The 144179-nt window shown below is 44.4% G+C and overlaps 1 protein-coding gene across 1 annotated transcript; it reads right to left on the reverse strand.

Annotated features, from left to right (window-relative positions):
- Positions 1-14726: 14726 nt before the first annotated feature.
- On the reverse strand, positions 14727-114046 carry LOC147419648 (26S proteasome non-ATPase regulatory subunit 7 homolog A-like). The gene is made up of 10 exons (XM_086505398.1): positions 113733-114046; positions 81224-81316; positions 81065-81146; positions 80814-80910; positions 16650-16725; positions 16518-16576; positions 16293-16415; positions 16159-16216; positions 15994-16079; positions 14727-15106 (listed from the first exon to the last, which is right to left on the reverse strand). The coding sequence occupies exons 1-10, from the start codon at positions 113917-113919 to the stop codon at positions 15038-15040; spliced, it is 930 nt and encodes a 309-aa protein (XP_086361524.1). The 5' UTR covers positions 113920-114046; the 3' UTR covers positions 14727-15037.
- Between the last annotated feature and the right edge of the window lie 30133 nt (positions 114047-144179).

A 144179-nucleotide genomic window follows, 5' to 3' on the forward strand; every position in this document is an offset into this window, starting at 1 on the left:
CCAGAAAAACTCCAACCTATTTTGTGTTTTTTGCCAAATTTCAATGTTTTAACTCTGTTAAACCATAGAGACCAAAGTGAGTAGATCTTCCTAGATCATATAAGAGGTTTTTCTCAGAATTTTCAAGTAGAACTTCAACTCCTTAGTGCACCAAAACTAGGTAGTAAAGTACCACCAAAAAAACCAGATCAGTACCTATACGTTTTAAGTATCATAAAACCATATCAATATCAGATTGGTAACAAAGCCGGAATATGTATAAATTTTTTTAAAGCAGCAAGAACTAGCTGTAGTGGAATGAATATGGTTAATAAAAACCAGATCTAAGCCAGCCATCCAAGCAACAGGAAGTGGGTCAGATTTGACCTGAGGTTTATAAGTTAAGGCCACCAGGCTCCCCCTTTATAACATCATAACCTTATCAAGTAATAGTATTCAGCAATAGGCTAAAGGCCAGTTATTTTGCAGAAAAACACACTTTCCATATCATAGCATTATATCATGTTCAGGTATCAAAAAGTATCAAAGCCTGATTAGTAACCATAAGTCGGTTAGAATCATAGGATAATCCAAACCCTAGGTAAAAAATCATAAAAAACCAGAATAGGGATGGTCAATATATATTTTTTAAGGCAGCACCACCACCAAGAACCAAATGTAGTGGAATATATATATGAATATGGTTTCTAAAAAAGTACCAGATCTGAGCCAAACATCTAAGCAACCAGGCAGTAGGTTAGATTTTATGTTTAGTCAAAGCAAATAGTTTTCCCCATTTTACTATTAGGAAATAAGACGTAGCTAAATAGATAATTGAGTAGATTACTTAATGGAGAGAGACAAATTTACATACATGAGATTATAGAGTAGAGTAGAGAGAGAGAGAGAGAGAGAGAGAGAGAGAGAGAGAGTACACACGATATACGTGGTTCACCCAATGTGGGCTACGTCCACGGGAAAGCAGCCACTCAATGGCTTTAGTACTTCAAAACAAGAAGTAGTTTACAAAGGGATTATACCCTTAATGGAGCTCCCGCCTTGCTTCACTCTCCCCACCTCACACTCACCTTGTTGCATCAACTTCACACTATGAAATGTGTGTAGAAATGGCCTCCTTTTATAGGCCAAACGGGCTCCCTCTCATGAGAGAGGCAGCCATGTGTCACCGCCCTTGTGTAGATAAGTCCGAATCGGACCCTCCAATCCGCCCATGTGTGGCCGCCCTTGAGAAGACAAGTCCGCTTTTGAATTCGGCCACCGGCCATTGACTACCAGCCACTGGCCAACCGACGGTTGTTTTCCGACCACTTTCCTGCCCCCGTCCGGCCATAATATTCCGGCAAAAAGGAATATTCCTAAAGTTGCCCCTGAATTTTGAGTGTGAAAAGTTTGGTTTCCGGTGAGTGATTTTCCTTCACGCACGATGGCTTCTCATCATAATGGGGGCCTTACAAATGTGCGCTTTTACCACAGAAAATTACAAGGGGTAAATCAGGCTCCATACTTAACAATCTTCCACTTGGAGACTGATCTCCAAACCAAACCTATGATTGCTTTACATCTTGGCTTCTTATCCTTGAATGCCAATTGAAGATGAGAAAAAGCTCAACTTCTCCTTGTTGACCACCTTTGTAAACATGTCTGCAGGATTTTCACTTGTATGCACCTTTCCTAGCTTTAGTTGTCCCTCTTCCAAAAGAGTGCATATGAAGTGATATCTCACCTCAATGTGCTTTGTCCTTGAATGAAAAGCTGAGTTCTTCGCAACATGGATAGCGCTTTGGCTATCACTGTACAAGACACAATTGTCTTGTTTGAATCCAAGCTCTTCTAAGAATCTGTGAAGCCTCAGAATTTCTTTGCTTGCCTCCGTCATTGCTAGATACTTTGCTTCCGTGGTAGAAAGTGAAACCACTTTCTGCAGCTTTGAAGCCCAGCTTATTGTTGTGTCTCCAACTGTGAACACATAGCCAGTAGTGCTCCTTCGAGTATCTTTGTCACCTGCCATATCTGCATCAGCATACCCTTCTAGAAAAATATTAGTTCCTCCAAAATACAAAGCATTTGTTGTTGTCTCTTTTAGATACCTAAGTATCCACTTCACAGCTTGCCAATGCTCTTTACCTGGGTTGTCCATGAACCTACTCACAACTCCCACTGCATGTGCAATGTCTGGCCTTGTCCAGACCATAGCATACATTAGAGAACCTACCGCCGCAGCATATGGAACTTTAGACATATAAGCTATCTCCTCTTGTGTCTTTGGACACATATCCTTCGTTAGTTTAAAGTGACCAGCCAAAGGTGTAGAAACTGATTTTGCATTTTGCATTGCAAACCTTTCTAGTACCTTCTTGATGTAATCCTCTTGAGATAGCTTTATTGTCTTCTTCGTCCTGTCCCTTGATATTTTCATACCAAGTATCCTCTTTGCAACACCTAAATCTTTCATTGAAAAAGATTTAGACAGCTCCTCTTTTAGGTCTTTGATGTCCTGCATGTTAGCACTTGCAATCAATATGTCATCAACATACAACATTAGGATGATGAATTTCCTATCTCCCAAATTCTTCGTATAGACGCAGTGATCCGAGTTGCATCTTGTGAATCCATGATCCAACATCCATCGATCAAACTTCAAGTACCATTGTCTTGATGCTTGCTTTAAACCATACAAGCTCTTCTTTAATCTGCAAACCATTTTCTCCTTACCTTTTACTTCATACCCCTTTGGTTGAAACATGTAGATTTCCTCCTCTAAGTCATAGTGAGGGAATGCCGTATTTACATCCATTTGCTCGAGATTTAAACCATGAGCATCCACAAGGCTTAAGACAACCCTAATTGAGTTCATTTTTACAACACGAGAAAATATTTCATTGAAGTCAATACCTTTCTTTTGAGAAAAACTTTTTACCACAAGCCTACACTTGTACCTTTTCTTCCCACCTTCTTCTTCCTTCACCTTGTACACCCATTTGTTTTGAAGTGCCCGCTTACCTTTAGGCAACTCAACCAATTCCCATGTTTGGTTGCGATGTAGTGAGTCCATCTCCACTTGGATGCTCTTCGTCCATTCTTCTTTGGATTCATGTTGCATAGCTTCTTCGTATGATTCCGGCTCTCCAGAATCTAAGATCAAGAGATGGTTGAAGGAAGGAACAAACCTTACCGTTTAAAGTCCTTGAGTCTGAATCACCGTCCTCAAGCTCCATGTACTCATCACCTGTTTCTTTTGTTTGTTTTCTTTCCAAGTAATCTTTGTACATATTTTGTTCGTTAAAAATTACATCCCTACTCCTTAAGATTTTACCATCTTCAGGATTCCATAGGCGATACCCAAAGTCACCTTCTCCATAGCCAATGAAGAAACACTTTCTGGACTTTGCATCTAGCTTTGATCTTAGGCTTCTATCTATGTGCATGAAAGCCTCACACCCAAACACTTTGAGAAATGCATAATTCACCGGTTTACCTGTCCATGCCTCTTCTGGAACTCCCCCATCCAATGCCGTTGAGGGTGACCGATTGATTAAGTACACAGACGTACTTACCGCTTCCGCCCAAAGCTCAAGCGGTAGGCCTGCATGTAGCCGCATGCTTCGTGCTCGCTCCATGATTGTCCTGTTCATTCTTTTTGAAATCCCATTTTGTTGAGGTGTCCTTGGGGTTGTCCTTTGCCTCCGAATGCCATTGCTAGCACAAAAGCTTTCAAAAGCTTGGCTGCAATATTCGCCTCCATTGTCGAATCTGAGGCATTTAACCTTGGTACCTGTTTCATTCTCCACAAAAGCTTTCCACCTTTGAAATATGGAAAATACATCGTATTTATTCTTCATGACATAAACCCATGTTTTTGTAGTCGCATCGTCTATGAATGTTACATAGTACAATGAGCCACCAAGTGATGGTGTACTTGCAGGACCCCAAACATCAGAATGAACCAACTCAAGTTTTTTATTTTTTCTTTCATTTCTTGATTTTTGAAATTTTACCCTCTTTTGTTTACCATAAACACAATCTTCACAGAACTCTAAGTCCACTTCTTTCAAACCTGGTAGAAGCTTCTTTGTTTGAAGGATTTGCATTCCTTTGGCACTCATATGCCCAAGTCGGTAGTGCCACACCGCACTGTCAACTTCTGTAGTTGCTGCACAAGCTAAAGGTTGTGTCCTAACAGTACACAAGTAAAGTGTACCGACTTTTTCTCCCTTGGCAACCACCAAAGATCTCTTTGAGATCTTCCACCGTTTGTTTCCGAATGCAATGTTGTGACCTTCATCGTCCAATTGTCCTGTAGAGATCAAATTTTTGCGAAGAGAAGGAACATGCCTAACATCTTTAAGCTTCCATTCATTTCCGTTAGCAGTTTTGACAGAAACTGTACCTTTGCCGACAATCTCACAAGCTTCATCATCTCCCAAGTAGACATACCCAAAATTACCTTTGGTGTAGTTTTGGAAATGTTGCTTGTGTGGTGTCGCATGGAATGAAGCCCCGGAATCTACTATCGAGGAATTAGACACATTGTCTAATGAGAGAATTAGAGCATCTTGCTCTACTTTACCTGCCACATTGGCCTCCGATGTTCGCTTGTTGTCTTGAGACTGTGTCTCCTTCTTCTTCTTGGACCAGCAATCCTTCTTGACGTGGCCCTTCTTGCCACAGTTCCAACATTCAAGAACTAACTTTGTGCGTGACTTGCTCCGCCTTAAGCGATCACGACTCTTTTGGTTTTTGAACCTTTCCTTAGGCGTTCCTCTTGTTTCCACTAATAGTGTAACACTTGATGATTCTCCTGTACTTCTCCTTCGCATTTCCTCGCTTAGGAGAACACCCACAACATCATCAAACTTAAGAGTATTTGTACCAGAGATAAACTTACTTACAGCCATCACAAGGCTATCCCAACTATCCGGTAGAGATGATAGTATAAGGAGAGCTTGCACTTCATCATCAAAATTTATTTTCACCGATCGAAGTTGACTTATGTTTGTGTAAAAGTCATTTAGGTGTTCTACAACTGAACCATTCTCTGTCATCTTTAGATTGAACAAGCGCTTCATAAGAAATACCTTATTGGATGCCGATGGTTTCTCGTAGAAGTCGTCAAGTGACTTCATCAAGTCCTCCGTGGTCTTCATCTCCGAAACATTGAAGGCCACCATTGACGCCAAGCTTAACCGGATTGTTCCCAGGGCCTTTCAATCAAGGACAATCCATGCTTCATCTGCCATCGTTGTGGGCTTCTTTGCAAGACCACCTAGTGGCAAATAGAGGTCCTTCTGGTAGAGATAGTCTTCAATCTGCATCTTCCAATGTTGGTAGTTTTTGCCGTTGAACTTCTCAATCTTGAGCTTCCCTTCCTCCGCCATAACTCCCACTCAATTCAAGGAATCCTTTCCTTGAGATAATTTAGCTACGAGCAAACCTTGCTTTGATACCAGTTGTTAGGAAATAAGACGTAGCTAAATAGATAATTGAGTAGATTACTTAATGGAGAGAGACAAATTTACATACACGAGATTATAGAGTAGAGAGAGAGAGAGAGAGAGAGAGAGTACACACGATATACGTGGTTCACCCAATGTGGGCTATGTCCACGGGAAAGCAGCCACTCAATGGTTTTAGTACTTCAAAACAAGAAGTAGTTTACAAAGGGATTATACCCTTAATGGAGCTCCCGTCTTGCTTCACTCTCACCACCTCACACTCACCTTGTTGCATCAACTTCACACTATGAAATGTGTGTAGAAATGGCCTCCTTTTATAGGCCAAAAGGGCTCCCTCTCTCATGAGAGGCAGCCATGTGTAGCCGCCCTTGTGTAGATAAGTCCAAATCGAACCCTCCAATCTGCCCATGTGTGGCCGTCCTTGAGAAGACAAGTCCGCCTTTGAATTCGGCCACCGGCCATTGAATTCGGCAATCGGCCACCGGCCATTGACTACCGGCCACCAGCCAACCGACGGTTGTTTTCCGACCACTTTCCGGCTGCTGTCCGGCCATAATATTCCGACGAAAAGGAATATTCCGACGAGGGAAAAAAAGTCTTAGTGAATTTTGAGTGTGAAAAGTTTGGTTTCCGGTGAGTGATTTTCCTTCTTGCATGATGGCTTCTCCTCATAATGGGGGCCTTACAAATATGCGCTTTTACCACAGAAAATTACAAGGGGTAAATCAGGCTCCATACTTAACATTTACAATACCCAACCATACTCAGGTAGTAAAAAACCAGCTCAGTACCTATTGTTCAAGTACCAAATTTATCAAAACCAGACTTGTACAAAAGCCAGAATGTTTACATATATTCTATGGCAGCATAACCAGTATCACTACTAGGCTTTCAACATCATACTCACCATAGGTATCAAAACAAGATTGGTACAAACGCCAGAATGTTTACATATATTCTATGGCAGCATAACCAGCAATGCCACCAGGCTTTCAACCCCATACTCACCATAAACACCAATTTTTCATAAGTTTCCATGATAAGCCACTACTTCAGAGATTGCATAGAGTAATTTCTTAAGTAGGGTGAGCAGAGGATTGAAGCCCCACAAAAAACCAGTTTATTTTCAAGTGAAAAAGACCAACAACATTTCAAAAGCATTCTGTATTGTGTCCAAGCTTTAGTTTAACCATTGCCCTAGAACAAGCCCCTTCTCACAAAATAGTGCCAGAGTTCAACCAGTATTAGGAATCCATCTCAACAATCTGATTATAGCCAGTTACCGATTTTTTGTAAGTCAGAATAGTCTCCTCCATATCACCATAACACAACACATTTAGGTAGTAATAGAAACCCGATCAGTACCCATATGTATGTCAGACGATGCCATTTTTAACACAGCAGCAAAAAACTAGAGTATGTATGTAATCAGTACCAGGCAAGAAGCAAAAACCCTTTAATAATATGTGAACATCAGTAGCTAGGTTATCATACCATATTCTTTTGCTAAAGAAAGTTCCAAATGAACAGTTCTTTCAATGGTTCTTAATGTCAAGAAAAAACCTGTTATATAATCACCCAGCAGAGCAAGGGTTTTTTTAAGAATTGAGATAAATAAATATATATATATATATATATATATATATATATATATATATATATATAACCTGCGAGCAGACAAAATCGTAAGATTTTCTCCAAAGTGCCGGGGGAGACCAGGTCTAAGTGAAGGGAAGAGCCCCTCACCTTATATAGTGGAAGAGGCAAGGAAGATCTCCAAAAGTACTCAGTTGTGGAGGTGCCGCAGCAGCCAAGCATCGATCTTTCTCAATATGAGTGTAGGAGGTTTAACATCTAAGCATCATTCCACGAGAGGCAGGCAAAGAATCCGTGCCAAGCAACCCCATCATCAAGCGAGGTCATTAGAACAGATCGTGACGCGCTATGAGTGCCGCGACATAGTGAATTTTTAGGTAAATCGATCAAATCTGAAGCCTCCACTCTCACCCAGGTAAGAGACAAAAAATGGGATCTAAGTGAACTTGGTAAGAGCTATATTAGGGGGTAATACCCATAAGGTAACCACAGAGCCCATGTTCCAAAAATAATGGTTCACACTAACCCAAGCAAACCAAGAAAGCAGTGTAAGTAAGGTTAAATCCACAAGGGGTTGCACCACTGAGTTAGGTTTTTTTTGTAATATTCATTCAGCCATGCTAATCAAGATACCCTAGTAGGTCAGCAACAAGGAATTAAGTATCAGTTTAGTGATTTCATACTCAAGGAGGAGATCCTTATGGTAAGAGTAGGCTGCTTGTAATCAAGCAGCAAAGGCTTAGTCAAACCGCCGGAAGTGTGTTGGGTAAAGTGTTATCAACATACATAGTTAGGGTAGTAATACCAATAGGTAAAGTTAGTGTAACTAGAAATAGCTAGCCTGGTCCGAAGCAACGACCGTGTGTGTGTGTGTGTGTGTGTGTGTGTGTGTGTGTGTGTGTGTGTGTGTGTGTGTGTGTGTGTGTGTGTAACAGGCAAGGTGCACGTGACAAGTTAGCATATAAGCAGCTCTTTGTAATCTCTTTTGTGTGTAATAATCAACCTACTTTGTATCTACTCTATTGTGCAATTGTGTCTCTCAAGCTCTACACTAACCTCTTCAAGCATGCCATTACCATGAATGGCACACTAATCTACCCACCTTAACACTCTATAATTGGTATCAAAGCATGGTTTAGATTAGCATTTCCTAATATATTTAGATCCTAAGCATTCTCTCTAATTAGCCTTATTCCAATAAGCCCACCCTCTAATCGTTGCCTAAATACCAAACTTTGGGCATGTTCTTGGACTTGATTCCTTGAGCCACTATCCTTCTTGGCCCATTGACATTGATATGTGTGTGTGTGTGTGTGTGTGTGTGTGTGTGTGTGTGTGTGTGTGTGTGTGTGTGTGTGTGTGTGTGTCCACTTTCATCAAACGTTGCCCTATTTTAGCTTCCCATCTAGTGATCTTTTGCTTCTTGAGATCTTTTCGTAGAGCTATTGAATGCAAAGATTTCTCATGATTTGATGTTCCAACTGAATGCCCAAAATAATCCTTGTTTTTAGCCTTCTTTTGACCACTTAATCACTGACTTTGGGAATCATTAGAGCTCCCCAATTAAGTGTGTGTGTGCGTGCAAAAACCCAACCTCTTGGTGTAGCCACTACAATAATAATATGAATGGTAGCCATCTTAGCTATATGGATAAATATCTCCTCATAATCAATGCCATAAGTCTATGCATAACCCCTCGCTACCAATCTATCTTTGCACCTGCTCATTGTGCCACTTGCATTATGTTTTATCTTGTACACTCATTTACTCCAATCACATTCTTTCCTTTTGGAAATTGTAGTAGATCTTGTCTCTCATCATTAGCAACAAGGACATCCATCTCCTCACCCATAGCTTGATCTCAATTTGGGTCTCCAACAACATCCTTAAAACAAGTAGGCTCTACATCCAACACAATCTTTGTAGATGTTGGGAAGGAGATGGGGAGAACAATTGCTTCAATTCCAATTTTCTCTTGCACACATCTGTCAACCTACCACCATCTCTTCCAAGAAACCCAAGTACACACACACCCAGACTATGACACCTTCCACACACACACACACACACACACACACAATCTTGAGAATGAAAAAGTGTAAGCGAGAAGATGTAGACTTAATTAGCAATTACACAACATAGCATAACATATAATAAGAGGGAGAGAGAGAGAATCTTGCAAATCAATGGCCTAAAGATTGTAGCCCCAAACTCCACGACCATTGATTTGCATGTGCGTGCTCATTTTAAGTTTTAAATGTGTCGATAGTGTGTGGCCTAAAGGCCAAAGAGTCTCTTGAGTGCTTTTTCAAAAGTTGTATTTTTTGGGACCCATCTCAACTCAACATTTTAAAGAAGAAGTGCCCAGCTGCAACTTGCTCGTCAATGAACTGCTAGCCCTTGTGACTTCTCATCCTCTCATGCTGCGGCCTGAGGCCTCCAAACAGTCCCCCCCCCCCCCCCCCCCCCCCCCCCCCCCCCCCGCCTCCCACCACCCCCTCGAAGTTCCATCAATAACTCAAGGCCTCACCCTCCCTTGGAGATCACTTGTGAGTCACGACAACTTCCCAAGTTATTCTGCTCCCGAAGTGGACCCCCCATCACCACTACTTCCGCGTTCCCCGAGACCCGCACGCTGCCCAACCCCAGCTCCTGTACCCAATCTCGTCCTTACCTGCTCACTTTGGCTTTGAACTCACTCCCCTGTTCGTTGCTCACCAAAGCTTCCACCAACCAACCACATGGAATCAACAACAACAATTACAATCAAAAGAAAAACGATAATCAAGACAAACAACAAGATCTATGTGGGGGATAGGATCCTCTAGCCACAAAAATAACCATGTGAAAGCACTCAATTTGTGTATACCTCATACACTCATTTGTGTTGCAGGGAAGGATTTGTATGATCCCACATTGTGTTTGGGGGATCTTGTATGCCATACCCTACTTTGTTCTAGGGGAGATTTGTGTGCCTACACCCTCTGTGTTAAGGGGAGGAAAAATTGTGTACCTACGCCCTAGTGTGTTTTGAGACGAGGATATTTTGTGTGAGTGCTACACCACAAAACCCACAAGGGGAGGGTTGTTAAGGTTGTGGATTTTGTCGCACCTCATACCTATAGAAAAGCCCCCTAGTATAGAAGTCATCTGGAGCATGTGTGTGCCTTTATGAAGGAAAGAGGTGTGTGTAACCAAGAAACTTGTGTGTGTGTGTGTGTGTGTGTGTGTGTGATAATCAACTTATTTTGCATCTACTCTATTGTGCAATTGTCTTTCTCAAGCTCTACACTGACCTCTATTGTCCATCTACTCTATTGTGCAATTGTCTCTCTCAAGCTCGACATTAACCTCTTCAAGCATGCCATTACCATCAATGGCACAATAATCTACCCACCTTAACACTCTTAATTACTCCTCACATTCGCTCAGCAGCATCAACAAAATAGGCTTGGGATACTTTGGCTAGTCTTTATGTAAGTTGCAATGAGGCAAAAAGTGTATTTCTACATAAAGAGTTGGAGTCAAAGATTATACAAGAGGCAGATGACATGGAAACTTTTCTTGCTAGTATCAAGATATCAATGAGGAACTTATTATTTTTGATAGTTCACTTGTGCAGACCCTTCTTGATGTGCTGCCAGACTCTTACTAGCAGACTTTTGCTAGTGCTTGGAGACTTATGACCCAAGGAAACCCTCAAGCTATCAAGGTTGATGCATTATGCACATTGTTGTTACAAGAGTCACTTTCAAGGAGGAACATGGCCAAACAATGTACAGTTGAACACGATTTTGTTGTTGCTCAAAGAGGAGGTGGTAATACCAATGCAGCCACTTCTTGTGCTTCATCTTTGTCTAGTGCTTCTCTTGGCAGCAACTCCTCTAGGAATTCTGGTTTAAAAAATCAACAAGAAGATACACTGCCATTATTGTGAGGCTAATGTTCATTTGATAGAGTAATATCCTAAGTTGAAGGCAAAAGAGGCCAAGAAGAAAGAGGTTGGATCTACTACCAATGTAGCTATTGTAGAATATTCTAGAAATGGAGTTTGTGTTATTGATGTAGATACAGAGTGAGCATTTAGTGCAGAGTGTACTTATGATCCCTCTAGCCATGATGCATGTATGTTAGTTGCTATAGAGTCACAGGTTTGGCACTTTGATAGTGGCGCTATAGAGTCGCATGTTTGGTACTTTGATGATGGATCTACAAAGCATATTACTTTGCAACATGACTTGTTTGCCTCTCGCGAGACTATCCTTCATGGGAATACATTCACTTGTGCCAACGATGCCTCTTATTTGATCAAAGGATTTGAAAATATTTTGCTAACTGCTATGAATGACAATTCTTTCACACTTTTTGATGCACTTTATATAACAAGGATCAAAAAGAATCTTTTATCTATATCTGTACTTGCAAGACTTGGACTTGTTTTCCAATTTATGGATGACATATACACAAATCATAAACTCAATTCTGGTGATGAAATTATTGCATCTGGCATTTTGTGTTGTGGGTTGTTTAAGCTCACTTTGTATGACAAGTGTAGGAAAAATACAGCGATGTTTGTATGTGGACGTATGCAAACTCCATCCTTGGGTAGTAGCATGTACTTCATGACTTTCATTGATGATCACTTCAAGCATGCATGGGTGTATCTGTTTACAAATAATTCTAAAGTGTTCATGTGTTTCAAACAATTTTTGGGTATGGCTGGAAATGTCTCTAAGTGTACTATAGGCACCCTCTATTTAGATCGAGGAGGGAAGTATATGTCTTATGAACTTATTGCATTTTTGGCTAGTGATGGGATAAAACACCAATGTTTAGTGCTATATACACCTCAACAAAATTGTATTGTTGAAAGGAAAACATGTCTCTTACAGACATAACACGATGTATGGTCAAGCAGTGTGATGGAGGTATTGCTTAGTGTCAAACAGGATACATAGAGACATTACTATGTAATTTTGGACTTGAGTAATGCAACCTTATTGCTACTCCAATGGAAACACCTTTGAAATTAAGTCTTCACGATGCTAGAGATCTTGTTGATGTCACTCTTTTGGATGACAAATTTATGTATGCAATACGCGATCGGATATTCAGTTTGCAGTCTCACATGTCAGCAGATTTATGCATAGCCCAAGGTCTAAGCATTTGCACGCTATTAGAAGAATCTTTTCATTAAGTGGCACTTTACATCTTCGGTTATTTTATCCCAAGGGGAGATCATTGTTGCAAGATTTGCAAGCTTTTTGGACTCAGATTGGTTCGGTTGTTATGACACACGAGTGTCCACAAGTAGTTTTTGTTTCATGCTCGGCAACTCATGCATATCCTATTGTGGCCACTTCTCCTTGTGAAGCTGAGTACATAGCAAGCTTCACAACTACGATTGAGTTTACATGACTCAAATATCTTATGGTTGATTTGGGTGTTCGAAATTAAACTGCCAACACATCTACACTAATAGTCAGAGTGCATTGGCAGTTTGGAGGAACCCAGTGTTTCATGCTCACACAAAGCACATTGAGGTGCATTATCACTACGTCAAGGAAAATCTCTTAGTAGGAGAGCTTGGCTTATATGCCAACACAAAACAACCTTGCCAATCTATTCACAAAGACATTGCCTTGTGAAAAGTTCGAAGCTTTCCGTTAAACTTTGGGCTTGCTTACGCTTGTAGATTAAGCATGTGTTCAAGGCATGGCACTTTCCTATAGACTATGTGCCAACTATTGTTCACCGAATCACTCCCAAGGGGGATTTGTTACCATATATGTGGTAGTGATGTGTGTGAACACATATAGAGCCCTTGGGGCAATTTTTTCCCACTGAGGTTTTTCCCTATGCATTGTATATACGCCCATCACTTTAGAACTATTTTTTAATTCAACAATACACTCTCTATTGTGTGCCTTGAGCTTATCTTCTCCAAGTTTTGTGTGCATCCCTGCAACCCTAATTCCAACATTTTTATCACAAAAACATTTGAATTCATTGGAGACACATTTTTCACCATTATCAATCCTAGACAATTGAGATTTCTCATTAAATGAGAGTAAACCATTTTGAAAGGCACAAAATGTACCATCCTTATAAAACATAGAATATGCCAATACTTTATTAGTTGCATCAACTATCAAAGTAACATAATATGTAGCATCACGTAACGATCCTGTAGGCATAGGCCGAACTAAGTACACCTTCTCCTTGTGTAAAAAAACCTTATGGGCTAATCTAACATGTTTACATGAACAAAATGCTCCCACAATTCTATAGTAGGATTAAACAATGACGCATACCCCATACAAGAGGAATTTCCAATCCATGTTGGCCCATATGCCTACCGCCTTCTAAGGTAATGGGCCATTCAATTATATTTACAACACAATATTGCACTTTACAAACTTGTAGTGGATAAAGAGTCACTCTTCTAGCCAAGATCAATGAATCGCCCTCATGGACCTGCCATCTATCATTGCCAAGCCATAAACAAAATTTACCACCATGTAACCCTTAAGACTTGGCACATGTCTCACACTCGTAAGAATAACCAACGAATTATTTTCAAATTTGAGATGTATGTCATGAGTATTCGATACAAGTCTTAGTGAAAAGGGAGGGGAAAGGGGAAGAAGAAGAGATAGAGATGTGGTGAAAGAGGAGAACATATGTTCTCTCTATGAAGTCTTATCAATAACATGTATGTCCATTAACTTATACAAATAGAGAGTTTGATGAGTGCATCATAAGCAATCATTCCTTGCACTGCCTTTTACCTTATTCTTGCAACCATCTCTCTTTCGTCGCTTTGCTCTTTCTATTTCCAACATTTCTTCTTGATGTGGCCTTTCTTTTTACAGACAACACTCGAGGTCTTTCATATCACAAGAATTACTACGATTTTGAAATTTGTCTCATAGAAATTCCCATGATCGAATTTAACTTGAGAAATGTTCTGTACAGGGCTTATTTTGTACAACAATATGATAAGCGACTGCTTATGCCAGTCTACAACAATCCTTCATATACGAGATCCCATAGAAACTCAATAACCTGTAGACTTTCACATCCACCAGATAGACTATAATCGCAAGTACGAGAGCCTTACCCCCGACATCTTTGAAACAAGGAACCCTTACATAGACGTTCTGAAACGAAATGCAAGGCCACATCGCGGTTCTCTAATCAACGGATCGACTCACTAACTGAATCGAGGCACGCTAACATTTGTTTTCCTTTCTCCCAAAGGTCTTAGTATGCCAAGTAGAGACGAGTAATAAATACTCCAAGCCTTTATGAGCACATGAATTCACAAGAATCTTCCCAAGATCAAGGAGGTTTCATCTGATAACTTCAAACAAAATCCACATAGAGAATTGTCTCCTTCACTAACAGTAAAATTTGACGGCTTCAGGCCACGCAATACTTGCAACCAAACTACCCGCATAAACACAACCAATAGAGTGCCCCACAGAAAACAACACAGAAGGGCCATCAGTTCATTAAAAATTTAGAGCAAGGACGGTTCACTATCAAATCCTACGTCTTGCACCGTCCATTTGGATGAGAGGTACAAGCTTTCGGGGCGCACATACAGAGCTTCGCAGTGAACTTCATGATAAACGAAAAAAAGACCAATGAAGTAGGGACCCAGATAAGGAGTGCGATAGGAACGTAACCTTTGGAGGAAAGGAATCATATCTGTATATCCTTGGTAACAAGAGAAAAATAGACTCAAAATTCTTCACCAAAAACGAAGAAAACCCAGAACAACAGCATATGCTGGGCTTGCAGACATACTTTGTTACCGCTATTGGAATGAATAGACACTTTCTCAACTCATGGTTGACCACACGAATCTAGTGTTCTAAACTTACACATGATCTATAACAGCCAAGCACAGACGATGCCAAAAGGCACACAATCTGGAAAATGGCCAACAAAGAAAAACGTGTGTAGATGGCAAAGCTTCACTAGCCAGCAGCTGAAATAGCTGAGCCTGAAGAGCCATCTGCAAGCTTTTCATGTTCCTTGTTCAGCACCTGCGAGTGTCAACAGCAAACAATCAAATAAATAGTACCTTCATTAAAAATCCCGCTCTGATGGAACACAGTTGTCGAAGCAAAAACACTGGCTTCTATGCCTAATGCACATCAGGTTCCTACACAAAAGTTTTGTATCCAAACAAAACAACGATCGCAAAATTCATGACAAGAAAGCAGCTACTGTCTTCAATCCCTCTCCCTTCCATCATCCCACTCTCTGATAAGATCCTCTCTTCAAATCCTTTATCCCTAAGTTTTCACCATCATACTACGTAGACCTGTTCTGGTTTACTTTATTCTGCACTCCCGTTTTAAAAAGCACGTTTCTTTTCCCAATTGAAAGATATTTACTTTATCGGAAACAAAAGGAACTAAGTAGTATCACCACACATTGCATGAGTGGGTTGAGCTTCACACAGAGTCAGTTGACTCTCTTCTCTGCCCTTTAATTGCCAGATTAATTTTTCAATGCATACTCCACAAGGTAGACAGTTATAAGATTATATATAGTCCTCCAATCAATTTTCAAATCCTCTTGCAGGAAAAACTTCAAGAGCTCTACAGTAAATAAATGTGATCAATGCACTAGTCACCAAGATATGAGGGACTGTATGTGTCTGCTAAAACCCTCAGCATCAACACAATCATGTGCACCCCTTAATTCCCAAGTCATATGCCATTATCAAGAAGGCAGCTTCCAAGGATTATCAAAGATGAACTACCAAAAAAGTGGGGGTCACAATTTCCCGTTGAAGAACAACGCGGTACTAAAAGACCATTGTCTAGACTAGAGTTTTTAAACAGACGGTTAATTAAAACAAAACTACATGTCCAATGTTCAGCTAAGAATGTTCACCGAAAAAAAGAAGCACAACACACATTACCTTGTTGTTGATAAGATTATGTAACGCAATCACACTTCGTATAACTGACGCCAGATAAATAACCAGCATCATGTCATTGGTTTTAACTGCCCCAAACATCAAAGTAAAATGAGCACACCATGTCAGTATGGCAGCAACAACCGGCAACAAACACAGTGAGCAAACCTGCAAATGACTTGACAAGCTCGTTGACATTCAAATTGGGCAGAAGATTGAAAACATCCTGTAACAACGTGAATTTTAATTTAGCAACCACTTACTGCAAACATCACAAAAAGAAAAACAAATCACAATAGTACCTGTAAATGGTACAAAATTTCATGGTTTAAGGGTAACTTTCCATCTATTACATAGTCCAAGTATGAATGGATCTCCTTCAAACGTGATTCAAGACCCTTCAAAGCGGTCAATTTTCCACTGACCTTAGAGACATAACGGTAACAAAGAGTAAGCCCAACCAGGTTGAAATACAACACTAGAGCAACTAGCTTCCCAGCCTAAAAATAAATTAGAGGCAAAGTCACCTCTGTTGCAAGAGTGCTGATGGTTGTGTCCTTTACATCCCTCAATAGATGCTCAACTCCTAAAATTTTAGAGGCACCATTGAGCATCACCAATTTGAATACAATGTACTTTATCGATGAAAATCAACCTACCAATTTCCTCGGCCTCGTAAGCCCCAATCTCAGAGGCCACATGAACAAAAACCTTCTGGCTCTTTTGAGTGGCATCCTGCAATGAAATTACCTTAAATGCTTTGCACATTTCTATTTACTTCATCTAACCCATCTTGCAACGACAGGGAGAGTTTCAACTTTCAACTGACCAACAATCAGTACCAAAAGCATTGCTGTGAGAGCTACAAGCCAAAAAATTCAAACACAACAGCATGAGCCTTTTGTCGAGCTATTCGAAGACAATGTGACCTTCAAGGCAGCCAATTTCCATCAGCATATTCTACACAGAAGGGGGTGAGTACCGCAAAACTCTAAGTCTTCGCGAGTCGCAAGCCTAACATTGGAGTTTAGAATCCATCGAAGTACATATTTAATCAGCAGCCCTTCATATCAATGCCCACGAGCACTGCATCTACCATTGATGTGAGTGGAAACTCTCCCTCTCACTCTGCGTCTCTCCCATCCGAGGGAAAAAATGTAGGGGGTCTCAGGTCTGTCATCTAAAACTCCACCTCTCTGGTCACCTCAATATGAGCCTCATCATCCCCTCGTCTCAAGTCATCAGCGTAGAACACAATTGACGGTTGAAAATCAATTAACCATATGCACGTAGAGGTTAGAATCAGCCCCCCTTTTTCTCCCTTTTTACCACTCAGGCTGCCAGCCTTTTGATCAGGATTAACTTCTAGCTTAAAGCCTCCTATCATCTCAGGGCTTGCTTGGGGAACTTGCTTGGGGACACGTCAGGTGCAACGGAATTGAAATGGTGAAGATCTAGTTTTACACTTCCACAAATCCTTCAACTCCTTTCCTTGCGTTAGTGATTCCTTTTAGCTTTAATTATGGTTCCTTTTACCTTCCCCTTAAGGGACGAGCTGAGAGAATGCAATAGAGATGTGTAGAGGGAGAGAAGAAGAGAGAAAAGAGAAGAGCGACACCCGATGGGGTCCCAACCAACCCTCTCAAGGGCCCCCCATACCGTTCCCGATGTGGTATTCGCTTTAGATTGCGTAAATGGAATGTACATTGAATGCAATACCTCAAGTGCAGACTCTACTGGCTCAAGCGATGACAATGACCTCGGTAACTCCTCACAAAGAGGCACCTCAGGGGCTGATTTGATGCACCTTGGATCCTTCTCGATGTGGGATTGCAGATGGCCACCAAGGGGGCTGATTTGCACTCCCGATGTGAGGAATGAAGGGCTGAAAACACACATCTCGAGGATGCCGATGATGGACAGCAAGGGAGCACTCGATGCCGGCGAGAAAATGGCCGAGGGGAGGCTCAATGGGCTGCCGAAGTACCGCACCACAACGGAAAGGACAACGAGGCCAGATCCAACCTTGTTCCGCGAGGGAAGGACAGAAAACTGAAACCGCTGGCTGATCTGCAAGCGTGAGGCTGGCACAAGGCCTGAAATCTGCAAAAACTGGGGTTGATTGCCAAAAACGCCACGCTTGCTCTGTGGATGCAAAAATGCTAGGCTAATCTGCAACTTGTGCTAGCGCTAGGCTCTCCTTTGCATCCCTTCTACACTTGTTTCAAATGAGGGACTCCTTGCTCCCTTTGTAGGTAAGGTTTTGGGTTTAAGAATTTATTTAGGTTGAGGTAGGGCAACTATCCACCAGGTCACCCAACAAATAAATCATAAACATTAACATGATTTATTAAAAATTGAGCCAAGGGGTGTTCGTTTGGGTGCAACTATCGCACATCCGCCCACCCAAGAATCCGATCGACGCGGGGAATGCCTGTTGGATTCCTCTAACCTAGAACTACATGCACGCCATGCCAGATGCCCAACGTAGTGTAATAACATCTGTCAAAACGCGTGTACTAACCATTTATGCAAGAGGGTTCCAAAAGTGGAAAATCTAATCTAATGGATTTGTCCGGACATGCAGGTCCTGCGAACAGGCTCACAAAATTGCCGGCACTAATCCTCCTAGGATTCTACACACCTATCTAGGAAGAAGGGGAAAACTAGCTCTGGAAGTCGATGAAGCATGTCCATGTGGCACACAGAGCTATGTGCATGTGACAAGACAAAAGCAAGGGGAGTCCTTGTGGGAGCAACAAGGAAATTGCTTACGCTACCCACACGCACACACATTTTCCCCTACACGCACATACATACATACATATACATAGATGAATCCAAGAAGACCCCAAATTCACCTATGAAAGAAAGCGCAACCGCAAACTCATGGTATTCATCCATAAGACTATAACATGCACGCATGTATGCATGCGTCCTCTTCACTCCCCCACAGAGACAAATGGACAAATAAGCCTCTTTGCCACTAGAGAGAGACTCACATGCATCCCCTCACCCAACCGCGCTGAGCAAAGAGCCCTCTATTCAACTCTCTCTTTCGTCTGAGGTGAAAGCGAGTCTATCCCTCAACGTGTAGATTTTGGCCATGGTTACTAACTTACAATCACATCAAGTTCGAGAGTCCAAACATGGGCATGGCAGTCAAGGTGCTCCGCACCAGCACTGCAGCTTTGAGTGTTGTGCAGGCCTCTTTTGATGTCGGAGCCATGATTTTGAGCTTGTGGTTGATGCAACTGCCAAGGAGGCTGACTATCCACCAATGTCCGTCAGCCTGCATCAGGAATGATCTTCCCTTGTTACCTCTCATATTTTTTATTGGTAATGAGTCACAAAGGACAGCTGTCAAGAGGACGCTCCGACTCTCTACAGCTATGCAACAATACATTCATCTGCAAGAGAGGTCCCCCAAGGCACATATTGCTAAAAGCAAGATTGCTAAGAACAAGTCACCCAAAAGCTTTGCAAGCGAAAAGTAGATGCCCGAAAGTCCACAAAGTCAACCACTATCATAAATGCCACGTCCTAAAGTGATCTTCATGCTCCCGTGCTCATCTGTGAGTGAATCATAAGCATCGTGCAATATGGCTTTCCTATAAGAAGATAACGCACAAAGACAGTGAAGAAAATACAAGAGACCGTCACGAATAAGAGACTGACAAATTAAATACTAACTATTCATGCTAATAAAAGATACTACCTGAATTGGTACTATGAACCTTGACTCGGGAGCCAAGATATATCCTACGTGATTGATCATAACAGCAATTGGGTTAGCTTTACTAGGAACATAATCAATCAAATAACCAAATCACTAACAATATTGAAACCATCTATCTTGATGGTCACTCCAAGGTGTACTCGATACAGATTGGAGCCACTTGAGGGCTTGATGATCCTTGCAAACAATTAAATCTCTGTCATGTAAAAATTGATTTCTGAATTGTGTCACTGTGTACTGAGAGATGTTATTGGACTGTGTGTTTTATCTCCTTTCAAAACATGAGAGTGACAAATTAATGACACATAAGAGGTGCTTTTATGACCACGAGTGATGTGAGTGTCAACTTGTGAATCAATCTCACGAAACCAACTAATTTCAAAAATCGTATCACATCCAGACAGAGGAAAAACAACAAACTTGTGACAAAAACATACCAGTTGAACACAATCTGTCACATTAGGACATTCATGCGTGATTAAACAGTGCATGCCATAAGCAAATCCAGAAACCACAATGAGATCCACCGGAATAGCTTCTAAACGCGGGCGCTTTTCAAAAGAATCACTAATCACAGCATGCATACTACCAGGATCAAAGAAGATCACAATGCACTGACCATAACACTTCATGAGAGACTCATCTAGATAATCATGAGAAACTTGGGGATGGCTCATTTATGACACTAACAAAAGATGTGAGCCTACAACTTCCATGACTTGACCAACCTCCTACTATTCCTTGAGCAGATTTTTCAACTTAGGGATTTCCTGGGTTTTAGCCTTTTCTTTATTATCACTGTTAGGTGAAGAGTTTCATGCTCTAGGTGTAGGAAGATTAAGAAGAAGAGGGACTGTGATTCTTACCATTGTTTTTACCGTTCTCCTGATTGTGTTGGTTCAACAAAATACTCGACAAGCTCTCCTAAGGCTTATCTTTGTTGTGCTTCATTTCTTGCTCAAGAGCAATCCAGACAACGTCATTGTAGTCAGTGGGTCGTGAGACTTTCACATTGTATTTGAAGTACCCGTTCAAACCAAAAAGGAAAGTCTCCTTGCGATCCTCATCCGTGTTGAGTTAAAGGCCCTAAATGACCTCTATTGTATATTTTTATACTTTGTCCAGGCTCAATGTCCTCGACACATTTTTTAAAGTCACTTATAATAAAAGTGGGAAAGTCTAAAAACTCACTAATTGAGTTTTCGTACGAGCTCTCTCTCTCTCCCTTTGCTTTCGATCTCTAGCGCTAGCTCTCTGTGCACTCTTGCCTCCTGCTTCTTGTCCCAATCCTGCACTACATCGCGATGCGCACCTACCAGTATCCTCTATTTCGCGCTTTCAACTCGTATCAGAGCCCTAGGGTTTCAAAACAGCCCTGCGCAGTCTGCTGGACAGCAAGTTAAATTTGCTCTCCCGCGATCAATTTCACTTCCATCGGGAAGCAAGGGTCGAAAAGGTCACCAAAACTGCCAAAACAGCTCAAAACATGCTCTTTTAGATCAAAACAGGTGATTTACAGGTTATTACAGGTCAAAACAGCAATACGCACGTGTACCAAAGTTGTGGGATCACATGTATTGATGTTTGTCACGACAAATTGAGTGAAAAGCTCAAGTAAAAGTGCTTGAAATTGCACATTTCAGCTGAAATTTCAGATTTGGATTGTTTCATGTAAAGAAATTGTGGCTCTTTGTATGCAAAGTCTTGTGGTTGCTACTATTTGCTGAAATTTTCAGCCTATTGCATCTCTCTTGGATATACACTTGAGTTAAGATGGCTTCTTCCTCTTCCGCATCTGACACTAAAAGTTTGATGGAAATCAAACGGGTCGATGGTCAAGGCTTCGATCTTTGGCAAGAACGCATGCAAGGTATCCTTTTCTTAAAGGATTGTGAAGATGCATTGGAACAGAATAAGCCGCTAGGTTTGTCTAACGAAGAGTGGACCAAGTTGAATAAGAAGACTATGGCCTACATCAAAATGGCTATCAATGATGACATTTTGACGGACATCAAGCGTTCGGACTCTGCTTATGCAATATGGCAAAAGCTAAAGGCCAATTATGACAACACTACGCCTGTGAACCAGGTGCATTTGATGCAAAATTTGGTGAATATGCAGCTTGATGACTCGAAGTCAGCTACTGAGCATTTGAGTGCTTTTACAGGTGAGTTGAGTCAGTTGCAGGACAGTGGGCTTCAGCAATTTGATGAAAAGTTGAAAGCTATTTCTTGCTTATGACATTGCCAGATACTTGGGAAACATTGGTTGTCTCCTTGAGTAATAGTCCCACCCTCACGTATGACGGTGTGAGAGGATCTAATCTCAATGAAGAGATTAGACGCAAGTCTAGTGGGAAAGGTGGCAGTTCTGCCTACAATGCAAGAGGTAGAAATCAAAAGCGTGATGCGGGCAACAAGACTCAAATAGAAGTAAGAGCAAAACAAAGGATAAGGATGTCACTTGTTATCAATGTGGCAGAAAGGGTCACAAGAAACCCGGTTGCAGGTATTTCAAGAAAGAGCAGGAAAGGAAGAAGGAAACGTAAGATAAGAAGAAGAAAGGGGGAAAATCGGCAGGTGATTCCTCCAAGGATGTTGAGAATGCAAATGTATCCTCTAGTGCGGTCATTAAGGAGTTGTCAGACGTTGAGGAAATCTTGGTTGCGGCTTCATGCCCCTCAGATTTGGTGATAGCTAATGCAGAAGACATGCTTATCTCGAAGAAAGATGTCATTGATACATTGCTTAGTGTCTTAGTGCCTCTTTCCATGTGACTCCATCTTTGGAGTGTTTTGCTACATATGCTGCAGGCAATTATGGCAAGGTGTACCTTGGTGATAATTTTGCTTGCAATATTGAGGGAATGGATACCATGCATTTGGCTCTTAACAATGGTCAAGAGCTTGTGTTGAATGATGTCAGGTTTGTACCAGGAATTAAGAAAAATTTGCTATCTGTTGGCCAATTATATACACATGGTTTTACTACCATCTTTGTTGGGGGTTCATGGAAGTTGCTTAAGAGCTCTATGCTTGCTGGAAAAGGGTCTAAAAGAGGTACTTTGTACTATCTTCGACGCAAAGCTTTGCCTGGCAAGTTTCTTGTTGTTGTTAAAGTTGCTTTCACACACGGAATTGTGGCATAAGAGACTTGGCCATATGAGCCAAAAGGGTATTGATGTGCTTTCTTTTTTGAAGAGGGTTGATGTAAAAGGCAAAAACTTGGATTTTTGTAACGATTGTCTTTATGGAAAGCAAAAGAGATCTTCTTATTACTCTGGTGTCTCTCGCAAAGCTAATCCTCTTGATCTTATTCACTCCAATGTATGCACTATGCCTGTTAAGTCTTTTGGTGGTGCATTGTATTTTGTTACATTCATTGATGACTGTACTAGCAAAGGATGGGTGCATTTGTTGAAAAGTAAAAGTGAGACTTTTAATGCTTTTAAAAAGTTTCATGCTTTTGTCACTACTCAAAAGAGAGCTAAGATTAAATGTCTCAGGTCGGACAGTGGAGGAGAATATATATCTGCTGAATTTCAGTGTTAGTGTGATGATAATGGGATCAAAATGGAATGGACAACCCCTTATAATCCGTCTTCTAATGGTGTGGCTGAGAGGTATAACCGTACTTTATGCGAGAGAGTACGTTGCATGTTGTCCACCGCTAATCTTTCTCAAGAGTTTTGGTAAGAGGCATTGAAAACTGTAGTTCATATTTGCAATCGCTCTCCTAATAGTACGTTGAAAAATGACATTCTAGAGGAGGTTTGATCTGGCAAACCTACCTCTTATGATCATTTGATAGTATTTGGCTGCGAAGCTTTCGTTCATGTACACAATGACTTGAGAACAAAGCTTGATATGAAGTCCATTAAGGAAGTCTTCTTAGGTTATGGGGAAGAAGGTGAAATAAGCTATAGAGTGTGGTTACCACAGTTTAGAAAGGTAATTGGCAGCCGAGATATAGTGCTCAATGAGGCAAAATTGCTTAAGAATGCTACAAAATCTGATGCTAACAAGAAAACAGTCAGATTTTAGCCTTCCGTGCCACCAATTGATGTTGAAAAAGAGCCTCATGATGCATTATCGCAAGCTGAAATTGATAATCAGCCGGTTAATCTTGAGCCAGAAGAGGTAGGACATGTTATTGATGCGCCTAATGAGAATGGACAGCCACCTGAAGTGGCTGAAAATGATTTTCAGCAGCATGATAGAGCTGAAAATGAGTTGCCTCATGATGTAAAATCATTGCCTGAGAATGTAGATCATTGGGTAAGCAAGTCAACTCGTTTGAGAAGGCAACCGCAAACATTTAATCCCTCTTTGCATCATATAATTTTGACAAATGAGGGTGAACCGCTTACTTATAAAGAGCTAAGTCATGTAAGTCAAGCAGTAAGTGGGAGATTGCAATGCAAGAGGAAATGAAATCCTTGTATGCAAATGATACTTAGGATCTTGTGCCATTGCCTAAAGGGAGAAAAGCTCTTCCTAACAAATGGGTGTACAAGATTAAGATTGTGGATGAAAAACCCAAGTACAAGGCAAGATTGGTTGCAAAAAGATATGCACAGAAAGAAGGAATTAATTTTCAAGAAATCTTTTTCCCTGTTGTAAAGCTTACAACTTTACGTGTCCTTTTGCTCTCGTTGCGGTGCTTGATTTGGAATTGAATCAAATGGATGTAAAGACAATGTTTTTGCATAGTGACATTGAAGAGGATAGTACGCTGAGCCCATGTTGGGTTGTGATAGCCAAAGTGTTGTCTAATTAGCCAAAAATGCCATGTTTCATGCACGTACCAAACACATAGATGTGCGGTACTTCATATGTCAGATGTTGGAGGATGGTCTAGTCACCTTGACTAAGATTTATACACAAGATAACCCTCCAAATGTTCTCACAAAGAGTCTTGCTAAGTCTCAACATCAACATTGCATACAGCTGGTGGTAGTTGGTTAACTTAAAGGCGTCATTTATACCTTTATGTGGGAGGTTGTTGGGTTGAAAGCCCTAAATGACCTCTATTGTATATTTTTATACTTTGTCCAGGTTCACATTGAACTTGAACACATTTTTTAAAGTCACTTATAATAAAATTTGGAAAGCCCAAAAACTCACTAATTAAGTTTTTCCCAAAAATCGTACGAGCTCTCTCTCTCTCTCTCTCTCTCTCTCTCTCTCTCTCTCTCTCTCTCTCTCTCTCTCTCTCTCTCTCTCTCTCTCTGCTTTCGATCTAGCACTAGCTCTATGTGCACTCTTGCCTCCTGCTTCTTGCCCCAATCCAGCACTACATCGCGACGCGCACCTATCGGTACCCTCTGCTTCACGCTTTCAATCCGCGACTTGTGCAATTGACCACCTATTTGCGATATACGATAAAAAAAAAAGACATAACCAGAGTCCCATTTTGCTTGAGCTCTCGCCAATCCTCTTTCAATCAATATGGGTATTGTCGTGGCATAAAGCGATCCCTGAGCTTGCTTTGGTAGTTGACCCAACCGTAAGATAGGTGTAGGCCATCCGCGGCATGCTACAAGCACGTGACCATCTGTGCCTCTTGTCAAGCTTGATACCAACCGATGGCATCACCCCACAAATACATTGCAGAAGTCAAAACTTACTATTAAATTTTTTCTGGTAGCAAAATAAGCAATGCAACCAAGAATAAATCATAGATGCATCCATCTTACCATTTTACTTATCGAAAGTCAACTTCTCATTGATTGGGTGGTTTGAGTCGTCGTCTATACCCAAGCTACGTGACGACTAGCCGGCCTCTTTGGAAGGATCAGCCCTTGAGAAGAGAAATTGATACACCAACTCTTGCATGCATTGGTCTCTGTGGGCCTCACGCTCTGGCTTCATAGCTACCCTGTTTTCTTCATTAGCTATACTCAAAGCTTCACGTTCCCTCTCTAGGGCAGTCCTTTACCTTTCGACTGCGGCCCGATGAGCCTCCCAGTGTAGCATCATCTCCATCATGGACTTCGTCAAAGTCTCCATAGAGTTTGGTGCAGTCCATGTTGTAGATGGGGATGGAGAAGGATCTGAAAATGGTCCTCCTTGTGTAGGGACTTTTCTCCAATTCCACTCTCATCACCTTCATGCAAAGTACCCATCCTGCTTCTGGTGATGACCATGCACTGAGTAATGAGGTACTTGGGTTTCTTGTGTACTTAGAGTTCTTGGGTACTTAAGGGTTGTTTGTACTTGGTATTGCTTGCAATCTGTAGGCTTTACTCAACTCCTTCCTCCAGGTGCACCTCTTGGCGGCCTTGCGCTCACACCAAGATTGTTTTTTCCCGCCTCACGTCGATTGGCATGCTGCAATGTGCAAAGCCTGCTCTCGATGAGTGGAAAAGAGGAATGAAGAGAGGCTGGACATGCCCTTCTTTTATGGGTTACCTACCACCCTTCAAAAACACAGATCAGAGAGATTGACACGCCCATGTGGTGTTGGGTTACATGCAATCTTAACAAGCCAAAAAAATTTGTGTGGTTCTTATGGATTAATTGTCCTAGCAATGAAGACGTCAACGCACCCGATGCGGGATGCATTAAGGGTGAAAGTGGTTAATAAGGCCGAGGCGGGGACACGAAAATCCTTTGATAAATAAATCTTAAAGAAGTTCTTTAGGGTTTCTTGAGTGATGGTACCGAACACTGCCAAAGAGCTTTGATACCAATGTAATGTGCAGTGGAAGTGATTAATGCTGAAAGCTCCAGATGAGTGCTCAATGCGTACTCAAGGTTCCTTTTACTTCATGAGAGAGTTCCTTTTACTTCATGAGAGATGTGCAAAGATTAGAGAGAGAAGAGAGAATGATATTGTGATTGAAGATCTAGTGAGTAATAGAGAGAGAGAGAGAGAGAGAGAGAAGACTAACACCAGATGGGGTCCCAAACCCTCCTCTAAGGGCCCTACTCTCTAGCACTAGAGAGGTATTTGCTTTACACAAATGTTGATACAATGGTCCTAGACGTTGAGACACTGATGAAATCTTGTTGTAGATGCTTGGATCTGCGAGGCTAAAGGCTGAACACTGAAAATGCTAGGGTTGATCTGGCTTGGGGCTGTGATCTAACAATGAGGCTAGGGCTGAAATCTGAAAATGCTAGCTGATCGCTAAAAACTGAAATATTGGTACTTATGGTTGGATCAGCGACGGTATGGCGAGGTTATGGCTGAAACTGAAAACGCTGGTGTTGATGGGGTGCCATATGCTGATCTGCTACAAAAACGTTAAGAGATACTCGGGTACTACGGGTACTAACACAAGACGGGCACCACGTGCCAATAGAAAAGAACAGACTGAACAAACTTTTAGCACTTCAATAACAACCGAATTGAAAGAGAGAGAGAGAGAGAGAGCACGACATGAGACAAGGAGTGGCTCCACCCCAAGAGAGCACTGGCCCCAAACGTTGGTGCCCCTTTTGGTATTTCTTTATTATTGCTAATTCGCAAAGTACAACAGTCGGGGAGCACCTCCTCTACAATCTGCGCACTGAAGAGTGCCAAAGAGGGTCCCCCAAGGCTCATATTTAAAGGCCCAAAGCCTAAAAGCATCAAATATGAAAAGCTGACCCCAAAAAAACATTTTGATAAAATTTCGGGATTTTCCTAAAAATTCGCCGCGAATTGCAGAACGTCCGTGCAAGTGCCACGTCATCATATTTTGTTGTGCAAAGTCTTCTGAGTGTGTTCTGCTTTACTTTTAATGCCTTTATATCACTTGGGCCCCATCGGACCGGGTCCCGTAAGTTGGTGGGAACTCTTCTTTAAAAATAGGCCACTCGTCAAGACTTTGTAAGTCTGTAAAACTTCTTCTTCTTGTTCTGCTGCTTCTTCTTAGGGTTTTGGCCCCTTGGCCGGGATCTGAAGGTTGGCTCCGTTCTTCAATGGTTTGACACGTCAGCAGTTTGTGACATCCCCCTTTCTTGAAAGAAAGTAATCATCCGCGATTACAACATATCTGCAAAACAACTCAAGTTAGGTCAAAAATTTCCGAGGGACAATTAATTTGCTCTTTTTTTTTGTTAAGGAGTTGGCTTCTCCTTTTGTCCAGCTCGGAACTCCTGATATTCCGGTGTAGTAAAATTAGCCATCACACCTAGACAGCACTGATCTTCCACGGGTGTCTTGATGCACTAAAATTACTTACCCAAGCAATCTCATCCAATTAGGAATATTCAATGGTTGGCACATCACAATGCAACACAAATGCTCACATATGCATGTTACAAGACATAGAAACATAAAGCCGCCGATGAACACTTTCCCCGCAAATAACCATCCAGGTTCGGGCCATGAGCTGTTCAACGACTCCCTCATCACTCCTCCCGCAAATAACCTAAAACGGTCCGAGCCATGAGATATAGAGGCCTTTTACAACCAAACGCCCCCCAAACTGCAACCTGCGTCGTTTGGAGTTGCTGAGAGTAACCACTGCTCAGACTTCTTAATACTCCCCCCGTAAATAACCACAAGGGTCCGTGCCATGAGTAAAAACAACACTTTACAATCAAGGGTCCGAGCCATGAGTATGAACAAGCATTCTCAAACATCATTTCTCACTACTCCACCCGAGAGTAAAATCACCAATCATTGAAGCCAGTATTAAAAACTTGAGTCAAACAATTCAAATCGGCACCAATACAGGTTCAAAACAGATACCATCCATTTCAAACAAATTCCAAACAGGATCACCAAACAAATTCTCAAACATAACTCAAACTTAAAAAGAAATCTCAATATCAATCGAGCTCAAAAAGTCGATTGACTTTCCATCCTGAAACCTGCACCAAAAAAATTAGGGTTAGGTTCCTTCCATAAGGTCGTAGCTGACCGCACCATGGTCCATAAGCTCTTGGACAGACAGTGTTCCTGTGACGACGATGGTAGTCCCAAGACACAGCGGTCACACCAGACCTCTTAGGTTATCAACAAGAGACATCTGCTGAGAGATGTCTAGGAATTTCAAGTTATAATCTGCTAGGGTTTTCATGGCATGCATTTCAGGATACCCCACTCTGCCACAAGTTACACTCCGAAGCAAGATGTCAAAAACCATATAACTTCGGGCAAAAAAATTTCTTGAAAGCTTGCCAAGACCTTCGAATGTGCGGCTTGGTAGCTATAGACATCAACATTTGCATGACACTGCTTTTGAGAAAAACAGTGACTCAAAACAAATCTTGGATCCTTCTCTTGCAAGTGATCTTTTTGGCTTATGCCAAGTAAGACATGAGCGATGAAGTTGGGAGCACGCCTGAGGCGGTGGGCGAACATCTTGTCACAGTTTCACTTCCAGATTGTCTATGTTCAAGGACAGACGAATGTGGTGGCAGATGCTTTGTCTCAGAAGCCGTTGGTTCTGGCTATTTCCGCGATACATCATAGGAGCTTCGAGGATATAGTCGACCAGTATGCCACAAATACGGATTTTACAGACGTTTTCACACAGATATGGAATGGGGAGAAAGTAGCGGGATATTCCAATCGGGATGGCTACTTGATGAGAAAAACCATGTTGTGCGCTACACAAACGTTGACGGAAAAGGTTATGACCGAATGCCATTGTCCACCTTTTACGGGTCACCGCGACATTGCTCAACGTCACCATGAAACGCGTTTCGGCAGGTAAGGATGTGTGAAACGTTTCGGGCCTTCAAACGTTTCCCTCACCAAGTGAAACACAAGCCGTTTCACTAACAACAAGTTACCATAGTTTTAGTTTCAAAGTCGCTAAACGCACGTTTCGGTCTCACGTTTCACTGTGCTCTCATTTTGGACTGAAACGTTTCGTGCTGAGCACCGCGTTTCAAGGTGAAACGTTTCGGCCTTGAAACGTTTCGCGGTTACGCTAGCATTGTTGTAACAGACTTGGACACTCCAAGTCAACAATCAACCACGACAGCACCAAATAACCACTTCAAAATAATTCACAGATCACAATAGATTTGCACTGGCCCAACGGAGTTCCGTGCCTAGAGATATTGGCCCCAAAGATTGGCACCCCTTTCGTTATTTTTTTTTTTATTAATCAGTTCAAAGTACAAGAGAGTGGGTCGGGATTCACTCTCAGACTCTGCGTCCAGATGCTCTGAGAAGTGAGGCCCTCACCACTAATTTAACGGTTACAAGGGATGCCCAAAAGCAGACCCCCAACAGCTTCAAATCAAAAGCGATTGCTCTCTCTCTCTCACAGAGAGTCAAAACTTGAAAGCAAAAGCATTCTCTCTCTTTCTCATTGCGTAGAGAAAAAGCAAAATTTGCGTCGCTCATCATTTTTATTTTTATTTTTATTTTTTCATAAAAGAATTTCCGCCTCTGCGATTTCCGGAAATTAGAGTTTTGGCAAAAATTAGGGTTTGCATGAATTTTAGGGTTTTTGGCAGAAATTAGGGTTTCTGCTGTCCGCCACGTCATCACTTCGTGACATACCCCCCCCTTGAAAGCAGTGTAATCGACCACGATTACGCTTGCAAAACCGACAAAAGCCATAAACCGTCTTAGCAGACACTGATTGTTCATCTCTACAATGCAACGCTATCTCTGTCACGTGCACATCTAACCCTATGTGTACGTAGACAAGCTACTTCATGACATGGCTTCAGTTCAGTTAGAATAGGAAGTGATCTGGCACTTTCGTGAATCTATTCGCAAACCGTGCATGCCCCCACACTTAGATTAGATGCATATCCTCTGGTTGCACACAGCATGACCATCAAATTTCCATCAGAACCAATCAGAACCATTTTTACAGTGCATAGACCTATTTTCCCTATTTTTGACATTTTTCACTTATTATTTTAAGTGACTTTTGTCGGGAACTAGGTAGGGCAAATTTACCAAGCATGTATATAAGTAAACCTAGCGCTAGAACAATCTGGCAAGTGGCAGCAGGAACCCTTGTGTTCATCAGGCACCTTCTCAGCAAGACCCCCCTGGCGGAACTCCTAGCGTTTTCAGCCACCAGGACAACCTGCGCTTTCAGCTTGCAGAGCCTCCAGCGTTTTTGCATTGCAGTAGCCTCGCAACAGCACACAGATCAAGAAGCCTAGCGTTTTGCATTTGCAGGACAATCGGCAGTAGCAGGACAACACAGCATCTAGCGTTTTAGCACCAGATAACAGAATTCAGCCCTAGCGTTTTTGGTTTGCAAATCAGCCTCGGCAATTTGCAGTTCCATCGCAACAAAACCTCGATAAGCACCAGCTTTCAATTTTCAGCAATCAGATCCCGCAGTAGACCCCCGAACCTCGCAAATTTCACCTTCCCGCAGCAGGTCCTCGCCGCACGGTCAGATCCATCGAAGTTTGCAGATTCAGCCCGGAAACACAGATTTCAGCATCTGCGTTTTCAGCACGTCGTCGTTGCATCATCGTAATCGCCGTCATCACCGACATAGAGTCAGAATTCAGCATATAAAGATTATCAGATTTCAGCCATTAGCATTTTCAGTTTTCAGCGCGTCGTCGTTGCATCATCATCGTCGACATCGTCGGCAAGTCCCAAGCATTGTAGAGATCTATGCAATCAATAGTAGACCGCTCTCGCCATAGAGAGTAGGGGCCTTCGGAGGAGGGTTTGACAACATTCTGGTGTTATATTCTTCTCTCTCTATCTCTAAGTCTCAACACCCTCATTCACAATGTTCGCCACTTTGTCACAAGACGGGCACCACGTGCCAATAGTCTCTATCTCTAAGTCTCAACACCCTCATTCACAATGTTCACCACTTTGTCACAAGACGGGCACCACGTGCCAATAGAAAAGAACAGACTAAACAGACTTTTAGCACTTCAATAAAAATAGAACTGAGACACAGAGAGAGAGAGAGAGAGAGAGAGAGAGAGAGAGAGAGAGACGACACGCGACACGGAGTGGCGGAATTCCACCCCAGAGAGTATTGGCCCCAAACCTTGGCGCCCCTTTCGGTATTTCTTTATATTGCATCAACACAGTACAACCCGGTACTCCAGACTCTGCACCTTCTCCAGGAAGCATGCTAGAGAATGAGCCCTAACCTCATATTTAAAGGCCCTAGGCCCCAAAAGCAGTTTAAAGTGAAAAGCCTTCAAACTCAAAAGCGGTACTAGAAGTCATGATAATCTTGTATAGTCACTAGAAGTGCACCAATGAGCGGTACCACTTTTTGAGTTTGCCCCGTGGCTAGCTGAGCTTCAATTTCTCCACCCTCTGCATCATAATCAAAGTGCATCTGCTTCAAGAATTCTACATGGATGAAGTTCTCCATAGGGTACTAGTCCAATAGTAGGTCTAGACTTGTTGGCCAGAGGTGGCCCCGGGGATCTGTTTGACTTGGGAGCAGAAGGTTGCACTGAGGACGTCGAGGCTCGCTCAGCACATGTATTGAATGTATGCCCTGTTTGGAAACATTCGAATCATCGGCCTTCTTGTAACAAGGCATCTCGTTGACGTGGTGTCAGACGAGGCCGTTGAGGTTGGTTTTCACGGGATTCTTGAGAATTTGTTCGTTGTTGCTGGGAGCTCTGGTTAGTGGCTAGAGGTTCTTCTGTGGTAAACTCCAGCTTTCCTTTCATAAGCTTGTAGACGACCGCGGCATGGTCCATAAGCTCTTGCATGGTAGAGACTTTCTTGGAGAGACAATATTCCTGCAATGGTGATGGTAGTCCAATTGTGTAGCGCTCGCACTGGTCCTCCAAGGGAATGAACTTAAAGAAGGACACCGGAAGGCACACGTCAAGAAACCTTTGGTTATAGTCATCCATGGTTTCGGTGGCAAGCATTTTCTAGTTGCCCCACTCTGCGAAAATCCGAACTTCAAACATCGAAGTCATGTAACTACATGCAAAAACTGTCTTGAAAGCTTGCCAGGTCCTTGGAGGATGTGGTTGTGTCGCGATTGAACTCCACCATTGCATAGCATTATCTTTAAGAAATCCCACTACTCGAGAAGTCTTGGATTCTACTGTATAGTTCCCCAAAGCATAGATGTTGTCGAATTGTTGTAGGAACTGCAAAGCTTTCTTGCGATCTTTCACCCCGGAAAAAGTGAAAAATTTGATTGTCGTGCCACCATCTTTGAAATCTTTGGGTTAGTTAGGCACGTATTGTCACAAGACGGGCACCACGTGCCAATAGAAAAGAACAGACTGAAAAAACTTTTAGCACTTCAACAACAACTGAACTGAAAGAGAGAGAGAGAGAGAGAGAGAGAGAGAGACGACAGGCAACACGGAGTGGCGGGATTCCACCCCAGAGAGTATTGGCCCCAAACGTTGGCGCCATAGTCACAAGGGACACATTCCAGGACGGGGAACGGGGGACGGGGCTCAAATGGATTTTTAGTGTAAAAAAGAGGGCGGGACGGCAAGTGGGGACGGAAAAGTGGGGACGAGAAGCCCGAAAAAGGGCGTCCCCTGTTACTATGGTTGGCGCCCCTTTCAGTATTCTTATATTGCATCAACATCGTACAAGCCGATACTCCAGACTCTGCACCTTCTCCAGGAAGCATGCCAGAGAATGAGCCCTAACGTCATACTAAAAAGGCCCTTGGCCTAAAAAGCAGTTACAATGAAAAGCCTTCAAAACTCAAAAGCTTCTGGTCCAAAGCCAATGCCAAAAAGCTGCCAGCATAATTTACGCAAATCCGTACAGCTGCCACGTCATCAGCAAGCGCAAAACGCGGAAGTCCGTAAAACCTGCCACGTCATCATGCCAACGCAATTTTCAAAAATCTGCCACGTCATCTGCCTCTGCAAACTTTCGAATGAATCGTCTGTAGTACGAACACAGTCCCAAGAAGCTTTCAAATTCATGAACATTCTTCAAATCGGGCCAATCACAGATAGTGTCTATCTTGGCCGGATCCATTTGCACTCATGTTGCTGAGACAAAGTGTCCCCAAAAAAATGTATCTCTGAAGCATATGATCTTTGTGGTCTGCTTCATTCTTGGAGAAAACAATGATATCATCAAAGAAAGTGCCAACAAATAGCCTCTACTCTTGAAAAATCCTGTCCATCATCCCGTTAAATGTCGCAAGAGCATTGGTTAAGGCAATAGGCATCACCAAAAAGTCAAATAACCCAAAAGTCGTCCGAAAGGCTGTCTTGTACACGTCTCCCGACGCGATTCGGATCTAATGATATCCACTCTTCAAGTCAATCCTGCTAAAGCACGAGGATCCCTGTAACCTGTCGAGTCTATCGTCGATCCTAGGAATCGGAAATCTGTTCTTGATGGTGATTTCGTTGAGAGCGCTATAATCGATACACATTCTCCAAGCTCCGTCTTTCTTCAAATCCAACAACAGTGGAGAGCAATACGGTGAAGTACTATGCTGGACAAGACCCTTTTCCAAGAGGTCTTTCACTGAGTTCATAATCTTTTCATTCTGTACTCGGCTCACACGGTAAGGTGGCCGATTCGGTGACGTGCTTCCAGGTATCAGATCAATGGTTTGATCTTCAGGCCCTCTGAAAAGCAATCGGCATGAGTGTGGAGAAAAATCTTGGCGTTCTTTTGATCAAGTCAAAACATATTCAACCTTTATCCATCGTTCAGTTCTCTCCCAAAAGAATGAGTAAGAAACTGAAGTTCATCAAGTACAATCTCTAAGCCCTTTATTTATCAAAGTCGCTTTCTCGGCCCAGTAGTCAGCCACGGCGTAGTTCTTGTGGTACCAAGGGATCCTGAGTAGAACGTAACTCGCGTGCCCTGAACACCCTTGTCATTGCAAACGAAGTTTGCCAATGCTCGGTGTAATGGCAACATCCCATCCGGGTGCCAGTTGAACTACCTCCGCTTGTGGCGTCAGTCTGTTGGACATAATTCCAAATCGAGCCGCCAATTCCAAGTGAAAAGAAGTTGGCCTTGGCTCCTTCAAAAGAGCTTCCTGATCCTTCACTTTGCTCCAAAAGAGACAAAGTTTGTACTTTCATTCATTAGATTCGGTGCAGGTCCCACGCCATGTGGTACCAATTCTGCTTTTCTATCTGCCTTTTCTGCCACATTCCTCAGCTGCTCTCGAACTCTCAGCCTGTCGTCGTCTTTATCATTCTGTTCTTTCTGTGCCTTTTTAGGGCACTTCGCAGAGATATGTCCATGTTCCCCGCATCCAAAGCACTTTCCCTCTCTGATGAAGCGAGCTCTCTCCTCAGGAGTAAGCTTGGGTCGTGCATCCTTTTTCTCTGGGTTGCTCTTTTTCTTTCTACTTTCATTCCCAAAAGTCTCTTCGGCTCGTTGTGTCATGGCCTCATCTTGTTGAGCGCGCGGCGGTGTGTGCAAGTGAAAAGCACGCAAGGAAGTGCAGTGTGTGTGCAGAGAGGGGTGGCGAAAGCCAGCAGAAGAGGAAGCGCTAGCAGAACGATGAGGGAGAGAGAGAGGGCTCACGTTTTTGGGGAAAACTCAGTAAGTGAGTTTTCCGTTTTCCCACTTTTATTATAAGTGACCTTTAAAAAATGTGTCCACGTTCTATTGAACCTAGACAAAGTATAAATATGTACAAAAAGGGGTTATTTAGGCCTTTAACCCAACAACCTCCCACTTAAAGGCATAAATGACGCCTTTAAGTTAACCAACTCCCACCAGCTGTATGCAATGCTCATGTTGAGCCTTAGCAAGACTCTTGGTGAGAACATCTGCAGGGTTATCCTGTGTGTGAATCTTAGTCAAGGTGACTAGACCATCCTCCAATACCTGTCGTATGCATCAATGACATCTCTACGTGAGATAAGCATGTCTTCTGCATTTGCTACAACAAAATCTAAGGGGCATGAAGCTGCAACCAAGATCTCCTCACTGTCGGATAACTCTGTGATAACCACACTAGAGGATACATTGACAGTCTCCGAATCCTTGGAGGAGGTACCTGCTGATTTTTCCCCTTTCTTATCCTCTGTCTTCTTCTTCTCCTGTGATTCCTTCTTTCTTTCCTGTTCTTTCTTGAAATACCTACAATCTGGCTTCTTATGGCCTTTTCTGCCACACTGGTAACAAGTCACATCCTTATCCCTAGACTTGCTTTTGCTCCTGTTTTGAGTCTTGGTACCTGTATTTTGCTTCTGACTTCTGCCTTTCGCATTGTAAGCAGAACTACCACCTTCCCCACCACTAGACTTGCATCTAATTTCCTCATTTAAGATGGAGCCTCGCACTCCATCATATGTGAGATTGGGGCTATTACTCAAAGAAACCACGAGCGTTTCCCAAGAGTTTGGCAAAGTCATCAACAAAAATATGGCTTTCAACTTGTCATCAAAAGGTTGAAGCCCAGTATACTGTAGCTGACTCATAACACTGGTGAAAGCACTTAAGTGCTCAGAAGCCGACTTGGCTTCGTCAAGCATCATGTTCACCAGTTTGCGCATCAAATGCACCTGATTCACAGGGGTGGCATTCTCCTAAGTGGCCTTCAACTTATGCCAAATTGCATGTGCACTGTCCAAGCCCTTTATGTCCACCAGAATGTCATCGGTCACACCCATTTTGATATAGGCCTTTTCCCTCTTGTTGAGCTTGGCCCAATCCTCATCCGGCATATCCTCAAGCTTTACATCCAAAAGGGCGTCCTCACAATCCTTGAGGAACAAAATCCCCTACATCCTGTCCTGCCATAGGTCGAAACCTGTACCGTCAAATCGCTTGATTTCCATCAAGCTCTTGGCATCAGACGACGAGGAAGTAGAGGCCATTTGCACGGATAAAAATGCAGCAGAAAGTGTCTACACAAAATCTGAAAATTTCCATTGATCACAATGTACCGCACGTTGCATACAATGTGCTGAAAATTTCAGCAATTAACAAGTATCCCCAATGCGTACTTGCATAAACCCACAAAAGGCGTACATAAACCTCAATTTGTGTACATAAAAACAGTCCAATTCTGAATTTTCTGCAAATTTACTGTTTTGGCGCATCAATTTGCATCAAATGGACCTGTTTTGAATGGGAAAAGCAAGGGGCATTCACGAGAATCGATTTACAACACCTGCGTTTTGCTGTTTTGACCTGTAATTTTCTGGTTTTTACCTGTTTTGACCTAATTTCAGCCTGTTTTAGGCTGTTTTGGGAACCCTAATCACCCTAGGTGACACCGGAAGCAAGGGGCTTCGCGATGAAAGCGGAAATTTGACGCGAGAGAAGCCTTTCGCCTGTTGTCCAGCCACCTGCGCAAAGCTTCTGAAACCCTAATCTGGCTCTGATACCAGTTGTTGAGCGCGCGGCGGTGTGTGCAAGTGAAGGAGCACGCGAGAAAGTGTAGTGTGTGTGCAGAGAGGGGTGACGAAAGCCAGCAGGAGAGGAAGCGCTAGCAGAACAATGAGGGAGAGAGAGAGGGCTCACGTTTTTGGGGAAAACTCAATAAGTGAGTTTTGGGTTTTCCCACTTTTATTAAAAGTGACCTTTACAAAGTATAAAAATGTACAAAAAGGGGTTATTTAGGCCTTTAACCCAACACATGTGTGGGGTAGGTCAGACTGCCAGAGTGAATGGCAAAGCCCCGCTTCGCATGACTCATCAACTCCTAAATAGAAGCCGCCTTCTATTCCAAGCAGTGATCTCGGATCTCTGTAGGTAGACCCAAGGTAAACCACTCAATCTGTTCTCTGAACTAGATCTTGAATGAAGAGGCGAGTAGAAAAGAGCTCCAGAATCTTTCACAGTAAGCATTGATTGTATCTTTCTTGGTCATCCGAAGATGGTTCCAAGGGGACCACCAAGTACGAGCATTCCCCTTAATGTAAGAGGTAGCTCTACAAATCTTGGAGTGCTCTGAATAGTGCCCTCCCGCGAAAGCGATGTCAAACTCTTGTATAAAAGACAAAGCCTTTGAAGCATCTGAGTATCCTGAAAAAGTATCAAACTTGATCGAGTGGCCACCTTCCTTAAACTCTCGGACTTTCTTGCTTTTATCTTAGAGAAAGTCATACCGGTTAGCTTTGTAAAAATTCTTCTTGTTCGCATAAAAGTTTCCGTCATCGGAATCTGAGCTGTCTGTAGACGACTCCTCATTAAAACTGTCAGTCTGTGGGCGAGATGTAGCCTTCTTTGCCTTTTTCTTGCCCTTTCCGAAGCTTTGTTTCTTGCTTCGCTTTTTACCCTTTTTGTCTTCTTCGCTCGAATCTGAAGAGCTAGAAGAACTATCAAATGAAGAAGAAGAAGAAGAAGAAGAACTGGGTACTCCTTCAAATCGAACACGCTTCTTCCATTTCTTTGCCTTGTCAAAAGTCGACTGACGACCCAAATATCCTGGAAAGTCTGTGCTTTTCTTCTGCTCTTTGCCGTGCTTTTTGCTTTCTTTTGCGCGTCAAAAAGCTGAGCAATCCGTGCATCAACCACCTCTTCTAATTCCTTCTCTGAATATTTCTTGTTAGCATAAGGTTTCTTGAGAGTGGGTGTAGTGGTTTTCTGCCACTGCTCATGCACTTCTTGAAAAGAAGTCTCGCTCATATATTTTGCAAATTTTGGGTCCTTCGCAAAATTGAGCATCATCTTCGTTGCATCGCCGATCAACTGGCGACGCTCCATCTCTCGCCGCTCCGCCTGAGTAGGCTGAGGCGGGCCATACTCTCTGTCGGAATCTTCGTTGTGATCCCTGTCCGCATCTCCACATGCAGAGGGAGTCGACTGATCCTTGCGTGAAGCCATAGATGCCGCGGAAAAAAAATTGGGGATCGGATTTCTCGTAGAAGAGAAATCGGCCATGCTCTGATACCACTGTAACAGACTTGGACACTCCAAGTCAAGAATCAACCGCGACAGCACCAAATCACCACTTCAAAACAATTCACAGATCACAATAGATTTGCACTGGCCCGGCGGAGTTCCGTGCCTAGAGATATTGGCCCCAAAGACTGGCGCCCCTTTCGGTATTTCTTTTTATACTAATCAGTTCAAAGTACAAGAGAGTGGGTCAGGATTCACTCTCAGACTCTGCGTCCAGATGCTCTGAGAAGTGAGGCCCTCACCACTAATTTAAAGGTTACAAGGGATGCCCAAAAGCTTCAAATCAAAAGCGATTGCTCTCTCTCTCTCTCTCACAGAGAGACAAAACTTGAAAGCAAAAGCATTCTCTCGATCTTTCTCATTGCGTAGAGAAAAAGCAAAAATTAGGGTTTGCAAAAATTTTAGGGTTTCTGCTGTTCGCCACGGCATCACTTTGTGACAATTGCTACCACCATGAAAGGGGTAGAGAGATACGTCTTATGGCCGAGACTCAAGAAGGATGTGGACGAGTTTGTGCGCAGTTGCTTGGTATGCCAGAAGGTTAAGTTTGACAGGCATATAGCACTGGGATTGTTACAGCCTTTTACCCATACCCACCCGCCCTGGGAAAGTATTGCAATAGATTTCATCTCCCAAGAACAGTGTGAGCACAATTGTTTATTGCCCAAGTCTTCAGATTACATGGCATGCCTGAGACGATTGTCTCCGACAGGGACCCCAGGTTCATGAGTTTGTTTTCGGACGGCTATTTGGGAGAACATAGGCACGCAGTTGCGGTTCTCGTCATCGTTCCACTTGCAGACTGACAGACAATAAAAGATTGCTAATTCAGTGGTACTGGATTTGTTAAGTCTTCTTGGTTGGATTAGAAGACTACTTGGGAAAGGTTTTTACCTTTGGTGGAATATGCGTACAGAAACACGTTTGACTCTATGAAGGGGAAGATGCCATTTGAGATTTTTGAATTTGCTACGAAGGTTCTACCCTTCCTTAGCGCAAAAGATAAGATTTTTCTTTGAAGCCGACCAGTTCACGAGGAACTTGGTCCGGAAAGCTTTGTTGAAATTTCAGGAAAGACAGAAAAAGGCAGCAGATCACCATTGTCGCGATTTGAAATTGAAGGAGAAGGATTGGGTGCTCTTACATTATGGGAAGGGACGCCTGAGAAAGAAAAAAAAAAAGGAAAGGAGCGGCTTCTTTGAAAGCTTAGCATGAAATAGTGTGAATCTTTCCAGATTTTCGGAAAAGATGAATAATATCTCCTTTTGACTGAAGCTGCCAGAATACTTGCAGGATTCACAATGGTTTTCATGTGAGTCTCTTGAAGCCTTTTGAAGGCGATGTGCCTGATAATGAACAACTCGAATTAGACGAATACGAGCGGATACTCCTTCTAGAACAGAAATTGGCACAGAAAGAAAGAAAGAAGGTAAAGCGAACTAACAGTTCTTGGTTAAATTCAAGACCTACTTCGCATTGGATGCGAAGCGAATGCAGGAGGAAGACCTGGCAGATATTCCTCGGAATGTGAATTTTTACCTTGAAGCTTTTGGTTTAGCATAGTCTACTCCAAATGGAACCCAGAATTCAGCTTCTTGGCCAGAGATCTGGTGCAGTGGGTTTGCACAAGAAGGGAGTTACTCCGCTCCTTTGTCAACAGATGCCTCGATTTTTGAATACTAGAGTCACTGACGTCTCTTTGAGCTTCAGGGATACTGAGAGCTGACAATATTCTGCTGGATGACTTTTTGAAATGGAATTCCGGAATATGAAACTGATTTGTTCTTGACTTGTTTTTTTTTTTTTTAAGTGCAGGAACTGATAGACGAAATGACTGCAGCATTTTGGTCTATTTGATCTCCAATAGACATGGTTGCAATAGAGGTTAGTCAATCGGGCATCGATGAGGTCCCAATTGTATCTAGATGCGATTGCTAGCTACATTGCCGATAAATCATGGTCTAAGACCAGAATGAATGTTGAATGTCATGTGATGTCCTGTGATGTCTAGTGATGTCCTGTGATGTCTAGTAATGTGACTGTCGATTGGTACATGTGCTAGATGTGTGTTCCTAGTGCGTAGGTACTAACAGTCACTGTCTGCTAAGGCAATTTATGGCTTCTGTCTGTATTGCAGGCGTAATCAAGGGCGATTACAATGCTTTCAAGAGGGGGGTATGTCACAAACTGGTGACATGGCTGCTCAATGCACACACACATCCTTGGTATTTGGCGGGCTGGTTGCTGCAGACTGGCATGTGGACATGGCTGCCACACACCCGAGAATTGCGTGAAAATCTGCTGACGTGGCACTGCCGTATGGACCTCGGCGATTTACGATGCAGAAAACGGAAGACTAGCCACATGGTAGGCTGTAGGGACCTCCGTGATTTGCGGGAGCTACTGGACTTGCTTTTTCTACGCATGTTGGGAGAAAGAGAGAGAGCTTTTTCTGCTTTATTTTTAAAAGCTAAATATGGACAGCTTTTTGGCACTTACTTTATTTTTATAAGCAAGAGAGAGAAAGGGCCTTTGCTTTATTTGAAAACTTTTGAATTTTAGCTTTTGGGGCTCTGCTTTAAGCACCCCTTGTAATCTATAATAAGTGGGGAGGCCACTCACAACTCAGAGGATCGGGACGCAAAATCTGAGTGTGAGCGCCTGCCCGCACTCTTGTACTTTGAACACAGATTAATACAAAAAGAAATACCGAAAGGGGCACCAGCCAATATCTCTAGGCACGGAACTCAGCCGGGCCAGTGTCAAATCAATTGAGAATTGTGAACTGTGTTGAAGTGGTTATTTGTGCTATCGCGGTACTTGGAGTGTCCAAGTCTATTACAACGCCCCCAAATTTACGTACGTACGACAAATATTTGCTGCCCTAAGTGCAAAAATAAAATCGTTATGCTCGTCCGGACACCCACTTGACCCAACAAAAAAATTTAAAAAAAAAATTGCCGTACAGTACGATCAATCCGCGTAATGTACGATCAATACGACCTACTGAACCGTAAGGATCCGTACGTACGGACTGGTACAACCTTGGTTTGGCGCATTCTTTTGCGAGCAATTGCTTTTGGATGCAAGAGCTTTTGGAGTTCTTTTGGGACTCTGCTCTTGGGCATCCCTTGTACTGTTTTTAAGTGCCCAAAGAGCCAGCCAACCTTTGGAGGGCATCTAAGTCCAGAGTCTCAGAGAAGTCGGCCCTCGGGGAATTGTGCATTTGCAAAGCAATAATAAAGAAATATAGTAAGGGGCGCCAGGGGTTGGAGCCGGTCATCTGAGGACGGGATTCCACCATTCTCTCTCTCTCTCTCTCTCTCTCTCTCTCTCTCTCTCTCTCTCTCTCTCTCTCTCTCTCTCTCTCTCTCTCTCTCTCTCTCTCTCTCTCTCTCTCTCTCTCTCTCTCTTTTGGAAAAAGTTAGGGCTTTATATTACTGAGTACAATATAATCCCCAGCGGATGCCAAAATAGCCTATCACGTGGGGTGTACAAGCTGAATGTAAGGAGGAGAGCCACTATAGTGACAACTCGACTAAAACAATCTCATGGTGGTCGGTGTGACGAGTGCAGGAGAAACCACCGAGGAGGGGCATAATGCCACGTAATCTGTCCACCTGTAAGTGTGAAAAAGAGTGGGGATCGTGCCCAACGCCGAAGGAAGGCAAAACGGCGAGCCTCAGCTGCTCGAGATGCACCTGAGGAAGAATCCCACTGCCAAATCAGGGTGTGAATGATATCCAGCCAAATGGTAGTGAGGGTATCCTGAAGGAGCTGTGGAGCCGCACTGAGAATGTGGAGACAACGAGCTCTCCAAACATTCCAAAGTGTAATACTAGTGATGACTGAAAAAACCTCATGACGTGTCTTAGAATCCCCCTGCCAAGCAATCTATGGTAGCATAGCCAAAGTCCCTCGCTGATAACCAACCGAGGTAAGCATAAAGGCTGGATCTGTGTCTGAGCCCTCGTAAAAAATATGGGGGTCGGGCATCGGCATCAACCATGAGACAGATCCCCAAGTAAGAAATCCATGCTGAACACCTGCTCTGCTAAGTAGAAAGCAAACTGCAAGCCACACTACATGGGAAGCAGAGCATGACCAAAGACAGTGTGCAGGTGACTCAGGGAGTCGTAAAGGACAGCGAGTACATAACGGATCATGACCCATAGTAGCTAGCCAAGTCCCAATTGGAAGTCCCACATGCGCAATCATCCACATGAAAAAAGAAATACGACGAGCTGCATGTAAATCCCAAATGGCAGACCAAAACTGCTACAGATAGGCATGAGAGAGACCTGAATGTAACCAGAAACACATACGAGTGGGCTGCTCTGGCTACTGTCTCATCAATGCTAGCCGTCCAATCCTGACAGTGTACTCAAAGAAGGATACAGGTGCACCTTTAGGGTCAGAGTGAGGCCAATGCCACTCTCCTGGGTCCCAATATAGCTGAGATAGGGCACGACCCTCCCACACCCAAAGCCTCCAAAGTGTAGCATCAACGAAAGCGAAACAAGGGTCAACACAACGACGCTTCCCGCGGGAGCCAACTACTTTGATTGCCTCCCATCGAGCTCCGATAAGGATAGGATGTGAAAAGGTGGCATCATATGTCAATCTAGCATGAATCCCCTCAAACTGGGCAGTATCAACTGTGAACAGTATGGTGTCTAAACGAACTAATAAGAGAGTGCTCTGAGCAAAGATGCCTTCCCAGCCGCAATGGGGAGGCATCTAAACCGTGCCTCATGACTGCATCCCACTGTGAAGGAAGGGCGGTGTCAATCTCAAGCAATCTGTCTGCCACCCCGCGACCAATGTCATAATGCTCTGCCACAAAATCAGCATCTAGCATCCGTGTCTCATGAAACAACCGCATAGAGGCAGCGGGGCCAGCGTCCCAGGCAGCCCAATCAATGTGAGTCCGCTCTCCAAGCTGACGGGGTGGATCAACCGAAGAATCAAGAACTGCAGCATTCCAAATGAGAGGCTGGCGCTCAATCTCTTCACGACATGAGGGAGGTGAGCGTATGATAGCCTGTCGCATGGAAACCCAAATCTGAAGGAGTGATCGGATAAAGGGGGAGAGAGAGGTGGTGGACAAGGGGGCATCAGTAAAGAGAAAACCATACCCTGTCTGCCAAGTATGACCATCTCTAGTGCCGAGTCGTGGAGTGATTGTGCAAAGAGTGGCTTGAAGAAGCATCTTCCAAGGTTCTTGTCCGAGAAAAAGACCCCGAACAATAAGCTTGGTAAGAAGGGCGCGGCTCTGTAACTTTGGATCAATAATGCCAAGGCCTCCTTTGACCTAGGACGAATAATCGTGGGCCAGCGGACTCGAGCACAGGTATCAATAGTACCGTTTGTGCCACTCCATAAAAAGTTCTGCAGTAAGCGGCGGAGCGGGGACATCACACCAGAATGCAACATCTAGCAAGAAGCCGTATACCATATTGTAGCCAGAATGACCTGGTTGGCGACCAATGCACGACCAGCCAACGACAGATGGCGTGAAGACCAATGGCATAGCTTCCTGCGAATAGACTGTAGCACGGGTGCAAACTGCTGCTATGAGGAAACATGTAATCCAACCTGAAAGCCTAGATATCTGCATGTATGACCCAATAGCAGCCATGTGAAACCATCAGCAACCCCCCAAGTAGGTATGTCATCACTGCCAACCAGTAACCCATAGGATTTATGGCAGTTAATGCGAGCACCACTGGCAATGCAAAAAACCTCTAGGGCCTCCTGCATGGCATCGAGAGTAGCTAGCAGATAGCGTAACATGAGCATAGTATCATCAGCAAACTCCTGATCGATAAGGTCTGGAGCTGTAGGTACTGGCATGGTCAAGCCACAAAATGCATGACTCTGAGCACGAAGAAAGTCGGACATAGTCTCTCCTACAAACAGATACAGATATGCTGCTAGAGGACATCCCTAACAGACAGATCGAGAAAGCTCAAAACTACGACTGACTCGACCACCAATCGTAATAGCACTGCTGGCAGTCCTAAAGAGAGCGGAAATGCCTGAAATCCATCTCGAAGGGAAACCCATCGTGGCTAACGTTCCTTCGAGAAAGTCCTACTCAACACGATCGTAAGCTTTCTCGAAGTCAAGGATAAAAAAAGCAAGAGGCTCAGAAGATGATCTGGCCCACTCCACTACCTCATAAAAAGTGAAGATATTATCCACGATGCATCGATCCATGACAAAGCCACCTATCTGAGAGGTATGAATAATATCGGGTAAGAACGGCCGCAAGCGATGGCTAATCATCAACGCTAATATCTTATAGACCGAAGGGAGTAGGGTAATAGGTCTCCACTGTCGGAGCTGAGTAGTGTCACCCCCCTTCGGAATAAGAGATATGAGACCTGAACAAAGATTCGGATGCATATATCCTGATGCAAAGATGTCCTAACAACTGCGAAGCAGTGGTATATGCAATACATCCCAATATGTCAAAAAGAAAGCTCTAGTGAGGCCATCCTCTCCTGGACAGGAGGATGGATCAAGACTCTCTACAGCAGCATGGAGCTCTGCAAGTGTGAAGGGTGCCAACAAGATCTCTGGCATAGTGTCTGTACAACGATGTCACGTGTGATGCCAGATCTGCTCACGTGCATGTAAAACCTCAGTAGTGCATACATCATATGTGAACAATGTCTCAAAATAATCTGCAGTCATATCAAGTATAACATCAGGATACATATGTAGTGTCCCCTGAGCATTGCACAGAGTCCGAAGGGTGGTGCCAGGAGGGCGCTCTTTATGCGCAACAAAGAAGTCTTTATTCATCCGATCAACTTTAGCTATCCAATGAGATACTGAAGCATGATGAGTGAACTCCGACCTAGCCTCCTGTATGCGACGAATCTCCTCTGTGAGCTCTGTCTGTCTACCAGAAAGATAAGCATCCTCAGGCCACTCCTCGAGTAAGCGCTGAGTGGAACCAAGAGGGATGTGAAGATCAAACTCGCATACCCTCAACTGACGATGAATAATAGCGGTCTGAGCACGACAGTAAATACTAGACTGAGTAATGCAATGAGCAAGAAACTCTCCAGGGGGTCCACAATAAGAAGCATCCGTGGACCATAAGTCATGAATCTGATGTTTTAATCCGAAGTGGTGAGAACACTGTCAAGGATGCAGCAGCCTCTCCTCTGTGCAGAGGATCTAGTGAAGGAGATAAACAATGAGGGGTAAATGATATGAGAGGCTGGTCCCTCTCCATATAGTAGTGAATCCGGCTAGAGCTGCTGCCCAAGGGCCAATGTAAAAACGATCAAGACACTCTAATAATCTCCCTTGCTGTCTCTGAAACCCCCAAAAGTAATGAAGTGTAGCAAGGTGGTGACCAAAAGAGGGTATACGCCAGGCGTCAACGCCCTGAATAGCTAGTAGAAATCGATCCCAAGTTGGTTGCTCATCGGGAGAGATGGATGATAGAACTGGAGGTGTGGTGGCTCGCCAATCAGAATCGCTCTCAATGTTGTTGAAGTCGTCTCCAACAACCCAAGAGTCTACAGCGGGTAGAACAGCAGCCAACAGCAACCAAAGAGGACCAAAATGTAGCCCTCTCCCGAGGAGTAGTGGGTGCGTAGACTGACATAAAACCAATGATAGATCCTGAATCCGAATAGAAACATAAACGTCTCTGCCAGCGACAAGAGTGCCATGCTGCTGAACTGAGGCCAAGTAACGTGGTCCCACTGAGATGCATACATCGCAACTCTATCCATGAAGGCCCAGGGCAGGCTCCCAAAAAGTGTGGCCGCCCGAGGGCATGAGATTGCCAAAGGGAGTGGCAATCTTATGCTCCTGTAGCAATATATCCACAGTGCCCACTACATGAGAGTGTAAATCTCTGAGAAGTAAAAGCTTACGGGAACCTTTTACCCCAGAAGTCTGTAAACCATTAGCATTCCAAGAAACTACATGTAAATCCATAGACTGCATGAAAGAGTACGAATAGCATCTGACTAACTGCGCATCTTCTTGGAGGCAACTGGCCATCCAAGGGGTGGGCTTCAGGCGGTAGAAAAGCTACCCGCCAATCCTCTCTAAAATATGATGTCTCATTGCACCAACTGCGGACCTCAACTTGTTTACATTGCATTACGATGCTACAGCTTTGACACCCCAAATGCGCATAGACATAGGAAGCACCACATCTGAGGATACATGAATGACCATAGGCAATGAATAGCAAGCATAAACATCACTCCACTCCATAGCACCAATACATGAAGGGTAGTGAGGAGACAAAACATCAGGAGCGGAAGGAGACAACCATGAATGAAGCTGAGCCATAATTTGTGAGTGCACAAAATGTAGAACCCGATCCTCGGACTATTCCTGAGCAGCGTGGAATGGAAGGAAAAAGGAATGGGTAGGCTGGGAGCGACTGCCTACTAAAGAGGGAACACCACTTGTCTTGTGATGCAGAAGATAGAGCTGCACCCACAATGGTCCTTCCGAGTCACCGCACATCTCAGCCCGATGAGTGCCCCAGGAAAGAGGGCAACAGCTACGAAAACTGCGCAAGACGTATGTATGAGCTGCTGAGGGAGGAGGAGGACCAGGAGGCGGAGGGGGGTGAGTAAGGGCGAGAGGAAGAGGAGGAGGGAGAGGAAGTAGCGATGGAAGATCCATCTGCATAGGAACAGAGACCTCGGGAAGAGGGGAAGGAGCGGGGGAAGGAACTACAGGTGAAGGAGGAGCTGCTAGCAGAGGCAAGTGGTCCTGCCGCGAAGAAGAAGAATGGTGAGGAGATGCAGGGGGTAAGGGCGTGGTGGAAACCTGAGAGGGAGCTGGAGAGGTAACACTGGGAGCTGGCTGTGGTGTTGGTTGCTGACGAGAACGAAAGGAATGATTACGACCCACTGTCTGCCATGCTGCCTCAGTGTGAGCTGAAGCGGAGGGAGAAATAGGAGGGGCTGGAGCTCGAGGAGCACCTGTAGACTGAAGAGGTACTTGAGTAGTAGATGGGTAAGAAGGAGGAACCGGCTGTTGACGCTGACCACGTGGCTGAGCATGACTGCCGCGGGCCGGTTGTTGCTGCTGCCGATGTCGTGGCTGGGTGGGGCAATCTCGCGCCAAGTGTCCCATCTCGTGACAGCGTAAGCACTGTCCTGGGCGGCCAGTGACTACCATCCGAAGAGAGTAGTCTCGATCGCGCACAGCCACAGTAACTCTATCTGGTAATGAAGTATCCCCAAACACCAAGACCTGAATGCGAGGTGGGCCAGACGAGAAGATGCAGGATCCTGGAACTACCGTGCCAAAATAAGCAACAATCATCTAGAGGAGATGATCATCGATAAAATGGAGAGGCATATACAGGAAGGAGAGCGTCAGAGGGAATCTGGGAATAAGGTGTCAACTGTCAAACTCCTCGGTGGAAAATTCGGGGTACCACCTCGTCAAGTATAACATCCTGCGATCAGAGAGTATCGGAGAGCGAGCCAGGAGAGCTGAGGCGGTGGCGGGATCTGAAAGACGTACCATGAATATGCCTCTGCCAAGAAGTGTAAGCTCCGAGATCCGTCCCTGAGTAGTGCCCAATGCAGTCTGACACCAATCACGTAGAGAAGATCGGGGTGGAGACTGTCCAATCATCCGGCCAACTAAGTGTTGGGGGTAAAGGCCCCCTGTGGCCCCCCTCTTGTATAGTGTACACATACTTATACTTAAAACTCACTTATAAGTGAGTACACACATTTTTTATTAAGTGTCCGGCCACTTTGGCCGGACAACTTATAAGTGTACTTAATAAAACAAAGAACCCTCAAAAAATGACAATCGTGGGTTTCTTACGCTTGAGCCTTCTCTCTCTCTTTTTCGATCTGCTGCGCATCCTTCTTCCTGCAGTGTGTGCCCATCTCCTCCTGCTCTCGCACACTCCCTGTGCTCAACAAACTGGTATCAGAGCAAGGCTACGTGCCTTGGGCGAATCTCTCGCGCGTAGGAAGGAGTTTCTCTCTCCTGCGCAGATTTTCTCTCTCTAGAAACAGCTACGCAGCAGCTTTCTCTCTCTTCTCCAACTACGGTACGTCAACTACCATTGCTTACACGCTGAAAACAGGGAATTACAGGTCCAAAACAAGTGTTTTTGGGCTGTTTATGGCTAAAAACAGGCCATTTCCTGCATATTCGGGTGTAAAAACAACAAAAACAGGTTTACATGCTGTCGCAGGGCACTTCGAGAACCCAATTTCACATTTGGAATTGGGGCTTTCTACCACTTTGCTGAAATTTGTCAAACTTCAGCAATTATTCGCGACAAAACTTAGGGCTTTTGCTAATTTCAGCAAAAACTACCAAGTTTACTCCTTTTAGGTGCAAGTGGCAAAGCTACAGTGGAGAATTGAGCAGTGAGAATTTGGGGTTTTTGCTGAATTTTGAAAAATTTGGCAAAATTTCACTTATGTACTTACATTTGTGATCAATTTGAGCAGAGAGATTGAGGCTTGTGGAGCCTACAGGTGTTTATTCAATTATTTGAGCAACTTTCACCTCTTATGTGTATTGCCAAATGTACTTTATGCAGTGAAACTGTGGCATGTACAACATTGGGGTCATTGCAAATGCATTTGGTGATGTATACTTGATGTGAGGTTGTTCTATGCGTTGAGTTTGACATGCTCAATATGTCATCTTGCTGAAAATTTTACTTTTGAAGTAAATTGCAGCATTATATTTGCTCTTGCAGACACTTTAACAATGTATATTTGCATTTGCTTTTGCGGTACAGTGATTGTACTTCTTGGCTGAAAATTATCAATTTTTGTTTTGCCTCATTATGGCTGACACTTCGTCATCCTCGGACTCTAAGAGCCTCTTTGAGATCCGTAGGTTTGATGGTACAGGTTTTGATTTGTGGAAGGATCGCATAGAAGGCATTCTTTTCTTGAAAGAGTGCGATGATGCATTGTCTGCAAATAAGCCAGAAGGTATGTCAGATGCAGATTTGACTAAGCTTAACAGGAAAGCCATTACTTACATCAAGATGACTGTGACTGATGATATCCTTGTTGACATCAAGGGACTTGACACAGCTATGGCTGTGTGGGATAAGCTTAAAGCAACTTATGAGAATACGACTCCTGTAAATCAGGTCCATCTCATGAGGAAGCTTGTAGCTTAGAGCTTGATGAGTCCAAATCTGTCTCTGATCACTTGAATGCCTTTGGTGGGATTTTGAGTCAGTTGAGTGATTAAGGTTTGCAGGCTTTTGAGGATGATAAGCTCAAGGCTATCTTTCTACTTATGACACTGCCAGAGTCTTGAGAAGCATTGGTTGTTTCTTTGAGTAACAACTCCAACTTGACCTATGATGGTGTGCGTGGTTCTATCCTCAATGAGGAGATTAGACGCAAGTCAAGTGGGAGTGGCAGTGGATCAGCCTATAATGTGCGTGGACGCAATGAAAAAAGGCAAAATGTTGCAAATAAGCAAAGAAATCGCAATAAAAGCAAGGAAAAACAGCAAGACATCACTTGCTATCAATGCGGAAGAAAGGGGCATAAAAAGCCCGATTGCAAGTATTTTAAGAAAGAGCAGGAGCGCAAGAAGCAAATGAATGCAAAAGGAAAGAAAAATGACAAAGAGAGCAGCTCTACCCCTAAGGAAAGTGAGACTGAAAAGGCAAATGCGATCTCTAGTGTTGTCATTGAGGAGATTGATGAAAATGAAGACACTAGTGATCTTTATATTGCATCTTTAGATCCACATGTCATGACTGTTCAAGATATCCATATCACTAAGCATGATGTGATAGATGCTTTGCTTTCTACTCACGATGGCCTGTCACAATCTTGGATTGTTGACAGTGGTGCCTCTTTTCATGTAACTCCCTCTTTGGAGTGTTTTGCCTCATACACTGCAGGAAACCTTGGAAAAGTGTACTTGGGCAATAACTATGCTTGTGACATTGAGGGAGTTGGCACCATACACCTGGCACTTGATAATGGCCAGGAACTCACTCTTCATGATGTTAGATATGTGCCTCGTATCAAGAAGAGTTTGCTTTCAGTTGGGCAGTTGGATAGCAGAGGCTTCTTCACTATATTTGGTGGTGGCATGTGGAAGATCCAAAAGGGATCTATGCTTGTGACTAGAGGCAGTAAGAAGGGTACTTTATACTATCTGCATTGCAAGGCATTACCTGGTCGTTTTGTTGCAATTGCAGAAGTGCAATCACACATGGAGCTTTGGCATAAGCGTCTTGGACATATGAGTCATAAGGGACTGCAGACTCTTTCCTCCCTTGGTAGGATTGATGTAAAAAGCTCTAAACTTGATTTTTGTGATGATTGTGTACTTGGAAAGCATGTAAAAGCTTCTTACTCTCATGGAGCCTCTAAAAAGGCTAGTATTTTGGATCTTGTACATTCTGATGTATGCACAATGCCAATAAAAACTCATGGTGGTTCTCGTTACTTTGTGTCTTTCATTGATGATTGTTCACGTAAGCTATGGGTTTATTTGCTCAAGGACAAGAGTGAGGTTTTAAATGCAATTAAAAAGTTTTATGCCTTTGTTTGTACTCAAAAGGGTTTGAAACTTAAATACATACGTACAGATAATGGGGGGGAGTATGTTTCTAAAGATTTTAATGTTTTTTGTGATGAGAATGGGATTAAAAGGGAGCTCACTGCCCCTTATAATCCATCTTCAAATGGTGTGACTGAGCGTATGAATCGCACGTTATGTGAGAAGATTCGATGCATGCTGTCTACAGCTAATCTCTCGCAATTGTTTTGGGGAGAGGCACTTAAAACCGCGGTGCATATATGCAACCGATCTCCAATCGTGCACTTGATGGTGGCATCCCTCAAGAGGTTTGGTCTGGCAAACCGGCTTCATATGACCACTTGAAAGTCTTTGGTTATGAATGCTATGTACATGTGCCTGTTGACTTGAGGACCAAACACGATATGAAATCCTTGAAAGGCATCTTCTTGGGTTATGGAGATGAAGGTGAAATGGGATATAGAGTTTGGATTCCGGGGTCACATAAGGTAATTCGCAGTCGGGATGTGGTATTTAGTGAACCTAAGCTGCTGAAAAATGCCACATCCAGTGACTTTGATAAAAAACAAAGGTGAAATTTCAGCATGATCAGTCACTTTCACAGCCATTTTCGCTCCTTTTGATGTTGGTCATGAGGGTCAGTGTGTTATCATTGAGCCAAATGATAATGGACAGCAAAGGGATGCTGAAATTCAGCCTGAGGGTCAAAATCAGCATGCTGAAAATCAATTACAGCAGCCTGAAAATCAATTACAGCAGGATATAAATGCTGAAAATCAGTCTCTAATTGATGGGGTTAATGTTCCGCATGATGTAGAACCCTTGCCGGTTAATGTAGATCATTAGGTGAGGCGGTCTACACGTTTCAGCCCTCTTTGGATTGTGTCTTGTTGACGGATGAGGGAGAGCCTCTTACATACAAAGAGGCCCAATCATGTGAAGATAAGAGTAAGTGGGAGCTTGCTATGAAATCTGAGATGCAATCATTGTATGCAAATAATACATGGGAGCTTGTGCCTTTGCCCAAAGGAAGGAAAGCTATTCCTAACAAGTGGGTTTATAAGGTCAAATGTGTTGATGACAAACCCAAGTACAAAGCACGTCTAGTTGCTAAGGGTTATGCACAGAAGGAAGGCATTGATTTCCAAGAGATTTTTTCACCTGTGGTGAAGATGTCCACTCTCCGTGTGTCGTTTGCTTTATGTGCTATCTTGGATTTGGAGCTGGATCAAATGGATGTGATCACTGCCTTCTTACATGGTGACTTGGATGAGGAGCAGCGAGTTGTATATGCAGCAGCCTGAGGGCTTTGTCATTCCAGGGAAAGAGCATTTGGTATGCAAATTGAAACGCAGCTTGTATGGGTTGAAACAATCCCTAGACAGTGGTACAAGAAGTTTGATACTTTTATGCTCAACCATGGGTTCAAACGCAGTCATGCACATCACTGTCTTTACACTAAAAAGGCTGAGGATGGAAGCCTTATTGTGTTGGTCCTTTATGTGGATGATATGCTACTTGCAGGAAAGCATAGAGAGACATTAGATGCATTGAAGAAAGAGCTGAATTCAGCCTTTTCTATGAAGGATTTGGGTGCAGCTGAAAATATTTTGGGCATGCGCATTAAGCGAAATAGAAAGAAACGATTGTTGTTTCTCTCACAGGACAAGTACATCAAGAAGGTACTTGAACGTTTTCATATGGCTGATGCTAAGCCTCTTGGTGTGCCTTTACCGCCACACACAAAGCTTAGCAAGCTTGATTGCCCAAAAGATGATGCTGCCAAACAAGTCATGAAAGGGATTCCTTATGCATCCGCCTGTGGTTCTTTAATGTATGCCATGGTTGCTACACGTCCAGACATTGCTCATGCAGTGGGAGTTGTTAGCCGGTTTATGTCCAACCCTGGCAAACCACATTGGGAGGCAGTGAAATGCATCTTTAGATATTTGAAAGGTACACAGGACATATGTATATGCTATGGTGGGAGTACACTTGCGCTGCGGGGTTATTGTGATTCGGACATAGCAGGTGATCTTGACACTAAGAAATCTACCAGTGGGTATGTCTTCACACTTGCTGGAGGTGCTATTTCTTGGTGTTCAAGGTTGCAAAAGATTGTCGCACTGAGCACTACAGAGGCTAAATATATTTCAGCCACAGAAGCCATATGGCTTGGCAGGTTGGTCAGGGATTTTGGTCTTTCTGCACATGCTCCAGTGCTTGGTTGTGATAGTCAGAGTGCTGTATGCCTGGCTAAGAATGCCATGTTTCATGCTCATACCAAACACATAGATGTGCGGTACCACTTTATACGACAAGTCTTGGATGATGGTCTTGTCTCATTGACAAAGATCAAAACACAAGACAACCCTGCAGATGTCCTCACTAAAAGTCATGCAAAGTCTCAACATGAGCATTGCATACGCTTAGTGGGAGTTGCTTAAAGGTACCACATTGGGCCTTTAAGTGGGAGGTTGTTGGGGGTAAAGGCCCCTTGTGGCCCCCCTCTTGTACAGTGTACACATACTTCTACTTAAAACTCACTTATAAGTGAGTACACACATTTTTTATTAAGTGTCCGGCCACTTTGGCCGGACAACTTATAAGTGTACTTAATCAAACAAAGAACCCTCAAAAAATGACAATCGTGGGTTTCTTACGCTTGAGCCTTCTCTCTCTCTTTTTTGATCTGTTGCGCATCCTTCTTCTTGCAGTGTGTGCCCATCTCCTCCTGCTCTCGCACACTCCCTGCGCTCAACACTAAGGCATGCTGAGCCAAGTGTTGTACTTTGGAATCAATGCGTGTCAATAGGTCACCACTGCAGTCCAAGCGACAGGCAAGTGGTGATGGAGCGCCGTGAGGAGCGCTCGAGACCGGCATAGCCGCCATGAAGAATGGGCGAGACTGGCAAATGCTAAAACACAGGACCCAAAGTGTAGCTTGGACTGACAATGGGAAGATGGAGGCCGAGGTTGAAGGGCAGGAGGGAGGCACGTCGAGGAAGAAGGGTCGATGAAGTAATTGCAAGGTGCTGAGAAAACAGGGCAGGGGGACTGGTTGCTCTCAGCGAGCAAAACTTGTTGCTCTCTCTCTCTCTCTCTCTCTCTCTCTCTCTCTCTCTCTCTCTCTCTCTCTCTCTCTCTCTCTCTCTCTCTCTCTCTCTCTCTCTCTCTCTCTCTCTCTCTCTCTCTCTCTCTCTTGCGCGCACGCGCAAATGTGGTTTCGTGCAAGTTCAGCAACGCACGGTTAGCGTTTCGTGCAGATTCTGCAAGCCCAACAACGCACGAATTTAGGGTTTCGTGCAGGTGCAACAACGCACGCAGTTAGGGTTCGCGCAGTCTCAGCAGCGCGCACGCAATTAGGGTTCGCGCGGTTAGGGTTCTCAGCAGCGCGCATTACGCAGTTAGGGCTGCACGCAGTTAGGGTTCGCAGCAGGCTCAGCAGCGCGCAAGTCTCTCTCTCTCTCTCTCTCTCTCTCTCTCTCTCTCTCTCTCTCTCTCTCTCTCTCTCTCTCTCTCTCTCTCTATCTATCTATCTATCTATCTATCTATCTATCTATCTATCTATCTATCTATCTATCTATCTATATATATATATATATATATATATATATATATATATATATATATATATTCAAGTTAAGTTCAGCTATTTGCAGTTTCTATTGCTATTGATAAGAGTGTCCAAGCTTGTAACAATGGTATCAAAGCTCACACAATTCTTTTGAGAGAAGAAGAGTCCACACGGCACGGCGAAGCTTTAAGCCAAGACGCATTGGCCCCAAAGACTAGCACCCCTTTTGGTATCTCTTTATTATTTCCCTTCTTCAAGAGCATATGGATGTAGAGTCTCAGAAAGAGTTGGACCCTTGAGAGTTGTACGTTGCAAAGTAAAATATTAAAGCAATACTGTAACAGACTTGGACACTCCCAAGTCAAGAATCAACCGCGACAGTTCCAAATAACCACTTCCAAAACAATTCACAACTCACAATGGATTTGCACTGGCCCGGCGGAGTTCCGTGCCTAGAGATATTGGCCCCAAAGACTGGCGCCCCTTTCGGTATTTCTTTTTATATTAATCAAATCAAAGTACAAGAGAGTGGCTAGGGTTTCACTCTCAGACTCTGCGTCCAGATGCTCTGAAAAGTGAGGCCCTCACCACTAATTTAAAGGTTACAAGGGATGCCCAAAAGCAGAGCCCCAAAAGCTTGAAAGCAAAAGCAGATTCTCTCTCTCTCTCAATGAGAGTCAGGAATTTTAGGGTTTTTGGCAGAAATTAGGGTTTTTGTTGTCCGCCACGTCATCACTTTGTGACATACCCCCGCGATTACGCCTGCAAAACCGACAAAAGGCATAAACCGTCTTAGCAGACACTGACTGTTAGTACCTACGTACTAGGAACTAACAGTCACACACATCTAGCACATGTACAAAATCGACAGTCACATCACACGACATCACAAGACATCACCAGACATCACAGGACATCACATGACATTCAACATTCATTCGGATCTTAGACCATGATTTATCGGCAATGTAGCTAGCAATCACATCTAGGTCCAATCGGGACCTCATTGATGTCCGATTGACTAACCCCTATTGCAACCATGTCTATTCGAGATCAAGTAGACCAAAATGCTGTAGTCATTTCGTCTATCAGTTCCTGCACTCACAAGAAGTCAAGAACAAATCAGTATCATAATCAGGAATTCCATTTCATAAAGTCATCCAGCAGAATACTGTCAGCTCTCAGTATCCATGAAGCTCAAAGAGACATCAGTGACTTTAGTATCAAAATCGAGGCATCTGTTGACAAAGGAGCGGAGTAACTCCCCTCTTGTGCATCCCACTGCACCAGATCTTCGGCCAAGCTGAGTTTCTGGGTTCCGTTTGGAGTAGACTATGCTAAACCAAAACATCGAGGTAAAGTTTCACAATCCGAGGAGTATCTGCTAGGTCCTCCTCCTCCATCCACTTCGCATCAAATGTAGAAAAGTTCTTGAACAAAACCAAGAACCGCCTTCGGACTTTACCTTTCTTCGTATCATTATGTGCCAAAATCTGTTCAAGAACAACGATCTCCTCGTTTTCTTCCACTACGGGTTGCTCATCAGGCACATCACCCTTAACAGGGTTCAAGAGACTCACATGCAATGCATTATGAATCCTCCAAGTATCTGGCAATTCCAATCGGAAGGAGACATCATTTATCTTGTCAGTGATCTGGAAAGGTCCGTAGTATCACATACTAAGCTTTGGAAAAAGCCTCTCCTTTCCCTTTTTCTTTCGCAGGCTTCTCAAAAGTAAGAGCACCCAATCATCCTCCTTCAATTTCAAGTCGCAACGATGGCGATCCGCTGCCTTTTTTTGTCGTTCTTGAGACTCCTGTAAAGTCTCGCGAACCTTGGCAAAAGCCGTATCCAAATCTCGCGAATATTCATCCGCTTCCAATATCTAATCTTTCGTGCTCAGGAAGGATGGAACCTTCGCAACACTTTCAACAATCTCACATGGCGTCTTCCCCGTCAAAGAGTGTATCGTGTTATTGTAGGCAAATTCCACCAAAGGTAAGTTCTTTTCCCATTGAGTCTTTTGATCCGAGATACAAGACTTCAACAAATCTAAAATCACTGAATTGGCAATCTCAAATTGCCCGTCAGTCTGCAAGTGGAACGATGACGAGAACTGCAGCTGCGTGCCAATGTTCTCCCAAATTGCCTTCCAAAACAAACTCATAAATCTGGGGTTTCTGTCGGAGACAATCGTCTCAAACGTGCCATGTAATCGGAAAATCATCGTGATCATTCTGTGTTCTCGGGAGATAAAAAATGAAATCCATTTCAATATTTTCCCAAGGGCGGGTGGGTATGGGTAAAGGCTGTAACAATCCCTGTGCCTTATGCCTGTCAAACTTCACCTTCTGGCATACCAAGCAACTGCGCACAAACTCTTCCACATTCTCCTGAGTCTCCGCCAAAAGAAATATCTCTCTACCCCTTTCATGGTGGTAGCAATGCCGCAGTGACCCGTAAAAGGTGGACAGTGGCATTCAGTCATAACCTTATCCCTCAACGGCTGTGTAACGCACAACATAGTCTTTTTCATCAAGTAGCCTTTCCGAAGGGAGTATCCCGCTACTGTCTCCCCATCCCGTATCCGTGTGAAAATATCTGCAAAATCTGTATCTGTGGCACATACTGATCGACCATATCCTCGAAGCTCCTATGATGTATTGCGGAAATAGCCAGAACCAACGGTTTCCGAGACAAAGCATCTGCCACCACATTCTTCTATCCCTGCACATGGACAATCTGGAGGTGGAACTGTGACAAGATGTTCGCCCACCGCATCTACTTTTCCGAAAGCTGCTTCTGTGACAAGAAGTAGCGCAAACTCTGATGGTCTGTAAAGACAGTAAAATCCGCTCCGAGTAGGTAATGCCGCCACTGAGTAAGAGCATGGATAACCGCCAAAAGCTCTTTCTCATAGATCTGTGCTGTCATCTCCGGCCTAGAGAACAAACGGCTCTCGTAAGCTAAGACATGGCCTTCTTGCATCAAGACCGCACCCAGACTACGACCACAAGCATCACAATATACTTCAAATGACTTCTGCAAGTCCAGCAAAGTCAAATGTGGTCCTGTAGTCAATTTCTCTTTCAATGTCCGAAAGGCAGTCACCTCTGTGGGTCCCCACGAAAAAGGTACTCCTTTTTGTGTCAAGGTATGCAAAGGGGAAGCAACCTCTGCAAACTTTCCTATGAACCGCCTGTAGTACGAACACAGTCCCAAGAAGCTTCTAACTTCATGGACATTCCTCAAATCAGGCCAATCACGGATAGTCTCTATCTTGCCCCGGTCCATTTGCACTCCTGCTGCTGACACAATGTGTCCCAAAAAGTGTATCTCTGGTAGGAAAAATTCACTTTTCTTTGCATTAATCACTAACGTGTGATCTCGTAATGCCTGAAAGACTTGAAGCAGATGATCTCTGTGTTCTGCCTCATTCTTGGAGAAAACAATGATGTCGTCAAAGAAAGTGCCAACAAATAGCTTGTACTCTCGAAAAATCCTATCCATCATCCGGTTAAATGTCGCAGGAGCATTGGTTAAGCCAAAAGGCATCACCAGAAACTCAAATAACCCAAAAGTCGTCCGAAAAGCTGTCTTGTAGATATCTCCCGGCGCTATCCTGATCTGATGATATCCACTCTTCAAGTCAATCCTGCTAAAGCACGAGGATCCCTGTAACCTGTCGAGTATATCATCGATCCTAGGAATCGGAAATCTCTTCTCGATGGTGATTTCGTTGAGAGTGCTATAATCGATGCACATTCTCCAAGATCCATCTTTCTTCAAAACCAACAACACTGGAGAGCAATACGGTGAAGTACTAGGAACACTGGAGAGCAATACGGTGAAGTACTAGGCTGGACAAGACCCTTTTCCAAGAGGTCTTTCACTGGGTTCATAATCTTTTCATTCTGTACTCGGCTCACACGGTAAGGTGGCCGATTCGGTGGCGTGCTTCCAGGTATCAGATCAATGGTTTGATCTTCAGGCCCTCTGAAAAGCAATCGGCATGAGTGTGGAGAAAAATCTTGGCGTTCTTTTGATCAGGTCAAAACATATTCAACCTTTATCCATCGTTCAGTTCTCTTCCAAAAGAATGAGTAAGAAACTGAAGTTCATCAAGTACAATCTCTAAGCCCTTCATTTATCAAAGTCGCTTTCTCGGCCCGGTAGTCAACCACGGCGTAGTTCTTGTGGTACCAAGGGATCCTGAGTAGAACGTCACTCGCGTGCCCTGAACACCCCTGTCATTGCAAACGAAGTTTTCCAATGCTCGGTGTAATGGCAACATCCCATCCGCGTGCCAGTCGAACTACCTCCGCCTATGGCGTTAGTCTGTTGGGCGTAATTTCAAATCGAGCCGCCAATTCCAAGTGAAAAGAAGTTGGCCTTGGCTCCTTCAATAGAGCTTCCTGATCCTTCACTTTGCCCCAAAAGCGGCAAAGTTAGTACTTTCATTCATTAGATCCGATGCAGGTCCCACGCCATGTGATACAAGTTCTGCTTTTCTATCTGCCTTTTCTGCCACATTCCTCAGCTGCTCTCGAACTCTCAGGTCTGTCGTCGTCTTTATCATTCTGTTCTTTCTGTGCCTTATTAGGGCACTTCGCGGAGATATGTCCATGTTCCCCGCATCCAAAGCACTTCCCCTCTCTGATGAAGCGAGCTCTCTCCTCAGGAGTAAGCTTGGGTCGTGCATCCTTTTTTTCTCTGGGTTGCTCTTTTTTCTTTCTACTTTCTTTCCCAAAAGTCTGTTCGGCTCGTTGTGTCATGGCCTCATCTGTTGGGTAGGTCAGACTGCCAGAGTGAATGGCAAAGCCCCGCTCGCATGACTCATCAACTCCTGAATAGAAGCTGACTTCTGTTCCAAGCAGTGATCTCGGATCTCTGTAGGTAGACCCAAGGTAAACCGCTCAATCTGTTCTCTGAACGAGATCTTCCTGAATGAAGAGGCGGGTAGAAAAGAGCTCCAGAATCTTTCACAATAAGCATTGATTGTATCTTTCTTGGTCATCCGAAGATAGTTCCAAGCAGCTCATATATCTCGAACTCTTGAGTCAACCAAGAAGAAATAAAAATCCTCTTAAATTTCAGTCGTTTAACTGGCACAGTCTTGCTTAATAGAAGCGTGGACCACCAAGTACGAGCATTCCCCTTAAAGTAAGAGGCAGCCCTCCGAATCTTGGAGTGCTCTGAATAGCATCCTCCCGCGAAAACGATGTCAAACTGTTGTATAAAAGACAAAGCCTTCGAAGCATCCAAGTATCCTAAAAAAGTATCAAACTTGATCGAGTGGCCACCTTCCTTAAACTCTCGGACTTTCTTGCTTTTATCTTCGAGAAAGTCATACTGGTTGGCTTTGTAAAAATTCTTCTTGTTCGCATAAAACTTTCCGTCATCGGAATCTGAGCTATCTGTAGACGAGTCCTCAGTAGAAATGTCAGTCTCTGGGCGAGATGTAGCCTTCTTTGCCCTTTTTCTTGCCCTTTACGAAGCTTTGTGTCTTGCTTCGCTTTTTTGCTTTTTCTATCTTCTTCGCTCTAATCCGAGGAGCTAGAAGAACTGTCAGAAGAAGAAGAAGAAGAAGAACTGGGTACTCCTTCAAATCGAACACGCTTCTTCCGTTTCTTTGCCTTGTCAAATGTCAACCGACGACCCAAATATCCCGGGAAGTTTCTTCTGCTTTTTGCCGTGCTTTTTGCCTTTCTTTTACACGTCGAAAAGCTGAGCAATCCGTGCATCAACCACAGTCTCTAGTTCCTTCTCCGTGTATTTCTTGGAGGCAGAAGGTTTCTTGAGAGCGGGGTCCGGGAGTGGTGTTGTGGTTCTTTGCCACTCCATCTGTACCTTCCAAAGAGGCATATATTTTGCCATCTTCGGGTCCTTGGCAAAATTGAGCATCATCTTTGTTGCATCGCCAATCAATTGACGACGCTCCATCTCTCTTTGCTCCGCCTGAGTAGGCCGAGGCGGGCCATACTCTCTGTCTGAATCTTCGTTGTGATCCCAGCCCGCATCTCGAGATGCAGAGGGAGTCGACTGATCATTGCCTGAAGCCATAGGTGCCGCGGAAAAAAAAAATCGGGGATCGGATTTCCCGTAGAAGAGAAATCGGCCGTGCTCTGATACCACTGTAACAGACTTGGACACTCCCAAGTCAAGAATCAACCGTGACAGCTCCAAATAACCACTTCCAAAACAATTCACAGATCACAATGGATTTGCACTGGCCCGGCGGAGTTCCGTGCCTAGAGATATTGGCCCCAAAGACTGGCGCCCCTTTCGGTATTTCTTTTTATATTAATCAAATCAAAGTACAAGAGAGTGGCTAGGGTTTCACTCTCAGGCTCTGCGTCCAGAGCATAGATGCTCTAAGAAGTGAGGCCCTCACCACTAATTTAAAGGTTACAAGGGATGCCCAAAAGCAGAGCCCCAAAAGTATGAAAGCAAAAGCAGATTCTCTCTCTCTCTCAATGAGAGTCGGTAAAAAGCAAGTTCTCTTTTTCTCTTTCTTTCTCCCAAATCAAAGCGAAAAGCTGAGATTTGCGTCGCTCAAAATTTCCCAAAACGAAAAAAAAAAATTTAATAATCCGCCTCCGCGATTTCCGGAAATTAGGGTTTCTGGCAGAAATTAGGAATTCTGTTGTCCGCCACGTCATCACTTTGTGACAAATACCGAAAGGGACGCCAGTCTTTAAGGCCAATGCGTCTTGGCTCGAAACTCCGCTATGCCGAGTCAACTCTCTCTCTCTCTCTCTCTCTCTCTCTCTCTCTCTCTCTCTCTCTCTCTCTCTCTCTCTCTCTCTCTCTCTCTCTCTCTCTCTCTCTCTCTCTCTCTCTAAGTTCACTGATTTTACAGATTCCATTCGTGTGTTGCTATTGACTTCTCGTTTGGAGTGTCCAAGTCTATAACAGATTTTTGCAAATTTCTAGCAGGCAATCTCAATAGAACAGAGTACAAACGTCAACAACAAGTTGGCACGTGCATAAAAAGATTGATCCAGTACTCCAAGGACCCGAAAGATGTAAATCACCTAAAAAATCATCCGCTTGACGAGGTTCACTCCAAATGGCAAGAGGCCGTCCATTCTCCTCTCAAATCAGTAATGAAGCAGAAAACAAAGCTGAGTGCAGGAAAGCCAAAACTATACTAGCAAAAAGAGTTTGACCGAGCTCTTGAAGAGAAGACAAATCAATTGCAATGAAAAGCCTAAAGCACTCTCTGAAGAAGAGCAAATCAATAGATTTCCGCGATCATTTCGGCCGGAGATCGACTTTCGAGGTGGCTAGCAAATCCTAGAAGCATGTTCATTTCGAGGACAACCCAAATTTTTCTTCATCTTCTGTGAGTTTTTCTACGAGTTCCGACAATTCGTCGTTCTCTAGTTCCAATGAGAACGAGAAAAAGCGGAAGCAACGAAGAAAAAGCAAGAATAAGAAGAAAAGCAGGTCGAAGAAAAAGTCTAGAAAGCACAAAAAGCAATCTAGAAGTTCAAAGCAGGAGATCTTGTCCTCCTCTGATAGTGCAGATAGTGAGAAAAAGAGAAAGAAGACTAAGGGAGTTCAAGGATGGGGTCAAGCAATCAAGTTTGCCACGTTTTCACACTACAAGGACACCCATCAAGCCCTTGAATTCATACAGCGGTTTGACATCGCCTTTTCGAGAGGTCGTTTCTCGGAACACTCCAAGGTACGAAGAGCCGCATCTTATATGAAAGGAAACGCATAGACATCATGGTCTACGCTAGTGTTATACAAAGAAGCACCTAAGAAGTGGGTAATACTCGAGAGAATGGTTAACAAACAATACATCTCGCAGGTTGGCATCATCAAAGAATTAAAAAGGAAGATACTTTGGTTGACTATTGTGAAAGGTTTTGGGATACCTTTTTGCAAGTATTCTCGTTTCGGAGGAATACTTTGAAGGACCAGATTGAGTAGTTTTGTTGCGGACTACCAAAAGAGATTCGTAGGTATTGCCGGAGACAAAAGTCAGAATCAATTCAGAGGCTTATGGGACATGCAAAGCAAGGTTTTGCTATGCATGCTAGCACAAACCAATGTCCACCTCAACGGGGTAAAAGTCTTCCAAAGGAAAGTAGAATCAGAAAAGAAATCCAGAGTGGCCAAATTGCCAGAGGAGCATGTCGAGTACTTCGAAAGAGGGAAATTGTTATAGCTGTGGTGAACAGGGACATGTCTTTTGGGAATGCCCGCAAAGAGAATGTCACAAAGTGATGACGTGGCGGACAGCAGAAACCCTAATTTCTGCCAAAAACCCTAAAATTCTTGCAGACCCTAATTTCTGCCAAAAACCCTAATTTCCGAAAATCACGGAGGTGGAAAAAAAAAATGGATATTTTTGAGTGACACAAATCTCAGCTTTCGCTCTCATTGAGAGAGAGACAGAATTTGCTTTTGCTTTCAGAAGCTCTCTGTGAGAGGTGGAAAAGAGCTTTTGCTTTCAAGCTTTTGGGGCTCTTTCAAGCTTTTGGGGCTCTGCTTTTGGCATCCCTTGTAAACCTTTAAATAAGTGGCTTGGGCCCTCACTTCTCAGAGCATCTGGACGCAGAGTCTGAGAGTGAATCCCGACCCACTCTCTTGTACTTTGAACTGATTAATACAAAAAGAAATACCGAAAGGGGCACCAGTCTTTGGGGCCAATATCTCTAGGCACGGAACTCCGTCGAACCAGTGCAAATCTATTGTGACCTGTAAATTGTTTTGAAGTGGTTATTTGGTGCTGTCGCGATTGATTCTTGACTTGGAGTGTCCAAGTCTGTTAAAGTGGTATCAGAGCAGGACCGATTTCTCTTCTACGGAAAATCCGATCCCCAAATATTTTTTTTTCGCGGCACCTATGGCTTCAGGCAAGGATCAATCGACTCCCTCTACATATGGAGATGCGGGTAGGGGTCACAACGAAGATTCCGACAGAGGGTATGGCCGGCCTCGGCCTACTCAGGCGGAGCGGCGAGAGATGGAGCGTCGCCAATTCATTGGCGATGCAACAAAGATGATGCTCAATTTTTCCAACGATCCGAAGATGGCAAAATATATGAGCCAGACCTTTTTGGAGGAGGTGCAGACGGAGTGGCAGAGAACCACAACACCACTTTTGAAACCCGCTCTCAAGAAACCTTCTGCTCACAAGAAATATACGGAGAAGGAATTGGAGAACATGGTTGATGCACGGATTGCTCAGCTTTTTGATGTGCAAAAGAAAGACAAAAAGCACGCCAAAAAGCAGAAGAAAGGCACTGACTTCCCAGGATATTTGGGTCGTCGGTCGACATTTGACAAGGCAAAGAAACAGAAGAAGCGTGTTAGATTTGAAGGAGTACCCAGTTCTTCTTCTTCCTCTTCTTCTTCTGACAGTTCTTCCAGCTCTTCAGATTCGAGCGAAGAAGACAGAAAAGGTAAAAAGCGAAGCAAGAAACAAAGCTTCGGAAAGGGCAAGAAAAAGGCAAAGAAGACTAAATCTCGCCCAGAGACTGACAGTTCTACTGAGGACTCGTCTACAAACAGCTCATATTCTGATGATGGAAACTTCTATGCGAACAAGAAGAATTTTTACAAAGCCAACCAGTATAACTTTCTCGAAGATAAAAGCAAGAAAGCAGGGACATATCTCCGCGAAGTGCCCAAAAAAGGCACAGAAACAACAGAATGATAAAGATGACGACAGGCGTGAAAGTTAGAGAGCAGCTGAGGAACATGGCAGAAAAGGCAGATAGAAAAGCAGAACTGGTACCACATGGTGTGGGACCTGCACCCAATCTAATGAATGAAAGTACAAACTTTGCCGCTTTTGGGGCAAAGTGAAGGATCAGGAAGCTCTTTTGATGGAGCCAAGGCCAACTTCTTTTCAATTGGAATTGGCGGCTCCATTTGGAAATTACGCCCGACAGACTGACGCTACAGGCGGAGGTAGTTCGACTGGCACCCGGATGGGATGTTGCCATTACACCGAGCATTGTCAAACTTCGTTTGCAATGACAGGGGTGTTCAAGGCACGCGAGTGACGTTCTACTCGGAATCCCTTGGTACCACAAGAACTACGCCGTGATTGACTACCCGGCCGAGAAAGCGACTTTGATAAATGAAGGGCTTAGAGATTGTACTTGATGAACTTCAGTTTCTTGCTCATTCTTTTGGGAGAGAACTGAACGATGGTTAAACGTTGAATATGTTTTGACCTGATCAAAAGAACGCCAAGATTTTTCTCCACACTCATGCCGATTGATTTTTAGAGGGCCTGAAGATCAAACCATTGATCTGATACCTGGAAGCATGCCACCGAACCGGCCACCGAACCGTGTGAGCCGAGTACAGAATGAAAAGACCAGATTTGACTTTGTCGGACTTGCAGAAGTCAATTGAAGTATTTTGTGATGCTTATGGTCGCGGTCTTGATGCAAGAAGGCCATGTCATTGCTTACGAGAGCCGATTGTTCTCTAGGCCGGAGATGACAGCACAGATTTATGAGAAAGAGCTTTTGGTGGTTATCCATGCTCTTACTCAGTGGCGGCATTACCTACTCGGAGCGGATTTTACTATCTTTACAGACCATCAGAGTTTGCACTACTTCTTGCCACAGAAGCAGCTTTCGGAAAAGCAGATGCGGTGGGCGAACATCTTGTCACAGTTTCATTTCCAGATTGTCCATGTGCAAGGACAGAAGAATGTGGTGGCAGATGCTTTGTCTCAGAAGCCGTTGGTTCTCGCTATTTCTGTGATACATCATAGGAGCTTCGAGGATATGGTCGATCAGTATGCCACAGATACAAATTTTGCATATATTTTCAAACGGATACGGGATGGGGAGATAGTAGCTAGAGACTTCCTTCGGGAAGGCTACTTGATGAAAAAAACCATGTTGTGCGTTCCACAGTCGTTGAGGGAAAAGGTTATGACTGAATACCACTGTCTACCTTTTTATGGGCCATCGCGGCATTGCTACCACCATGAAAGGGGTAGAGAGATACTTCTTTTGGCCGAGACTCAAAAAAGGATGTGGAAGAGTTTGTGCGCAGTATGCCAAAAGGTCAAGTTTGACAGGCATAAGGCACAAGGATTGTTACAGCCTTTACACATACCCACCCACCCCTGGGAAAGTATTGCAATGGATTTCATTTTTGAGCTTCCAAGAACACAGAATGATCACGATGATTTTCCGATTACATGGCACGTCTGAGACGATTGTCTCAGACAGAGACCCCAGATTTATGAGTTTGTTTTGGAAGGCAATTTGGGAGAACATTGGCACGCGGTTGCAGTTCTTGTCATCGTTCCACTTGCAGACTGACGGGCAATCTAAGATTGCCAATTCGGTGGTTTTAGATTTATTGAAGTCTTGTATCTCGGATCAGAAGACTCAATGAGAAAAGAACTTACCTTTGGTGGAATTTGCCTACAATAACAAGATACACTCTGCGACGGGGAAGACGCCATTTGAGATTGTTGAAAGTGCTACGAAGGTTCCATCCTTCCTGAGCACGAAAGATTAGATATTTGAAGCGGATGAATATTCGCGAGATTTAAATATGGCTTTTGCCAAGGTTCGCGAGACTTTGCAAAACTCTCAAGAACGACAAAAAAAGGCAGCGGATCGCCATCGTCGCGACTTGAAATTGAAGGAGGATGATTGGGTGCTCTTACGTTTTGAGAAGGCACGCCTAAGAAAGAAAAAGGGAAAGGAGAGGCTTTTTCCAAAGCTTAGTATGCGATACTACGGACCTTTCCAGATCACTGAAAAGATAAATTATGTCTCCTTCCGATTGAAACTGCCAAATACTTTGAGGATTCACAATGCATTGCATGTGAGTGTCTTAAAACCTTTTAGGGGTGATGTGCCTGATGATGGGGAGCCTGATGAGCAACCCGAAGTGGAAGAAAACAAGGAGATCCTTGTTCCTGAACAGATTTTGGCACATAAGGATACGAAGACTAAAGGTAAAATCCGAAGGCGGTTCTTGGTTAAGTTAAAGAACTATCCTGCACTTGACGGAGGAGGACCTAGCAGATACTCCTCGGATCGTGAAACTTTACCTCGATGTTTTGGTTTAGCATAGTCTACTCCAAACGGAACCCAAAAATTCAGCTTGGCCAAAGATCTGGTGCAGTGGGATGCACAAGAGGGGAGTCACTCCACTCCTTTGTCAACAGATGGTTTGATTTTGATACTAAAGTCACTGATGTCTCTTTGAGCTTCAGGGATACTAAGAGCTGACAATATTCTGCTAGATGACTTTATGAAATGGAATTCCTGATAATGATACTGAATTGTTCTTGACTCAAGAATTGATAGACGAAATGAATACAGCATTTTGGTATGATTGATCTCGAATAGACATGGTTGCAATAGGGGTTAGTCAATCGGACATCGATGAGGTCCTGATCGGACCTAGATGTGATTGCTAGCTACATTGCCGATAAATCATGGTCTAAGATCCGAATGAATGTTGAATGTCATGTGATGTCCTGTGATGTCTGGTGATGTCCTATGATGTCGTGTGATGTGACTGTCGATTTTGTACATGTGCTAGATGTGTGTTCCTAGTACGTAGGTACTAACAGTCAGTGTCTGCTAAGACGGTTTATGGCTTTTGTCGGTTTTGCAAGCGTAATCGCGGTCGATTACAATGCTTTCAAGAGGGGGGTATGTCACAAAGTGATGACGTGGCGGACAGCAGAAACCCTAATTTCTGCCAAAAACCCTAAAATTCCTGCAAACCCTAATTTCTGCCAAAAACCCTAATTTCCGGAAATCGCAGAGGTGGAAAAAAAAATGGATATTTTTGAGCGATGCAAATGTCAACTTTTGCTCTCATTGAGAGAGAGAGAGAGAGAGAGAGAGAGAGAGAGAGAGAGAGAGAGAGAGAGAGAGAATTTGCTTTTGCTTTCAGAAGCTCTCTGTGAGAAGGGGAAAAGAGCTTTTGCTTTCAGGCTTTTGCTTTCAAGTTTTTGGGGCTCTGCTTTTGGCATCCCTTGTAAACCTTTAAATAAGTGGCTTGGGCCCTCACTTCTCAGAGCATCTGGACGCAGAGTCTGAGAGTGAATCCCGACCCACTCTCTTGTACTTTGAACTGATTAATACAAAAAGAAATACCGAAAGGGGCGCCAGTCTTTGGGGCCAATATCTCTGGGCACGGAACCCCGTCGGGCCAATGCAAATCTATTGTCATCTGTGAATTGTTTCGAAGTGGTTATTTGGTGCTGTCGCGATTGATTCTTGACTTGGAGTGTCCAAGTCTATTACAAAGAACCATAGGAATTGTCAAAGGTGGCAGCGGAAGATGCAATGAGGACAGATCTGGCTCGTGATCCGATGGGTACCTTGACTCCGAGCTAGAACACATGAACAAGGCACACCTGTGGAGAAGAGAGATCACATAGGTAGAATGAGAAAGGAAATCTGAGAATGAGAGAGAGAGAGAGAGAGAGAGAGAGAGAGAGGCTCTCCATGCTGATAACAATCTGCTCATACAAGTGACCAAGGGTGGTCCGGCATAGAACTGACATGCCAATGGATAGACCTGAGGACTCACACGACTGTGACTGATACTAACACTGCCAACTGCTCCTGCACACGAGACCATTTTCACGGTCTCAACATGGGCTGCACCGAGCTACATCTCCTCCCGGCAACAGGATGGATCTGGAGAGAGAGAAATCAAGCCTCAAGGCCGTCGTCGTATGGCTGCCCTCTAGAGGGAGAAGGAATCCTCTAGGGTATCTACTGCCCACTGCATCTGCAACCCAAGCAAGCAATGGGGCTGAACTGCTGTGCAAGAAAACGCTGGGCTGATCTACACCAAAACGCTAGGCTAATCTAGAGGAGAAACGCCGGGCTGATCTGCACCAAACCCCTCTGGGGCACCCAAGGGAGGGCGCCTCCCTCTGGGCACTGAACGCATACTCTACAAGTGACTTCCCCATGCTTCCTATATAGGGTCATCCATAAACTGCCCGACCCAGCCCTCAGCCCTCACGACCTTGTAAATATGGGAAAATAGGGAGAAGGGCATGAAATGCCTATGGGAGACGCAGGGAAAAATAGAGGGAGTCTGGGATAAAATATCCCAACCCTCCAAGAGCCTATGTAACCATGGAACAAAGCCAAAACCCGAGCTACATGGCTAGACATGACCCGACATGAGTGAACAACCTCAAACTGGCCGGGCACAGCCACAAAACAGCCCACTCCCTAATCTGCTCCTGGGAGATCCCGGAGCTACCACCGGACGGGAATATGAACTCTAACAAGAACCAGCTAACAGTTCATTAGACTGAAGGACCAAGGGAATCCGCTGATAGTTCATCAAAGAATTCTACCATTTGATTCAAGCTTAGGACATGTTCTTTTTATGTGACCCTTAATGTGACAATGAAAACAACGACCTTCCTTAGAATAAGTGCTTTGTTCTTCCGATGTGATGTATCCTCCTACAATGCCTTGTGCTACCTTTTCATCTGGAGTAAGCTTAGGTAGCAATTGTGTTAGCCTTCCCTTTAGATTCATTGGAAGAATTCTTTGATGAGAGACTTTTGAAAGCATATTTACATGGGACGGCGGGTCGGGGTCGGGAACGGGGTCGAGACGGCAAAAGTCAGCAAACGGGGACGGGGGTTGGAACGGCAAAAAAAAAGTGAGTTTTTTTGGCATTTTTTGACCTACACACATGCCACACACATAGAGCATCACTTTGACCATAAATTTACACTAAATAGACCAAAGAACACGAGTCATATAGGCTGAAATGTGCTAATAAAACATCGATGATCGATGGATACAAAATGAGAAGTGCATGCCACAAGGGCTCAAGAGTCAAAAAGCCTAAAGGACTTAGGACAAGCCTGAGGCCTCAAGGATAACAAAAAGTACAAAGGGCTATGTAGTAGGTAGAGTCGTAGACTCAAGAGTCTAGACTCGAGAGTCGAGTGATCAATGATCATCAAATTCAAGAAGTGCTCGCCTGCTGAATCTCCACATCGTCGTCGTAGTCAAGGTCGTCAGCGACGTATGAGGGCTCGGGAGGCTCGCATTGAGGCTCAAAATCCTCCTCTAGCTCCTCCAAAAGAGTATCGGCCATAGATGGATTCTCTTGTGCCATCTCCCACTCAGTGAAAGGATCTGCCTTGTGTGTGACGCTCTTGGCAAGCATGCGCAAGTTAGCACTCACAAACACCAAATCATTGGCCCTTTGAACCCCAAGGCGATTCCTCTTCTTAGAGGCAATGTGGCTGTACACACTCCATAGTTGCTCCAAGCAACTAGTGGTACATGCTTGGCTAAGGACACGAACAGCCAAGCGCTGCAAATGTGGGCCATCTCCTCCATAGTCCTCCCACCACAAAACCGAGCCAATCTTGTTGCGATCAAGCTGTGAATCTACACATCCATAGGAGCCCTTCTTTTGCCTGTAGTTGAGTAGCTCGTCTCTAATCTTGCGCCTAATGTCACTGCTAGGCTCAAGGCGCTCCAATGCAAGCCGCCATCCTTTGCTCACCTCCTTGTCGGTCTCTTGACACCTTCCTTGAAACTCAGGGTCAAGCACATAAGCTGCCGCATGAAGTGGAGAGTAGTATCCATTCCACCTCGACTCACACAAGCCATGAATCTCCGCATACTAAACAGGGTCAGCCACAAGCTTCTCAAGTGCCTCTATCATCCGATCCATGGCTTCGTAGACTTTGCCAATGCATGACTGCAAGCCATCCACCACTCGAAGTAGGTGTAGAATAGGCTTGACCATGGCGTCAAGAGTCTTCACCTCCTCCCACCAAGCAGCGTCATCGGCCCATTCTCGGCATTTCAATCCTACTGCTGATGTAGACTCCGGCATGGCCTGGAACTCATCACTAAGAAAGAGGCCCCTTAAGGCTTCGCCACATGTAGACAAGCGGCCTAGCATAAGCCAATTAAATGCAAATCTTGTCTCTGAATATTTGAGCAAGGACAAGTGGCTCCTCTTTGAGAATTCATGGCGCACTTTTTGATGGTTGAGCAGAAAGGAGACAATTCGAGAGGCGTCACCAATGGTGGGTGAAATCCATGACAAGTTCCCTATGTCCTTGAGGAGGTTATTGAGGCAATGCGCCATGCAAAATGTGACATGGATGCTGGGATACATGCCCTCAATGATAGCTCCGGCTGCCCTATTTGACGCCTCTCCATCTGCAACCATACAAAGGACATTCTCCGGGCCGGTGATCTCTATGGTGCTTGTCCACTCCGCAGCAAGCATCTCGGCGGCCTTGCCACTATCGGATGCATCATGTGACTCCACAAAGTACATCTCCCCCCGAGAGTAGGCCACCACCCCGTGGATGGACCGCTTGCGGGTGTCGCTCCATCCATCTACAAGAAGAGAGACGCCATTGGTCTCCCACAAATCCTTTGTTACTTGGGTTGCTTGCTCCACGGCAAGCTTTTCTTTGTCAAGGAGGGTGGTGTGAAGCCTCTCCGATGAAGGTGGTACATAAGAGGAGCCATATTCCCCTATTTTCGTAACCATGGTTCGAAAGTACGGAGACCTATCCACACAAAATAGAGCATGTTGTGTTAGTATGGAGAGTCGAGAGTCGAGAAGTTATAACCCATTATGAATACAAAATGGAAGATTGCAATGTGCATATGCCAAGGGAAACTCACCGCGTAGCATGGAAGGCAATGTGGTCGTGGAAGAAGAATCGGGCAACCGACCTATCCACCTCTTCCTTCAATTTAGGATTCCAATTTTCGTTGAGAGTGGTTTAGCGATGCGGAACGGAAGAGGACGGTGTATATCCATGGCTCTTGAAGGTTCGAGAGATGTCGTCAAGGTTGGCTTCCCTTTGCTCTCGCGGTGTCGCCGTGGCGGAGGGATCAACGGCAACAAAACGGCCCCTCTTGGCCGCTTTCGCAACCTCATACACCGTGAGCTTCTCAAGGAGATCCAACCTCTTCTCGGGAGCTACATGAGGGCAAAACTTCACCTCGTGACCGGGTTCATTAAGAAGATGGGCTCGCACTTTGTTTGAACCACCCGATCTCTTGTATGGGCATAGCTTGCACGTCCATGGTCTTGCACCGCCACCTTTGCCACGCGAGCTAAAGTCGACTTCATCCCACCACGACCACGTTTGCACGGCGAGCCTCCTTCAAGAAGAAGCGGCTTGAGAAGTGGAGTTGGCTTGAGATGACATGATGGTGGAGAGACTCGAGAGAGTAGAGCTTAGAAGTTAGAAGAGTTAGAGGAGAGCTTGTGTGGAGAGAGAGTAAAGGAGAGCTTCAAAGTGGGTAGAAGAGGGAGAGGAGAGCTTCAAAGTTCAAACTTCAAAGTGGGTAGAAGAGGGAGAGACTTGAGAGTGGAGACTAGAGTGTAGAGTAGTCAATGGTCATGCTTCAAGCTTGAGCAATGAGCATTGAGTAGAGAGGAAAGCATTGATGATTAAGACTTGAGTAGCTTGAGCCTTGAGCTTGAGGGAAATGGAATGAGCATTGAGACTATGAGTATTAAGAGGCCCAAGGGAGCCTTTTATAGCCTCCCAAGGGCCAAGGCTCCAAAAATATGGCAGTTGGGGCTCCACAGATCCGTTAAAAACAGTCAAAAACGGGCAAATTTTTGAATGGACCCCCCGTCCGACCCCGGTCCGTCCTCGGTCCGTCCCCCCTGCGACCCGCCTGTCCGGCCTCATTTCCGTCTGTCTCTCGACGTTCCCTTCCGTTCCCGGCCCGGTTATGGCCGTCCCCCGGCCCTGGGGGCCCGTCCCCCCCGTCCCCTGTAACTATGGTTGGAAGATTGGTTGGAAGAGTTATCATTCTTACCGTTCTAAGGGTTCTAAGAAGTGTGCGAGATACTTGTGGAAGTCTTGTTCTCCTTAGGCTTTCCCTTGTTGTGCTTCATCTCCTGTGCGAGAGCAATTGCTACGGCCTTGTTGAGATCGATTGGATCGAATACCTCGACATCGTACTTGATATACTCGTCCAATCCAAAGAGAAAAGCCTCCTTCCGCTCATCATCCGACATGCGTAGTTGTGTACCTAGCTGCAAAACACGATTAGAAAAGGACATAACCGGCATACCATTTTGCTTGAGAGCGCGCCAATCATCCTTCAATCGTGCAAGGTACTGAGGTGGCATAAACCGCACCTTGAGCTTGTCTTGGAAATCAGCCCAACTAAAAGAGAGGGACGTGAAATCGTCGGTTGCCTCTAGGTGCGCAGCTAGTTGTGCCTCTTGCCATGCGTGATACCAATTGATGGCATCACCGGCAAATTACATAGTTGCCATCAAAACTTTGCTATTTCCTGTCTTCTTAGTTGTCGCAAAATAATCATTAAATTGATGCAACCAAGAATGAATAACTGTGGCATCCATCTTACCGTCATACTTACTGAAAGTCAACTTTTCTGTAACTGGATGGTTGGAATCCGCGTCGTGGCTTGCGCCACTTGACGAACTCCCACGATCTTTGGGTGGTTCGGTCTTCGAAGCTAGGATGTGGCAAATAAATTCTTGATGACGAATCTCCCTTTGAGCTTTACGTTCATCGCGCTCGCGTTCGAAAGCAAGTCGATTTTCTTCTTGTTTTGCGGCAAGAGCAAGGTGATTTGCTTCTTGTCTATCCATCATGGCCATCATCTGCTTGACCACTACCTCCATAGGGTTTGGCGTAGATGGCGAAGGGGGAGGGTTGAAGAAATCATCTCCGGGTGGGAACGAGTCTTCGTCGCCTCTCTCATGCTCATCACCTGTATGTGAAGTATCCATTCCGCTTCGGGTGACGACCATGCACTATAATCTTGGGGTCTTAAGCTCGCGAGGAACTTGGGTTCTTGAGGGTCTTGAGGTTCTTGAGGTCCTTGATTCGTGAGAATCTTGGGTTCTTGAGGTTCTTGAGGTTCTTTAGTCTTGAGGGACTTGGCTTCTTGGGGTTCTTTCGCTTGCAAATCGCGTTGCAGAAGGATCTTCTCTTCACCCAAGTTCTACCCTTTTCTGCGGGCCCACCCCTTGGCGGCCTTGCGCTCACACCAAGGTTGCTTTTTCCCACCTCACGTAGATTGGCCGGCCACTAAGTGCACGGTCCGCTCTCAATGAGTGAAAAGAGACACAAGGGGAGGCTGGACAAGCCCTTCTTTCTTGGGATTCCGGTCACTCTTCAACAAAACATGATACGCCCAAGTAAAGGCTGGACAAGCCCTTCTTTCTTGGGATTCCTATCACTCTTCAACAAAACACGATTAGGAATCGCCACGCCCAAGTAAACTTGGGTTCATGCAATCGCAACAAGCAAAAAAAAATTATTGTGGCTCTTGTGGTTCTTTCCTTGAGTAATGCAGAACACTTCCAAAGCTATGATACCAATGTTAGGTGCAGCAGAATGAATGTTGTATTTTCTCAAGATTAGTGATCTTTATTTGCTCAAGGTTCTTTTTAGTTCTTAGGGAAGGAGAGAGCCTTCCATCTTGTAGAGTGCTACGATCACGAACAAAGTGAGTGGATATTGTGCGTGCAAGTGAATGAGACTGAGAGAAGGAGAGAGAAAAGATACGACACCCGAGAGGTTGTAAAACCCTCCTCTAAAGGCCCCATTCTCGTCGGTGAGAGTGGTCTACTTTGATTGCACAAAGGTGTACAATGCGAATGCAATGGACTGATGCAATGGGACTATGCCGATGACGAAGACGGTGATGACGACGACAACTTAATGGCTGAAATCTGGGATCTTCTGGTCGCTGAATTTGGGGACTGTTTTGGTGGCTGAAAATGACTGTTTTGGCTGCGTTGTTATGGCTGTAAATGGGGGAACATCTGCAACCAACTTGGGGAGAATCTGCTACTGTGTCATGGCTGAAAACCTGAGGTCTGAAGTGGCTTAGGGCTGAAAACACAAAACGCTGGCTGAATCTGGCCTTCACCAAAACGCTAGGCTGATTTGTATCTGCAATCCCAAAACGCTGATGGATCTGGTGCATGCGAGGCTGATCTGGCTCTGCAAAGCAAAAACGCTGATGTTGCTGATTGTCAAAAACGCTAACGAGGCTGATGTCAAAAACGCTAACAATGCTAATGCATGCTAATGGTTGGTCGCGGGAAAAACGCTGAGGATGGGCTGATCTGCAGGGAATCTATCGCCAAAAGGGGGAAGACTTCAAGCGATGCTGATGCTTTGTGAAAACGCCAAGGAAGTGGGAGGTATGGCGATGGATCTGATGTTGTGGGGGGTACTGCTGAGAAGTTGCCTGTTGAGCGGGAAGCTCCTGCTGCCTCTTCTGCCAGAAAGTGCTAACTTGGGTTTGCTTATATATTAACTTAGCAAAATTGACCTACCTACTTTTGTTGGAAAGTCACTTAAAAATAATAAGTGAAAATACCAATAAATCGGAAAATAGGCTAAATGCACTGGAAAATTCCCCTAACTGATGCTAATGGATTCTGATGGAAATTCCGATGATCATGCTGTGTGCAACCGGAGGATATGCATCTATGCTAAGTGACTGGGCATACACGGTCTACGAATAGACTCACAAAAGTGCCAGATCACTGCTAATCTAGACTTGACTGAACTGACTGAACCCTGCTGTGGTGTAGCTTGTCCCGGACACATAGGGTTGGGATGTGTCACGTGACAAAACGCTTTGCTAAAATCAGCCTGCGGAAAATCAGGGATTTCGTACGTTGTGCCTCGTCATCAGCAACTACACAAAAGCACGAATTCCGTAGAGATGCCACGTCAGCCTGTCAACACGTTTTGCGGCGCAAATTCCGGAACTGCCTTACTGTGGCTTGCCACGTGCCCCCGGGATTTGTTACCACGTGTCCTAGTTCCGTACATTCTACTGCCACGTCACTGTCCGGGTAGTCTGATTTGTGACATTTGCCCTTTGAATTAGACGAGATTCCTCGCAGGAAATCTCTCTAAATTGTCTTGTACAAGCACCCAAGGCTTTCCCGAGGCTCCCTTGGCGTTACCTTGCAATTTAGGTGTGAAACCCTAAACCTACAAAAAAACACAGCAGACAGTAATTTTCTGTTTTGCATCATTTGAGTGGAGCAAACACGTCTCAAAATCTCTTGCATGCAATGGGGTAGTTCCGCTGTAAATCGGACGAGTTTTCACACGAAAAAACTCTCCATTTTTGCATCCTTTGCAATGGAACTGTGCGTACCTGAAGGGGATTAGCACTCGAGGGCAAAACTTCACCTCGTGACCAGGTTCATGGAGAAGATGGGCTCGCACTTTGTTTGCACCACCCGTTCTCCTGTACGGGCATTGCTTGCACGTCCATGGTCTTGCACCGCCACCTTTATCACGCGCGGTAGAGTCGACTTCATCCCACCACGACCATGTTTGCACGGCGGGCCTCCTTCGAGAAGAGCCGGTTGAGAAGTGGAGTTAGCTTGAGATGACATGATGGTGGAGAGAGAGTAGAGCTAAGAGGAGAGCTTGTGTGGAGAGAGAGTAGAGGAGAGCTTCAAAGTTGAGAGGGTAGAAGAGGGAGAGAGTGGGTAGAGAGACTCAAGGGTAGATCTTGAGCGCCCGTAGGTAGACCGTAGACGGCGTAGAGTTTAGATAGTAGACGGTAGAGAGGAGAGGCTTGTCACTTGAGCCTTCATTGAACTTGAGAGAAAATGAGTCCCAAGGGTGCTTTTATAAGCTCCCAAGGACCAAATCCCCCCCAAAAAAGTAGATGGCTGCCTCTATCCGTTAAAAACGGTCACTTTTTAAATTTTTAAAAAACTGCCCGTTCTCGGCTGTCCCGGTCCGTCCTCGGTAGGGCAGGCGGCGTTCCCGGCGGTCGGATGAAAATCCGGCCATTCCCAGCCGTTCCCCTCCGTCCCCGGCCCAGTTACGGCCGTTTTGCGTCCCTAAGTCCCGTCCCCTCCATTTCCTGTAACTATGGTGTATACTACACATGAACGCATATGCGTGCACACATGAGAGAGAGAGAGAGAGAGAGAAAAAGAAAGAAAGAAAGAAAGATTTTTAACGTCTATGTCAGGCCGAAATCGGCCTATGAGACAAATCAAATGTACATTGTGTGTATGTCATCCGTCTATCGGAAAGACAAATGAAACAAAATTGATACAAAACTGAGCTGAAAGTAGGTAGTGGAGTATCTGAGGAGGGATGGAGCTCTATCTCTAGGGGTATATGCATGTCTGTATGCTCAAGGTAGTACAATCATGAGAATGCATCAAGCTATCTAGCTCCATCCTGTACTAATGGGGGGGTGTAAGATGTGGTACATGGGTGGGTCTGGTGCCAAGGCTACCCGGATGAAAGCGGTCGGGTCAGCCCTCATCTGAGCCACTCGCTCCTCAGTGGCACGGCGCTCCCGGGCTCGGATCTCCTCGATCTGTCGGTGGTGGGAGCTCGCGCCCCTGTAGCCTGTGACTCGTGGTCGTCGTCTAGCTCGGTTCACCTCCGCCTGTGGGAGTGTCACTCCCCTCTGAGTGTCTGGTGAGGGGGGGGCGGAAATCCTCTGAAAGAAGTCTGTGAGCTGCGATTGTCTCCCCTCTGTCTGTGTAGCTGTGTGTGGCTGTAGTAGTGTGTCCCGATGGCTCTGTATCTCTAGTAAGAAACGTCCGAGCTGTCTCTGATCTCGAGATTCCATGATCTCTCGGAGAGTGGGCTGTCCTCTAAATAGGGCCTCATACCTGCCTCTGATCTCAGTGTATGCTCTGCATCTACATACAAAGTGCTCCTCACTCTCCACCTCCTCTGTGCAGGCTCTGCAGATTCGCTCCCCCCTCGGAACACCAGTATGTCTCCCGATCTCAATCTCTAACCTGTGTGAAGCCACTCTCAGCTGACCAATCGCCACCCGTGAGCTATGTGGCATATATGTGTCCATGTAGCGTGGTCTCTGTATGAACCCCCCAGATAATATGGTGAGAAACTGGTCTCTGTAATCTGACATCCTCGTCCCCAAGCTAGGTGCCGCCCAGACTCTCCTAGTGTATAGCTGCCACAGATCCTGTCTCAATACCAAGTTCCTCTCACTGCGAGAGAGGTGAACATATGGTGAGTGGGGGTCGTACTGGAATGGTGGTAGGCTCTCCATGTCAAGACCGTGTCCCTCAAACCATGCTCTGACCTGTGAGTACCATGCTCTCTCATGTCCACTCTCTGATAGCTGTATAGCTGCCTCAAATGCTCTACGGGTAAGTCTGTCAGGAGGTAGCTCTCTCATCCTCTGGATGAAGCAAACTGTCTGGAATAGTGCCTCTACAACCATAGGTGGTGTGGCGAGCTCGGCTCTAATAATGTCGTGTGGCACTGTCTTCTTGCTGCGGAGCAAGCGTGAGATCATATATACCTGTGGTCTCTCAAGTTGTGTCCACTGGTCAGCTGTCAATCCTGGTGCCCATACTGCCGCCGAGTACATCAAGGCCGGGGTGACTAAGGTGTCGAAAAGCCACCCCTTCGTGCGGGGCTCCTGAAAGTGTGCCTGGTGGCACCTCCGCTCTAGCATGGCCAGAGCTGCATATCCTCGGGTGAGCCTGTCAACAGCAGCCTGCCTCATAGTGAAGGGTCCTGGTAGGCTGGTGAATGTGATGCCAAGGTAGACATAGGAGGTGACTACATCAACCTGTCCTCCTGCTGCTGTGAAGGTGGCGGCGCTCCTCACTGCACTGGATGTGTGAAAGATCATAACCTTGGTTTTGCCAAGGTTCACAGTCAACCCCCTGTTTGTGCTGAATTCGTCCAAGGCCTCAAGATGGCGTTGCAAGCCCTCGGGTGACTCTGAAATCAACACAATATCATCAGCATATAACATGATGTGGACCGGAGTACCTGCTAAGTCGCTCCCCTCTCCCCCTGCTCGTAGTATGTAGTCGGAGATCTCGTCGATGTATAGCCCAAAGAGTGTCGGGGAGAGTGGGCATCCTTGCTTAACACCAATGGTGCTAGCAATGGTCTCTGAAAAACCGCCTGGGCAACGAACCCGACCCGCCACCTTCTCATATAGAGCATATATGGCCCAAATCATCTCTGTTGGTACCCCAATGCTGTGAAGGCGCTGGAAGAGTCTCTCGCGTGGGACTGTGTCAAAGGCCTTGCGGAAGTCCACAAAGCAGCAGTAAAGCCTCTTCTTCCGCGCCTTTGCCCCATCAATGAGGCAGCGCAGAACGAAGATGTGGTCAATGGTGGAGAAAGCTCGTCTGAAACCTGCTTGGCCTGGAGCTCGTAAACCCTCGATCTCTGCGTAGCAGCTGAGCTGTGCCTCAAGTACTGCTCCATATAGCTTGGCCATCGTGTGGCCAATCATGATAGTCCTGTAGTTCCCTGGGTCCAGGGTGTCGCCAGATTTGTGGATAGGCACTATGGTGTGCTGTGTCCACTCCTCTGGGAAGCCCTCCCCTATAGCCCGGTTGAAGACATGTGCAATCAACGGGGCTATAGTGGAGGCCGCATAAATGATGTGCTCACTCTGTAATCCAGTATGGTCAGCTGATCGTCTGTGCTGCATGCGGCGTATGGCCCTCTCTACCATCTCTGCCGTAAAGAAGGAGGAGCACGTGGGGCGAGGCTCGTGTGGTTGTGGAATAGGAGGCTGCCCTGGCACTTCATAAAGTCGCTCTGCATAATCATGCCATATCTGTGGATCCTCAATAGCTGTAGTCGGACGTGGCTCGCGTAGGGTGCGCCATGCCGTCGCGCTATCCATGCTCATGAATAGGCGGTATAGCTCAAGCTCCTGTGCCTCTTCGAATGCTCGCCGCTTTTGGCGTGTCAGCGTCTTCATATGCCGTCTGGCCTCTCTCTCTGTGATCTCTCCTAAGGCTTGTCGTGCCTGGAGGCGTCGGTATAGCTCTCTGCACTCATCATCATACCAGCGGTTCTGAGGCATAGCCCCGGGGGGGGGAGTGCGTCCTGTGTGAGTGGTGTGTGGAAAAGAGCTAATAGCTGAAGTGTGGAGAACGGAAGAGATATGTGATGTGAGAACTGAGAGTGGTGTGGATGGGTGGAGGAGACATAGGCCATGTTCGACCTTGGCCGAGTAAATAGAGGCTAACTCATGTGTGAAATGGATGGTGGTGTGTGGAGTGCGTGTTGTGGAGCTGTGTGTGATGGTATCTCCGGTGATAGAGAAAGAGAGGTATGTGTGGTCGGCTCCGATGGGTATGGGTGGAATGGTGAAGGATGTGATAAGGTGTGTAGCCTCCCTGGGTCCCAGAATATAGTCGACTGTACTCCCCCCTCCTTCTGCAACTCCATGTGGCATACAAGTCAGGCCCCCTGAGGTGGGCCACTGGACCATCCCGTTATAAATAACGAGACGGTGCTGGGAGCCAAGTCGAAGTAGATGTCGTCCATAAGCTGTGACTGGAGCTCTGTCTGCTGTGTCTCTCCTAGTAGCCTCCTCATCTAGAGTGTGTAGTGTCTCTGGGTCCTCATGGTCATATGTCTCACACTGCTCACTGCGTGTACGAGCATTGAAGTCTCCCATAAGGAAGACTTCGCCCAGTGTGGAGTACTCCATAATCTCCTCCGTGAGGCATGCGTACGGTGACTCCTGCTCAATAGGGGCGAATCTGGAGCCTGTGGGAGCAAAATAGCAAAGGGCAATGTAGACGATCTTGTCTCGTGAGAGCTCGAGGCAAATCCACATGTAGCGGGCCTGTGGGTCCCGGGCAACAATCTGTAGTCTGCTGTGAAGCCCCTGTCTAAAGAGTATGGCCACTCCTCCTGAGCCGCGAGTGGTGTGCTGGCGCATACATCCTCGATGTAGAGACTCCCACTGAAATCCATGTATCCGTGGTAACCCTCTCTCCGGGAGAGAGAGAGAGAGAGAGAGAGAGAGAGAGAGAGAGAGAGATGGAACATAGCAAAATGCCTAAAAAATCTACGAGATCTAAAATCTACACCATGTCATATGATCTAAATGTCTAATACAAAATACTAAGGTGACAAAATGCTAAAAATGTAAACAAATAGGTGGATTCACGGACCAAGTGTGTGTGTGTGTGTGTGTGTGCACGCGCGCGCGTGCATGCGCGTGTGCGTGCTCCCAAACATGGAGCATTCCTATATCCAAATGGCTAGAGAAGGCATGCATAAGTATAAAGTGATGCCATTAGCAAAACAAGCAGAAAAACTATCGATTGAATTTTGCAGGCTGCGTAGCAGAAGAATTCTCTAATACTAAAACAAACTACTTTGTTCATCAGCAAAAAAATGTTATCCACGAGCTGCAGAATAGGTGAGAATTGTAAAGTCCATACCTCCTTGACTTCTTCTACTGCATAATACGCTTTCGTTGGTATTCCAATCTCTTTAGGTTGCACATCAATGATTACAAGCACTGGATTCGGAAGATAGCTGCCAGCAAAACAAGCCGCAGTCTCTGTTACTATAGGTCTATGCAGGTCCAACCATTTTGAGCACAATAATTGGATTAGTAGAAATTCTCATGCAACAACAAACGGTCCACTTAAGGCTGTGCAGTTTCAGCACCTAGAGTAAAGAAAATTACTCTCGGAATAGCTCGTGTATATTTAGATCGTTCTCTCTCAGCTTTGGTCCCGTACTATACCATCCAACCACATGCTCTTTGGCTGAAAAAACTTGCAAAACTTCCAATAAACAGCAAAGCTCCTATGGATCATCTTATTTCACAGGGAATTGCACTCACCATTGATCCTTTTGAACATGTCAAACATTGTTTCGTGATAATTATGGTCCAAAAACCATATGCTAGGATCCTTGTCATCTTCCTCAAAAGGGACTGAAATATGTTAAACAACTCTCTCTCTCTCTCTCTCTCTCTCTCTCTCTCTCTCTCTCTCTCTCTCTCTCTCTCTCTCTCTCATACACACACACATAAAATACATATATATGTATATATACAAAAACACATATATGTATTATGTATGTATATACACATACACACATAGATACGTATATATATTTATACATACACACATATAAATGTATATATATTTATACATACACACATATATATGTATATATACATACATACACATGTAAGTATATTGATTTCTATTGATTGATAAACCTTCAAAACACCCAAATGGTGCCAATTTTAAGGGCAAGTACATCACTGATTACAAAGCAGGCCCAAAGGCGATAATCTGAAAATTTTAAAAACTGGATACAACTAGCCACATTGCAAACTGTAGGGAGCTGAAAGCCAAGGTAAAAAAACCCCACCTAAAGAGATAAAAAGGGCATAGGGAAAAGTGCCCTAGCAAGTTAAGTTGAGAAAGGATGACAGCAATAAAAGATAGGCACTTCCATTAAAAGCATACTCTGCAACTATATAGCAAAAACCTAAACCACCAAAAGCCACTAGCGGTGAAAAGGACAAGGAACATCTACAAGAGTTCTAATGTTGGGCATTGCCCACCAACTGGAATGATCTGAGACAAAAGGCAATGGATATATAGAAGAGAGAGAGCAGTCGATGACGAAGATGAGGGAGAAGAGGCAGCTGACATCTATCACCAAGAAACTGCAGGAGGGTGCCACAAGATGAGCAACAAAGCGCTGCACTGGAGCTGAAAAGGAGCTATCAACCGGGATAGAAACCAGCCGACTTGTTGAGAGTGGCTCCTGAGGACCAGAACTCGGGAGGTAACTCCAAGAAGACAGTTTAGGAGGATCTGGTGACAACCACCTTTTGGAAACCTAATGTAGAATGTAACAAGAGGGCAACCCGTGCAAACCGAAAAGAACAAATTGAACAGACTTTAGACGCGTGAAAACAACTAAATTGAAAGAGATGCACGGCACACGAGACATGGAGTGGCAGAGTTCCACCCCAAGAGAGCACTAGGCCCAAACCTTGGCGCCCCTTTCGGTATTTCTTTATATTGCTTCAACACGTTACAACTCAGGCAGCATTTCTTTGCACCTTCCACACTGTAGGATGCTAGAGAGTGAGTACTCCGCTAGGGTCTAGGCCCCTCAGCCAGAATCTGTCAGTTGGCTAGGGTTAGGCTCGAGGAGCCCTAACCCTTTGGGTCTTCATTGGCATGACACGTCAGCAATCCCCCTTCTTGAAAGAAGAGTGATTGTTCACAATTACATTATATCTGCAAAACAACCCAAGTTAACTCAAAATATATGAGGGTCAATCCGGAAGAGCACCAATGAGAGGTGCCACCTTCTGAGTTTCCCCAGTGGCTAGCTCCACTTCAATTTCTTGTACTTGGGAATCATAGTCAAAGTCCATCTGCTTGAAGAAGTCGCGATGGATGAAATTCTTGGTAGCTCCTAGGTTAAAGAAGATTAGGGCTTTCAAGCCGTTGATTTTTCCATATGCTCTACACAAATCATTAGAACTTTCGAGATTAATGCCATAAATATCAGGTACAAGCCCAATTGCACATCTAGCTCGCTTAGCTAGAGGTGGTCCCGAGGCTCTGTCGGCAATCGAAGCAGGCGTCGGCCTATCGGTGCGGAGGAAACAATTAAAATAATTATGCCCTCATTGAAAACATCCAAAACATCTGCCTTCTCGTTGTTGAGGCGTGAAACGAGGCCTTTCAGGTTTGATTGTCACAAGAATCTCAAGGAGCTGTTCATTGTGGTTGAGGATCCTAATTTGTTGCTAGAGTTTCTTATGTAGTAAATTCTAGCTTTTCTTTCATAACCTTGTAACCAACATCAACATGGTCAATAAGTTCTTGCATTGTGGATACTTGCTTGAAAAGGCAATACTCCTGTAATGGTGATGGCATTCCAATTGTGTCTCTCTTGCATTAGTCCTCCAAAGAATCGTCTTGGAAGGCAGACACCGGAAGGTAGACATTGAGAAACCTTTGGTTGCAGTCTTCCATGGTCTCCATGGCAAGCATTTTCAAGTTTCCCCGTTTTGACAACATCTAGACTTCGAACAAGGAGGTCATGTAACTGCAGGCAAAAGTAGTCTCGAAAGCATGCCAAATCCTCAGGCATGCAGTTGGGTAGCGATTCAACTCCACCACTGCATAGCATTATCTTTGAGAAATCCCGCGGCTCGAGAAATCTTTGATTCTTATATGTAATTTCCCAAAGCATAGATGTTGTCCAATTATTGGCGAAACTACAAAGCCTTCTCACTCCAGAAAAAGTGAAAAATTTTAACATCGTCCCGCCATCCTTGAAATCCTTCGGTTGGTTAGGTGCAAACCCCAGATGTGCATAGTAGGGATATCCATACGAGCTCCAACAATTGTATCGAAGAGGCGGTGGTGATGGGGGAGGGGGTGGCAACGACGGTGGCAGAGGCGGTTGCACTGGATAAAGGTCAGACAACTCTACCATGTTCCTAAAAACTCCCCCAATTGGAACAGATTGCTCAGTCGGTTGTCAGTTGGAGGCTCTTGTACTTTCTAGTAACGGAGGAGGTGGCACCACATGGGGCATCTGAGGGGGCAACATGTAGTTCCACAACTTTTGAAAATTTTGCAACATCAAGAGATTCTATTGGATGCCGCGAAAGTATGTCGCGAAGCTCTTCGAAAAGAAACTGCAGCTACTCTATAGAATCCAAAAACGCCATTGTGCTCTATCTATATTGTAAGGACCGGTATGCTTTCAAAAAAGCACACAATTAGAGCTCTGATACCACTATAAGAGGAGGGCACCACGTGCCAACCGAACAAACTGAACAGACTTTAGACGCTTCAAAACAATTGAGCTGAAAGAGATGCGTTGCACACGAGACACAGTGGCGGACCTTCACCCCAAGAGAGCACTGGCCCAAAACCCTGGCGCCCCTTTTGGTATTTCTTTATATTGCTTCAGCACGTTACAACTCTAGCAGGACTCCTCTACACCTTCCACACGGTAGGATGCCAGAGAGTGAGCCCTCATCTCATATTTAAAGGCCCTTGGACCTCAAAATAAAAAGCTAGTAGTCTAAAAGCATCTGGTCTCCCAAAAGGTAGCGCCCTTAGAGAATGTCCGTATATCAGTGCCACGTCATGAGTCTCGCACTTCGCGTGCGTCCGTACATTGCCACATCAGTTTATCAGTGCTTTTTTGGACGTCCGGACAATCTACCACATCAGCATGTCAACATAAAATTTGGGCATCCATCGTTTCAGAGGCTAAGGCTGAAAAATGTTGAGGCTAGTGGCGTTTTTCCTTGGCTGAAAAACGTTGTTGCAGGGCTGCAGAAACGCTGGACTGCTAGGGTACTTTGAGAGGCACCTTGCTCTGCTCCTCTGCCTATCTCTGGTGCTCCAAGGCTTGCATTTGTACCTGCAAGAAGCTGGGTCCAGCAGGCTCCAATAATCCCCCATGATTTGGGAATTCCAAGGGTCATTTAATTAATAAAAATGTTCCGTAAGAGGTGGCTCACGCGATGTAGGGAAAATGGTTCCATGCGGTGAAAAAGCTTATGCTTAATGCTAAGTACTGATGCTAATGCTAATGGGTTGTGCAATCAGAGGGTATGTAGCTACTCTAAGTGTCTGGACATGCACTGTAAGGTGCAGCGGAATGAATGTTGTATTTTCTCAAGATTAGTGATCTTTCTTGCTCAAGGTTCCTTTTAGTTCTTAGGGAAAGAGAGAGCTTTCCGTCTTATGGAGAGTGCTATGATCACGAACAAAGTGAGTGGATTGTGCGTGCAAGCGAGTGAGACTGAGAGAAGGAGAGAGAAGAGATACGACACCCGAGAGGTTGTAAAACCCTCCTCCGAAGGCCCCACTCTCGTCGGCGAGAGTGGTCTAACTTGATTGCACAAAGGTGTACAATGCGTATGCAATGGACTGATGCAATGGGACTATGCCGATGATGACGACGGCGATGACGACGACGACTCGATGGCTGAAATCTGGGATCTTTTATCTGCTGATTTTCATGGACTGTTTCGGGGCTGAAATGACTGGTTTTCTTCTGCTGCTTATGGCTGAAAATGACTGTTCTTGCCGGGGGCTTAAGGCTGAATAAAAACGCTGGCAAAACCCAGGCTTTGGCTGCGTTTTTAAGGCCACTACTGTAGGCTGGAAACGCTGGTTATGCAGGTCAAAAACGCTGGTAAGCTGATGTCAAAAACGCTGGGGATCTGCTGGCTATGGCGGCGATTTATGGGCTGCACATCTGCTACCAAAACGCTGCCATGGCTGAGGTTCTGCTGGCTGGAAAATGCTGCAGATCTGATGCTATGTGGCTGAATTTCACTAACGCTAGGCTGATCTTTTCATTGCCCAAAACGCTGGTGCTGTAGAGGCACAAAATGCTAATAGGCTGAGGTTGTGGCTCGTGGGAAACACTGATCTGAGATGCTTGAGGGCGATGGTTTGCTGTAGGGGAGGAACACCAAGGAGATGAGTCGATGGCGATGCTGATACTTGGAAACGCCAAGGGATGGGGAAGTATGGCGATGGATCTGCTGTTGGGGGGTACTGCTGAGAAGTTGCCTGTTGAGCGGGAAGCTCCTGCTGCCTCTTCTGCCAGAAAGTGCTAACTTGGGTTTGCTTATATATTATCTTAGCAAATTTGCCCTACCTACTTTTGTTGGAAAGTCACTTAAAAATAATAAGTGAAAATACCAATAAATAGGAAATTAGGCTAAATGCACTGGAAAATTCCCCTAACTGAAGCTAATGGATTCTGATGGGAATTCCGATGATCATGCTGTGTGCAACCAGAGGATATGCATCTATGCTAAGTGACTGGGCATGCACGGTCTACGAATAGACTCACAAAAGTGCCAGATCACTGCTAATCTAGACTTGACTAAACTGACTGAACCCTGCTGTGGTGTAGCTTGTCCACGGACACATAGGGTTGAGATGTGTCACGTGACATGCACGTCTTGCGTACAAGCTCACAAAGGTGCCAAAACACTTCCTAGGCTAACCTAAACTTTAGTAGGTACAGCTTGTCCACATGCACATAAGGTTAGATATGCACGTGACATGCACCACGGCTTCGAAAAGACTTCAGATGTGCTGGAGGAGGAGCCAGATATTCCATCTCAGTTTGCTTCTTAGAGTATCCCCCCCTGCTCTCCTGGATTGGTTCCATGTTTGAGACGGTCTTAGAGACCCCGCGTACTTCAGCTTCAGTTGTGGCCAAGGCCGCAAGGTTACCCACTGTGCGGGTTATTGTTCAGTGTTGGTATATATGCCCAGACGTCACTGCTGATCTACTCCACGTAGCTCTATCCATGAGCTTCGCAAATATATTTTCTGTATATTTTTAACCCACCATTTTGGGCCTATACAGGCATAACCTCATTTTATTGGCCTTTGGACCACTTGGACTATTCTTAAGGTGTTCACATTGTCCAAGTGGCCAAATGGTCCATTTTAATAAAATAATCCAAAATCTCATCACATGAGATTATTAGACTTCCTAAAACTTGTGTTGCTCTCTCCTACAGCAAGCGCTCAACCCTCTTTCTCCCTCTCTTCACTCCACCTTCGCGCACACACTCTGTTGCCCGAACTTACAACCTGAGTTCGTGAACCTCGTGCAAATTCCTCGCAAGGAGTTCGTCGCGAGCAACTAAGTAATTCAGCCCTACACCCATTGAGAAGCTGTCTCTCCCATTTTAGGAAGTTTTCATCGCGGGTAAGTCTCTCAGGCAAGGAAAATTGTAAGCAAAAGGTGTTTTTTGTCCATTTTTGGACAAATTTCAGCATTTACAAGTCAATAGCCGTGAAAATTGAGCGTTTTGATGCACATAGCTGCCCCATGTACCAATTTGTGGTTTGCAAGTGATCCCCAAATTTTCGAACAAGAAATTCAAAAATTCTTCAAAATCAAGAGTTTCGAGGCACTGGATTCGATTTGTGGAAAGAAAGAATACAGGGCATTCTTTTCTTCAAGGATTGCGATCGTGCGCTACAAGATGCAAAAAGTGTAGCTATGACAGATGAGGCATGGCTCAATCTAAACAAGAAGGCTATTGCGTATGTAAAATGGATGAAATTTCGGTAGACCTTAGAGGTCTTGACACTGCCTATGTTGTGTGGGAAAAGCTCAAGCCCACTTATGAAAACAAGACACTGGTGAACCAGGTGCACTTGATGCATAAATTGATGTCTATGCAATTGGATACTACAAAGTCTGCAGTTGAGCACATTGGTGCTTTTACAAGTGTTCCTTCCCTATTGCAGGACTCTGGTTTGCCCGCTTTTGATCATAAGTTAAAGGCCATTTTCTTGCTTATGACCTTGCTTGACTCTTGCAGGCCCTAGTGGTCTCATTATCTAAAATAACCTCGAGTAAGGGGTTCTATTCTCAATGAGGAAATTAGACGAAATGCAAGTGGTGAGGCTAATGCTTTGGCTCACATCGTTAGAGGCAGGACAAAGCATAGAAATGCCAATGCTAGTCAAAGGAACAGAAGCACAAGCACAAGAAAGCAAATGTCACTTATTACCAATGCAGTCGGAGAGGCCATAAGAAACCTGATTGCACGTACTTTAAGAAAGAGCAAGAAAGAAAAAGAATGTGGGTGACAAGAAGAAAAAGGATGGCAAAGCAAACGTGTCTGATAGTTCCAAGAACAAGGAGAAGGTCAATGTAACCTCCAATGTGGTGATTTGAGGAACTATCTAACATATAGATGATATTCTGTGCCCCACTATGTCTCCTATGGATGCCTAGGTTTATCATGCACAAGACATGCAGATCACCAAGGATGATGTCATTGACGCTTTACTGTCTATGAGCGATGGCTTATCCCAATCCTGGATAGTGGGCTCACATGCCTCTTTTCATGTGACTCCATCTCGGGAGTGTTTTGCCACTTTTGATGCAGGCAGTTACGGTAGAGTTTATCTTAGAAATAGTGATGCTTGCACGATTGATGGAATAGGCACTATTCATTTCGCCCTTGATAATGGGCAAGAACTTGTTTTGCATGTTGTTAGATATATTTCTGGCATCAAGAAGAATCTGATCTCTGTTGGACAGCTTGGTATGCATCATTATAACACCATTTCCAGTGGTGGTACTTGCAGCGTAACTACGAAACGCGTTTCAGCAGGCGTGAAACGTGAAACGGGTGAAACGGCCGAAACGTTTCACCTGCAAGGTGAACGCCTGAAATAAAAAATTTCCTTTAGAGAATTTGGCCATTAATATTTTTTTATTTATTATGTATTTGCTATTTCAAGGTTAACATAGTATGTGTTTCTACTCATTGCACTATGAACACCTTTTTTGTCGATACATAACTCTATATACACAAAATTGGCGTTTCGGTCAAACGTTTCAGTGAGGCCTTAGCCTAGAGTGAAACGTTTCGGGGTGAAACGCCACGTTTCGGATCTGAAACGTTTCGCGGTTACGCTGGGTACTTGGAAGCTCACAAAAGGTGCTATGCAAATTGTTAAGGGCACAAAGAAGGGGACACTTTATTTCTTGCATTGCAAAGCCTTGCCAGGCAAGTTTGTTGCTATAGCAAAGATTGGGTCTCAATGTTAAGCATCTCTCCCAATTCGTCCAATCGATCCCCATTCCTCCCAAGGACAAGTGTTAGGGAGTAAGGGATGTTTTGTCGTTGTGCCCGGCCGGTGTGAGGTAAGTCTCTCATGTCGCGTTGTGTCTAGCCATGTTTAGCTCGGGTTTTGGCTCAATTCCATGGCCATTTGTGCTCCTGCATTCCTAGCCTTGTGATATTTTTCCCCTGCACCCCATGGGCATCTGGTGCCACTTTCCATCCTATCCCTATTTTTTCCCACTTATCATGGTCGTGGGGACTAAGGGCTAGGTAGGGAAACCAAGAGTTAGGCCTATATAGGCAGAGGGAAGTCATGCACAGCAGTTCTGCACAGAGGGAGACGCCCTTCCTTGGGTGCCCCAAAGGATCTTGGTGCAGAGGCAAAGCAGCTAGCGTTTTGGCATGTGATCAATCAACGTTTTCTTGCTCATCGAATCAGTCCCACGTTTTTCATGGGCAACAGATGCACTACTTGGAGATCATCTCTACAACGCTATCTCTGTCACGTGCACATCTAACCCTATGTGTACGTAGACAAGCTACTTCATGACATGGCTTCAGTTCAATTAGAATAGGAAGTGATCTGACACTTTTGTGGATCTATTCGCAAACCGTGCATGCCCCCACACTTAGATTAGATGCATATCCTCTGGTTGCACACAGCATGACCATCAAATTTCCATCAGAACCAATCAGGACCATTTTTACAGTGCATAGACCTATTTTCCCTATTTTTGACATTTTTCACTTATTATTTTAAGTGACTTTTGTTGGGAACTAGGTAGGGCAAATTTACCAAGCATGTATATAAGTAAACCTAGCGCTAGCACAATCTGGCAAAAGTGGCAGCAGGAACCCTTGTGTTCATCAGGCACCTTGTCACAAAGTGATGACGTGGCGGACAGCAAAAACCCTAATTTCTGCCAGAAACCCTAAAATTCCTGCAAACCCTAATTTTTGCCAAAAACCCTAAATTCCGGAAATCGCGGAGGCGGATTATTATTAAAAAAAAAAAAAAAAATTTGGAAAATGATGAGCGACGCGAATTTTGCTTTTGCTTTTTTTTATAAAAAAAAGAGAAAAGACTCTCAAGAGAGAGAGAGAACTGATGCTTTTGATTTTAAAAGCTTTTGGGGCTCTGCTTTTGGGCATCCCTTGTAACCTTTAAATTAGTGGTGAGGGCCTCACTTCTCAGAGCATCTGGATGCAGAGTCTGAGAGTGAAACCCTACCGCTCTCTTGTACTTTGATGATTGATTAATACAAAAAGAAATACCGAAAGGGGCGCAAGTCTTTGGGGCCAATATCTCTAGGCACGGAACTCCGCCGGGCCAGTGCAAATCTATTGTGATCTGTGAATTGTTTTGAAGTGGTTATTTGGTGCTGTCGCGGTTGATTCTTGACTTGGAGTGTCCAAGTTTGTTACAGTGTCCAAGTTTTGTTACAGTGGTATCAGAGCACGGCCGATTTCTCTTCTACGGGAAATCCGATCCCCGAATTTTTTTTCCGCGGCACCTATGGCTTCAGGCAATGATCAGTCGACTCCCTCTGCATCTGGAGATGCGGGCTGGGATCACAACGAAGATTCAGGCAGAGAGTATGGCCCGCCTCGGCCTACTCAGGCGGAGCAAAGAGAGATGGAGCGTCGTCAATTGATTGGTGATGCAACAAAGATGATGCTCAATTTTGCCAAGGACCCGAAGATGGCAAAATATATGAATCAGACCTCTTTGGAAGAGGTACAGACAGAGTGGCAGAGAACCACAACACCACTCCCGAAACCCGCTCTCAAGAAACCTTCTGCCTCCAAGAAATCTACGAAGAAGGAACTGGAGAACGTGGTTGATGCACGGATTGCTCAGCTTTTCGACGTGCAAAAGAAAGGCAAAAAGCACGGCAAAAAGCAGAACAAAGGTACTGACTTCCCGGGATATTTGGGTCGTCAATCGGCATTCGACAAAGCAAAGAAACGGAAGAAGCGTGTTCGATTTGAAGGAGTACCCAGTTCTTCTTCTTCTTCTTCTGACAGTTCTTCTAGCTCCTCGGATTAGAGCGAAGAAGACAGAAAAAAAGCAAAAAGCGAAGCAAGACACAAAGCTTCGGAACGGGCAAGAAAAAGGCAAAGAAGGCTACATCTCGCCCAGAGACTGACAGTTCTACTGAGGACTCGTCTACAGACAGCTCAGATTCCGATGACGGAAAGTTTTATGCGAACAAGAAGAATTTTTACAAAGCCAACCAGTATGACTTTCTCGAAGATAACAGCAAGAAAGTCCGAGAGTTTAAGGAAGGTGGCCACTCGATCAAGTTTGATACTTTTCAGGATACTCAGATGCTTCGAAGGCTTTGTCTCTTATACAGCAGTTTGACATCGCTTTCGCGGGAGGACGCTATTCAGAGCACTCCAAGATTCGGAGAGCTGCCTCTTACTCTGAGGGGAATGCTCCTACTTGGTGGTCCACGCTTCTATTAAGCAAGACTGTGCCAGTTACATGGCTGAAATTCAAGAGGCTTTTTATTTCTTCTTGGTTGACTCAAGAGTTTGAGCGAGATATACGAGCTGCTTGGAACCATCTCCGGATGACCAAGAGCGATACAGTGAATTCTTATTGTGAAAGATTCTGGAGCTCTTTTCTACCCGCCTCTTCATTCAAGAAGATCTCGTTCAGAGAACAAATTGAGCGGTTTACCTTGGGTCTACCTACAGAGATCCGAGATCACTGCTTGGAACAGAAGTCAGCTTCTATTCAGGAGTTGATGAGTCATGCGAAGCGGGGCTTTGCCATTCACTCTGGCAGTCTGACTTACCCCACAGATGAGGCCATGACACAACGAGCCAAACAGACTTCTGGGAATGAAAGTAGAATGAAAAAGAGCAACCCAGAGAAAAAAAAAAGGATGCACGACCCAAGCTTACTCCTGAGGAGAGAGCTCGCTTCATCAGAGAGGGGAAGTGCTTTGGATGCGGGAAACATGGACATATTTCCGCAAAGTGCCCTGATAAGGCACAGAAAGAACAGAATGATAAAGACGACGACAGGTCTGAGAGTTCGAGAGCAGCTGAGGAATGTGGCAGAAAAGGCAGATAGAAAAGCAGAACTGGTAACACATGGCGTGGGACTTGCACCGAATCAAATGAATGAAAGTACAAACTTTGCCGTTTTTTTTTTTGGGGCAAAGTGAAGGATGTAGAAGCTCTTTTGAAGGAGCCAAGGCCAACTTCTTTTCACTTGGAATTGGCGGCTCAATTTGGAACTACGCCCGGCAGACTGACGCCACAGGCGGAGGTAGTTCGACTGGCACCCGGATGGGATGTTGCCATTACACCGAGCATTGGCAAACTTCGTTTGCAATGATAGGGGTGTTCAGGGCACGTGAGTGACGTTCTACTCGGGATCCCTTGGTACCACAAGAACTACGCCGTGGTTGACTACCGGGCCGAGAAAGCGACTTTGATAAATGAAGGGCTTAGAAATTGTACTTGATGAACTTCAGTTTTCTTACTCATTCTTTTGGGAGAACTGAACGATGGATAAAGGTTGAATATGTTTTGACCTGAAGAAAAGAACGCCAAGATTTTTTTTTTCTCCACGCTCATGCCGATTGCTTTTGAGAGGGCCTGAAGATCATACCATTGATCTGATATCTGGAAGCACGCCACCGAATCGGCCACCTTATCGTGTGAGCCGAGTACAGAATGAAAAGATTATGAACTCAGTGAAAGACCTCTTGGAAAAGGGTCTTGTCCAGCCTAGTACTTCACCGTATTGCTCTCCAGTGTTGTTGGTTTTGAAGAAAGACGGATCTTGGAGAATGTGCATGGATTATAGCACTCTCAACGAAATCACCATCAAGAACAGATTTCCGATTCCTAGGATCGATGATATACTCGACAGGTTACAGGGATCCTCGTGCTTTAGCAGGATTGACTTGAAGAGTGGATATCATCAGATCAGGATAGCGCCAAGAGATGTCTACAAGACAGCTTTTCGGACGACTTTTGGGTTATTTGAGTTTTTGGTGATGCCTTTTGGCTTAACCAATGCTCCTGCGACATTTAAACGGATGATGGACAGGATTTTTCGAGAGTACAGGCTATTTGTTGGCACTTTCTTTGACGACATCATTGTTTTCTCCAAGAATGAGGCAGAACACAGAGATCATCTGCTTCAAGTCTTTCAGGCATTACGAGATCACACGTTAGTGATTAATGCAAAGAAAAGTGAATTTTTCCTACTAGAGATACACTTTTTGGGACACATTGTGTCAGCAGCAGGAGTGCGAATGGACCCGGCCAAGATAGAGACTATCCGTGATTGGCCCGATTTGAGGAATGTCTAAGAAGTTAGAAGCTTCTTGGGACTGTGTTCGTACTACAGGCGGTTCATAGGAAAGTTTGCAGAGGTTGCTTCCCCTTTGCATATCTTGACACAGAAAGGAGTACCTTTTTCGTGGGGACCCACAGAGGTGACTGCCTTTCAGACATTGAAAGAGAAATTCACTACACGACCAGATTTGACTTTGCCGGACTTGCAGAAGTCATTTGAAGTATTTTGTGATGCTTGTGGTCGTAGTCTGGGTGCCGTCTTGATGCAAGAAGGCCATGTCATAGCTTACGAGAGCCGTTTGTTCTCTAGGCCGCAGATGACAGCACAGATCTATGGGAAAGAGCTTTTGGCGGTTATCCATGCTCTTACTCAGTGGCGGCATTACCTACTCGGAGCGGATTTTACTGTCTTTACAGACCATCAGAGTTTGCGCTACTTCTTGTCACAGAAGCAGCTTTCGGAAAAGCAGATGCGGTGGGTGAACATCTTGTCACAGTTCCACTTCCAGATTGTCCATGTGCAGGGTCAGAAGAATGCGGTGGCAAATGCTTTGTCTCGGAAACCGTTGGTTCTGGCTATTTCCGCGATACATCATAGGAGCTTCGAGGATATGGTCGATCAGTGTGCCACAGATACAGATTTTGCAGATATTTTCACACGGATACGGGATGGGGAGACAGTAGCTGGATACACCCTTCGGGAAGGCTACTTGATGAAAAAGACTATGTTGTGAGTTACACAGCCGTTGAGGGAAAAGGTTATGACTGATTGCCACTGTCCACCTTTTACGGGTCACCGCGGCATTGCTACCACCATGAAAGGGGTAGAGAGAGATTTCTTTTGGTAAGACTGAAGAAGGATGTGGAAGAGTTTGTGCGCAGTTGCTTGGTATGCCAGAAGGTCAAGTTTGACAGGCATAAGGCACAGGGATTGTTACAGCCTTTACCCATACCCACCCGCCCCTGGAAAAATATTGAAATGGATTTCATTTTTTTTTATCTCCCGAGAATACAGAATGATTACGATGATTTTCCGATTACATGGCACGTCTGAGACGATTCTCTTCGACATAGACCCCAGATTTATGAGTTGGTTTTGGAAGGCAATTTGGGAGAACATTGGCACGTAGTTGCAGTTCTCGTCATCGTTCCACTTGCAGACTGACGGGCAATTTGAGATTGCCAATTCAGTGATTTTAGATTTATTGAAGTCTTGTATCTCGCATCAGAAGACTCAATGGGAAAAGAACTTACCTTTGGTGGAATTTGCCTACAATAACACGATACACTCTTCGACGGGGAAGACGCCATGAGAGATTGTTGAAACTGCTGCGAAGGTTCCATCCTTCCTGAGCACGAAAGATTAGAAATTTGAAGCGGATGAATATTCGCGAGATTTGGATACGGCTTTTGCCAAGGTTCGCGAGACTTTGCAGGAGTCTCAAGAACGACAGAAAAAGGCAGCGGATCGCCATTGTCGCGACTGGAAACTGAAGGAGGATGATTGGGTGCTCTTACTTTTGAGAAGACACGCCTAAGAAAGAAACAGGGAAAGGAGAGGCTTTTTCCAAAGCTTAGTATGTGATACTACGAACCTTTCCAAATTACTGACAAGATAAAGATGTCTCCTTCCGATTGAAACTGCCAGATACTTGGAGGATTCACAATGCATTGCATGTGAGTCTCTTGAAACCTGTTAAGGGTGATGTGCCTGATGATGGGGAGCCTGATGAGCAACCCAAAGTGGAAGAAAACGAGGAGATCCTTGTTCCTGAACAGATTTTGGCACATAATGATACGAAGAAGGGTAAAGTCTGAAGGCGGTTCTTGGTTAAGTTCAAGAACTTTCCTGCATTTGATGCGAAGTGGATGGAGGAGGAGGACCTAGCAGATACTCCTCGGATTGTGAAACTTTACCTCGATGTTTTGGTTTAGCATAGTCTACTCCAAACGGAACCCAAAAACTCAGCTTGGCCGAAGATCTGGTGCAGTGGGATGCACAAGAGGGGAGTCACTCCACTCCTTTGTCAACAGACGCCTCGATTTTGATACTAAAGTCACTGATGTCTCTTTGAGCTTCAGGGATACTGAGAGCTGACAGTATTCTGCTGGATGACTTTATGAAATGGAATTCCTGATTATGATACTGATTTGTTCTTGACTTCTTGTGAGTGCAGGAACTGATAGCCGAAATGACTGCAGCATTTTGGTCTGATTGATCTCGACTAGACATGGTTGCAATAGGGGTTAGTCAATCGGACATCGATGAGGTCCCGATTGGACCTAGATGTGATTGCTAGCTACATTGCCGATAAATCATGGTCTAAGATCCGAATGAATGTTGAATGTCATGTGATGTCCTGTGATGTCTGGTGATGTCCTGTGATGTCGTGTGATGTGACTGTCGATTTTGTACATGTGCTAGATGTGTGTTCCTAGTACGTAGGTACTAACAGTCAGTGTCTGCTAAGACGGTTTATGGCTTTTGTCGGTTTTGCAGGCGTAATCGCGGTCGATTACAATGCTTTCAAGAGGGGGGTATGTCACAAAGTGATGACGTGGCGGACAGCAAAAACCCTAATTTCTGCCAGAAACCCTAAAATTCCTGCAAACCCTAATTTTTGGCAAAAACCCTAAATTTCGGAAATCGCGGAGGCGGATTATTATTAAAAAAAAAAAAATTTTTTTTTTTTTTGGAAAATGATGAGCGACGCGAATTTTGCTTTTGCTTTTTTTTATAAAAAAAAGAGAAAAGACTCTCAAGAGAGAGAGAGAACTGATGCTTTTGATTTTAAAAGCTTTTGGGGCTCTGCTTTTGGGCATCCCTTGTAACCTTTAAATTAGTGGTGAGGGCCTCATTTCTCAGAGCATCTGGACGCAGAGTCTGAGAGTGAAACCCTTACCGCTCTCTTGTACTTTGATGATTGATTAATACAAAAAGAAATACCGAAAGGGGCGCCAGTCTTTGGGGCCAATATCTCTAGGCACGGAACTCCGCCGGGCCAGTGCAAATCTATTGTGATCTGTGAATTGTTTTGAAGTGGTTATTTGGTGCTGTCGCGGTTGATTCTTGACTTGGAGTGTCCAAGTTTGTTACAGTGTCCAAGTTTTGTTACACACCTTCTCAGCAAGACCCCCCTGGCGGAACTCCTAGCGTTTTCAGCCACCAGGACAACCTGCGCTTTCAGCTTGCAGAGCCTCCAACGTTTTTGCATTGCAGTAGCCTCGCAACAGCACACAGATCAAGAAGCCTAGCGTTTTGCATTTGCGGGACAATCGGCAATAGCAGGACAGCACAGCATCTAGCGTTTTAGCACCAGATAACAGAATTCAGCCCTAGCGTTTTTGATTTGCAGATCAGCCTCGGCAATTTGCAGTTCCATCGCGACAAAACCTCAGTAAGCACCAACTTTCAGTTTTCAGCAGTCAGATCCTGCAGTAGACCCCCAAACCTCGCAAATTTCACCTTCCCGCAGCAGGTCCTCGCCGCACGGTCAGATCCATCGAAGTTTACAGATTCAGCCCGGAAAACGCAGATTTCAGCATCTGCGTTTTCAGCACGTCGTCGTTGCATTGTCGTAATCGTCGTCATCACCGACATAGAGTCAAAATTCAGCAAATAAAGATTATCAGATTTCAGCCATTAGCATTTTCAGTTTTTAGCGCGTCGTCGTTCCATCATCATCGTCGACATCGTCGGCAAGTCCCAAGCATTGTAGAGATCTATGCAATCAATAGTAGACCGCTCTCGCCATAGAGAGTAGGGGCCTTCGGAGGAGGGTTTGACAACATTCTGGTGTTATATTCTTCTCTCTCTATCTCTAAGTCTCAACACCCTCATTCACAATGTTCACCACTTTGTCACAAGACGGGCACCACGTGCCAATAGTCTCTATCTCTAAGTCTCAACACCCTCATTCACAATGTTCACCACTTTGTCACAAGACGGGCACCACGTGCCAATAGAAAAGAACAGACTTGACATCTCCCCTTCTTGACAAAGAGTAATCGTCCACGATTACAGCATATCTGCAAAACAACTCAAGTTAAATCAAAAATTTCCGAGGGACAATCAGTTTGCTCTTTTTGTTAAGGAGTTAGCTTCTACTCTCGGCTCTTTTATCAAGGAGTTAGCTTCTCCTTTCGTCCAGATCAAAACTCTTGATATTCTGGCGTAGTAAAATTAGCCATCACACCCAGACCGTACTGATCTTCCACGGGTGTCTTGATGCACTAAAATTACATACCCAGGCAATCTCATCCAATTAGAAATATTCAGTAATTGGCACATCACAATGCAACACAAATGCTTACATATGCATGTTACAAAACACAACAAACAGCACCGTTGAGCACTCCCCCGAGACAAATGGTCTGCGGTATGAAGCTACTCAACAACTACCTCGTCACTCCCCCCGCAAATAACCTAAAAAGGTCCCGGCCATGAGCTCAGAGAATTGTACAACCAAACGTTCCCCAGACCGCACTCTGCGTCGCTTGGAGATTCAAGCATACAACCAAACGCTCCCCAGGCATCGGCGTGCGTCGCTCGGAGGTTTTCTAGCATACAACAGAACGTTCCCCGAGCATCGGCCTGCGTCATTCCGAGGTTCAAACAATACCAAAATAGTATTTCTCACTTCTCCACCCGGGAGTAAAATCACCAATTATTGAAACCAGTATTAAAACCAGAGTCAAACAATTCAAATCGGCATCAAGACAGGTTTAAAAAGATAGCATCCATTTCAAACAAATTCAAAAATACTTTCTCAAACAATGTTCAAAATATCTAACTAGAAAACAGCTAGAGAGGTCATTCAGGGTTTTGTTCGGACAACCGAACTTTGAGGACAACGGGCTTGCCCTTTTGCATCACGGTGATGGTTGGGTTCCGGACCTGGAGAGATGCATCATTCTTGTCGTGCCAAGGCATGCCCAAGAGAACGTCGCAATTGCCCAACTTCATAATATGGAAATCGGCTTTTCCATGATAATCTTGTATAGTCACTGGAAGTGCACCAATGAGCGGTACCACTTTTTGAGTTTGCCTCGTGGCTAGCTGAGCTTCAATTTCTCCACCCTCTGCATCATAATCAAAGTGCATCTGCTTCAAGAATTCTACATGGATGAAGTTCTCCATAGGGTACTAGTCCAATAGCAGGTCTAGCCTTGTTGGCCAGAGGTGGCCCCGGGGATCTGTTTGACTTGGGAGCAGAAGGTTGCACTGAGGACGTCGAGGCTCGCTCAGCACATGTATTGAATGTATGCCCTGTTTGGAAACATTCGAAGCATCGGCCTTCTTGTAACAAGGCATCTCGTTGACGTGGTGTCGACGAGGCCGTTGAGGTTGGTTTTCACGGGATTTCTGAGAGTTTGTTCGTTGTTGCCGGGAGCTCTGGTTAGTGGCTAGAGGTTCTTCTGTGGTAAACTCCAACTTTCCTTTCATGAGCTTGTAGCCGACCGCGGCATGGTCCATAGCTCTTGCATGGTAGAGACTTGCTTGGAGAGACAATATTCCTGCAATGGTGATGGTAGTCCAATGGTGTAGCGCTCGCATTGGTCCTCCAAGGGAATGAACTTAAAGAAGGACACCGGAAGGTACACGTCAAGAAACCTTTGGTTATAGTCATCCATGGTTTCGGTGGCAAGCATTTTCAAGTTGCCCCACTTTGCCAAAATCCGGACTTCAAACATCGAAGTCATGTAACTACATGCAAAAACTGTCTTGAAAGCTTGCCAGGTCCTTGGAGCATGTGGTTGTGTCTCGATTGAACTCCACCATTGCATAGCATTATCTTTAAGAAATCCCACTGCTCGAGAAATCTTGGATTCTACTGTATAGTTCCCCAAAGCATAGATGTTGTCGAATTGTTGTAGGAACTGCAATGCTTTCTTGCGATCTTTCACCCCGGAAAAAGTGAAAAATTTGACTGTCGTGTCACCATCTTCGAAATCTTTGGGTTAATTAGGCGCATATTGTCACAAGACGGGAACCACGTGCCAATAGAAAAGAACAGACTGAACAAACTTTTAGCACTTCAATAACAACTGAACTGAAAGAGAGAGAGAGAGAGAGAGAGAGAGAGAGACGACACGCAACACGGAGTGGCGGGAGTGGCGGGATTCCACCCCAGAGAGTATTGGCCCCAAACGTTGGCGGCGGGCGCCCCTTTCAGTATTTCTTATATTGCATCAACACAGTACAAGCCGGTACTCCAGACTCTGCACCTTCTCCAGGAAGCATGCCAGAGAATGAGCCCTAACCTCATACTAAAAAGGCCCTTGGCCTAAAAAGCAGTTACAGTGAAAAGCCTTCAAAACTCAAAAGCTTCTGGTCCAAAGCCAATGCCAAAAAGCTGCCAGCATAATTTACGAAAATCCGTACAGCTGCCACGTCATCAGCCAACGCAAAACGCGGAAGTCCGTACAACCTACCACGTCATCATGCCAACGCAATTTTCGAAAATCTCCCACGTCATCAGTTTGTGTGTGCGTACGGGTCCTGCTTTATTTTAATCCTCTATGTCACTTGGGGCCCCATCGGACAGGGTCCCCATAAGTTGGTAGAACTTCTTCCTCTATTACTTGTTCTTCTTAGGGTTTAGGACCCTCGCACCGGCATCTGCAAGTCGGCTCCCTTCTTCAGGGCTTTGACACATCAGCAATTTGTGACATCTCCCCTTCTTGAAAGAGAGTAATCGCCCACGATTACACTATATCTACAAAACAACTCAAGTTAGCTCAAAATTTTCCGAGGGTCATTCCGAGGGACAATCAGTTTGCTCTTTTTGTTCAGCAATTAGCTTCTACTTCCGGCTCTTTTGATCAAGGAGTTAGCTTCTCCTTTCATCCAGATCGGAACTCTCGATATTCCGGCGTAGTAAAATTAGCCATCACACCCAGACTGTACTGATCTTCCATGGGTGTCTTGATGCACTAAAATTACATACCCAGGCAATCTCATCCAATTAGGAATATTCACTCGTTGGCACATCACAATGCAACACAAATGCTCACATATGCATGTTACAAGACATAGAAACATAAAGCCGCCGATTAACACTTCTCCCGCATAACCTCACAAGGTCCGGGCCGGGAGATATTCAACCACTCCCTCATCACTTCTCCCGCATAACCTAAAAAGGTCCAGGCCGGGAAATATAGAGTCCTTTTACAACCAAACGCCCCCCAGACCGTAGCCTGCGTCATTTGGAGGTGCTGAGAGTAACCACTGCTCAGACTTCTTAATACTCCTCCCGCATAACCATCTAGGTCCGGGCGGAGAGTCACAACAACAATACTCCCCCCATAAATAACCACAAGGGTCCGGACCATGAGTACAAAAAAACAGCACTTTTCAATCATCAAATACCCCCCCCCCCCCCCCCCCAAATAACCACAATGGTCCGGGCCATGAGTATGAACAAGCATTCTCAGACATAATTTCTCACTACTCCACCCGGGAGTAAAATCACCAATCATTGAAACCAGTATTAAAACCAAAGTCAACAATTTAAATCGGCACCAAGACACATTCAAAACAAATACCATCCATTTCAAACTTAAAAAGCAATCTTGACATTGATCAAGCTCGAAAAGTTGACCGACTTTCCATGCTGAAACTTGCACCAAAAATTAGGGTTAGGTTCATTCCATAAGGTCGTAGCCGAGCACAGCATGGTCCATCAGCTCTTGGATAAATAGTGTTTCTGTGGCGGCGATGGTAGTCCCAAGATAGCCATCACACTCGACCTCCAAGGTCATCTGATCGTGAAGAGATATCTACTGGGAGATGTCGAGAAACTTCAAGTTATAATCTCCTAGGGTTTCTATGGCAAGCATTTCAGGATACCCAACTCTGCGAGAAGTTGCACTCCGAAGGAAGATGTCAGAAACCATATAACTTCGGGCAAAATTTTTCTTGAAAGCTTGCCAAGTACTTGGAGTATGCTGCTTGGTAGCTATCAACATCTGCATGGCATTGCCTCTGAGGAAAACAGCAGCTCGAAATAAATCTTGGATCCTTCTCCTGTAAGTGATCTTTATGGCTTATGCCCTGTAAGACATGAGCGGTGAAGACGGGAGCGCGCCCGATGCGCGATGAAGTAAGGGTGGGAGTGGCTAGTAAGTCCGGGGTCGGAGGCCGCAGATACCTCAAATAAAATTCCAATAGCTCTGTCTGCTCTGTGGGCAATGGCTAGTAAGTCCGGGGTCGAAGGCCGCAAATACCTCAAATAAAATTCCAATAGCTTTGTCTGCTCTTTTGTAGGACCGATATGCTTTCAAAAAAGCACACGCCTGATTTCTATGATACCACTGTCACAAGACGGGCACCACGTGCCGATAGAAAAGAACAGACTAAACACACTTTTAGCACTTCAACAACAACTGAACTGAAAGAGAGAGAGACAACACTGCGACACGGAGTGGCGGGATTCCACCCCAGAGAGTATTGGCCCCAAACGTTGACGCCCCTTTCTGTATTTCTTTATATTGCATCAACACAATACAAGTTGGTACTCCAGACTCTGCACCTTCTCCAGGAAGCATGCCAGAGAATGAGCCCTAACCCCATATTTAAAGGCCCTTGGCCTGAAAAGCAGTTACAGTGAAAAGCCTTCAAAACTCAAAAGCTTCTGGTCCAAAGCAATGACAAAAAGCTGCCAACGTAACTTACGGAAATCCGTACAGTTGCCACGTCATCAACCAACGCAAAACGCAGAAGTCCATACACCCGCCACGTCATCATGTCAGCGCAATTTTCGAAAATCTACCACGTCATCAGTTTGTGTGTGTGTGTGCGGTCCTGCTTTATTTTAAACCTTTATGTCACTTGGGGCCCCATCGGACGGGGTCCTTATAAGTTGGTAGGACTTCTTCCTCTGTTACTTGTTCTTCTTAGGGTTTAGGCCCCTCGGCCGGCATCTGCAAGTCGGCTCTCTTCTTCGGGGCTTTGACACGTCAACGATTTGTGACACATATCCCGGGTATGGATAATAAGGGTATCCATATGGGCTTCAACCATTGTAGCCTGGTGGCGATCGTGGTGGAGGTGGGGGCAACGGCGGTGGCAAAGGCGGTTGCACTCGATCAGGATCAGATCGCTGCACCATATTCCTGAAGACTCCCCCGATCGGAACAGACGGTTGAGAAGGTTGCCGGTTGGAAGCTCTCGTACTTTTTGGTGCCGGAGGAGGAGGTACCACCTGGGGCATCAGAGGGGGTAACCTAAAGCTCGAAAATTGTCGAAAACTTTGCAGCATCGGAAGATTCTGGTGAGGATGTCGTGAAGCTCGTTGAGCAAAAACTGCAAATATTCTGTTGAATCCATGAATTCCAAGTCTTGGGTTCTTTATGGCTTATGCCTTGTAAGACACAGCGATGAAGACGAGAGCGTGCCCGATGCGCGATGAAGTAAGGGTGGGAGTGTCTAGTAAGTCCGGGGTCGGAGGCCAAAGATACCTCAAATAAAATTCCAATAGCTCTGTCTGCTCTTATGTAGGACCGGTATGGCTAATAAGTTCGGGGTCGGAGGCCGAAGATACCTCAAATAAAATTCCAATAGCTCTGTCTGCTCTTTTGTAGGACTCGTAAGCTTTCAGAAAAGCACACGCCTGATGCTCTGATACCACTGTCACAAGACGGGCACCACGTGCCAATAGAAAAGAACAGACTGAACAAACTTTAAGCACTTCAATAAAAACAGAACTAAGAGAGAGACGACACGCGACACGAAGTGGCGGAATTCCACCCCAGAGAGTATTGGCCCCAAACCTTGGCGCCCCTTTCGATATTTCTTTATATTGCATCAGCACAATACAAGTCGGTACTCCACAATCTGCACCTTCTCCAGGAAGCATGCTAGAGAATGAGCCCTAACCTCATATTTAAAGGCCGTAGGCCCAAAAGCAGTTTAAAGTGAAAAGCCTTCAAACTCAAAAGCATCTGGTCCAAAAGCAATGCCCAAAAAGCTGCCACCGTAAATCACAAAAATCGGTACAGCTACCACATCATCAGTCAACGCAAAACGCGGAAATCCGTACAGCACTGCCAACGTGAAAAGCGGAAATCCGTACAGTTCTACCACATCAGCAATCAGTGGAATTTCCGGAAATCTGTTGCTGCTCCTTTTGTTGCTTCTGCTTCTTCTAGGGTTTAGGCCCCTCGGTCGGTAGCTCCGTTCTTCAGTAGATCAACACGTCAGCAGTTTGTGACACACTTTGTTTGTGATCAATTGCACTCTCTCACTAAAGGAACGGAAGGCTCTCCCTTCCGTAAGTAAAAGGAACCCTTGAGCACAGTTCGGAGCACTCATCTTGAGCAAAGTTCAACATTGACTTCCGATGCACCTTACAATCTCACGGAGGCCTCTCACAAGCTTGTGATCATGTAGTGGCAGGGATTCTCATCCGAGATCCAGATCCACATCTAGATCTATACAGGAGGAGATGCACCAAATCTACGCTCTCAATGCATGTTGGAGGTGATGTCCATGTGGAGACCATGACAGTGGTCTCGTGTGCAAGAGCAGTTGGTAGTGTAGGAGTCGTAGTTGGGTGTACCTCGGGTCTATCCATTAGGCATGTCAGTTCTATGCCGGACCACCCTTGATCACTTGTATGAGCAGATTGTTATCAACATGGAGAGCCTTTCCCAAATCTCTCCCTCTCTCTCTCTCTCTCTCTCTCTCTCTCTCTCTCTCTCTCTCTCTCTCTCTCTCTCTCTCTCTTTTTTTTTTCGAAAAATCAGGGCTGTATATTACTGAGTACAATATAATCCCCAACGGATGCCAAAATAGCCTATCACGTGGGGTGTACAAGCTGAATGTAAGGGTGAGAGCCACTATAGTGACAACTCGACTAGAACAATCTCATGGTGGTCTGTGTGATGAGTGGAGGAGAAACCACCGAGAGGGGGCATAATGCCATGTAATTTGGCCACCTGTAAGTGTGAAGAAGAGTGGAGATCGGGCCCAACGCCGAAGGAAGGCAAATCGACGAGCCTCGGCTGCTCGAGATGTACCTGAGGAAGAATCCCACTGCCAAATCAGGGTGTGAATGATGTCCAACCAAATGGCAGTGAGGGTATCCTGAAGGAGCTGTGGAGCCGCACTGAGAATGTGAAGACGAGCTCTCCAAACATTCCATAGTGTAATGCTAGTGATGACTGAAAAAACTTCATCACGTGTCTGAGGATCCCCCTGCCAAGCAATCTGTGGTAACATAGCCAAAGTCCCTCGCCGATAACCAGTCGAGGTAAGCATAAGAGTTGGATCTGTGTCTGAGCCCTCGTAGAAAAGATGCGGTCCGGGCATCGGCATCAACCATGAGACAGATCCCCAAGTGAGAAATCCATGCTGAACACCGGCTCTGCTAAGTAAAAAGCAAACTGCTAGCCACACTACATGAGAAGATGAGCATGACCAAAGACAGTGTGCAGGTGACTCATGTAGTCGCAAAGGACAGCGAGTAATAACGGATCATGACCCATAGTAGCTAGCCAAGTCCCAACTGGAAGTCCTGCATGTGCAATCATCCACATGAAAAAAGAAATACGACGAGCCGCATGTAAATCCCAGATGGCTGACCAAAACTACTGTAGATAGGCATGGGAGAGACCTGAATGTAACCAGAAACGCATACGAGTGGGCTGCTATGGGTGCTGTCTCATCAATGCTAATCTTCCAATTCTGACAGTGTACTCAAAGAATGATACAGGTGCACCGGTGGGGTTAGAGTGAGGCCAATGCCACTCTCCTGGGTCCCAATAAAGCTGAGATAGGGCACGACCCTCCCACACCCAAAGCCTCCAAAGTGCGGCATCAGCGGAAGCGAAACGGGGGTCAACACAACGACGCTTCCCGCGGGAGCCAACTACTCGTATGGCCTCCCATCGAGCGCCGGGGTAGACAAGGTGCGGAGAGGTGGTATCATATGTCAATCTAGCATGAATCCCCTGAGAGTAGTCAGTATCAACTATGAACAGCATGGTGTCTAAACGAACTAATAAGAGAGTGCTCTGAGCAAAGAGACCTTCCCAGCCACTATGTGGAGGCATCAGAACCGTGCCGCTCATGATTGCGTCCCACTGTGAAGGAACGGCGGAGTCAATCTCAAGCAGTCTGTCTGTCACCCCGCGACCAATGTCATAATGTTCTGCCACAAAATTTGCATCCAGCATACGTGTCTCATGAAACAACTGCATAGAGGCAGCAAGGCCAATGTCCCAAGCAGCCCAATCAATGTGAGTCCTCTCTCCAAGCTGACGGGGTGGATCAACCGAAGAATCAAGAACTGCATCATTCCAAATGAGAGGCTGGTGCTCAATCTCCTCACGACATGAGGGAGGTGAGCGTATGATATCCCGTCGCATGGAAACCCGAATCTGAAGGAGCAATCGGATGAAGGGTGAGAGAGTGTTGGTGAACAAGGGGACATCCGTAAAGAGAAAACGATACCCTGTATGCCAAGTATGACCATCTCTAGTGCTGAGGCGTGGAGTCGCTGTGCAAAGAGCGGCCTGAAGAAGCATCTTCCAAGGTTCTTGGCCGGGAAAAAGACCCCGAACAATAAGCTTGGTAAGAAGGGCGCGGCTCTGTAATTCTGGATCAATAATGCCAAGGCCTCCCTCTGACCTAGGACGAATAATCGTGCACCAGCGAACTCGAGCACGAGTATCAGTAGTCCCATCTGTGCCACTCCATAAAAAGTTATGCACTAGTCGGCGAAGCTGAGCTATCACACCAGAATGTAGCATCCAACAAGAGGCCGTATACCATACTGTAGACAGAATGACTTGGTTGGCGACCAATGCACGGCCAACCAACGACAGATGACGTGAAGACCAATGACATAGCTTCCTACGAATAGACTGTAGTACGGGTGCAAACTGCTGCTGTGAGGAAACGTCAAATCCAACCTGAAAGCCTAGATATCTGCATGTCTGACCCGGCTGCAGCCATGTGAAACCATCAGCTACCCCCCAAGTAGGTATGTCATCACCGCCAACCAGTAACCCATAGGATTTATGCCAGTTAATGCGTGCACCACTGGCAATGCAAAAAACCTCCAGGGCCTCCCGCATGGCATCAAGAGCTGCTAGCAAATAGCGCAACATCAGCATACTGTCATCATCAAACTCCTGATTGATAAGGTCCGAAGCTGAAGGTACTGGCATGGTCAAGCCACGAAATGCATGACTCTGAGCACGAAGAAAGTCAGACATAGTCTCTCCTACAAACAGATACAGATATGTTGCTAAAGGACATCCTTGACGGACAGATCGAGAAAGCTCAAAACTGCGACTGATACGACCACCAATAGTAATAGCACTGTTGGCAGTCCTGAAGAGAGCGGAAATGCCGGAGATCCATCTCGCAGGGAAACCCATCCTGGCTAATGATCCTTCGAGAAAGTCCCACTCAACACGATCGTATGCTTTCTCGAAGTCAAGGATGAAAAAAGCGAGAGGTTCAGAAGATGATCTGGCCCACTCTACTGCCTCATAAAAAGTAAAGATATTATCCAGTATGCATCGATCCATGACAAAGCCTGTCTGAGAAGTATGAATAATATCTGGTAAGAACGGTCGCAAGCGATGACTGATCAGTAACGCTAATATCTTATAGACTAAAGGGAGTAGGGTAATAGGTCTCCACTGGCAGAGCTGAGTGGTGTCACCCCCTTTCGGAATAAGAGAGATGAGACCTGAACAAAGATCCAGATGCATATATCCTGATGCAAAGATGTCCTGACAACCGCGAAGCAGTGGTATATGCAATACATCCCAATAAGTCAAAAAGAAAGCTCTAGTGAGGCCATCCTCTCCTGGACAGGAGGATGGATCTAGACTCTCGATAGCAGCATGAAGCTCTGCAAGTGTGAAGGGTGCCAACAAGATCTCTGCCATAGTGTCTATACAACGGTGTCGGGTGTGATGCCAGATCTGCTCACGGGCAAGTAAAACCTCAGTAGTGCATACATCAGCAGTGAACAATGCCTCAAAATAATCTGCAGACATATCAAGAATAACATCAGGATGCATATGTAGTGTCCCCTGAGCATCGCACAAAGTCCGAAGGGTGGCGCCAGGTGGGCGCTCTTTATGCGCAGCGAAGAAGGCTTTATTCATTCGATCAGCTTTAGCTATCCAATGAGATACTGAAGCATGATGAGTGAACTCAGACCTAGCCTCCTGTACGCGACGAATCTCCTCTGTGAGATCTGTCTGTCTAGCAACGAGATAAGCATCCTGAGGCCACTCCTCAAGCAAGCGCTGTGTGGAACCAAGAGGAATGTGAAGATCAGACTCGCGTACTCTCAACTGACGATGAATAATAGCAGTCTGATCACGACAGTAAATACTAGACCGAGTAATGCAATGAGCAAGGAACTCTCCAGGGGGACCACAATAAGAAGCACCCGTGGACCATAAGTCACGAATCTGCTGCTGCAAAACTTCAGTGGTGAGAACACTGTCAGGGATGCGGCAGCCTCGCCTCTGTGTAGAGGATCTAGTGAAGGAGATAAACAATGAGATGGGTAAATGATCTGAGAGGCTGGTCCCTCTCCAAATAGTAGTAAATCCACCTAGAGCTGCTGCCCAAGGGCCAATGTAAAAACGATCAAGTCGCTCTAATAATCTCCCCTGCTGCCTCTGAAACCCCCACAAGTAATGAAGTGCAGCAAGGTGGTGACCAAAAGAGGGTATGTGCCAGGTGTCAACACCTTGAATAGCTATAGAAGAAATTGATCCCAAGCTGGCTGCTCATCGGGAGAAATGGATGATAGAACTAGAGGTGTGATGGATCGCCAATCAGAGTCGCTCTCGACGTTGTTGAAGTCGCCTCCAACAACCCAAGAGTCTACAGCAGGTAGAACAACAGCCAAGGAGGACCAAAAAGTAGCCCTCTCCCGAGGAGTAGTGGGTGCATAGACTGACATAAAACCAATGATAAGAGTCCCGAATCCGAATAGAAACCTAGACTGCTCTGCCAGCGACAAGGGTGCCATGCTGCTGAACTGAGGCCAAGTAACGTGGCCCCACTGAGATGCATACACCGCAACTCTGTCCATGAAGGCCCAAAGCAGGCTCCCAAAAAAGTGTGAGCGCCCGAGGGCATGAGATTACCAAAGGGAGTGGCAATCTTATGCTCCTGTACTAGTAATATATCCACAGTGCCTACTACATGAGCGTGTAAATCTCTGCGAAGTAAAAGCTTACGGGAACCTCTTACCCGAGAAGTCTGTAAACCATTAGCATTCCAAGAAACTACATGTAAATCCATAGTCTGCATGAAAAAATTGGTAGAGCATATGACTAACTGCGCATCTTCTTGGAGGCAGCTGGGCCATCCAAGGGGTGAGCTTCGGGCGGTAGGAAAGCAACCCGCAATCCCTCTCTAAAATATGGTGTCTCATTGCACCAACTGCGGACCTCAGCTTGTTTACATTGCACTACCGATGCTGCAGCTTTGACACCCCAAATGCGCATAGACATAGGAAGCACCACATCTGAGGATACATGAATGACCATAGGCAATGAATAGCAAGCATAAACATCACTCCATTCCATAGCACCAATACATGAAGGGAAGTGTGGAGACAATACATCCGGAGTGGAAGTAGACAACCATACATGAAGCTAAGCCATAGTTTGTGCATGCACAAAATGTAGAACCTGATCCTCGAACCATTCCTGAGCTGCGTGGAATGGAAGGAAAAAAGAATGGATAGGCTGAGAGCGGCTGCCTATTAAAGAGGGAACACAACCTAGCTTGTGATGCATAGGGTAGAGTTGCACCCGCAATGGCCCTTCTGAGTCACCGCACATTTCAGCCCGATGAGTGCCCCAGGAAAGAGGGCAAGAGCTGAGAAAACTGCGTGGGACGTAAGTATGAGCGGCTGGGGATGGGGAGGACCAGAAGGTGGAGGGGGGGGAGTAAGGGCAAGAGGGAGAGGAGGAAAAGGGAGAGGTAATAGCGGTGAATGATCCATCTGCATGGGAATAGGGACCTCGGGAAGAGGGGAAGGAGCGGGCAGGGGAACGGCAAGTGAAGGAGGAGCTGGTAGCAGAGGTAAGTGATCCTGTGCTGAAGAAGAAGAATGGCGAGGAGAAGCAGGGGGTAAGGGGGTGGTGGAAACTTGAGAGGGAGCAGGAGAGGTAACACTGGGGATGTGAGCGTGATTGTATCAGGATGACTTTAAATACGACACTTTGCCTCTCGGTAAACATAAAAAAGTGTTTTAAGATATCACTAATCAGTCACTTACCTTGTCCTTGACAGTGTAGTTAGTGTCAAAGTGAAAGCGTAAATAGTAATGAGATGGAATTATGTCAATCTCTTTGGAATTCCATGCACGTAGAAGCGTAAGCCCTTGGTGACATTCACGGCCCTACAGATTAAGCTGATACCAGAGTGCCTTGCAGAATTGGGCATGGATACATCAAAATTTTCCAATGGATATGTAAATTGTGAGCTTATATCAGTACGTTGCCGAATGCCCAAAATTGTCTACTTGCGTTGTAGGTTGCTGACGAGGACGGAAGGAATGGTTACGACCCACTGTCTGCCATGCAGTCTCAGTAGGAGCTGAAGCGGAGGGAGGAACATGGAGGGTCGAAGCTCGAGGAGCACCTGCAGGCTGCTGAGGTGCTCGAGCAGTAGTAGGAGGAACCGGTTGTTGACGCTGACCACGTGGCTGAGCATGAGTGCCACGAGCCAGCTGTTGTTGCCGCCGATGGCGTGGCAGGGTGGGGCAATCTCGTGCCAAGTGTCCCATCTCATGATAGCGTAAGCACTGTCCTGGGCGGCCAGTGACTACCATTCGGCAAGAGTAGTCTCGATCGCGCACAGCCACAGTAACTGTATCTGGTAATGAAGTATCCCCAAACACCAGGACCTGAATGCGAGGTGGACCAGATGAGAAGATGCAGGATCCTGGAACTACTGTGCCAAAATGAGCAGCAATCAACAGAAGGAGATGCTCATCAATAAAATGGAGAGGCATATCCGGGAAGGAGAGCGTCAGAGGGAATCTGGGAATAAGGTGTCGACTGTCAAACTCCTTAGTAGTAAACTCGGGATACCACCTCGTCAAGTATATCATCCTGCGATCAGAGAGTATCGGAGAGCGAGCCAGGAGAGTTGAGGCAATAGCGGGATCTGAAAGACGTACCATGAATATGCCCCTGCCAAGGAATGTAAGCTCCGAGACCCGTCCCTGAGTAGTGCCCAATGTAGTCTGACACCAATCACGTATAGAAGAGCGAGGTGGAGACTGTCCAATCATCCGGCCAACCAAGGCATGCTATGCCAAGTGTTGTATTTTGGAGTCAATGCGTGTCAACACGTCGCCAGTACAATCCATGCGACAGGCAAGTGGTGATGGAGCGCCGTGTGTAGCACTCGAGACCGGCAAAGCCGCCATGAAGAATGGGCGAGACTAGCAAACGGGAAAAGCAAGACCCGAAATAAAGCTTGGACTCTTTCTCTCTCTCTCTCTTTCTCTCTTTCTCTCTTTCTCTTGCAGGCGGTAGGAAGATGCGCACAGTTAGGGTTTGGGACAATTAGGGTTTTCGGACAATTATGGTTTTCGGGCTACTAAGTATTGACTGATGTGCAATAGAAACCCTAAAACAGTAGGCGAAACCCTAAAAACAGCAGGGCAAAACCCTAAAAATGCAAAAAACAGAGATTCGAAACCCTAAAACAACAGGCGAAACCCTAAAAATGAAGAAAACAGAGATTCGAAACCCTAAAAACAGCAGGCAAAACCCTAAAAATACAGAAAACAAAGATTCAAAACCCTAAAACAGCAAGCGAAACCTTAACAGTTCTCTCTCTCTCTCTCTCTCTCTCTCTCTCTCTCTCTCTCTCTCTCTCTCTCTCTCTCTCTCTCTCAAATTCCTGCCTCTTCCTACCTCAGTGATCTCTCTTCTCCACATGTGTGCCTTGTTCATGTGTTTGACTGTCACAAACTGGTGACGTAGCAGGCCCCCAGATACGCGCGCGCACACACACAGAGCTGACTGTACGGAATTCCAGGAAATGCGTCGACAGGCTGACGTGGCAGCAACATACAGAATCCCACAAGAATGCGCTTACATGCTGACGTGGCAGGCCGTACAGACAGCAATACGGACGCTCCGCTTTTTGCGCTGACAGGCCGTACGGATTTCTAGAAATTACGCTGGTCAGCTTTTGGAAGGGACTCTTCGCCGGCCCACTCTGATGTGTGGGTCGTGCAGTACTTGAACTTCATAAAGGTTTGCAACGCTTGCTTCTTTGGGCCGCGTCGAAAGCGACACAAAGTCTTATGTGGCTCCTTCGATGCTTTAACTTCGTCTAGAGTCTTGCTTCTTGGTTCCCTTGTAGTCTCGACTCTCATTAAGGTATGTCACCTTTGGTTTTTTTGTAGCGCCTTGGCGGGCCTTGTTAGCCATAATTAAGTGAAAAGTGTTATCTCTGACTTCTACTCTTGCAATTATTTGAGAGCTCTAATCTGTAATTACATATGTTATTGACAATTGTGTATAGGCATTGTGTTTGTTCAATGTTGTGTAGGTGCTATGTACTCTGGGCGCCACACATCCCAATCAAGTCATAATAAGGATGAATGGTCTTCAACTTGTGTTTTTTATGGGCATTAGAGTCAAAGGACTCTAGTACTACTTGTATTCAAACACATAACGCTAAAAAAAACAATATTTGGGTGTTTTTTTAGCCTCCCATTCCGCGCCGTTCCCGTTCCGGACCCATTCCCGTTCCCCCGTTTCGCAGAGAGGCCCATCGCCGTTCCGCGTTCCGGGTAAGTCTATAGTATAGACGAGAGACGCAGAGTGACGAACTCCACTCTCAGAAGCATTACCCCTTGAAATATGCGTCCTTCCTTTAATTCATTGACCATAGTCAAAGTTAGAACGGCCACATAGCCCACACTCTCCCGTTAACATACCTGCAGAGTCTGCCACACCAACAATCAAGCATACATACAACTTGAAGCCATCCATGCAAGTATGCCACATCATTTATCTGCGGTAGGAGGAAAAGAGGCTGTTTAATCCTTCAAAACAATCCACCCTTCATGTGCTTTTTCCATGTGATCATTAGTACTAGCATGCATTAATTCTTTGCCACCAATCTCTTTTTTAATCCATGCATGGAATCTTACATAGAAACAGAGTTTTTAGTCCTGAGAAATGGCGTTTTAAACCCCTTACAAACCATCAAATTTCAGCCCGAGGCACTTAGAATTAAACAAAAGATACAACTAGACCGGACAAGACAATTAGATCTCCAAATATAAAATTTGGTCTGACATGTCATGAAGGTATTGCTCGTATGAGCATCACATCTCTCTCTTTTTAAGGTCTTGCTTAGGCCAAGAAAAAACAAAAACCACTCTGGTAAGATTATGGAGGGTCTTTATAAGAGTTGGTTGAGACCCAATCATGGTGGTGGTCTTCTCCTTGATCTCTTTGTAAGATCACCTCTCTCTCTCTCTCTCTCTCTCTCTCTCTCTCTCTCTCTCTCTCTCTCTCTCTCTCTCTCTCTCTACACCACAAGGGAAAGGTATGCTAGCAGAAAGTGCTCATGTTATACGAGATCTTTGTCAATAACACACCCATTGCATCCTCTAATCCAGTAATTTTGTTAATAGTACCCTTCATGATGTGGTCTATGCTCGAGGCTACCAGTTATATGAGTGCTCAGGTTTTTTATATGCTTTCGGGCTCTTTTCCTTGATAAGCCACTATCTTCAAAATTTTCTACTCCATGTTCTCACACAAAGAGGGAAGAATGTACTAATTTTCTTCCATAGTTCCAAATGTACAAAGTAGTGATGGGAATGTTTTTTATGTCAGATACTCTCTAGAAGTCTCCAAATGGCAATAGCAAAATTTCTGCTTGGAAAGAAGGCCAGCTCAGCTAGATCAAACCTTCTATCAGTCTTCCTAACAGCATGATTTTCACATTTACTCTACTTTGGAAGAAGGCCTTCACAGCTCAGCTAGATCAAACCTTGTATCAGTCCTAAAAGCATGATTTTCACAATTACACTGCTTTGGAAGAAGCCCTTCATAGCTCAGCTAGTCCAAACCTTCTATCAATCCTCCTAAAAAGCATGAATTTCACATTTACCAAAGCGAACGGAGCTACATTCTAAGATATCCATTGACACAAATAGAATCAACCCATTCTAGGGCTAATATACATCCCATTAGCCCAGCTTGCAATATAGATCTACTACTAAATAAACACCATGTATTCTTTACATACTCTGCGTATAGCAAACATCAGCAATAACTTTTTTGGTATCTTAAAGCAAAAATTGTTTACAGGACAGTCCCAGTTTTTCAAACTAGTTAAACGATATAAACACGTGCACACACACAAACACACCTGCGTAGCTGTTGGTAACATCAACACGGCCACGAAAGACAGCTCCAAGGAGAACACCCACGACACGCTTGCGAGTCTCCTTTGCCACGCGATTGTAATTATCGACTATGCTGAGCAGAACGAGAGGGTGAACCACGACCTTCTCGATGGGTCTCTCCCCTATGTGGCTCGATGTAACCACGTCCATTTTCTATTCGTCTTCCGCCGCAGCTGTTGCCACTGCTGTTGCTTCTACCTCCCCTTCTCGTTCTTCGCGAAGCTTTCCCTTAGGCGCACGCGACAACAAAGAAAAGAAATGAAACTTTGTTGCAACACGCTTTCGCTTCGCTTTAACTTCTGATGGGTCTTCTAAATGACACCTCAATTTTAGAGGGGATCACAACCGTTGCTCTCGAATGTGAACTTAATGTACACTAAGGCCCAGTTCAGACTGCACACGACGTGAGGAGCATTTTTCCACTAAGGAATATTCTATGATATGCATGTCCAAGCTTCTCGTTCACACTCCACGAGTGGCCTGCTACAATTTTAGCTATCTATGCAGTCTCTCTCTCACGCTGATTGGTTGCACAGAGAGCATGCCACCCATGGACGTGCTACAAACGGATTCGTGATGGTCCTACAAAATACTCATAATAGCACAATACCTACCATAAAATGATAAATCAGCATAGCTGAATCGTCGCACACACACATGATCGATCTCAATATGAACAGAGAGAAATAGAGAACGAGATAGAGCGAAGGAGAAACGTGCAAACGTACCTCTTAGAGCGGAGTGTTACGCTGGCACGGTGAGAGAGAGGAGAGGAGAAGGGAGAAGAAAGACACAAGCACTGGGTACAATCTTCCCCCGTACAAGAGTGACCATTTTCCTCTTGCACGTATTTGATTTATAGATTTCTTGAATGGTCAAATTGATTACAAACTGGTTGACTAGTCATAAATGGCCAAGGCTCATAAAAGAGCACTTGAATAATAAAATGTACATAATATACAATATCTTTTTGCAATAGCTTAGCTTGGTCAAGCCTTTTCCACCTGTCAGTTACAATAAATAGTAAAATATCAATTCCATAACATACCTCTCCGTTGGAAAGCAACTGTCCTTAGTTGCAAAGATAAGAAATCTACAAACGATACTTGTTAAAACAGTGATTAGAAATCTGCGTCAAAAAAATAGCATATAGTAAAAATAGTGAAACTAAACAACATTGCATACGCTTGTCGTCATCCACATACTACCTATTCTAGTGTCCCATACCACTAGAATAAGCAGTATATGTCATATCCTTATGAATCAGGATATCATTGGTCACATAGCTCATCATCCAATAATATATACTCATCAATCTCAAGTTCACTTTCATAAATATTATCGCGACATAAAATCATCGTATACCCATTCCAAATCCAATTTCAAACATCTACCAATATGTGTCCATTTCAAATCCAAATCCAAATATCTTTTATTTTGTATACCCGGGTAACAAAATCTTACCAGTTACAGTGGTGGCCAATCACTGTAGCATGATTTTGTGATCGGTGTTGCGTAAATCGACGAATCTACACCCGATGTGCTGTTTAAATCGGTGAATATACACTAATGTTGCCTAAATCGACAGATTTTAATTTGTTGCAGTTGACAGGTCTCTCTCTCTCTCTCTCTCTCTCTCTCTCTCTCTTTCAAACACTTGCTCACTTTGCTAGCAACTCGGGGTGTCGGAGGATTGGGGGGGGGGGGGGGGGGGGGGGGGGGGGGGGTTGATCGAGGCTCAGTAGTGGATGTGCACCCTTGCACACAAGGGGTGTAATCAAAATACTTCCTGCCCCGTCCTGCTTATGATGCCAAGCTCAATAGTCGATTGTCTTGGTCGATTTACCTTCGACAGTGCTACTTGGTTTAGCTGCTCCTCGTTGCCCGTGTCAAGCCTGGCTGTTGCCCATTATCTTGCAAAAACCTTGATGCTCCTCTGCTCGACTTGGTGTTGCAGTCCACTGCACTACCTTTGCTTAGCTCTCCTATAGAAATTGTTGAGATCTCCCCTTGCTTGAATTCCCTGGCTTTTGGTCGACTGCACATAATTCCTCTTTTGGCCTATTCAATTTGCCTCAAATTTCCTTGCTTTTTGGACTTTACTCAATGTCGACCTATCTCCTCAGGCCGACCTTCAGTCTTTCACCCACTGTCGAGATTCTCCAAAGTGCAAAAGCTCACTGCTGTTAGGGGCTAACTTCCCTAACAATAATTCAAGGTAAATACACAGTAAACTGCAGACGACATGGCTTTACTACACAACAGAAAACTGTAGAACATCATTGACACAAAGGAACTGTAGTGTATTACTGTATATTTGCATCATGTAAACACACGCTACAACACCCTGCTGAATACAGTCTGACTGCTCTAAGTAGAAAACGACTAACGACTCCTAACTACCATGATGCGCCAAGAAGTTCCTTGCACGGCTAAAGCAATCCCACTTAAAACTAACCATCATAGGTGTAAAAACACCCTTAGAGTTCAAAGGTCTCAACCTTGGTTACAAATAAAAGTAAATAAATCACTATTGAAGCATCAGGGTCTAACACCTGGCACATCTGGTGGGCAATGTTTACAAAACATTGTAAGAACCCACAATATCCCTTGACAAAACAAGCTTGAAAATCAAAATAAAATTCTTCTTGCTACTGCTCTTGAAGACCAAAATCTTCAGTTTCAACAAGATCTCCTGACTGTTTCTCCATATCCTGAGCAGCTTCAAGTTCTGTAGCATCAATACTTGGATCTTCAGACATTGCCTCAACACTCTTCAGCAAAAGATCTTCCAGGTTCTACCGATCCTCTGTATCATCACCCTGTATAACTGGAGCTGTAACTGCAACTTCATCCTAAACTGCTTCCTGAACTGTAGATTGAACTTCAATAACAGTAATTCTTGCAGTCACCTCATCTTCAGTTGCTTTCATTGGACTCTCATCATCCTCTACATTATCTCATCAACAATAGACAATACTGGATCTTTAAACTGTTGTGGTCCACTTGCAACATCTGCTTCTTCAGCTGCAACTGTGACTGCAGCTTCAGCTAATTGTACCTGAACTTCAGTATCAATTTGCTCCATTATTGCAATATCACCCTGAGCACTCTGTTTTTCAGGTTCATCATGTTTGTGCTGATCCTCTTGCTTCTGCAACTACTCAAACTACTGTTTCAACTCATCATACTGTCTCTGGAGTAACAAATTCTCCTCTTTGGCTTCTTCTTCTTCTGCAAAGATTTGATATGGCTTACTGACTACATCATACACCATGACTTTGATTTTCTCCCAAACTCCCTTCATGTACTCCATCATTTCAGTCTTCATTTTCTCCACATCTCTTGAATTGAGATACCTACTCCAAAGTAGAAAACTCTCCTCTTCTTCAAGTGATTTCAGGTCTTTGGGCCCATTTTCATATTGAAGTACATATCCAAATTCAAGCAGGTTCAGGTTCAGGTTCACTTTCAGGTTCAGGTTCAGTTTTCCCTTCAAGAAGAATGAAGAAAGATTCATCGACATCATAAAGATCATTGATGACAACATCATCATTCAAGAAACCTTCTGTAATATCAAGATTTGAAGAAGACTCCATATTTTTGATTTGAGTAAGTTGAAGCTTCAAGTCCTCAATTTGATTATCCTTATCCAAAACAACTTGCTTAAGAGCATCATGACCTTCATAATAGTAAGAAATATGCAAGTCGGCTTCAGTTTGAAATTGAGAAATCTCCGCCATCAATGATGTCTTCTCTTCTTGAAGTTGATTGATTTTGGAAAACGCTTCATTTTTCGCAGCCATACTTGAATGCCTCTCATTCTCTAGCTCTAATGAGAGATTATTGATCATCTCCGCTTGAGAAAGAACGAGACTTTGAGATTGAGCAAGTTCAGTTACATAACTTCTTTGCAAATCAGTAATCTGTGGATCTTCTTTGCAAATCGGTAATGTGCGGATCGAGGACCTGAATTCTGAAACTTTGCAAATTAGGGACCTTCGGTATCAAAACTGGTAATTCAAGGATCTGAAAGTCAAGATCCTTGTCTTCACAATTTGAATAACTCATATCCACTCTTAGAAATTGGCTTTCAGTCTTCAAAACTCCAAAAAACTCTTCTCCATCAACACAAAACACCTCCTCATCAGGATTCATCAAAAACTGATTCATCACATCATCCTCATCACTAGCACACATTATGTCTTTATCTATCTTCAACTCTTCCACTTTATTACATTGATCTGATGTCTCCCTGAATTTCAACCTCTTCAACATTGATGTCAAATGTTGGTATCTGGGTTTGTATGGGATATTGGTGGCTTCTCTCGCTCACTCCCACTTGTATTCCCTTCTTCTCAATCAGTAATTCTTCTTTTGGGCAACATGCCTTCTCTTCCTGCAAAGAGGTGAGTCTCTTCGATGTGAGGTTTGGGGATAACTGGTAATCCTCTTGGCTCCTGTGGCTCATGAGTTGCTCCTGGCTTCCTCCTTCTTCCTCATCATCTTTTGGACTTCATCCCCCTTGCATTGAACAAACTTTCCTTCTTGAATCAACTTCTTCTCTTCAGAAATCTGAGTATCTACAACTTTGATCCCATATTGAAGAACATCAAAATCAGGTTGAAAAATTTCAGGTGCTGAAAAATTAGGTTCAGGCTTTGAAATTTTAGGTTTTCAAACTACAGGTGCCTGAAAAAATGGTGGTATTGAAAACCAACAACTTGAGGTTGTTTTATGTGGAAACAATAATAGGTTGTTGAAAACACCATTAAGAATAATCATCACTAAGGTAATCATCAAACTCATCTTCATACTTCTCTGAAATACATTCACACGCTTCTTGCAAGCGTGATATTCGCCGAGCCGTAGAGCATGACTTCCTCTTCTTACCAACTCGACTATTATGCCAGTTTTGTGCATCATCAAGAAAATCAAAAAACCAATCTAGATCCTCTTGAGCATCACACATGTCCTCATGACATGATGCATCCTAAAAACGCTGCATAATTTGATACAACTCCGTGCACAACTTTTGCATGCAATACTTGACACAAACATCCTCTTTTTGACAAGGCTTACACATGTAAGGACATCGCTTTGTAGAGTGCCCATCTTTTTGACAAATAGTGCACTTTTTCTTCTTCTTCTTTGCCATTAATCACACATCAAAAGAATAAAGAGCATTTGTACCTCTTTAAACCCTGAAACTGCTTAAACTGCATTACAAACTGAAATACCCAAAACTGCATTTTGTAAACTGAAATACTGTAATCTGCAACATTTTAACAGTTGAACTTCAAACTACAAAATGCAAACTGAAGACTGCACAGAAACTGCACAAAAATTGTACAGAAACTGTCAAGAACCTGCAAACACCTGCAACTTGTCAGCAATTGTAATTTTGATTTCCCCTGGTAAATTTGCGAAGAACTCCTCCAAGAAATTTGATGCATATTCCTCAAACTCTTCCTACAGGGTTACCCAATTCATGAATTCTTGCTGAATTCTTGAGTGCCATATGGTTCAGGCTAAATTTGAACCAGTTGTAAGAACCGCTTCAGAGAGAAAGTGGCGGTTAGAGCACAAGAAACAAATTTTGCATCATAACCGACTCACCATTCGCTTTGAGATTACTGTAATTGCTCCCATGTCCATTAGGACATGCACAACATGATTGCCAAAGTGTTAGGGGCTAACTTCCCTTACAGTAATTCAAGGTAAATACATAGTAAACTACAGACGACATGGCTTTACTACACAACAAAAAACTGTACATCATTGACACAAAGGAACTGTACTGTATTATTGCATACTTTGCATCATGTAAGCACACACTTTAGCACCCTGCTGAATACAGTTCGACTGCTCTAAGTAGAAAACGACTAACGACTCCTAACTACCATGATGCGCCAAGAAGTTCCTTGCACGGCTAAAGCAATCCCACTTAAAACTAACCATCATAGGTGTAAAAACACCCTTAGAGTTCAAAGGTCTCAACCTTGGTTACAAATAAAAGTAAATAAACCACTATTGAAGCATCAGGGCCAACAACTGCTGGCTGCTCTCGGATTGCCTATTGCACTCGATTTTCCAATTTCCTGTTGTCTCTACGGATCTTGCCAAAGCTCTCCAAATCTCGACAGGGGTCGCTGCGCACGATAGGGAGTAGCCGGGGCTCGGGGTTGCTCCTAAGCTCTGATACCAATTGATGGAGCGGAGGTGGAGTGTGCAAGAGTGGGAAGGAGAAGGGGGAAGGGGATATAGATAGTCTTGTGGGTGGAGCATGAGAGAGTGAAACAGTCTCTCCTCCTTATTATCTTTATGAACAAAAGAATAAGTGGGCAATCGCCCGCTCGGCCATAATCTGCCACGGGCCTGAAACCCAACATCTAAGAGCTCACACATGACAGTGAGGTCATTGAGGTGCTCACAAGAGAAGAGCATTTTTAACTTGGCTTGCCTAATGAGAGCCACTTGGCCCAACTCCACCCTTGGATGCTAAAAATCTAGAAGAGATTTGTTAACTTGGCTGGCACCCTTGGATGCTTGAAATCCGAGTCGTAGGCAAATCAAGCAAAAGTATTGCACACCATCATTATCAACTTGATAGCATTAACGCTGCACTGTGTATAGCACCATTAGATGCAAAAGAAATCAAGGTGGTTATGCGGACAACTAAGGAGGACATGGTTACCGGTCATGAGCGATAGTGGTGTAAATTTGAGGGCTATATACTCACCATGTGTATGTTTACACACACACACACACACACACACACACACACACACACACACACACGGCTTGAGATAACTATTAGACACATATACACATAACACCAAGGCCTCTCAACATCAGCAATGTCATCTCCACTCCCAACAATATCGCCATGTAGCAAACACTCTCCCTCTCTCTCTCTCTCTCTCTCTCTCTCTCTCTCTCTCACTCTCTCTCTCTCTCTCTCTCTCTCTCTCACACACACACACACACACACACACAAAATCCAATGAAGGCTTTGTCCTCCATATAGCAGATGGCCCATGTTGCTCCCTCCAACCATTGGCCCGCTTGTCAACATCATCATATCACCACTAGCCATGTTTCCCTAAGAGTCGGTTTAACCAAATATTACGAAGGGATGGCCTTTCTTCAAATGTAATCGCCTATGCTCACAACAACAATGAGAACAATCAAGCTCCAATTTTGGTCAAATTCGATGATGATTTAAATTGTTGGAGACCAAGATATTCTTAGTGGTAGTGCCGCATTCAATCGGTCTACCAAAATCCTTGGATCAACATATCAGAATTGAAATCATATGCTTGGCTAGGCATAGAATAGTGACATAAGCCCAATTAAATCGACAACAATGGCCAATCTCTATTTTTGACTCACATCCTACTAAGTTTCCAAGAAGGAAACCCTTTCATCATTCTTAGTTTATTGAGCCACAAGATCAACTCGTCATGTGTCTTGTGTTTGCTCGCACTTTTGGTTTTCTTTGCATCCACAAGGGTGCATTCACTACAACACGTTGCACAAATATCGAGACCCATACCGACGAAAATAAGCTTGCTATAAATATCCCCCCCGGTCGAAATACCCGTCCAAGTATTCTTTGGTTTTAGCATGTTGGTATGACCGTCGGTGTACTACACGTCAGTGTATATACTAGAAATTAGTGCACTATACCGACGTCCATACATGCAGGCATATCGACATCTATACATGTGCGTGTATCAATGCCAAGACCTATACAAAAAAAAATTGATCAGAGAGAGCTAACATTTGATGTTGCATATACTGCTTTACCAAAAACAGCCTTCTCTACTCAAAGGAGAGAGTGCAAAAGCAAGCGCACTCCATCTTAATTTGTTTTGCCTAAACATTCAACCTTGTGTGAGTACATGCATCCACAAAACATAACTTTATGAACAATACTAGCAAACCATAGCCATCGTGTCAATCGCAAAACTAAAACCATAACTGAAATCTAAAACCGTAACCATAAGCCTAAGCATAAACATAACCATAACCTCAAACCATAATCTTGAAACCCATACCGAAAACTAAAACCATAACCATAACTGAATGGAAAAACCATAACCATAAACTCAAACCATAACCATAAACTTAAGCATAACCATAACCATAACCATAGCCTCAAACCATAAGCTTGAAACCCATACCGAAATCTGAAACCATAACCATAAACTCAAACCATAACCATAATTGAAATTTGAAACTGTAACCATAACTAAATTGAGAAACCATAACCATAAACTCAAACCATAACCATAGCTGAAATTTAAAACCGTAGCTATAAGTTTAAGCATAGCCATAACCATAACCTCAAACCATAAGCTTGAAACCCATACCGAATTCTAAAACCATAACTATAAGCTTAAGCATAACATAACCATAACCTCAAACCATAAGCTTGAAACCCATATCGAAATCTGAAACCATAACCATAATTGAATTGAGAAACCATAACCATAAACTCAAACTATAACCATAACTGAAATATGAAATTGTAACCATAAGCTTAAGCATAAGCATAACCATAACCTCAAACCATAAGCTTGAAACCCATACCGAAATCTGAAACCATAACCATAACCAAATTGAGTAACCATAATCGTAAATGCAAACCACAACCATAACTTCAAACCATAACCATAACCGAATTTTGATACCATAACCATAACCTTAAACTTAACCTTAGATAAAACGAACATAACCATAAACATAAGCATAACCTTATACTAAATCATAACCTGATAATCAAAATGGACATAACTACAAACATAACAGCTGTTGTCTAAAAATATATGTGAGCCAAAACATAAGTAGCTTTATATGAACATGTACAAATGAAAATATATACATTGATTAAACTGATCAAGGTAGGGCCTCCCAGTTGACATCCTCTCACTCATCCTGAAGCTGCAGAAGAAGATTTGATAGTCCACGCTTGAATCCATATCTCTCCTCTCTACTGATCGAAGGACGCTTTGTGGCAAGCTCTTGCAATATAAACAACTGAAAAACATATATAGATACATATGCTATTTAAATAGAGTATGACACTTACAAAATCATGTTGCAGAGTCTCGTAGCCTCCACTTTCAAGATGAGAAGATCTTGCAGACTCCAAGCATGATCTGGCTACATCTTGCTACTGCTAGAACCTATGCAGATGCTCCTACAACTCTAGAAATTCCTGTCCACTCCTCTGCATCCAACCATGCCGGCTTTGGCTGAGTGGCTTCATATCCATCTCATGATCAACATGTGACATTGTCGCAATTGCCACTCCCGGGATACAATCATTAAAGACTGGATTGTATCCCTCTGCTGTCATGTACTCTCTATGAATGGCATCTATGATGTTATTCTTTCTCTCCACATCCTGAGCATCCCAATGCTCCATCACAGATTGCCCAAACCGCACTGTTCAAAGTTGGCACACCCTTTGACGCATGGCCTTCATGACCCTATCCATCACTGGTGCTCCATCCCTAGTTTTGTACACCTTGCTAGGATCAAACTCATGTGATCCCCAAGGTGTACGTGATGTACCCGTCGGTGTACTATCTACTGGAAGAGAGGTGGATGCTCTCTCGGAGGTGTGGACGCATCGATAGCGCCACTACCACAACAACCACCGTCACTACCCAAACGACGAGATTTGTCTCGTCTCGAAGAGGAACAAGAAATCATAGTCTTTAGTGTAGAACGATCAGTTCGTGTAACTAGGATGTGGTGTGACTCCATGGCTCGGTGTGACTAGAACGCTACTCTGAGGAGTCAGAGCAGCTGTAGTTGGTCTAGAACGCTACTCTGAGGAGTCAGAGCAGCTGTAGTTGGTCTAGAAGGACCTGCTAACCAAAATGGTTGCGTCATCGTACGACAATTTGTGAGAAGAAAGTCCTCATTTGCTCTGGTGACATGCTGTCTGGAGTAACTGGAAAACTAAAACTCGGTGAGTATGATTCCTCGTCATGTGCCATGGCTACAAAAACTAGTTTGAAAACATTTATACAATACATTAGTTCACTTAACCACAAATATACAATACGTTAGTTCACTTAACCACAAATAAACACTTAAACCAATCTATTCTTGGACAGTAATTAAACTTCATTAATCAGCGTGACAAAAGCCAAGTTGATGACCGCATAGCGGACATGCATGGTTGCCTGAGTAGCTCAAACCTTGAAACCATAAAGAAGAAACAAATTCAAAAAATCCAAGCAAGCGTTGAACAGATACCATTAGCTTAATGCATATAAAATAGGGGTTTCAAAGTACTTACCTGAACACTCACCAAAGCCTGGCCAATCATGCAGAGTCCACATGAGAATGCGATGCACATGGGCAAGTCGTCGATCGATCGGTTGGAACATGTCAACCACATCAATCCCTGTTTACAAGATCTAGAGCTCTTCTATAAGTGGTGTCAAATAAACATCCATGTTCTTTACCTTGTACTTCCCTGTAACAATTAGTGATAATTGCAGATGGCCCTTCTTGATAGCCAACCATGGTGGAAGATTATAGTTCACCAAGAAAATAGGCCATGTGCTCCATAAGGAACTCCAAACTCCAAGTGGGTTTACTCCATCCATAGCCAAAACCAAAATGGACACAATGAGGTTCTTCTTTGAATGCAGACCATTGTTCCTCTATGTGCTTCCAATGCAAGAGAATCAGCTGGCACCCGCATCACCTCATTTGTAGATCTAGTGTTCTGATTCCATGTCATGAAAGTTGCTATAAACTTGCACCTAAACATAATCTATATCCTTGGAATGATTAAAAAGTGTCGTAGAATGTTTGTAGGGATGCTTGTGTGTCCTCTCTATATCTATTTTATCCGCATTTGGGACATTGTTCCAAATACTCGTACTCATTTTGAAAAAGTAAACAATCACTAGGACATTCGTGGATTTTATTATAATCCATCCCCAAGTTCATAGGCAGTCCTTTGGCGGCGGGTCGAGTAGCTGGCATATGATTGCCTTCTGGCAAAATTTGCTTATTGAGGAATTTGTCAGAACCATTTTAATAATTTAAACAAGCACTTTGGCTTTTCAGGTAAAGTAGTATGACATATATATATTTACCCAAAAAGCTCTTTAACACTCGTGTCAGACCACCCATAAACAGATTGAAGGTTAAGCATTGCCAAAGCTGTACGAAGAATCGAAATTTTGGCACCGCTTATGCGCGTTTATCACACGTGTCAATGCAAGGAGCTCACCAATACAATGTGTGAGAGCCACAAATGGCTCCAAGCACGCAACTAGCCTAAACTAGTCAGCTCAAAGATGGTGATGGTGTATCACTCACCGCTCTACGCTTGCTGTCGTCTCTCTCTCTCTCTCACGCATACACACACACACACACACACACACACACACACACACACACACACACACACACAAGGAGATGAAGAAGAAGAAGATGGAGATGGAGCAAGAGCACTCTTCAATTGCACAAATGAAAGAATGAGTGAATTTTAGGTTTAGTTGACTTTTATATGAGCTCGCCCCATTCACACTTGGGCGCCCATGCTTAGCCAACTAATCCCTTGAATGTTCTAGTTAGAGTGCACCTCTCATCGACGATCACTCTTAACCTTTTCCTTTTGGACCGACAAGCCCGGTACCTGACTCTACCAAATAAATAATACGGTGTCCATCTTAGGTGATAGGAATGTGCGTGAGGGTTAACATGCCCCCCTTCCTGATGTAGATTCCGTCCTCGGAAGCTATGGAGTTGAAGCTCACTCGTCGAGGTGGACAATTTGATTGGTAACAGAATTTTAAACCATTTGTCAGCAATAAACATTAAATTGCAATATAATCAAACGCATAAACAGTTGTAAAGGTACAAAATTAAACAAGTCTAGGGTCGCTTATTTAACGATCGAAAGGCACTAAAGATCGACTATTAATACCATGGGCAAGCTTCTCAATTTTCTCTGGTCAATTAAGTTGTTTAATCACGAGAGCCAAGTATTTCATGTCCGAGGGCTGACTAGAGGCTATACCTAGAAGACCTCGTAGTTAAGCTACAATAAAAGGAATTCTCATGAAATCATCGCCTAACTTATTTACTTTTCTTTGACTCCCCAAAGTCTTTTCACAGTGATTCAATTTTGATGTGCGTGCTTATTTTGTATGCCTTGGGGTTTTTGCTTTTCAAGGAAAAGCGCCCACACTGGGAACCTCTAGGGCTCTAGTACCATAGGTGATACATGTGAGTGTACCAAATCAAGCTGAGGTTTCTCTTCCAGCTTAAGATTTTACATTGTGGCACTTTGGTTTTTTGTTTGTTCGTTCTCAGCATTTTAATTTTGTAACTTTGGGGGGTTATATAACACTGTTCCCCTCCCCAGGCTCATCACACTAGTAAACTCCCTTTATAATACTTAAGCTAAAGGTCAATAGGGACTAAGCCCACTAGAAAGCCCTAATACATTGCACACAATGCTGCCTAAATTGGATTAAGAACCTAAGTAACCATTGATTATTACGAAGGCATTCCCCATGATATTAAGAGAAGATCTGTAACACCTAACTTGGTCAAACTAGCTTAGTCGGACTGCTTGATTTTGAAACCTAGACAAGTAATTATGACAAAAAATTACATTGAATTTAATGTTTGGTACTAAGAAAATGCGTTGAATATTATGCTACCAATCAAAATTAAAGCAGACAAACATGGATGCGAAAAGATAAGGGGCAATGCTAATGGACAAGAAACGCCTGTTTGTGTTGATGATCGCGCTTGGTTTGAAGAGTGAACGAGAGAAAGATTCCATGAAGGTCCAAATCCTAATAACAACAATAGGTTCCTGTACACACTAGGAAACACAAAGAATACCTCTCGGAGGCACATCAGTGGGAAAAGGTACCAACATTTATTGAACACAGTTAAAAAACATAAAGAACCCTAACCTAATTATTTGCACTCTTCCTATAGAGTCAAGGGAATAGGATATTGTAGAAATTGGGGGGAAACCCTAGGGCTAAACCCCTATCCTTGTCGTCGAGAAAAACAAAGTCATCATCCATGAGACCATATGTGCCATCCGTATAATCATGTAAATCTTCTTCATCATCAGAGGCACCAATGTTTACTAAGAAGGTCATAGACTCCTATAGTCATCTTGGTCAAAAGGATAGGCTTGTGCAATGGGAGATACACTCTCTACTAAGTATGGATCCATCGTGGTCAGGAGATGTATCAGCCATTCTAACTCCTCGAAATTCCTCTCACATGCTAGCGTACTTACCAAATCCCATTCACAGGCAAGCACCGGAAACACCATGTGAACCATTTGTGAAAAGTAACGAGGGTACCTCTCACCCAAGGCAGGAGTGGATGACTCTAGCGTACTAGCCATATCTGTACACGCAAATAGATGATGGTTAGAGTGCAAATAATACAAGGATCGTGTTCTTGTGCATAATGTGTTTTTATGATTTTGTGTTATGGCTCTTGCTCTTTCACTTTTTTATCTTGTTTTTGTGAGTATAAGGCTTTATATATACATTCCCTAAGATTGGAGATTGAGAGGTCAGGGAGGAAGGTTGAGAGGGAAGCAAGTGAATGATGGATGTCAGCGCAAACCCCCCCCCCCCCCCCCCCCCCCTTCCTTGGGTAGATCATACCTTTTGGAATGATGTCATCACATTTTGAAACCAATTGTTCCAAGTTGTTATGGGTGAAGGCTTTAACCAATAGTTTTTGACCGCCCTATGTGTTTCATCTAGTTGCAAGGGTGGTAAGGTACTCTCCCATGATTTTATTTGCAACATTGTTGTAGGTGATGAACTTACAATGGGAGGTGCAAACTCTTTTTTGCTTGTATGTATATGTACAATGGTAGGTGGAGGTTGTGTCGAAGCTTCTATTTCCATATAAGAACTACACGAAGAGCAAGAAGCTTCATTTGATTTCCTTGTTTCTGAGTTAGGTGGAACAAATCGTTCTTTCTTCGGTACCCAAACTAGCTCTGGAGCAGGTGTGTAGCATTCCGTGATTTTTTCCTTTCCGCGATCTTCAATTTGTTTTGGAGCCACAGGATTGAGCTCACATGGGCCCGGTGACAAGTAAGCACAATTTACGTTTTGGCACCCAAATTTGATCATTTCCTTTATAGTAGCCTTGGGCTTCTAATAGTTTTTTAGGAATCCAACGCAACATTTCTTTACATTTCTTGGGGTGAATGGGACGTCTCTTACCAGGCTCCTGTCTTTTAGCACTGGCTATGGTCGCTAAAGAAGCTTTAGGGACCCACTTGTATGTTTTCTTTGTTATATTGGGATGGGTCTTGTGTGTCTCAAGCTTTATTTCAACTACATCAGTTGAAGCTCTAGAGAGTTGGGCTATGGGGACATATGGTTCAACCTCTTGGACATGCAATGTTTTGGGTTTTATTTCCTTAAGAGGCAATATCTCAGGGACTATGGCTTGAGTGACAGGGCTAAGAGTTGGTTTCTGTGTTGTGACACCCCCTGTCCCCCAATCAATAGTCCATTTGGTGGCTATCATCCACATGCGTCCTAGGTTTATATTACCCTCCATAGTTCCAACAGGCATGACCAAAAAGTCTTGAGCTACAACCCCAGTGTCATAACTGACAGAAGTGTGCTAGATTCCAAAAACCACATTTTTTTTCTTGTTGACATCCTTGACTTGGATAATACTCTTAGATATAGGTGGCTTCCCTAACTGACACCACACCCCATATGATAACAGATTATATTTAGCACCCGTGTCCAATAAGGCGTTATATAGCACTTTTCCATAGGTGTTGTTTAGCTCAATAGGGTATCGTAGAAGTGTGTCAGAGTCCAATCAATCCTCGTCGGTTTCAATGTGGAATGCAGGTGTAACTCCAAGGTTAGCCTCTCGTTTTTGTCTTATGCGTTGTTGTTGCTCCTTAGCCTCAGCTTGAGCTTGTATCTTCTTCAATTCTGTTTGTGCCTTGGCTGCCTTTTTTGTATGGATGGCACATAGCTCCTCTTGGCTTAAAGGATCATAGTACCTTTTAAATTTTCTCCCATTGAGGAATCCAATGGTTTCAACTCCATCAAGAGTCTCCACATGAATGGTTCCTTGTGGGGTGATCTCACATACTCTATATGGTCCTTTTCCCGCATATTTCAACTTTTTCTTTTCGTTACGTACTCCATACATAAGGACTTTATCACCAACATCAATATCTTTGTTCTTTAGATGACAGTCAAATTATTTCTTCCTCCTATCTTTCTCCACAAGTACATTTTGCACAGCTAATTGCCTCTCGTCATCTAGCCTTTCAAGGATATATAATCGCTTAACTAAGGGGTAACCATCCCAACCTTCTTGAGAAGCTACTCGAAGACTAGGAACGACAAACTCCCATGGCATAACCGCTTCTTGGCCATACACCATCTTAAACGGTGTGCAGTTAATGGCAACTTTGTACGCAGTACGACAAGCCCATAGCGCTGATGTAAGCTTTAAATCCCAATCTGTGCGATGAGCTTCCACCATTTTGGTTAAGATAGAGATTAAGGTCTTGTTGGTGCTCTCAGCTTGGCCATTTGCTTGTGGATAATAAGGTGTGGACTTATGGTGAGCTATCATAAAGTTGGTAGTGAGTTCTTTTGTTACTCCATTTATAAAATGAGTTACCATTTTCACTCACAATTTCAAAGGGACAACCAAATCTTGTAATAATGTTCTCAAAGAGAAACTTGGCAGTTGACCTCGCATCGGCTTTACGTGTCGCCCTGGCTTCCGCCCACTTTGTCACATAATCAATGGCAGCGATAATATATCGAGATTGAGTGCTACAAGCTGTCGGACTAATTGGGCTTACAAAGTCCAAACTCCATTTTTCAAATGGTTGAGTCACTTTAACAGGATGTAAGGGCATCTTATCCTTTCATTGTGTGATCTTGTAATGTTGGCATTCATCACATCCTTTTGCAAAAAGTGATGCATCCTTGAATAAGGTAGGCCACCAATAGCAGATTGCAACACCTTTCTAGCTGTTAGTTCCCCTGAAAATGTCCTCCGGCTATACCCATGTGGGCTTCTTGCAGTATGTATAAATACTCATCCTCACGGGCACAACGTCTAAGAATATCATCCTTCCCTACCCTGTAGAGTTCCTGCAATGAGAGAGTAAGGTTCACATTCTTTTAATAGTTTTTGAGCTATGTCCTTACGAAGCTCTTTGGGTGGAAAACCATTAACTAGAAAGTTCACAATCTTCTCACTCCATTGAGGTATGGTTTCGACTAGGAATAGAGAAGTATTGGGCAACTCATCGTCGACTCCAGTAGGGGCTTTACCATTGGGTATGGGAGACAAATGATCCGCCATGATATGTCTTTTACCAGGTCTTACCACAATGATAAAATCAAACTCAAGGAGAATTAACAACCATCGTGTAATTCTTCCCGTGGAACAAGGTTTTTTACTAGATACACAAGGCTTGATGATCAACATAGAAAACAAACTTGTTGGCTAGAGGTAGTAGCAAAATTTCTTCATTGCATAAATCATACCTAAACCTTCTCGCTCTATAGTGGTATAGTTTCTCTCGGCATCATTCAATTGACGACTTGCAAAGCTAATGGGGTAGTCTAGTTTATGTTCTCCTGGTTGAGCTAGAACACACCCAATAGCAAAGTTCGATGCATCATAATACACATGGAAAATTACATTCCAATCAGGCAATCATAGAATAGGAGCACTAGTCAAGGTCTTTTTCAATGACTCATAAGCATGGTCACACTCCGCGGTCCATTGGAACTCAATAAGAAGTTTGTACAAAGGACGAGCTATCTCGACAAAGTTTAAAATAAATCGTCGGCGGTAATAACCAACATGGCCCATGAACCTTTGAACTCCTTTATAGTTTGTAGGAGGTAGAAATTCAACAATGGCTTTAATTTTGCTCTCATATGTGGAAATCCTATTTTTGGACACAAACGACTCCATGTTTAACCCAAAATTGGCATTTGAAAGGGTTTAAGGAGATGCGATACAATCTGCACTTCTCAAACACTTTTCGTAAGCATGATAGATGTTCTTTCCAAGAGGAATAAACACAAAGGTCATCTATGACAGCTTCGCAAAACTCCCTCAAATATTCTCTAAAAGCAATGTTTATTAATCTTTGAAAAGTAGCAGGGGCATTGGTTAAGCCAAAAGCCATAACACGAAATACGAACACTCCAAATTCGGTTATAAAGGTTGTTTTAGCTTGGTCCTCCAACGCAATTGTGATTTGATTGTAGCCAGAGTACCCATCTAAAAAGCTATAAGCTTCCTTCCCTGCAACTCTTTCAAGCACATGTTCTGAATATGGCAAGGGGTAATGGTCCCTCCTAGTGGTGGCATTGACCTTCTTGAGATCCATGCACACTCTGAGTTTCCCATTCTTTTTTGGCACAATCACTATTGGAGACACCCATTCTGAGTGCTCAATAGGGTATATGAATCCACATTGCACAAGCTTTTCAATCTCTTCTTGAATGATTTTTGCATATTTAGGATTCATTGGGTAGGGTTGTTGCTGGTTTAGCCATGCTATTCATGGGGATTGTGTGTTGCACCACGGAAGGTGGAACACCTTTCATATCATGATATGTCCAGGCAAATATATCCCTGAATTCCTTGAGAAGTTCTTTAAGTACACACTCCTCAGTCTCTATCAGATCTTGGGCAATGAAAACAGGTTTGGACTCTTCTCTTGGGTCTGCTAACTCTATTTCCTTAACTATTGCTGGACCGTCATAGACTCCATTTCTCCCATCAATAGGTTTTCTTTGAGCCTTTGTATACACAACCTTACGTTCCTCTGTGGTGTAGGATTTGAAATGTTCAAGTGCAGGGTGTAAGTCTGTGGGGTCCTGTTGTTCTGTGGACTGTGATTTCACTTCCGATTCCTTTTATTGTTGAGCTAACTCTCCATTTTGTCGTCTCCTTATGATACAACTCAACATTGGCTTCTCTGTAGCCTCTAGTTGTGTGATGTCAATGGGTTGTGGACTGTTAGGAAATAAGATGTAGCTAAATAGATTTTTGAGTAGATTACTTGATGGAGGGAGATAGATTTCACACACAAGAGATTATAGAGTAGAGAGAGAGAGAGAGAGAGAGAGAGAGTACACACGATATACGTGGTTCACCCAATGTGGGCTACGTCCACGGGAAAGCAGCCACTCAATGGCTTTAGCACTTCAAAAGAAGAAGTAGTTTACAAAGGGATTAAACCCTTGATAGAGCTCCCGCTCCCGCCTTGCTTCACTCTCACCACCTCACACTCACCTTGTTGCATCAACTTCACACTATGAAATGTGTGTAGAAATGGCCTCCTTTTATAGGCCAAAAGGGCTGCCCTCTCTAATGAGAGACAGCCATGTGTAGCCGCCCTTGTGCGAATAAGTCCAAATCGGACCATCCAATCCGCCCATGTGTGGCCGCCCTTGAGAAGACAAGTCCGCTTTTGAATTCGGCCACCGGCCACCGGCCATTGACTTCCGACCACCGGCCATCGGCCATTGACTACCGGCCACCGGCAAATAGAGGTCCTTCTCGTAGAGATAGTCTTCAATCTGCATCTTTCAATGTTGTTAGTTTTTGCCGTTGAACTTCTCAATCTTGAGCTTCCCTTCCTCCGCCATAACTCCCACTCAATTCAAGGAATCCTTTCCTTGAGATAATTTAGCTACGAGCAAACCTTGCTCTGATACCAGTTGTTAGGAAATAAGACGTAGCTAAATAGATTTTTGAGTAGATTACTTAATGGAGGGAGATAGATTTCACACACAAGAGATTATAGAGTAGAGAGAGAGAGAGAGAGAGAGAGAGAGAGAGAGAGAGAGAGAGAGAGTACACACGATAGACGTGGTTCACCCAATGTGGGCTACGTCCACGGGAAAGCAGCCACTCAATGGCTTTAGCACTTCAAAAGAAGAAGTAGTTTAGAAAGGGATTAAACCCTTGATAGAGCTCCCGCTCCCGCCTTGCTTCACTCTCACCACCTCACACTCACCTTGTTGCATCAACTTCACACTATGAAATGTGTGTAGAAATGGCCTCCTTTTATAGGCCAAAAGGGCTGCCCTCTCTTATGAGAGACAGCCATGTGTAGCCGCCCTTGTGCGAATAAGTCCAAATCGGACCATCCAATCCGCCCATGTGTGGCCGCCCTTGAGAAGACAAGTCCGCTTTTGAATTCGGCCACCGGCCACCGGCCATTGACTTCCGACCACCGGCCATCGTCCATTGACTACCGGCCAACCGACCGGTTGTTTTTCGACCACTTTCCGGCCGCCGTCCGGCCATAATATTCCGACGAAAAAAAATATCTCGGGGGCCTCCGCCCCCGAGGCCTCTAAAGTTGCCCCTGATTCTTGTCCGTGAAAATTTTGGTTTCCGGTGAGTGATTTTCCTTCACGCACGATGGATTCTCCTCATAATGGGGGCCTTACAAATGGGCGCTTTTACCACAGAAAATTACAAGGGTAAATCAGGCTCCATACTTAACAATCTCCCACTTGGAGACTGATCTCCAAACCAAACCTGTGACTGCTTTCCATTCTGGCTTCTTATCCTTGAATGCCGATTGAAGATGAGCAAAAGCTCAACTTCTCCTTGTTGACCACCTTTGTAAACATGTCTGCAGGATTTTCACTTGTATGCACCTTTCCTAGCTTTAGCTGTCCCTCTTCCAAAAGAGTGCGTATGAAGTGATATCTCACCTCAATGTGCTTTGTCCTTGAATGAAAGGCTGAGTTCTTCGCAAGATGGATAGCGCTTTGGCTATCACTGTACAAGACACAATTGTCTTGTTTGAATCCAAGCTCTTCTAAGAATCTGTGAAGCCACATAATTTCTTTGCTTGCCTCCGTCATTGCTACATACTCTGCTTCCGTGGTAGAAAGTGAAACCACTTTCTGCAGCTTTGAAGCCCAACTTACTACTGTGCCTCCAACCGTGAACACATAGCCAGTAGTGCTCCTTCAAGTATCTTTGTCACCTGCCATATCTGCATCAGCATACCCTTCTAGAAAAATATCAGTTTCTCCAAAATGCAAAGCATTTGTTGTTGTCCCTTTTAGATACCTAAGTATCCACTTCACAGCTTGCCAATGTTCTTTACCTGGGTTGTCCATGAACCTACTCACAACTCCCATTGCATGTGCAATGTCTGGCCTTGTCCAGACCATAGCATACATTAGAGAACGTACCGCTGCAGCATATGGAACTTTAGACATATAGGCTATCTCCTCTTGTTTCTTTGGACACATATCCTTCCTTAGTTTAAAATGACCAGCCAAAGGTATAGAAACTGGTTTTGCATTTTGCATTGCAAACCTTTCTAGTATCTTCTTGAGATAGCTTTATTGTCTTCTTCTTCCTGTCCCTTGATATTTTCATACCAAGTATCCTCTTTGCAGCAACTAAATCTTTCATTGAAAAAGATTTAGACAGCTCCTCTTTTAGGTCTTTGATGTCCTGCATGTTAGCACTTGCAATCAACATGTCATCAACATATAACATTAGGATGATGAATTTCCCATCTCCTAAGTTCTTCGTGTAGACGCAGTGATCCGAGTTGCATCTTGTGAATCCATGATCCAACATCCATCGATCAAACTTCAAGTACCATTGTCTTGATGCTTGCTTTAAACCATACAAGCTCTTCTTTAATCTACAGACCATTTTCTCGTTATCTTTTACTTCATACCCCTTTGGCTGAAGCATGTAGATTTCCTCCTCTAAGTCACCGTGAGGGAATGCGGTATTTACATCCATTTGCTCAAGATTTAGATCATGAGCAGCCACAAGGCTTAAGACAAGCCTGATTGAGTTCATTTTTACAACAGGAGAAAATATTTCATTGAAGTCACTACCTTTCTTTTGAGAAAAACCTTTTACCACAAGCCTAGACTTGTACCTTTTCTTCCCACCTTCTTCTTCCTTCACCTTGTACACCCATTTGTTTTGAAGTGCCCGCTTACCTTTAGGCAACTCAACCAACTCCCATGTTTGGTTGCGATGTAGTGAGTCCATCTCCACTTACATTCTCTTCGTCCATTCTTCATTAGATTCATGTTGCATAGCTTCTTCGTATGATTCTGGATCTCCAGAATCTCAGATCAAGAGATGGTTGAAGGAAGGAACAAACCTTTCTGGAGGTCTACTTGCTCTTGTAGATCTTCGGGGAATAGGTTGAGGCTCCTCATTTGGTTGACGTTGTTTCACATTGTCACCGTTTGTAGTCCTTGAGTCTTCACCGTCCTCAAGCTCCATGTACTCATCACTTGTTTCTTTTGTTTGTTTTCTTTCCAAGTAATCTTTGTACATATTTTGTTCGTTAAAAATTACATCCCTACTCATTAAGATTTTAGCATCTTTAGGATTCTATAGGCTATACCCAAAGTCACCTTCTCCATAGCCTATGAAGAAACACTTTCTGGACTTTGCATCTAGCTTTGATCTTAGGCTTCTATCTATGTGCATGAAAGCCTCACACCCAAACACTTTGAGAAATGCATAATTCACCGGTTTACCTGTCCATGCCTCTTTTGGAACTCCCCCATCCAATGCCGTTGAGGGTGACCGATTGATTAAGTACACAGACGTACTTACAGCTTCCGCCCAAAGCTCAAGCGGTAGGCCTGCATGTAGCCGCATGCTTTGTCCTCGCTCCATAATTGTCCTGTTCATCCTTTCCGAAATCCCATTTTGTTGAGGTGTCCTTGGGGTTGTCCTTTGCCTCCGAATGCCATTGCTAGCACAAAAGCTTTCAAACGCTTGGCTGCAATATTCGCCTCCATTGTCGGATCTGAGGCATTTAACCTTGGTACCTGTTTCATTCTCCACAAAGGCTTTCCACCTTTGAAATATGGAAAATACATCGGACTTATTCTTCATGACATAAACCCATGTTTTTCTAGTCGCATCGTCTATGAACGTTACATAGTACAATGAGCCACCAAGTGATGGTGTACTTGCAGGACCTCAAATATCAGAATGAACCAACTCAAGTTTTTTATTTTTTCTTTCATTTCCTGATTTTTGAAATTTTACCCTCTTTTGTTTACCATAAACACAATCTTCACAGAACTCTAAGTCCACTTCTTTCAAACCTGGTAGAAGCTTCTTTGTTTGAAGGATTTGCATTCCTTTGGCACTCATATGCCCAAGCCGGTAGTGCCACACCGCACTGTCAACGTCCGTAGTTGCTGCACATGCTGAAGGTTACGTGCTAACAGTACACAAGTAAATTGTACCAACCTTTTCTCCGTTGGCAACCACCAAAGATCCCTTTGAGATCTTCCACCGTTTGTTTCCGAATGCAATGTTGTGACCTTCATCGTCCAATTATCCTGTAGAGATCAAATTTTTTCAAAGAGAAGGAACATGCCTAACATCTTTAAGCTTCCATTCATTTCGGTTATCGGTTTTGACAGAAAGTGTACCTTTGCCGACAATCTCACAAGCTTCATCATCTCCCAAGTATACATACTCAAAATTACCTTTGGTGTAGTCTTGGAAATGTTGCTTGTGTGGTGTCGCATGGAATGAAGCCCCGGAATCTACTATCCAGGAATTAGACACATTGTCTAATGAGAGAATTAGCGCATCTTGCTCTACTTTACTTGCCACATTGGCCTCCGATGTTGGCTTGTTGTCTTGAGACTCTGTCTCCTCCTTCTTCTTGGACCAACAATCCTTCTTGACGTGGCCCTTCTTGCCACAGTTCCAACATTCAAGAACTGACTTTGTGCGTGACTTGCTCCGCCTTGAGCGATCACGACTCTTTTGGTTTTTGAACCTCTCCTTAGGCCTTCCTCTTGTTTGCACTGATAGTGCAGCACTTGATGATTCTCCTGTGCTTCTCCTTTGCATTTCCTCGCTTAGGAGAACACCCACAACATCATCAAACTTAAGAGTATTTGTCCCAGAAATAGAATTACTTACAGCCATCACAAGGCTGTCCCAACTATCCAGTAGAGATGATAGTATAAGGAGATCTCGCACTTCGTATCGAAATTGATTTTCACCGATTGAAGTTGACTTATGTTTGTGTTAAAGTCATTTAGGTGTTCTGCAACTGAACCATTCTCTGCCATCTTTAGATTGAACAAGCGCTTCATAAAAAATACCTTATTGGATGCCGATGGTTTCTCATAGAAGTCGTTAAGTGACTTCATCAAGTCCTGCGTGGTCTTCATCTCCGAAACATTGTAGGCCACTGTTGACGCCAAGCTTAACCGGATTGTTCCCAAGGCCTTTCGATCAAGGAAAATCCATGCTTCATATGCCATTGTTGCGGGCTTCTTCGCAAGATCGCCTAGTGGCAAATAGAGGTCCTTTAGGTAGAGATAGTCTTCAATCTGCATCTTCCAATGTTGGTAGTATTTGCCGTTGAACTTCTCAATCTTGAGCTTCCCTTCCTCTGCCATAACTCCCACTCAATTCAAGGAATCCTTTCCTTGAGATAATTTAGCTACGAGCAAACCTTGCTCTGATACCAGTTGTTAGGAAATATGACGTAGCTAAATAGATATTTGAGTAGATTACTTAATGGAGAGAGATAGATTTTACACACAAGAGATTATAGAGTAGAGAGAGAGAGAGAGAGAGAGAGAGAGAGAGAGAGAGAGAGAGAGAGAGAGAGAGTACACACGATATACGTGGTTCACCCAATGTGGGCTACGTCCACGGGAAAGCAGCCACTCAATGGCTTTAGTACTTCAAAACAAGAAGTAGTTTACAAAGGGATTATACCCTTAATTGAGCTCCCGCCTTGCTTCACTCTCACCACCTCACACTCACCTTGTTGCATCAACTTCACACTCTGATATGTGTGTAGAAATGGACTCCTTCTATAGGCCAAAATGGCTGTCCTCTCTCATGAGAGGTAGCCATGTGTAGCCGCCCTTGTGTAGATAAGTCCAAATCGGACCCTTCAATCCGCCCATGTGTGCCGCCCTTGAGAATACAAGTCCGCTTTTGAATTCGGCCACCGGCCACCGGCCATTGACTTCCGATCACCAGCCATTGACTACCGGCCACCGGCCAACCGACGGTTGTTTTCCGACCACTTTTCGGCCGCCGGCCGGCCATAATATTCCGGCGAAAAGGAATATCCCGAGGCCCCTAAAGTTGCCCCTGATTTTTCGCTGTGAAAATTTTGGTTTCCGGCGAGTGATTTTCCTTCACGCACGATGGCTTCTCCTCATAATGGGGGGCCTTACAAATGTGCGCTTTTACCACAAAAAATTACAAGGGTGAATCAGGCTCCATAGTTAACACATTTGCCACTTGTTGCTATGCTCTTGACGACTCCATTTCCACACTTCAACAGCAATCTTTGATTGTCGCGCACGCTCCATTGTGACGCTTATGAGAAAATGTTGTGCAAAAGAACCAGTTGAACATCTCCTCCAAATAACTGGATTGCACCATTCCACCGCCATGTCAAGTAATTTTGAAGTATAGTCCCCTTGCTCGATAATGAGACTTCTCCATGCCTTGAGTGCTAAAAATTTCAAGGGATCTATACTTGTGCATAAAAAATGCACCATGCGTAAACAAGATATGATGTTCACATGAGTAAACAATCCACAATCCCTTGTAATAAATTCACCATGTAACATGGCTTACCATGTAATGTGTGATGTTATTTTCACCCCAAGAAAGGGTGGAGACCTTGGTAAAATCCGCCAAGGCTTCTTGAAATGATTGGCATTGTTCTTTTGTTGTGCTATTAAGGCCCATGAGCTTGACCATTTTATCCAAAAGTGCCCAAACTTGCTTGCGCTTGTTTGCAAGCTCGCCATTTGAATCATTGTCAGTAGCAGCTTTGTATAACTCCTTCCAAAGCTCCCAAAGGTTACCTGCATATCGGCTTGGCTTTCCTTGGGAAACTTTCTTCAAAAAGTGTCTGCCTTTTTGTCCACTCATTGACACTTGTTGAGAAATTTCATGGGCCTCCCCTGTGTTCTTTGCAGCAACGATAGACACATTTCCACCGTGATAGCCAATGGAATTCAAGAGTACCTCCACTCTTTTTATCACTTCCTAGGACTTTTCCAATGGTTTCATTGTGAAAGCATAGTCAATGTGGAGCTTCAATAGCCTATCAAAAATGTGTATGAATACGTGTAACGTACAAAAATATACATTCGATAGAGGAAAAGGAAAGATTGGATTCCAAGCGTGGTCCTTTTGATCACGATCTAGGGCACTGAGCATGGGACAGCTCAGAATAGACTCTTTCCATTCTCTACCTTCATCTCCAACATCACGAAAATTTAACCCTCGTTCTCCATGCCCTTGCCATGGAAGCATGGAACCGACCTTTGCAGTGCTCTTATGTGATTTTTTTCCATTAGGTTTGTACCCTCGAGTGCAAAATGGACAAGGCATGAGAGAAGAAGCCCCTTTCTTACATCCAAGCAAACACTTTATGGTCTTCAAGTCCCCACCTAAGTGCCACTCCACATCATAGCTACCAAAACCCTCAACCTCCAACTTCTGACCTGCAATTTGGGAGTGTATTACTCCTTGATCCATGGAGTTCTCTCAAAAATCCATGAAAGTACTCCATTGGTCTCTTTGGGAACCTCAATAGCACCCAACCACCAAATGTCTTTCTCTGATTCCACGCTAAAAGACGGGGTGGGAGATGGCTCGACTGAATCCCTTCGCTTGGTTTGCAAAAGGGCCTCGTTCATTAGAGTGACACTTAGCCTCTCTAACCTTCGACCTTTCACTATTTGACAGTCATCGAGTTTCAGCACAAAAGCGACCTTTGTGCCAAGCACTATAAAATAAATAGTGCCAAGACCTTAAACTTCAAATTCTATGATAAGAACAATACCAAAAGAAAAAAGTATAGTGTGTCACCTTCTTCATCAGGTAACTCGTAAAATCTAAGCATGGCTTGTTGAAGTCTTCTAAGGTCCACAAAAATATTGTTCCACATTGTGTAAGGGAAGCCCTTCTCCAAAGGTCTTATATGATGGGGAGAGGAGCTATGGAGGGTGTCAGCGGGTGAATCACCATGGCTATGGCAGAGGAGCGTGCAGAGATGAGTGAGAGAGGGAGAGAGAATTCGACACAGTTGGAGAACAAAAAAAAACAACTCACGCTATGATTTGATTTCTTTTGTTACTTACAATATAAAGCAATGCTTGCCATGCAAACTAGTAAAAATGACTAAAGCTTTCTTGCATGCCATAAGGGCTTGTTCCCACGGACTGACACCAAAATAACTGAACGAGGGCTTGAACCCAACAATCCCCCCCTCAAGCCCGAACTAATAGACCACTCTCATGATACCTTGAGTTTTTGGTATACTCCGCAACTGTGAGTTTTTAGGTTCTCTCGCAACCAAGGCTTTTTGGTGTATCCATAACATGGTGTTAGTTCAGTAACCCCCCTTGAACAGATAGGGTGTAGATCAAAAAATTAGCTACGAATGAGTGGAGTTTTTGGTTCACTGCCCAACCTTGGGTTTAAGGTGTACCGAGTTCATTTTCACAACAGGAGAAAATATTTCATTGAAGTCAATACCTTTCTTTTGAGAAAAACCTTTTACCACAAGCCTAGACTTGTACCTTTTCTTCCCACCTTCTTCTTCCTTCACCTTGTACACCCATTTGTTTTGAAGTGCCCGCTTACCTTTAGGCAACTCAACCAACTCCCATGTTTGGTTTCGATGTAGTGAGTCGATCTCCACTTGCATTCTCTTCGTCCATTCTTCATTGGATTCATGTTGCATAGCTTCTTCGTATGATTCTGGATCTCTAGAATCTAAGATCAAGAGATGGTTGAAGGAAGGAACAAACATTTCTGGAGGTCTACTTGCTCTTGTAGATCTTCGGGGAATAGGTTGTGGCTCCTCATTTGGTTGACGTTGTTTCACATTGTCACCGTTTGCAGTCCTTGAGTCTTCACCGTCCTCAAGCTCCATGTACTCATCACTTGTTTCTTTTGTTTGTTTTCTTTCCAAGTAATCTTTGTACATATTTTGTTCGTTAAAAATTACATCCCTACTCCTTAAGATTTTACCATCTTCAGGATTCTATAGGTGATACCCAAAGTCACCTTCTCCATAGCCTATGAAGAAACACTTTCTGGACTTTGCATCTAGCTTTGATCTTAGGCTTCTATCTGTGTGCATGAAAGCCTCACATCCAAACACTTTGAGAAATGCATAATTCACCGGTTTACCTGTCCATGCCTCTTTTGGAACTCCCCCATCCAATGCCGTTGAGGGTGACCGATTGATTAAGTACACAGACGTACTTACAGCTTGCGCCCAAAGCTCAGGCGGTAGGCCTGCATGTAGCCGCATGCTTCGTGCTCGTTCCATGATTGTCCTGTTCATCCTTTCCGAAATCCCATTTTGTTGAGGTGTCCTTGGGGTTGTCCTTTGCCTCCGAATGCCATTGCTAGCACAAAAGCTTTCAAACGCTTGGCTGCAATATTCGCCTCCATTGTCGGATCTGAGGCATTTAACCTTGGTACCTGTTTCATTCTCCACAAAGGCTTTCCACCTTTGAAATATGGAAAATACATCGGATTTATTCTTCATGACATAAACCCATGTTTTTCTAGTCGCATCGTCTATGAACGTTACATAGTACAATGAGCCACCAAGTGATGGTGTACTTGCAGGACCCCAAACATCAGAATGAACCAACTCAAGTTTTTTATTTTTTCTTTCATTTCCTGATTTCTGAAATTTTACCCTCTTTTGTTTACCATAAACACAATCTTCACAGAACTCTAAGTCCACTTCTTTCAAACCTGGTAGAAGCTTCTTTGTTTGAAGGATTTGCATTCCTTTGGCACTCATATGCGCAAGTCGGTAGTGCCACACCGCACTGTCAACTTCTGTAGTTGCTGCACAAGCTGAAGGTTGCGTGCTAACAGTACACAAGTAAAGTGTACCGACTTTTTCTCCCTTGGCAACCACCAAAGATCCCTTTGAGATCTTCCACCGTTTGTTTCCGAATGCAATGTTGTGACCTTCATCGTCCAATTGTCCTGTAGAGATCAAATTTTTGCGAAGAGAAGGAACATGCCTAACATCCTTAAGCTTCCATTCATTTCCGTTAGTAGTTTTGACAGAAACTGTACCTTTGCCGACAATCTCACAAGCTTCATCATCTCCCAAGTATACATACTCAAAATTACCTTTGGTGTAGTCTTGGAAATGTTGCTTGTGTGGTGTCGCATGGAATGAAGCCCCGGAATCTACTATCCAGGAATTAGACACATTGTCTAATGAGAGAATTAGCGCATCTTGCTCTACTTTACTTGCCACATTGGCCTCCGATGTTGGCTTGTTGTCTTGAGACTCTGTCTCCTCCTTCTTCTTGGACCAACAATCCTTCTTGACGTGGCCCTTCTTGCCACAGTTCCAACATTCAAGAACTGACTTTGTGCGTGACTTGCTCCGCCTTGAGCGATCACGACTCTTTTGGTTTTTGAACCTCTCCTTAGGCCTTCCTCTTGTTTGCACTGATAGTGCAGCACTTGATGATTCTCCTGTGCTTCTCCTTTGCATTTCCTCGCTTAGGAGAACACCCACAACATCATCAAACTTAAGAGTATTTGTCCCAGAAATAGAATTACTTACAGCCATCACAAGGCTGTCCCAACTATCCGGTAGAGATGATAGTATAAGGAGAGCTCGCACTTCGTCATCGAAATTGATTTTCATTGATCGAAGTTGACTTATGTTTGTGTTAAATTCATTTAGGTGTTCTGCAACTGAACCATTCTCGACCATCTTTAGATTGAACAAGCGCTTCATAAGAAATACCTTATTGGATGCCGATGGTTTCTCGTAGAAGTCGTCAAGTGACTTCATCAAGTCCTCTGCGGTCTTCATCTCCAAAACATTGAAGGCCACCGTTGACGCCAAGCTTAACCGGATTGTTCCCAGTGTCTTTCGATCAAGGACAATCCATGCTTCATCTGCCATTGTTGCGGGCTTCTTCGCAAGACCGCCTAGTGGCAAATAGAGGTCCTTCTCGTAGAGATAGTCTTCAATCTGCATCTTTCAATGTTGTTAGTTTTTGCCGTTGAACTTCTCAATCTTGAGCTTCCCTTCCTCCGCCATAACTCCCACTCAATTCAAGGAATCCTTTCCTTGAGATAATTTAGCTACGAGCAAACCTTGCTCTGATACCAGTTGTTAGGAAATAAGACGTAGCTAAATAGATTTTTGAGTAGATTACTTAATGGAGAGAGATAGATTTCACACACAAGAGATTATAGAGTAGAGAGAGAGAGAGAGAGAGAGAGAGAGAGAGAGAGAGAGAGAGAGAGAGAGAGAGAGAGAGAGAGAGAGTACACACGATATACGTGGTTCACCCAATGTGGGCTACGTCCACGGGAAAGCAGCCACTCAATGGCTTTAGCACTTCAAAAGAAGAAGTAGTTTACAAAGGGATTAAACCCTTGATAGAGCTCCCGCTCCCGCCTTGCTGCACTCTCACCACCTCACACTCACCTTGTTGCATCAACTTCACACTATGAAATGTGTGTAGAAATGGCCTCCTTTTATAGGCCAAAAGGGCTGCCCTCTCTTATGAGAGACAGCCATGTGTAGCCGCCCTTGTGCGAATAAGTCCAAATCGGACCATCCAATCCGCCCATGTGTGGCCGCCCTTGAGAAGACAAGTCCGCTTTTGAATTCGGCCACCGGCCACCGGCCATTGACTTCCGACCACCGGCCATCGGCCATTGACTACCGGCCACCGGCCAACCGACCGGTTGTTTTCCGACCACTTTCCGGCCGCCGTCCGGCCATAATATTCCGGCGAAAAAAATATCTCGGGGGCCTCCGCCCCCGAGGCCTCTAAAGTTGCCCTTGATTCTTGTCCGTGAAAATTTTGGTTTTCGGTGAGTGATTTTCATTCACGCACGATGGATTCTCCTCATAATGGGGGCCTTACAAATGTGCGCTTTTACCACAGAAAATTACAAGGGTAAATTAGGCTCCATACTTAACATGGACTACACCACATAACGCTTTGAAGGTATTCACCCCAGTTATCTACCAACTTCCGATGAGCATCACATGCCCCTAAATAATTAAGCCATTATGCGGTAGATTTCTTTTCATTTATTCTAGCATGCACATTTGCTTGATATCATCGCCTCTTATATCTCTTACTCTTCTTGTCTAATTTTTTATTACAACTGATCTCTAGTGAAGAGTCACTAGATGAATCGCTTCTTGTGTCTTCTGTTCCCTTGGATAGATTGTGATCTAGGGTACCACTGGGCCCTGAATGGTTTGTCCCCACATTTGCATTAAGATTTAACTCAGATTCTTCATCCTCAGAGTC

This window comes from Adiantum capillus-veneris, chromosome 29 (assembly GCF_014529385.1).
Source record: "Adiantum capillus-veneris isolate H3 chromosome 29, ASM1452938v2, whole genome shotgun sequence".
In the NCBI taxonomy this organism is placed as follows: Eukaryota; Viridiplantae; Streptophyta; class Polypodiopsida; order Polypodiales; family Pteridaceae; genus Adiantum; species Adiantum capillus-veneris.

Coding starts and splice junctions, on each gene's coding strand:
- LOC147419648 (XM_086505398.1), bottom strand. CDS start 113,919: ATGGACGTGGTTACATCGAGCCACATAGGGGAGAGACCCATCGAGAAG. Junction 16,416..16,517: donor TCAGCACTCTTGCAACAGAG/GTGACTTTGCCT, acceptor TATGTCTCTAAG/GTCAGTGGAAAATTGACCGC. Junction 16,080..16,158: donor GCTTGTCAAGTCATTTGCAG/GTTTGCTCACTG, acceptor TGTTTGGGGCAG/TTAAAACCAATGACATGATG.